The sequence below is a fragment of the Zea mays genome, chromosome 10 (assembly GCF_902167145.1).
Source record: "Zea mays cultivar B73 chromosome 10, Zm-B73-REFERENCE-NAM-5.0, whole genome shotgun sequence".
Taxonomy (NCBI): domain Eukaryota; kingdom Viridiplantae; phylum Streptophyta; class Magnoliopsida; order Poales; family Poaceae; genus Zea; species Zea mays.
In genome coordinates, this window is record NC_050105.1 from 123842400 (window position 1) to 123986578 (window position 144179).

Sequence of the window (144179 nt, forward strand, 5' to 3'; positions counted from 1 at the left end):
TTGGCATGCCCGGTAGCTATAACGACATCAATGTTCTTCAGCGCTCAAACCTGTTATTCGCATCTTACCGGTGATAGTCCACCAGTGACTTCCTCTGTCAATGGACACACGTACAACATGGGATATTACCTAGCAGATGGTATTTATCCGGATTGGCCAGCGTTTGTCAAGACAATCCGTCATCCGTATGATGTTAGGACCCAACACTTCGCCACTATTGAAATGAATAGAAACCATGACACATTAAACAGGACAGCCACGACAATTTCACAAGTGCTGAATACTAGAAATATTGGAAAGTTGATAACATTGAACATAGCACATGAACATAAACATGACATCAACGATACCAGGAACTTGTGGCACACATCCTTAGTGTTGTTTTCACATACAAAAGACTTGTACGCCTTACATGATGAGGACATCAAATACAACACCAGTACGACTACACCAACAGCACCTTTTCCAGCACCACCAGATGCACCTTCTCTTCAGGCTCCACCTTCTTCCTCGTCTGGGCCAATCACCCGGGCCCATGCAAGAGATCTAAACTTCGTCATGCCACTGAAGAACGAAGGCCCAGAAGAATAGACGCTGGCCCAACTGAGGCCCTTGTGTGGGCACCTAGGGCTGGCCACCACTAGGGGTTGCGCCCCCTCCTTGGCCGCCCTTCCCTAGGGGCTACACCCCCCTCTCTCCCTCTATTTAGATGGAGGCTTCTTTTCTTTTCAGACTCGAGTTTTGTTTTACAATTAGCTTTAGCTACTATTGAACATGCGCAAATCTGCGTTGTCCTCGTGTATTTCAGAACTCCACCTTCGAATGATAATTAGATTGCTCGCATCTCTTTCTTGTTCGTTCTTCGATTGCGGACAGGAAATGATCTTCATGATCAGGCTGACCTTGCATCAACAAGGTTGGTAACCACAGGGAGTTGGTTAAGCTATTGCATTGGCGCTTCGAGCTCGCTCGTCGTAGTCGGATCGTGAGGGTCATCTTCCACCAAGTCGATTTTTTCCCCACTCACCGAAAGATCGGGCACTCCGGCTCTATCATTACATAAACCTAAAACATAAATAGACTACTTCCTTAGGTGCATGGTAATCTAGTAGGGATAGGTGTCGTCGGTGGAGTAGTCGTGTCCGTCGTCGTAGCCGACGATATCATCAGTGTTCAACTCTAAATCATAGTCAATCAGAAGCTCATCCTCTGTTTCTGATGATTCAGCAATTTGTGAAGGGGCCATGTGCTCCATCTCCCAGTCTTTTTCCAGTGCAAGGTGATCAAGGTCCTTCGCGAGGTCCACGATCTGAACTAAAGCACGATTCATTTCATTGTGGACTGGTGTGCTAACTTGTTGGAAGGCACCGTGGACGACATCGACGATGTCGGCACAACGTTGCTCCACTACTCTGATTAAATGAGCGAGTGCTCTTCGGAGCTTTGCGTTCTCCGAATCCATGGTCTACAAAAAACATATGGTTTTGTTAATAAAAGTACCTGAAAATTTGATGTATACCATCGGCTAGTTGCTAAATTGATGGTAAATAGGCTCGGAACCAGCTAGTATTGGCAATAGGCAGTTCAAATATTGATTAACATTACTCAACATAATAATAATGTTCTGCCAAACAATGGGTGTTACTTGTTGCCTGACAGTGGGAAATAGTATGAATCAGTGTCTCAAACACCACTGCCCATGTATTTTACAGTTGTGTTTTGCTATTAATAACATATTTTCAAAACATTCAGTGTCTCAAACACTAGTGGTCATGATTCAGTGTGTCAAAAACCACTAGCCATGTATTTTTCAATACACATCGATTCCTAGAACAGATAAACTTTTAGCAGAATGCAATGTTCTTAATTTTAACATCATTTATCAACAGAAAACCCAGGGGTCAAGGAATCCTAGAACCATCGATTCAATGTTGCCTTAACCCTAAACCCGGGATCTGGACGATTCGCAGCATATGAAGTACGAGAACCATAAAACGAAAATGGATCTGCAATGACAACCAAAGCTTTGTACCTTGTTCTCTTTGGATCTGGAGCAACCGAGCGAATGGAAGACGATGACGATGGCGGCGAGGAGTTGCGCCTGCGTTTCTCGGCACCTACCTTCGTCGGCACCGTGGATCTTCTCAGCCTCTTCGCGATGGCGGTTCAACGTCGACGAACACCGACGGTTGCACCCGAGTCTTGGATCTTTCTCTCGTCGCCGACCACCTCCTTGCTTCCAGACACCGAGAGCGGTCCGTCGTCGGACCCGCTCGTGCACGACCTCTTGGAGCCCAGCTTGGCTGGCTCCGCCGACGAGCCGCACCGCGAGGCCCCCTCGCCGAGATGGATCGAAGTTGCCAGCGACGGGAGAACAAACTATCCGGATTTTTCACCACTGCGGGAGCCCGAACCCTCGCCCAGATAGCGGATGATTGGAAGTCTCCACATCTAGAGTGCGTGCAGCGTCCTCTAAAATTTAGAGTGTCATTTAGAGTGTTTTGCTGGGCGCCTAGAGTACCATTCTGAACCCTAAATTTAGAGTACAGAACGTTTTACAGTGCCTTGTTGGAGGCAGCCTTAGTGCGTGGGGCCTGAACGCAGCGCGAATAAAGTCTAGGTCGCGCGTCCAAGTCGTGTCGTGTGGCGGTTCTCACCATGCTCTGTATGTTGGCACATCAAATGGTCATCGTCATGCAGTTGTAGGGGTGAGTGCCGCGCGCGTACTCTCCCAAGAATTGAACGCGTCGGTCGATCTCCCCTCTCGACTCTCGACTTTGGCAATTGGCATCAGTGAACAGTGATCGTACTGTCGTGCGTGTCGACGTCCAGTACATGTCGAAAACGGGTCGTGCCCGTGTTGAACGGGAATGACAGGACCAACCAAACATACCGTCTGGATTGGACAAGAGGAAGATGTCCCTTTTCTCCATCTCCGCGCTGCACACCAACACAACATATTAGACCAACTCCAGCAAATACACACTCAGCATCTGTATTTTAGGTAGGCTTGATCACAGATGAGTGGTTCTTTTGCACGGTGCGTTCCAACAGACTCCGTATTTACACTCCCTATTCGCATGCATGCAGACTGTGATAGCTGGGTCCCGCGAGCACAAGCTTTTAATTGCACCATTTCTCAGACTTGTGCGGAGAGGAGAGAGAAGACGTGGGGAAGTGGAGTGTAAATACACGGCGTGCTTTTTAGGGAGAGGGATACGGAGTCCGCTGGACTGATGAATAGTGTATTGCACAGTGCAAAAAGGAGATACGGAGCCGCATACAGAGGCTGATGGAGTTGGTCTTATAAATATAGCTACCTGACCACGCGAGCCGCCGCCACCACCACCAGACCGCCAGCCTCTCGACCTCCGCTCCACGCGCCATGGCGCCTGGCCACGGCGAGGGCGCCGCCGTGTGCTGCATGTGCGGCGACCGCGGCCTAGCGGACGAGCTGTTCCGGTGCAGGTGCTGCCGCGCCCGCCTACAGCACAGGTACTGCAGCCACCTGTACCCGCGACCGGCCGCGTACAGGCAGCAGCTGTGCAGCTGGTGCCTGCGGGCGGCTCCAGCTGCCAACAAGCTCGAGGAGAAGCGGGAGACGCCCGCGTCGGACGAGAAGGCGTGCTCCACGAGGAGGCGCCGCCGCCGCCCGTGGAGCTCGGCCACTCGGTGAAGAAGAAGAGGCACCAGGCCGAGGAGAGGACGCCCGGGGAGGCGGTGGCCGGGTAGAGGAAGGAGGTGGTTGGTAGCTCAACTGGTGCGGCCAGTGGCGGCGGCAAGGGCGAGGAGGTGGTGCAGGCGGGGAAGACTCGCGTGCACAGGGCCAGGGTGCCACGGTACAAGTACAAGCTCCTCACTGACGTCATCATCAGCTGCTAAAATAAGCTGCTGCTACTACTACTACAGAGGCTACAACATCGAGAATCATGCATATACAGGAAGAAGGTGAACGAATTGGTCGGTCGATATCTAATACTTACTCTGTTACGGCGTCGATGTGTACATACACACCAACGAGTTTGTAATACTCCCTCCATGCCTTTTCTGCTTCCGTCCCACCGGAGGAACATAAACTTAGGTGTTGTTTGATTGTCTTAATGGAATCGGTTTCGGTGGGATTGGTTGCATGCATCTTAGATACTGTTTGGTTAGACATTTTAGCTTGAGGTTTGGTTGAGTTCGTTCAAAGATCGATAGCGGAGGGATCGGATATATGGCTCCATAGAACATCGATCCCGCTTCTCTCCCACCGATATTCGGTTCCGCCGCGTCCACTCAATCTTCTCCCCTCCGCTCCACTCCAGGTAACCAAACAAAATGAGACAACGATTACAATGTATCTATCAAATTGCGGTGGTAGCCCACTCCATTCCCGTTACCACTCTAGGTAGTGAACCAAACAACACCTTAATCCAAATCAACAACTTGTTTGGTTCGCTTTTTAATTCTCAGAATTGGCAGTGTGATCAATTAGCGTTTGGAGTTGGAGTGATATCAGCTTTGTATAACTGTATCCGTTCCCCTACGCAACCGGTACCGTTACTGGCTCAACCAAACAGGAAGTGACGCAATCTATTAGCACAGTGAATCAATAACTGCAAAAAACGAAACGAACATCACCTTAGTTATTCAAATAAACATTGTACTTCTATGTTGTGTTACCTCTATGTATACACTTATTTTTGGTGTCATCATCGTTCAATTAGTTTAGACCTTTAATGACAGAAAAACAAGTCTAAAGACACAGATGACACAACCACACAAATATAATGATCGAAATGTGCACGTTAAAAGTTTAAATATTAGGATGATACAATTTACAAGTTTAAGAACTAATATGGTACAACGTTATAAGTTTAGTGACTGAAAATGTATTTTAGTGTACTATATATATACTAGTAATTGAAGCGCGCTCCGCACGCATATGAAAAAAATCATAATGTAAGTGATAATGATATTATATCATTTGCAGTATGTATTTGTACATTTCATAGTATAAGTGATAATTCAACAAGCTGATCATATATACTACAAAAGCTAGAACAACATCTAGGTATCACAACATGAATATTAATGTTGCTATATACAAACAGATGATGGCATGTTTGTTCCGGTAATTAGGATGAGTTGTGTTGCTATTACCAAATCCAGTCATCATTGATCATCCTATGTCCTTGCTATTATGTGACTTGTATTTGTTTTACAGGATGTAGTTAAGAAGGGCCTAGCCACTATTGCTGATGAGGTGAACCAGTTGGCTCAAAGAGCAAAGGATAACAACCTAAACCAAGAAGATTGAGGCATTGACTGGAATCTATGTGGGGATGTTTTGCCTAGTATTTTTTCTCGAACAATTGATCCTATGCTTTGCAGGGTGGCACTTTCATTGTGTCAAATTTGGGAGATCCTTTTGGAATCAAACAATTCTGTGGCATTGTGAATCCTCTGCATTCAGACATTTTGGCTATTGGCTGAGATAACATGTTTCCTGAATTTTTGTACTGGTCCTACCCCATTCCTCTAGTTTACTGTCTTGTAGTTGTGTTAAAGAAAATGTTTGACAAGCATTATAGGTGTATATAAGTATGACGGTTTGTGCCTTATGGTAATTTATGCTAGTTGCGAAACAACATGTTGCTCTGTGTTGCTTGTGTCAGATTTTCCTACTGCTGCAAAACACACAAAAAACCCTTTGGTTTGTTTCTATTTAAGATCTTTATGAGTTGATACTTTAGTACCTAAAAAATCTGCTGAACTTTGTTTTTATATCACATTGCAAGAAGATCCAATATCAATAAATTTGGTGGGGATCCCCTACCCCGATAACACACGCACACATGACACATAGACTCAAAGAAATACTCTAACACATACATAGAAAGGATGCCCGAGCTTAAGAAATCAAGCATCTAAGCTTACCTTGCAGTGGACATTCTTGTCTCTGAAAAAGGGGCCATAAGCATAACGTCTGTTTTAGAAATGTCAAATCAGAGCAGCAGCAGCAAGGAATTGTGCACCGCCGAGAGGCGCAACCGCGTGCACCTCATCACTGGCATCGGTGAGCATCACCTCAACCCGGACCTCCTCGCTGTGTTGTGGTCGCCTTCGCAGACGTTGGCATGCTGGCGCTGGCCATGGAAGGGAAGTTCTTCTCCAACGGGGTTCGATGTGACGTGAGCGCGTGTGGTGCTGCCCCACCTCCATGGCAACATGGATGGCAGGGTTCCGCACGCTGGTGGCCAACCTCCTGGCGCTGCGCATGCCCACAGTGGCGGTGGGAGAGGCCACACGACGGTGGCTGGTGGCGTGTTGGCGCTCACGCACGATGCGGTGCCCATACGCGCCTCCCGCGAGTTCATGTACATGAGCGGGCTCGACGTTGGCATCAAATTCATCGACTTCGTAGCCGCATGCTTCGAGACAAGGTCCTAGACGCCGCTGCTAGTCGCGACCTCGTACTGCAAGGGGACAAGGTGGCCGCGATCGAGACCTCATGGACGGCGACCCCGAGGACACATTGGCCATCGCCGACGCCGAGGCTCGAAGCTGAGGTTGAGCACAAGGAGAAGGGGCTGGGACAGGGAGGTCATCGCAGATATCAGGAATGGTGTCTTGTGTCTAGGTCAAGGAACATGGCGCCGAGTCGGCATCAGCGCCGCCGTTGGTCGTCAGGAGCTGGGGTAGCGAAGTTTCGAGCACGTGACGTGCCAGCTCCTGGCTTCACGGATAAGTAGACACGAAGCACTTTTAGCCGTCGTAATGCGATCGAACGACTGGAGAAAAGAAGACGACGTGGACGATTGAGGTGCGAGCTTTCCTCCCTCTTTAATATATAGAAATATATGCTTAGATTTTATTTATGATATTATTGGAATTTAGCGGGCGCCTTGGCCTTGATGTCCGCAATCCGCTACCTCGACATCCGTCCGGTAGACCGGTACCTTGCTCGTGAGCGACCAACAGAGCTGTATGCCCTCCGCTCCGCGTGAACGCCAAACCGACCCCCTCTTCTCTCTTCGTGAAAACTCTTTTCCAGATCAGAAGCTCCGACCGGCGGCGGCAGGTGACGCGGATGGACGACGGCGTCGGCGACCTGCGGAGCGCCATCAAGAAGTGGAACGTCATCTACCCTGTTTACCTCAACTCTAAGAAGACGGTCGCCGAGGGCCGCCGCATCGCCGCTGCCAAGGCCTGTCCGGACCCCACCTGCGTTGAGATCGCTGACTGCTGTTCGCACCTAAAAATTCCCCACGCCATTGAGGTACGCGCCCCTTATCCCTCCTCCGATTGTTTCCTTTTTTTCTAGTTCAGGACTCGTTTGTTTGCACATCTAATGGGCCAATTGTTGCTACGCCTTCTTCGGTTAATGCCATCATCCATTAACAGTAGAGTTAGCCAAAGCCTAGCACACCTACGCGCTGACCTGCTCCCATTCCCCTTCCCCCTCGTATCGCGGTGCCCTCGCCGCCGCCACGCGCCCGCAACTGCCTCAACTCGATCCACTCGCCCCCCGTACCCGACGCACACCATTCTCCACCTGCTGCATCTTCCCTATCGTCTCGTGGCACCCACGTCGCTGCCCCCAACTCTATCCGACATCGCTTGCCGCCGACACGACAGTCATCGATCTCACGGGCGCAGGGCAGTGGCATCACGACTTGATGGGAGACAATAGCAAATTCAGTTGTGCGAGGACGATGACACCAACAACATCCCTGATTCATCTAGATCTCTCAAAAAAATGATTGGCTTCCTATATTTGATCTGATTGTGAGTTACCAGATGGTTGGTGCAGGCAAGAGAGGTAGATTCGATGGACCTAGATTCGATGTGTAGAGAGCGACTTGGAGGTGTCTAACATCTTCAAGCACTGCAACATGCTATGATGCGCGGACACTTCTCAAAATTCACGTACCGGTGTCGGATACCGTATCAGATACGGACACACCGCGGATACTTCTGGATACGTATCACAGACATATCGGAAATTTCTGTGAATTTAAATAAATAAAAAAGACGGATAGTTCTAGGACACCTCTTGAACATATGTGGGATACCTTATATCCCTAATTTCCCTGCGCACCGCTTCTCCCCACGGCGCACACGCGCAACTTCTCTGCGCGCCGCCAGCCCCACTTCTCCCCACGGCGCGCCGCCATCCCCGCGCACCTTCCTGCGCGCCGCCAGCCCCGCGCTTCCCTGCGCGCCGCCAGCCCCGCTTCTCCCCACGGCGCGCCGCCATCCCCGCGCACCTTCCTGCGCGCCGCTAGCCCCGCGCTTCCCTGCGCGCCGCCAGCCGTCAGCCCGCACCTGCGCGCCGCCAGCCGTCAGCCCGCACCTGCGCGCCGCCAGCCCGTCACCGCTTGGAGACCCGCGCAGCCGCGCTTCCTTGCGCACCGCCACTCCAGCCGACAGCCGCGCTTCCGTGGCCGCGTCCACCGCCGCCAGCTCTGTGGTCGCGCCGTCAGCCAACCCATCTGCCGTCGTGAGGTACTGAGGTACGTGATCTGCTATTCTGCTAGTGTTGTTGATGATCCTTGGCTCTAGTGGTCGAGCCTATTCGTGAGGTACCAAGGTCCACACCTCCACGGTGAGTGTGTTTCAGTTTGGTTACGATTTGGGGACTTTTTTTGTTCTCTAGTGTTGTTGATGATCCTTGGCTCCTTTCCAGCCTTCATAACACTGTCACTAGCTTTGTAATCAAGGAGGAATGGAGGATCATCAGGTAAGGTGATTATTTATAGCTAGTAATTGGAGTTGGCGACTTTTAGCAGTGGCACCAAGTGGGAAAACTTTAGATTTTTATTTTAAAGGATGGGATAAAGCTAAAGATGTGAAACATACTCAGTTCTAATGTCAACTTCTTTACTTTTGATCCATGGATAAACGATGTTAGGAACCAAATCAGGCTTATTACTTAACAACTCTTCATGCTTGTATATTTGTTCCTCCATATTTTTTTCTTTATTTGATGAAGTTTCTCATATACTATGAATATTAGATATAATTAGTTTGTTTCGTGGGAAACATGGAGCACAATAATTTTCAGCAACAGTAGTGTAATTATCACTAGTGATGTCTCTTGGTTCAGCCTGGCTTGATATTTCAGTGTAAGAGGGACAATGCAATTCAGTGCAAGAGAGATGCCAAAAAGAAGTAATTTTGATTAATTATCGATACTATGCACAAACTTATAATACTTGATATTCTAGGCTACGTAATACGATTTAATGGTCTGGCTCTATCTTGCAACGCGATTCGCTTGTTTGCAGTAATACGTTTCTTTTGATTCCATGGATTTGATGGGATTGCAAAAAAATTAAGAAGTTTGACTTGTTTGGGATTTAAACCCACCCAATCCCACTCAATCCACATGGATTGAGAGCTAACCGAACAAGCCCTAAGGCTTTGTTCGGTTAATCCCGTTACCCATGAATTGGATGAGATTGGAAAAAATTAAGAAGTTTGACTTGCTTAGGATTTAAACACACTCAATCCCACTCAATCCACATGGATTGAGAGCTAACCGAACAAGCCCTAAGGCTTTGTTCGGTTAATCCCGTTACCCATGAATTGGATGAGATTGGAAAAAATTAAGAAGTTTGACTTGCTTAGGATTTAAACACACTCAATCCCACTCAATCCACATGGATTGAGAGCTAACCGAACAAGCCCTAAGTTGGATAAGGCGTACCCTCGGATTTCTTCCAGGTGGGGAGGGTCAGGGTGTAGCTCAAGAAAGATGACGGCTCCCCGGTCAATCCTTCTATTAAAACAAGTAAGTGACCGAACTGGAACTGCACACTTGCTTTCACCTAAGCTGAATTTAGAATGGGACTGCATACATATTATACTCTGTTCTGAAGCATGTGTTCAAGATACCATCATGAGTTGCTACTGATTCAGCTGGGAGAACAAGTACGCAGTATTCAAGCGCTTCCTTTATGTAAATATCAATTAGTTTTTGCTTATTGATGATTGCATCTAGGAAAGAAGATGGCGAACTGGTAGTGGGTTACAGTTCATATTTTTACTCCACTTATTAGTTAGGGAACTTACCATTTGATGTCCAAACTCATGAAATGCGTATCTCTGTTTCAGACTTGCAGAGTTTTAAATTGCGAGCTAAAGCATTTAGCGGCACCTTCAGAGAAAACACTAAACACACCGTAGCGGCCGCTTTAGAAGTGCTAAGGCATATAACATTTTCACACACACAATAGCATGCAAATTATTGCCAAAATAAGTAAGAGATTTTCAGCAGGAAGCAATAAGTAGTCACATAGTAGATAATAGTGACAATACAAATACACATAACACATAGGTGAGTAGCCAGAGTAGGTGACACCTGGCCGCGCACATAGTCATACAGTACATAAGAATTTATCAAGCTAAAGTTTAAACAATTAGTAGTTTAAGACTTGTCCAACTATCTAGTGCTGAAGTGATGAGTAGATTGCCTATCTTCTCCCAATTAGTAGTTTAAGACTTGTCCAACTATCTAGTATGTACAGTTGGTAGGGTAGTGGCGATTGTGACTCGACCGTCCCTATCGATTGAGGTGGTGGTCCATTTTATAGCCCATGCAAACAGCCGGACGATGCTGCATCTGCGTGGGCCATCCCTCTCTCGTTTGATCGGGAACGCAGAGCAGAGCAACACAGAGCAGCTAGCTAGCGTTACTCTCATCACTAGTAGTACTATCGTGCAACCAACCCAGCAGCAGCAGACTCTCATCATTATCGTACCACTACCAGCCCAGCAGCAGCATTGCCTGCCGGCTACGCTGTTGCTGCATTCCCGCATTCTTGAGCAAGCTGTAGCTGTAGGGAGGCGGAATCACATCACATGAGAGTTAAGGTGGAGCGCCGAGATGAGAGGATATGCGACATCTCCATTTCACCTGTGCTGATTTAATTAGTATGTGCGCGGTTGTAATAATAATTAATTAATTCAGAAATTAAGGGGTGAACCTGCTGAATGCTACCTCGCGCTTTGGCGGCTGGACTGCAAAACTAGGAGTAGTATACACACCATCCGAGGAAGCCTGCAATGGCCACACATGCTACGACTGCGATGGCGGCTATGACACCTGATCCGAGCCCGCCGGGAGCTGGCGGTGGCGGTGGGGACACACCCTTCTTCTCCAGCTGTCGTAGGCATGGATCTGTAGGAGTATGCATGTATTATAATAATAATAATAATAATAATAATAATAATAATAATAATAATAATAATAATAATACGATGGAATGGACTACATAGTGATTAATTAAGGAATGTTCAAGACTTACCATTGCAGTCTGTAGGGCGAGGGATGATGGCATTCCACCGCAGCACATTACTTGAGTCTTTACCCCCGCATGAGACGTAAGACGTAGGCAGGTCAAAGGTAGTGTTCCTTGAAACCATGTACACACATAGGCAGCAAAGACCTTTTTCCAGTTCATGAATTGGCCAGATGTCGATGGAATAGAGGAGGGCATCACAACATGAGGCAGTAGGGTTTTGTGGTGCCGTCTCCTGGTAGGATAGCAGCGCCACGCTGGTGAAGTCAAGCCTGCAACTCTGCGAGGAGCAAGCAGGTGACGACGACAGCGGTAGCAGCAACATGATGGTGACGAGCAGCGAAACGGAGGCCTACAATGATTTCTATAGAACACTGAAAATTTTATACTACCATTCGAGTCTATAGAAAATAAATCTCACATCAAGATTGAACTACTTTCACGAACTTTCGCGGAGAAGACGACCCTCTGTGCCATCGAGGACCGTCCGCCCAACACGCAGGGAAGATTCGCTCCCGCAGGAATAACCGCTTGGCAGCCCGTTGACCTATCACAGATCGCCATTCACCTCGTAGAGTCAAACCCAAGGTATTGCTGATCACAAGAAGGCCCTAAGCTTCGTTGCTATTTGGCCCAAATAGGTGGTGGCCGTCATAAATGTGGTGTCCTGTAAAGCAGGGATAGAGGTAGAGTTGAAGACCGGATTCGAGATAATGTTATTTATCTTACATCTTATCTATTATCTCCCTCTCCAAGGTCTCGACCCTCGTGGGCGGGACCTAGGGATCATCCCAAAGTTCGGAGGAGATTCTAGGGATCATTAGGGCATGCACAGTGGTGATTAATGTAGAGGCTCTTGAGGTGTTTAAATGGGTTATTTGCAAAAAAAAGGAGCTGTTTCTCCGTGAAGAGACGCCTCTGTCTTGTAACCCAAGTAGCAACAGAAGCCACACCTCCCACTGTACGAATTCGTCGTTTGTTCTATGGATACGATGTTGTAAAAACACATTTACTTCTCTATTTATTAATAGACTACATTTATAGACACTATTATATAATAGAGTCTTTTGGTTGTCTCTTGTGCTTGGAAAACTATTTTGGTGTCTCCCCACTATACATGCCTTTAGTGACCGACGCCAACATTTTGGTTTGTAAATGGATGATAAGATTTGGTTTAGAGTTTTTGCCCCCGGAACAGAACTAATAGTATCGTTTGTTTTTTGGATAGCTGGATGGGCTGGACCACATCGCAGTAGATGGGCCAAGCTACATAATAGGACGATTGCTAGATGGGCCAGTCCACATCGCGGTGTCTGTCTTGTCTTGGAGTGGAAAGAAGAGCATCCGACGGACATTGACATGCGTTGATGAGATCTGACGGACACGTGTTGGCCGGTGACATGTTCTAGCCCCCGGATCTCCTGACTGGTGTCCACGTCACCCTGCCTGACCTCCCCATCCAATCGTTCGTCGTTCTTCCGTATAAAAGGAGTTCAACATTCCACTCCATGACAACAACGACGACGTTTGCGGTCCCTGGTCGAGCGCCTCCCTCCCCGTTCGTCTCGCTCCTTCGCAGAGGTACTAGCTATCATCATCTTCTACCTGGTTTTTGTCGGCTACGGTTTTGGAAAGAAATGTTGCGCGTCGTCATCCACGGTGGAGCAAGTCAGGTGCTGAATGGCGGCGTCGAAGCCCCCATCCGGATCGCAAGTCAGGTGCTGAATGGCGGCGTCGAAGCCCCCATCCGGATCGCTGACTGAGAAGCGGACGAAGTGCAGTCGCGAGAAGTGCTGATCTGTCTCAAACATTTGAGACTGTGATTTTCTTTTGTTTTCTACCACAACAATATCATTTTTCTCTGTTTGTAGACACGTACGGGGTTAATAAACTAAAACATTTGTATTACTAGAATAATTCAGTAACAAATCAAGATCTTGTATCGTTCGGTAGAAAGCATTAATTGTGGCTGTAATCCAATACGGTTTTTAGCCACACTTTTGACTGGAAACACATTAATAGTTAGTTGGGTTACGATCCTGATTAATTTGCCTTTTGCCATCCTAAGCATCTTTTCTCCGTCAGTATATATGGACACCATGATGGGGCGTCGTCTTCTCGTGAGCCTTCTACCACTACTCATGGTGGTCATGCGTATGTATGTAATTCTTCTTCTTATTAGTTTTTTTGACTATGATTGATTGAGTTCCATTCGACGAATCGATCTTGCATTGCAGTGGCGGCGGCGGCGTTCGACATCTCAAGAGCCCCACCGGCGTTCGGGGTCCGAAGAGGGGCTCCGAAGGAGTACTGCGAGTGGCGCGGACCTTGGGGCCGGCGCCCTTCCTGCTGGGGTCAGCTGCGGCCATCCACCTCGGCAACACCACCTCGTGCATCGCCGCCTACGACTTTCGCCTCGGGAGCCCCGAGTACTACCAGCTCTGCATGCCCTCCTGGGTGGCCATCACGGACAACGACACGGTCCTCTCCGTCGAGGCTGCTATGAACCACGCCACCGTCAGCCCCGGGACGACCATCTCGGGCTTCACGTGCCTCCTCAACCAAAAGCTCAAGGACGATGTGGTGAAGAGCGAGATGAAGCTTTCGTCGCCGTACAAGTTCTCCAAGAAGGCGGGACGGGTCGCCATCCAATTTAATCATCCAAGCTGGCGCGGCCAGGTCATAGAGTTCTCCCACGTGGATCTCGCCGTCGTCCTCGTCTCCGAACTGAAGCACAGGGCGGAGGCTCACCTAGGTCGTGAGCTCTCGGCTGCTGTCATCGTCGTGCCGCGTCACCTCAACTACAACGGAAGACAGGACATCGTCAATGCGGGACGGTACGACGCTGGCTTCCATCGGGCCGCCAAGGCCATCGATCGGCAGATCGCGGCGGCCGCTGCGTATCACCACCACACGGAGCAGGGTGACAGAAAGGCTATCCTTGTCTTGCGTGTTGGCGGCCGCACGTCCGACACCACCATCTTTGAAAGTCGCCTAGAGGGGGGGGTGGATAGGCGAATCCTGAAATTTATAAACTTAATCACACACTACAAGCGGGGGTTAGCGTTAGAATTAAAGTCAAGTCCGAGAGAGAGAGAGGGGGAAAACAAATCAAATGGAAATCAAACGAATGAACACGGTGATTTGTTTTACCGAGGTTCGGTTCTAAAGAACCTTGTCCCCGTTGAGGTGGTCACAACCCATTCCCTCTCTCAAACGGTCACTTAGACCGAGTGAGCCTTCTTACTTAATCTCACGGGTCACTTAGACCCCGCAAGGACCACCACACAATTGGTGTCTCTTGCCTTGCTTACAAAACACTTGAGAGTAAGAATTGAAAAGAAAATGAAGGCCAAGCCAAGCAAACAAGAGCAACAAAGGAACACAAGAGATCCTCTCACAAGTCCTAATGCACTAGAGTTGATTTGGGGACTTTGAGTGGATCGATCGCTTTGATTATGTCTTAGAGTGGAGTCTATTGCTCTTGTATTGAATGCAATGTTCAGAATGCATGCCAGCATACTTGACCTCCCATCGGCAGTCTTCGTCGTACTAGCTCACTCACTATCTGAGATAATATAGCAGCCTTCGTCAACTAAGCATGCATGCTAGCATACTTGACCTCCCATCGGCAGGCAGCCTACTCCTACAACCACCACAAAAAGAAATGGTCAACATGTGATCTATAAAACTAGCGCATCGAGTAAGTCTGTTCACCTGTGGGTGATAAAACAAACCAAGACTAGTGATATTCTCTGTTACCAGGAAGAGGAACTAGAAGAACCATTCAAACAAAATAGATGAGAGTTGAGTACTCACGTGAAAGCGCATGTAATCAGCATGCTGAATATCGAAAGTCAAATATCATGCCTTGAATGTCGAAGCTAGTTCCGAAAGACCTAGTCGTTCGATTCCCCAATATTTGGACTCCCACATCAGTCGTCTTTATGACGATCATGCACAACCCGTAGGTTGAGTCAGCATAGAACATATTCTAGGGTGGAAAAATCATCCTCACCGCAGCACCGGTGAAGACCATCTCCACTAGAGGCAAACTGGACCAGCTGCTAAAAAACCGAAGGCTTGCCTTTCTAGCTCATATGGTCGGCATCTGATTCGAAGCAAATGGTGCCTCCACTACTTGCTCGCCGATAGTTCAATGATTTCATTGACTCTGTGATCACGTTATCGAGACGATCGAATGTGTCGCTCAATAGGATAGTCCACAATGACCCAGAGTCCACGACTATCTGTGAAGGTGCCAACCCTAGGTTCTGGCCGTTGGCCACGATCCCTTCTACCGTCAGTGAATAGGTCGGTTTAGAGGTGGTCTGGAACAGCGGGGTGTAAAGAACATCTGCGCCCTGGCCACGGTAGTCACCAAGATTCATGTATCTTATGACCATCTCATTGCTGGGCAGACAGTAGCTGAAAGCTTTATAGTTGATCTGACTTGAAACTTGCTTGAAGAATGAGATGCCTGAGGAGCCAAAACCAACAATCCTCGCTTCTTCGTAGTTCTTGTACTCCACGTCCAGGCTGGAGCCGAACATGAAGCTGAACCTGGTGTTTGTCCCAATGGTAAATTTGTCCTAAACCACTTTGCCAACCGTGTACGCCCACCTGCCCCCGTAGGTAACTGAGTACAGACAAGTATTCTCCTTCTCCATGCAGTTAGCAAACTCGAGACCAAGGGAATCCTTGACTACAAGACATTCTCTTGTTTTGCAGCCCGCACGGTGAAATGTTGTTGATCTACTAGGGTCAAAGATCTGACCCGCCTTGGTAGCTTGTTCATGGCAATGTGGCTGGCATGACTGGCACTGTACCCAAGAAAGTGTCGATCCTGTGTCGATCCCGACAAGGTTCATACCAAGTGGCGTGCCGATGTTGATGGACATCAAAAATAGAAAACTGTTAATGCTTCTATCCTCTGTCACATTGATAGATATGCCTGCTTTCATCTCGTCATTAGAAGTGCCCTTAGAACCAACACATGGATGATTCCTATAGAACACCAGAAACTTTATACTACCATCCCAGCCCAGCAGCAGCAGACAGCCAGGTGCTGCTGCTGCGTCTGCGTGGGCCATCCCTCTCTCGTTTGATCGGGGACGCAGAGCAGAGCAACCTAGCCCAGCAGCAGCAAACTCATCATTATCCTACCACTACCAGCCCAGTTGTGCACTGCCTGCAACATCGCATGTGTTGGTCAGAAGAAGCAGGCTGCTTCGTGCTATTAAAACCCGACTAGCCGGGCATCATGTCTGCCGGCTTCTTCTCCACTCCACTCCACATTGTCGCCGGGCGCGGGACGCGGCAAGAAAGATTCTCCTCGTCTGTCGCGCCACGCTAGCTCATCAGGAATGGAAATCTTCTGCCTCTTGCTTGCCGCGACGGGCTTCACCGGCTGCTCCAGCGCCGGCGTCAACTACGGTACGCACGTCCTACTACTTCACTGTAGGCCTGCCGAGCCAAAAAAAGTCGTTTAATTAGGACATGATAACACATACCAATGAGCGATTAATTAGATGTGCATTTTCCTACTTTGCCCATATTAAATAGCATTTTTTCTCAGCCCATGCAACAAGTCTTCTGTACGTGTGCCTTCTGGTTTGCTACATGAGTTGGCAATGTCTAGCACCTACTGTAGTATAGGTAGGTTTGATTCCTGCATTTAGGAAGGTTTTGTTTTGTTTTTGTTGGAACGGTAGGAGATGAAACGTTGCATGCGTGGCTAGCTACTTCACGTGGAGAGGAAACGCTCAGTGATAGTAGTAATTACACCTACATAGTAATAACTACTCTCCGTACTGTATACATGCAAGGGTAATTTTGACCAAAACAACTGCTAACGTATTGAACGTCATGTTTTAGAGTGCTTTGATTTTACTGCTAAAATGACTTATATATATATATATTCTTTTATTACTTCACCTGACCATCACTAGCTACCCACCTAGCCAGTCAATCCAATTTTGCATTGTAAAAGCATAGCGGTCTGCTTGCTATCATAACCATGGTCACATCAACCTCCCAGTCCTGTGCAAACAATTTTGCAAGTCATCCCATTACAAGACCAATCTTTATGATTTGGTTTGGTTAACCTGCATGCAATGCAAGACGACCAAGCTACACGTACAGATCACATCACAGTACATATAGCAAGAAAGAAAGATAGCACTCTAATTAACAGTGTGAAGGAAATCCTTCCATATACATGCATACAGCTTTATTGCAACACTACTGTTGCCTGTCGGTGCTCTTGTTGACCTTCATCACTCTAATTAATAGTGATGAAGGTACCATCACCAACAACTGTGTCTGTGTGGAGCAGAACTGCGGGAGGCTACCGCGGGCTGCTGCTGCTGCTAGCTCCACCGCCCACTCCAGCTGCCACACCTCCGTCTATGGTAATTCGACTGAGCGCACTCCTTTTTAATCTATTCTATCTATGTATTATATAGCTATTCGAATGTAAAAAGAAAAGCCATCATATTCACCATAATAATCGGGAAAAAATGTTCGGTCAAAGCATTTTTATTTTGGGCTAACTACCCACTGCATTCACCCCTATTGGCAAATACTATCTGATGTTTTTTTTCTTTTGCATAGACTCGGATGGTAGTATAAAGTTTCCGGTGTTCTATAGGAATCATCCATGTGTTGGTTCCAAGGACACTTCTAATGACGAGATGAAAGCAGACATATCCATCAATGCGACAGAGGATAGAAGCATTAACAGTTTTCTATTTCTGATGCCCATCAACATCGGCACACCACCTGTTATGAACCTTGTCGGGATCGACACAGGATCGACACTTTCTTGGGTATAGTGCCAGCCATGCCAGCCACATTGCCATAAACAAGCCGCCAAGGCGGGTCAGATCTTTGACCCTAGTAGATCAACCACATTTCATCGTGCGGGCTGGATATCAAGAGAATGCCTTGTAGTCAAGGATTCCCTTGGTCTCGAGTTTGCTAACTGCATGGAGAAGGAGAATACTTGTTTGTACTCAGTTACCTACGGGGGCAGGTGGTCGTACACGGCTGGCAAAGTGGTTTGTGACAAACTTACCATTGGGACAAACACCAGGTTCAGCTTCATGTTCGGCTGTAGCCTGGACGTGGAGTACAAGAACTACGAAGAAGCGGGGATTGTTGGTTTTGGCTACTCAGGCATCTCATTCTTCGAGCAAGTTTCAAGTCAGATCAACTATAAAGATTTCAGCTACTGTCTGCCCATCAATGAGACAGCCATAGGATACATGAATCTTAGTGACTACCGTGGCCAGGGCGCAGATGTTCTTTACACTCCGCTATTCCGGACCACCTCTAAACCGACCTATTCACTGACGGTAGAAGAGATCGTGGCCAACGGCCAAAACCTAGGGTTGGCACCTTCACAGATAGTCGTGGACTCTGGGTCATTGTGGACTATCCTATCGAGCGACACATTCGATTGTCTCGATAACGTGATCACATAGTCAATGAAATCACTGAACTATCGGTGAGCAAGTAGTGGAGGCACCATTTGCTTCGAATCAGATGCCGACCATATGAGCTGGAAAGGCAAGCCTTCGATTTTTAGCAGCTGGTCCAGTTTGCCTCTAGTGGAGATGGTCTTCACCGGTGCTACGGTGACGATGATTTTTCCACCCTAGAATATGTTCTACGCTGACTCAACCTACGGGCTGTGCATGACCGTCATGAAGACGACTGATGTGGGAGTCCAAATATTGGGGAATCGGGCGACTAGGTCCTTCGGAACTACCTTCAACATTCAAGGCATGATATTTGGCTTTTGATATTCAACATGTTGATTACGTGCGCTTTTACGTGAGTATTCAACTCTCATCTATTTTGTTTGAATGATTTTTCTAGTTCATTTTCCTGGTAACAGAGAATATCATTAGTCTTGGTTTGTTTTATCACTCGCAGGTGAACAGACTTGACTCGATGCGCTAGTTTTATAGATCATATGTTGACCATTTCTTTTTGTGGTGGTTGTAGGAGGAGGAGGCTGCTTGCCGATGGAGTTCAAGTATGCTGACATGTATGCTTAGTTGACGAAGACCGCTATATTATTTCAGATAGTGAGTTAGCTAGTAGGACCAGACTGGTGCTTGTTATTGTGTTGGTGTGTTTAACTTGTCCGCTTTAATTTATTTTCAGATCATCAATAGGCTTTGGTAGTTTGTTGGGGGGTCTATCTATCAGTAGGACCTTGGTGTTGTACATTTAGCACTATTATATTTCTTTGCCGGGAGAGGCTGCCTGATTGTTGTGAGCTTAAACACTACTTTGTGCGTATGTGTCATTCAGTGGCTAACATACATGCAGGCGAGAGCTCTAGCTATTGCAGTCATCGATGTCAAATGAATGTGTGTGAGAGCAGTGCTATGATCACGAACGAAGCACACATTTTTATAGTCAACATTAAGGGGAACTTGATTATATTTGTTATTCCAATCAACAATCTATCCTAGCGGCCAGCCACAAGCGTATCAGTTAGCAATGTCAGTGTATGATCGAGAACAGAGTTAAAAGCTCAGACCTGCGTTGATCGATTTCGTTCATCGCACTCACATAATTGTTTCATAACAAAATAAATCTAAATCATTATCTACCACTGACAATCAGATTTCTAATAGACAATAGTTTACCCATCATTACCAATATATTACTAACTCCTCCTTAGGAATAAAGTAAAAATGAAGGAATTTTGAGGGATTACAATCCTATAGAAAATTTTATTTTTCCTATGTTGTTTGAAACAAAACAAAGGATTGAGTTCCTATAGAATTGCAAGTGTCTTGAACCTCTAATACTATATTTTTCCTATCCTTATGTTTTTACCGATCCTGCCATCTAAAGAATCCCTAACAGAACAGTTAAAACAAACAATATGACTCCTTGGCCAGGGGTCGATCACAGAGAAGGAATGAGACTGCAAGATTACGACCTGGTTATTTTTGGGACTAATTCGACGTTCTGAATACAAAACTTGGAAGACCCCTACCATCCTTGCCGTAAAGATAGTCAAAGCACTCCTCTAAGTAGCGCGCCGCCTTAGGACGGGAAAGAATGGCGGTGCCCTGGACGATGGCGTCCTCTGGTTCCACTCCCTTGCGGCTGTTTGGCCGCCTGCCACGAAAGTAGTCCTCGATGAGCTGACGGAGCTTGGGCATCCTCGCGCTGCCGCCGACGAGGACGATCTCGTCGACCATGTCCGTGCGGCTCTCGTCGCGGGGCCGGGGCAACCACCCACTCCCTGTCCCCATCACCGCCCCGTCCACAAGTCCCATGACCCTGTCCAACAGGTCCTGGTTGAGCTCCTCCAGCTTGGCCCGCGTGAGGGGCGCCGACGACTCAATGTCGGCGACATGTATCTGCACCATCGTCTCTTCCTGGTCGCTCAATGCCTTCTTGGCGTGCTCGCATGCCACCCTTAGCCTGCGCAACGCCTCCGCGTCCTGCCTGATGTCCCACTGGTTCTTCTCCTTGATGAGCTCTGCCATGTAGTCGACGATCCGCGTCGTGAAGTCGTCACCTGCGATGGCATGCCAGCAAGCAAGTACTATAGTAGTAGTACACTACAAGGTATTGATCCGTCATCGAGCTTGACTACTTGCCTCCCAAGTAGATATCATCCTGCGCCGTGACGTAGCGAGCCTCGCCATCGATGAACTTGAAGATGGTGGCGTCGGACGTGCGGCCGCCAACACGCAAGACAAGGATAGCCTTGCCGTCACCCTGCTCCGTGTGGTGGTGATACAGCGTGATCTGCCGGTCGATGGCCTTGGCGGCCCGGCGGAAGCCAGCGTCATACCGTCCCACATTGACGACGTCCTGCCTTCCATTGTAGTTGAGGTGACGCGGCACGGCGATGACAGCAGCCGAGAGCTCACGGCCCAGGTGAGCCTCCGCCATGTGCTTCAGCTCGGAGACGAGGACGACGGTGAGATCTAGGGGCGAGAACTCTATGACCTGGCCACGCCGGCTTGGATGATTAAATTGGATGGCGACCCGTCCCTCCCTCTCGGAGAACTTGTACAACGGCGAAAGCTTCATCTCGCTCTTCACCACATCGTCCTTGAGCCTTTGGTCGAGGAGGCGCGTGAAGCCCGAGATGGCCGTCCCGGGGCTGACGGTGGCGTGGTTCATAGCAGCCTCGCCGGAGAGGACCATGTCGTTGTCCGTGACGGCCACCCAAGAGGGCATGCAGAGTTGGTAGTACTCGTGGCTCCCGGGGCCAAAGTCGTAGGCGGCGATGCACGAGCTGGTGTTGCCGAGGTGGATGGCCGCAGCTGACCCCAGCAGGAAGGGCGCCGTGCCCCAAGGTCTGCGCCACTCGAAGTACTCCTTCGGAGCCCCTCTTCGGACCCCGAACGCCGGCGGGGCTCTTGAGATGTCGAACGCCGCCGCCGTCACTGCAATGCAAGATCGATTCGTCGAATGGAACTCGATCAATCATAGTCAAAAAAGCTAATAAGAAAAAGAATTACATACATACATACATACATACATACCCATGACCACCATGAGTAGTGGTAGAAGGCTCACGAGAAGACGACGCCCCATCATGGTGTCTATATATACTGACGGAGAAAAGATGCTTAGCGATGACAAAAGGCAAATTAATCAGGATAGTAACCCAACTAACTATTTATGTGTTTCCAGTCAAAAGTGTGGTAAAAACCGTATTGGGTTACAACCACAATTTATGCTTTCTACCGAACGATACAAGATCTTGATTTGTTATTGAATTATTCTAGTAATAGAGTAACCATTTACTATTAGAACATTCCTCTCAATTGTCAGGAACAAAATAAAGAATTACGTTATTATATTGACCTTGTCCTCACCACTGAATTATTCTAGTAATACAAATGTTTTAGTTTATTAACTCCGTACGTGTCTACAAACAGAGAAAAATGGTATTGCTGCGGTAGAAAACAAAAGAAAATCACAGTCCCAAATGTTTGAGACGAATCAACACTTCTCGCGACTTCACTTCGTCCGTTTCTCAGACAGCGATCTGGATGGGGGCTTCGACGCCGCCATTCAGCAGTTGACTTGCTCCGCCATGGATGACGACGCGCAACATTTCTTTCCAAAACCGTAGTCGACAAAAACCAGGTAGAAGATGATGACAAGACAGACACTTCTTTCCAATGTCCGTCGGATGCTCTTCTTTCCACTTGAAGACAAGACAGACACCGCGATGTGGACTGGCCCATCTATCAATCGTCCTACCATGTAGCCTGGTCCATCTACTTCGATGTGGTCCAGCCCATCCAGCTATCCAAAAAACAAACGATACTATTAGGATGTGTTTGGTTACAGTGACAGGACGGGACAGGATGAGACGATCCCTCAAATAAGGTTGTTTGGTTCAGTGTCAAGGGTTGGGACAGGACTATCCCAGTGTTATCTCAGTTATCCCTCAAAATTGGAGGGACGAGAGAGGACACCTGGGGACGTTCCTGTCCTTGCTGTCCCGCAACCAAACGCACCCTTATTTCTGTTCAAGGGGCAAAAACTCTAAACCAAATCTTATCATCCATTTACAAACCAAACTGTTGACGCCGATCACTAAAGGCATGTATAGTGGACAAACACCAAAATAGTTCTTAAAGCACAAGAGACAACCAAGAGACTATTATATAATAGAGTGTCTATAAATATAGTCTATTAATAAATACAGAAGTAAATGCGCTTTTACAACATTGTATCGATAGAACAAACGACGAATTCGTACAGTGGGAGGTGTGGCATCTATTGCTACTTGGGTTACGAGAAAGAGGCGTCTCTTCACAGAAAGACGGCTCCACGTTTTTTTTTGCAAATAGCCCCTTTAAACACCTCTGGAGCCTCTAGATTAATCACCACTGTAGATGCCCTAATGATCCCTAGAATCTCCTCCGGACTTTGGGATGATCCCTAGGTCCCGCCCACGAGGGTCGAGATCTTGGAGGGAGATAATAGATAAGATGTAAGATAAATAACATTATCTCGAATCCGGTCTTCAACTCTACCTCTATCCCTGCTTTACAGGACACCACATTTATGATGGCCACCACCTATTTGGGCCAAATAGCAACGAAGCTTAGGGCCTTCTTGTGATGAGCAATACCTTGGGTTTGGCTCTACGAAGTGAATGACGATGGCGATCTGTGATAGGTCATCGGGCCGCCAAGCGATTCTTCCTGCGGGAGCGGATCTTCCCTGTTCGTTGAGCGGACGATCTTCGATGGCGCAGAGGGTCATCTTCTCCGCGAAAGTTCGTGAAAGTAGTTCAATCTTGATGTGAGATTTATTTTATAGAGATAAAAGTACGAGAGTCTCCGGAAGCGGGTCTAGGAAGAACAAAGCTCAGGGATCAGCAAGACTAGTGCTGGGAATTGGGCCGGGTCGGGCCGGCCCGGCCCAAGCCCATCATACTTCGTGCCGAATGGGTTCGGGCCAGAAAAGCCAAAAAAACTTTTGGGCCATGCCGTGCCAGCCTGAAGTGTAAAAACAGTGGCCTAGCCCGGCCCTAAACCACGCCGTGCCTTTGTTGGGCCGTGCCGGCCCAAGCCCGACCCATATATTTGACCACATAAAATCAAAATATTACAACCACATATAGTCCATAATTTACTAAATTAAAGATATTAAACAATCCTAACATCATTTGACCACATAAACTCCAAATATCACAATAATATAAAGTTGATAACTTACTAAATTAAAGAAACTAAACAACTTGGGCTTCATGGGGCCGTGCCGGCCCAAGCCCGGCCCATCGGTGCGGGCTGTGTCGGGGGTCGACGAGCCAGAATTTGAGGCCCGACCTAGGCCCGCCTACGGACCGTGCTAGCCCGACCTGTATTATTTCGTGCCCGGATCGTGCTTTGGGCTCCTGTTTTCGGGCCGTGCTCGTGCTGACCCAAAAAACTCTGCCCATATTCTTAGCACTAGGCAAGACTCAAGAGAGGGGCAACTGGGCAGGCAATTCGCCCATCTGACGTGGGATGTAGGCATCCGCGTTCCGCATCACCATAGGTCCATAACGTCTAGCTACACCAATCGGTTTCACCGTTTCACTTTCTCGTGCCGTCAGAGTAGATCGCCCCGCAAACATACAATGCTCTTAAAGAGCATGTGTGGATACTCACAAACATACAATTCGTATAGGACTAAAATATAACGCTCACAAGTACCCTGGCAAAATGCTCGTACATTGCTACTGTTTCCATTTATGCTTGAACTAGTGTGGTTAATTTGTGGGAACTAAAGGGTCCATCTGGAAAGTAACGGCCTGGTTGTTAGGTGAGACGTGTGGAGAAAAACAAATGTACTCTATGTGCTTCGCTTCGCGTGTGATGCGCGACACACAAAACTCATGTTTTAAAGGAGTAGAGATAGAGATATTCCTCAACCCGTTTTTTGACCCCCTTGGCCCCATGATCTAGGAACTTTGTGATTGTTGTCTTGTTTCTAAGGTGTCCTTTAGTTTTTGCTAAAGTATGTAATATTAAGGGTTACTTGGATACCGAGGCGTGGTTAATTTGTGGGAACGAAACCGAACATGCGGTTGCATGGCAATTGAGATGGAGTTGTGATTAAATGATTGTTTACTTGGTGATTACTGTGGAGTTGCTATTAAAAGCAAACTAAAGCATTTAGCCTGCATGTATCCATGAGAAATTGCTGGATGCTAACCGCTGTGGATCGCAATGTGGCACCTGAACGCGGCACCCGTCAGGGAGTTACTCATATCCACAAGTGCAAAGATTGATGGCCCCATCTTGGTATTTGTTTTTTATCCGTCGCACTCGCACCATAGAAGCTGGACCTGCAGGAGTATTACTCAATATGACTTTATTTTATGGAATGCAACGATTCAGATTTTCATGGTCACCAATTCAGTCAAGTTCTCGTGTCATCTTTTAAACAGTATTTTATAGAAAACCATTTGAATAATTCTATTTATATTGCATACCAACCTTTTCTGATTAGTAGGTTCTAACCATTATTAAGTGTTTCTTTTTTAAGTATAGACACCTCTTTACCCTCATCCATCCAGCTGGCTAGAATGCTCGGTCCCTTTATGCAAGGCTGCATAGGCAAGCTGAACGCTAGCAGTCATGTATTTTTTTGTTAATTAATGTCTGCAAGCGTCTGGGCCAAACAGATTGCCCAAGCGACTCAACAGCATGTACCTGACCAGAGGAGGTGTCTATCCATCTTAAATTCTGGGTAGGCTGATGGTCTGGTTTTTATTTTATTGATGACTGAATTCATGACTGCATTTTGGCAAAAACCACTGATGTCACATTCGAAATTCACTTTGTTTTTTTTTCTTTTCACTTCCTAGGGGGACTAAGTTGCCAAATCATCTGTTTCATCCTCCTGGGTCCTAACTAGTTTTTTTTAGTACTTCTCAAGTTCTGATGATATTTAAAACTGAATTACTGAAACACATGTTTTATGGTTGTAACTATAAAACACTTCTTGTAATTGACTAGTGGAATGTAAGCCTGATTTATATGGCTACAGTATTCTGGGAAAAAAATCTGATTCTCAACAGTCAACTCTAGCACCAGTCTACTAAGGACTCATTCCCTTGACCTGCTGATACGGTTGCTACTTGTCTGATCCTCTTTTTAGCTCAGGGATTTCATGTAGTTGATGCATCTAGATACATTTGGACCATGAATCTTGTGGTTGTGTCACAAGCCCGCAAGGCTAGATATCCTGGATTCTATTCACCTCTAACCACAGAGCCATGTTTTCCTCCGATTTACCGCTCTGCGATCTATCTATGTGTACTCTGTTTTTCAGGACCAAATATGTGTAGCCTGTTGAAATTCCTGAATAGTATCAGGAAAACGACCTAGTGCTTGAAAAAAAATCAGTGTATAGCTAGCACTGCATGTACTGAACTGGCATAAACCTCTCTACATTTACTCCTTGAGTAACTTTTTAGCTAGGTTCCTTGATTCAAACTTGCTATATGTTATTCCACGGATAGTCAATCTAAACCAATTTAATGTTTCCAGAGCATGTTATGTGTTATGTACCATGATGTTGCTCATGTTTTGTGTAACCTCTCTAGTTTCTATGATCTGTTCACTGAACTTGATGACTACTGTACTCAGGTTATTCTGGCTCCTCGACTCCTGGTCATTCAGATGGTGATTCTTCTAACAGAACGGTTTGTGGTACTCTTTACCTGTCCTGTTTGTGACCTTTAAGTTGATAGTTTTTAATATGTAGTTGTCACCCTTCTTAGGTATATGTTGGTGGGCTTGACCCCAATGTCAGTGAAGATGAACTGAGAAAAGCCTTTGCCAAATATGATCTTGCCTCTGTGAAAATTCCTCTAGGAAAGCAATTGCTTTGTTCAATTTGTTAGCAGGTATGTACCTGAAGCATTTACATGATTTCCTATTTATTTTTGTCCATAACTTTGCTGAAGTATGTTTAAGTCGTGCGACTGTTCTTGTAGAACTGATGCTGAAGAAGCACTACAAGGATTAAATGGATCACTCATTGGAAAGCAGGCAGTTCGCCTTTCATGGGTCCGCAGCCCATCGCATAAGCAGGTTTGTCGTGTTTGACAATTGACATCACCTTCCTCTGTTTTAATATGTTACATTTGGTGAGCGTTATTTTTTCTTCAATAATCATTTGTTATAGGGGCTATAAGCTAGATTACCCCCACTCCCACCCCTATCGTGAAATATGGGAACCAAGGTCTGAACTCCACATCTGTCCTGCCCACAACTCTAACGAGTTCGTGGCCAACGAGATCAGACTGACTGCAGCGCTCCCCCCTTCCCCTCCCCTCCCCTATGACTGTACACGGAATAGGGGATACTGTTCACCCCTTGAAGCCGCAGCGCTCGCCGCTACGCGCCCCCCTCCGCCGCGACCCTCTTCTCTCTCACGCCAGATGCAGGGCGTCACTGTGCACTCCCCCTCCACTGCTTCACGCGGAAGACTCCGCCCGCGCCACCGACCGGAACCTTCGCGGTCGTCTTCTCTCCCGTTGGAGGCGTCTGCGATTCGGCGATTTCCGACGAGGCGGCGGCGATTCGTGCGCGGAAAGGTTGCGACCGCGCCGGTCCCCGTCGGGGCTGTGGAAGACGAAGTGGAGTTGGTGACCAACCACCTCCGGTCGCGACCGAAGACGAAGCGGCCGCAAATCCGGCTCCGTCGAGGTTCCTCGCGAGCGCTTGCTTCGTTTGCCGCTCCGAGCATCGACGCCTTCATCGGATCCGGAAACCAACGCTTCGATTCCTCTTCTCTCCGCCCAAATCTTCGGATCTTCAGGTACGCCCTTCGACTCCTATTGTTTATGTTCTTCTTGCGCACATATTTGAAGAACTAATTTCTACACCAATCCACTAATCCTTTGAACCGTAAGTGATTTCATCCGAGAAGACCCGATTAATCCCCAGTTCAAAGAACTCCACGGATCTGGTGTGCCTTTTAGGGTTACACATTTCTATGGTACTCACCCGCTTAATATCCTCCATATTTACTGCAAGTAATGGTAGTTCTTAGTATTACGGCCAGAACGTCTGCAGATTCCATTAATTTGTAATCTCTACACTACGGACTCACTTGGATAGTGCCTTAAAGTGTCAAGTCTTCTGCGAATTAATTTTGGATCCCCACTGTCCAGAACAACAACTCATTTTACTAAAGTACCAGACAGATTCATCGTAGGGTCAGGCAAAATGTGTTACCTTAGCCAACGAAGGGTAATGTTCATTGTTTATTAAACTTCTTAAAACTGTCATCAACATATCAGAGGGTCCATTACTTCGTTAGTTACTATGAATGATGTTCATTCATATTGTTAGGTGTATGTCATCCCAAATTTTTTGTCACCCTTGTATACGACTGGAGGATACAAAAATATTGTGGACCTTGATATAGTAGGTTTGTATATTCTTACAACAACTAATTTATGTTTTCTTGTAGTAATGTGTACAACCCTCACGTATTTCACAATATCTGACCATGAACATTTTGTTTTCTTCAGCAACTTATGGTATGAGCACACAGTTCTTTATTATGTACATTATGTTTGTGCTTCCATGGAGTACATAGCTTGTTTTTTGTATCCTTCAATGTTTTCTACAACCCTCACATTAAAGTAATGTTTGTGCTTACATGGAGTGCATTGCTTGTTTTTTTGTATCCTTCAATGTTTTGTACAACCCTGACATGAAAGTTTTGTTTCTGGTTTACATTGAGTGCATTGCTTGCATATTCAGTCCATGAACAAATGATACAACAACAATATTTATAAGTCAATAGGCAGCTATGACAAACATCTGTATACCCTACTACTCCATTTTATTTAATTCTCATTGTCACACGTTTCCCTTAGCAGTCATACTTGTGTAAATATGTTATGTTCCATGCTGCTATATGAATGCTACATTTCAAATCATTACATGTCGTAGGCATCATAGTTGTTAAAGCTTTTGGGATGTATTAAATTCGTATAGCCTTTATGGTACATAAGGAAATGCACGTGTTTGTTCATATATTATTCTTTGCAGCACAGTTCCGAATGGCATCCTCGAAAGAAGATACCATGAAGTCTTTGGTTAAAGTACTTGTCGACTGTGCCGAGGATGCCACAAAATCCCTTCGTGGATTAGTAGATCATGCATTAGACCACATGCATGACGAAGAGATATTAGCTAGAACCCTCTTTGCCATGAAAGAAAAACTTGATTTGCTTCACCAAGATGCCTTAGAGGCTAAAGTCCAAGCTTTTCCTGAAATTGCTAAGTACGAGGGGGATGACATAAGTGTTGAACCGACATCTCCTTCGACCCCTCCAACAGTTACTGAACCATCTGTCGACGAAGAGGAGTTCTACTGCCCGGATGTGAGTGACGAGTGGTACTTCAGCGACTCAGATAGGTCAACTCGTAATAGCTATTGGAATATTTATTAGTTCCATGTATTCCACCAGTAGAAGCAGGATAGGCTTTTGAACATCCAAGTACTCGGGTTCTCCTACTTGTCATGTTGTTGAACTAGTCGTGTGATGTATGTCTAAGTCTCAATGCTACCTCGTCACCTTAAGTTATTATGATGTTAAGATCGTTGTAGTATGTGAACTATGTTGACTCTTAAATGTTCTGCTGGTCCTCCTGAATAAGTTCATTACATGATGGTATTATTATTACCGTTGTTCATATGCTTTGTCTGATGTTTATGTACCTCGTTTTGTCGATTGGCTTCACTTTATAACATATGACTAAATGTGTGCCATCTCCACATATCCTAGCATGGACCCTGCCAACAATGCGACATCGTCGCAGGCGATGTCAAATCCCTCAAATGCCCAACAATTTCCACCACCACCCCCTTTATGGCCAACGGGCTACATGCACCAGAATCCTGTCGATTGCAACATCATGGGAAACATTAATTTTCCTAGTCCTGGTCAAGGTCCAACTACAATGTGGGCTCCAATTCAGCCAGGGAATACTAGTTCCCAATCTACCATGATCCCTGCTTCGCAATCTGCACTCTATTGGAATCACTACATGAATTTTGTGAGGAACCCTCTAGGTTCAGTTGGAGTGAGTCCATACACAGATTCTTATCCAGCATCACATACAAGTACACCGTTGCAGGGTTCGAACACTATACCTCAAATGCCTGTACACTTGGAGTCAGATGCTGAACACAGTGTTCAGGACATCAATAGTCCTGGGAAAAATGCACCTCCAGTTCAAAAACAAAAGAAATCCAAGGAACAAAACTTTACAGCACCAGAAGACATACTCCTTTGTACTACATGGTTGCAAATAAGTAGTGACCCTATTGTCCATACTGGACAAAGGAGGGAGGGTCTCTGGGCCAGAATTGAAAAAAGGTACAATGAACAAAGGGGGGAATTTCCTTGTAGACTTAACAGAGCACTTAGCAGCAGATGGGACAAGATCAGGGCTGATGTCAGTAAATTCTCTGGATACTACGCTAGAGTCCTAAGAGAGAAACAAAGTGGTCTAAGTGACGAGGATAAGGTACGACTATTCAAACGATGATTTTATGTACTACATGTGTCTGTCCTCCGAGTAATTATATATGAAATTCCAATTTTGCAGACATCGAAGGCAGCTACTTTGTTCGCTCATGAGGAGAACAAACCATTCCATTATATGCACTGCTGGCATCAATTGAAGGGGGAACCGAAATGGGAGAGCATATGTCAAGGACACTCGTTTAGAGGATTACATGCAAGATCAATACCATCTTCGGGGTGTCCATCAGTGGAAGCACCTGAGACTGACAGTGGATCCGCTGGGTTGACAGGAAAAAGGCCCCGTGGCCGTGATTATAGTAAAGCTGAGAGAAAGAAAGGTGCATCTTCTTCGTCTCCTGAATACTTAAGCCGATTACAAGAAATTACTGAGAAACAAATACAGAGGTCCATAGAAAAGGGGGAAAAAAAGAAAAGAGCACTGAAGAAGACAGGGAGATACAGAAGAAGAGATTGGAATTGGAAGCCCAAAAGTTAAGCATTCGACAAAGGGAACTCAAACTTGAAGAACTCGAATCGGCAAACAAACGTTTGCAGATGCTTCTGTCGACAAACGAAGAAGATGTAGATCCTGAAGTTTGGATTGTCATGAAGGAACAGAAAAAATTGCAGCAGTTTATATTTACTTTTGAGACATCCTGAACGATTCTGGTACATGTGCGCGAGAGTGCTGTTGAGACTTGTTGAGACAATTTATCTTAGTACGTTTAAGAAACTGTTTTTCCGAGAACACTATTTGTTTGGTCGAACCAGTGTATGTTAAGTTGTTTGCTGTTGTATTAGACAATAATGAACTCGGATGTGATAAATGTTTGAACATTATTTGTGCCTATTGAATGGTATGTTATATATTGTACAAGAAAACATGAATTCTGATGTTCAGTTGTAGTTGCAACACAAAATCGAAGTATTTGAACACATATGTAGCCGGCTATCTGGACAATTAAGGAAACTTAGCTAATTTATTGGAATACTTAGTAAGAGGAAATGACATTACAAGTAGTGAATATAAGTGCGAACTAAGCAGCTACGACACATAATTATTACATACTTCCACGGCGAGCCCATAAATGCTCGACAAGATCATTTTGAAGTGAGCACGATCTTTCTTGGCGACGTAGATCAAAGTGGTTAATAACCCGTTCGGCCCGGCCTTCCGCTATAATTTGAGATGCATCAATCCTTGAAGAGTTGTCTCCGAAATCAATGTTTGCAGCAAAAGGCCCTTCGTCTTCGACGATCATGTTGTGCATGATGATGCAAGCCGTCATTATCTCTGTCAAACGATTACGATCCCAACCATAAGCTGGTCCACGGAGCACCGCCCACCGCGCTTGAAGAACTCCAAATGCACGCTCAATATCCTTTCGGCAACTTTCCTGCATCTGAGTGAAATAGACTTTCTTTTCCTCGTATGGGTGTCGGATTGCTTTGACAAAAGTAGGCCAGTTGGGGTAAATACCATCAGCTAGGTAATAACCGAAGTTGTACGCATGACCATTAACTGTGTAATTGACAGGTGGCATTCGACCAGAAGTCATTGGGTCAAATACGGGGGATCGGTGGAGCACGTTAACGTCATTGTTTGTCCCAGGCATGCCAAATCCATAGATGATACGATGCAACTGCTTCAAGTATCATCGATGCCCTACCATTTCGCCCACAAAATTGACCTCGCCAAGCCGTTGGACAGTTCCTCCACTCCCAGTGCATGCAATCTATGGAACCCAACATGCCAGGAAAACCCCGAGACTCACTATTATGCATGATGCGAGTAATGTCATCTTGAGTTGGAGTGCGTAAATACCAGACACTAAAACATGCAATGATTGCGCGACAAAAATGATGAAGGCATTCCCTAGCCGTTGATTCCCCAATTTGAATATACTCGTCTACCGCATCAGAAGGTAACCCATAAGCAAGTATCCGCATCGCCGCACAAACTTTTTGTAATGGTCCTAGTCCGGGCATACCAGTTGCGTCAACTCTTTGTGTAAAGTAAATATCGTGTTGTTGAAGACCATGCAGAATGCGGAGAAACAAAGGCCTACTCATGCGGAACCTAAAAAAATGGTATTGCATAATTGTCAAAAGTTGAACAAATCATAACCTATGACAAATTTATGAAGTGCGTACCTTCTACGAAACACATGGGGTGGATACACTGGGTTAGCGCCGAAGTAGTGATGTTGGATGAGGTTTTCTCCCGCGAAATGATCTCTGTGAATGACACGGTGGGGTAAACCCGACCGTAGGCGGTGATGGCGTTGAGCCGCAATGTTGAGGGTTAGTAGGTTGACAAGCAAAAGAGTTTCGTCCTCACTATCACTCGAATCACTCGAACCAAACTCATCTTCCGTATGACTCGGAGACATACCGAACTATGGATAACTTGATTCACTCAGAAGAATGGGCGAACAATATGGAAGAGGTTGATTGAATATATATAGGGGAGAGCAAAGGGCGGGGGAAGATGAGGGCTTGCATTGAAAGCCAATCGTGGCTTCCTATGAAAGCCAACGGTGTCTTGCATTGTAAGACAGTCGTGGCTTCGACCGTACGACTGGACGGTTTGTCTTCCAACGTAAGTCTGCTTGAGAATAATTCGTGCCAATATTAATGAAAAATTTCCGCATACCGCAAATGTTAATTAATGTTAGCATGGTACCAATGAAATGTTAAATGTAATGATGTAAGAAGTATTACAATTAAATAATTTAATATTTGATTTTGGACATAGTATATCTAAATTAAGAGGAATAATAAAAAATAATTTTTTTTCAACAAGTATGATCTGGTAATCAATACGTGTTCAAAGAAAACAATAAAAATAAAACAATAAGTTGGTTATGTTAGTTATAGGGAAATGTATATTTAATGAGTAGAGTGATATGTAGGGTAAAATTTAGGGGGAACGGTTGCGGGACGAGTAAATATAGGGGAGGGAATCTTGCTGACGTGGCTGCATAGTAACATTTAGGGAGAAAAATTTAGGGGGAACGGCTGCGGACAGCCTCAGAACCCAAGGCGCTAGCTCCAACTCTATCGTTGCTACCAACCCGGGTTATCCACCCGTCCTCTAGTTGCTTGTTATAGCATCAGTTTCCACTGATCCAAGCAGATTTTGTTAAATTGTAGCGTTGCAATAGCTCGGATTGCTAACTTAACAGCAATTCAGTAAATTATTGAGCACCCTAACTTTGGATGTGCGTCAAAACTAACCTTTTCACATATAAGATTGTGTTCGTTAGCCTTGCTACTGCACTCACCATCGTCAGTTTCATTCATTGGGTTGGTGGAGGAATAAGCTAACGCTCAGGCTGATTTGGTGACTAGGGAAATGGAGGGGATCCATAGGGGAGGAATCCCCAAACCGAGTTTGTTGGTTGTTGTTCAACTCTCCACTTATTATCTTCCCGAATACACTAACTTGATCAATCTGCTGCATAATTCTCTTTTTACCTTTAGACTAAAAACCAGTTACCTGAAAATTGTAACCTTGATTGCAACTAGCTTACCGCAGTTGTAAGGAACTACCGAGTACTGACAATTTGTTCCTACAATCCTAATGGAAAGAAAAGGTAAAATATGGCTGCATCTTGCAGTGCATTTTAGTGCATTTTAAGCAACAGGTGTATTTATATTTAATACCATCCATCATATATCTACCAAAGCATGAGTTGGTGTTTTTTTTTCTGTTTAGCATTGCATATTTTTGGCACATTTATAATTCCTCAACGGTGAAAGGTAGTATATGTTTTTGTGAAATCATTTGCTTCCTTCCTCCCCTTACACCAATTTCCTTTTCTGTTTCCAGTCTAGGGGTGACTCCGTCAACAGGAGGAACAACATGTACTATGGCACACCATTCTACGGCGGATATGGCTATGCCTCCCCGGTGCCACACCCAAACATGTACGCTGCAGCGTATGGCACGTACCCGCTATATGGCAACCAGCAGCTAGTGAGCTAGAGAGCTCCCCTCCGACGTGTCCCCTCTGACGGGAAACAAAGGTTTTGGTCCGGTGAGCATAGTAGCGTCAGGTGAGAAGGTGCCTTTATAAGGCTGTCCTAAGAAGTGGGCGAGATATGTTGTTGCATCGTTATCGTTATGGTGCCTGTAACTGTTGTGTGTGCCGTGTGCGTCCGGAAGAATTGGATGGAATGGAACTCGTGGCTTGTTGTAGTACATCAGAGAGTCATGTTATTCTTTCAAGAAATTTTGACTTGGTAATAAATTAAACTATTGTTTGTGCGTCCATTTTCCCCTTTTGATTGTGGTTGCCAATCATTTTCATGCTATCGGTTACATGTAATTTGTATTTTTGTAATACATATATCTTAATGCATGATAGAAGACCTTGGGTACAAATTATATTACCATATAAACTAAACTATCGGTAACGATGTAGAATGAAGGCAGTATATTTTTCAAGGCTCGAGGGACCGTGACGTCTATAGGTGTGAATTAGGTAACTGTAAAAAATGCTTTCCTTTATTTTTTGTCTAGTCAAAATCTATGCAATAAATAATCAATTTAGAAGGTGTTTGAATGCATTAGAGATAATAGTTAGCTGCTAAAATTAGCTGATGACATTTAAAAAGTCTAGTTAATAGCTAAACTATTAAATAGTTTTAGCAAATTAGCTAATAGTTAGCTAGCTAATTTCACTAGCAATTTTTAGCCAACTAACTATAAATAACTATTATATCTAGTGTATTCAAATATCCCTTAGATGCTGTCAGTACATTAAAACAGGGGTATCCCTTACTACCGTATGAAGACGCAGTACCCACACAACTATCTTTAATCGCGTGGTAAAGGAGCTGTACGTGGGACCAGACCATGGCTCGCCCCAGCCTCGGGCGACTACTCTGGGCCAGCGACAGCGTTCGACCCCACCACGTGGACGGATTCTGGGGCCGCCACGTGGCCAGAGAAGATGATATACTCCAAGGTATCAACAGTGAGTCTGGATCCCTATGGGAAAGTGTCGGACCCCTGTATATACAGACCGGGCCTTCGGGTAAGATCCAGGACCTTCACGGGCACAAACCAGACCCCTAGGATGGGTTCCGGACCCCTCTGTGTGGGATCCGGGCCACTCACAGCAGGGTCCCGAGGTTCTGGGACAGAGAATACTCAGGCCTTAATCAAAGGCCAGGCGGGGGTCCAGAGCCGATACGTGTCCGGACCTTATCGGATACGCTTCTGCTCCCCGCACAGGCGGAGACCCGATGCTGCCGCGTGGCCTACTACACGTGACGTAAGCCAACGGACGGAGCCTGACATAAGGCCTCGGGACTGCGCGGCCTCTGTATTTATTGGTAACGATTTAAAATGAAGGTAGTATATTTTTCAAGGCTGGAGGGACCGTGACGTCTATAGGTGTGAATTAGGTAACTATAAAAAATGCTTTCCTCTAATTCTTGTCTAGTCAAAACCTATACCATAAATAATCAATTTAGAGGGTGTTTGAATGCAATAGAGATAATAGTTAGCTGCTAAAATTAGCTGATGACATCCAAAAAGTCTAGCTAATAGCTAAACTATTAAATATTTTTAGCAAATTAGCTAATAGTAGCTAGCTAATTTCACTAGCAATTTTTAGCCAACTAACTATAACTAACTATCATATCTAGTGCATTCAAATATCCCTTAGATGCCAACTAAGATTTTGCTATGTGTGTTGTTATTTATACTGTAAAAAGGTTATAAGCTATGCAACTTAGACTATCTCCAATAGAGTGTGGAAAATAGGCGATACGGAACTGTAGATGACACTGTGATGATATTGTTTAACAATGTTTGTAGAGAGAAGTTTGAAATATGGAATGTGATAGGGAACGAGATAGGGGATCTGTTGGAGATAGGCTTAGGTTCTAATCCTATAACTACCATATCAAACTAAGCTAGGAAAATAAGTACACAACCAAGGTATATAAAACAAGTGTGGACACTAAAGAGAGATTGCAAACTCTCATCGATAATTCCGATAATCTTATCAAGATATCGAAAATCTCACTTTTTTCTAGCTCTTGTTGAAGCCCCTTGCAAAGATGCCCTTAGGAGGACTAAGCTTTCGGTAACTCCGTGAATATCTTCCGAATCACACAAGTGGGTCTCCGAGATAGCCTCTATCGAACCGCTCCTTGTTGTTTTCACTACTGATTTTTCGACCAAACCGTCGAAGGTCTCATTCTCTTTGGTACACGGCGATGGCCACACCACACACATATGGTCTCACAAAACTACAAGATCCTCAGAGTATAACAACAATGCAAGCAAGCACCTAATAGCAAGAAGTATGGAAACATCACTAACGCTAGGTCTAAACATAAAGTAAACATATTTACCAATTGTCTAACTAACATAAGCACTTTGTAAAGCACCTACTTTATTTAGCAAGTGTTCACTAAAGCACCATGCATGTGGAGAGCTCTAAAATGTTGTAGCAGTACCCTACAAAAACTTCCCAAGTCCTTCCACATTAAATGAGCCAATTTTGGGAGGGGGATATATATATATAGCCCCACCCAGTCAATATAGTTGTTGGGCCTTTATTGACCTTCGACTCATCCTGATAGTCCAATCGCCAGCACCATCAATGGTCGACTGCAAGCAACAATCATCAGCTTTGTCTAGTCCCATATGTCAATCGCATGGACCTAGCGGTCTGGCAATGACCCGCTCTATTGACCCCTCTGCGCCACCAACGATTGCACATAGTAGGGATTCCACCTGTTTGGCCTTAACCTGGCAGTTCAACCGATGGATGTCACAATCCCATTACAAGCATCGTGAATAGTCCAAGCGCTTCATCTGACAGCCTCCACACCATCAACCATTAGACCAAATGGGCTACCTTGCGGTCCCACTTCCACTAGGGGCGGTTCGATTGTGAGGTAGGTCAAAGGCTGCCCTAGCTCCTTTACACCATCTTTGTTGATTGCTTCGAACATTTGAATTTTTGTGTATTGGACTCTTAGCTTGTCTTCTAGGTCTTAAACAAGTTTTCTAAGGTTTTGCTTGAGGTGTTGATCATCTGATTTATTGGTCCACCTTAGTCCAAGTCTACTTTGCATCCTGTTGAACTATAACAAATATACTAGTGAACAACATTAGTCTAAATGGTCTTGTTAATAATCAAACACAAAAAACCAAACTAAATGGCACATGGGGTTCATTTCCTTATAATATGCCTCTTTTTGATGTTTTATGGCAGAATGGTCAAAACAAGCGAAAAATAGACACAAACAAAAAATGGATACTATTTACTTGCTAGCATGTAATGTAACATCAAGATCATATGATACTAAAAGATGTTATTTGAAGCAAAACAAAACTTATCTTGTGCTTGCCATTGTATACATGTCCCCTTATTATGGTATTACGTACTTAAGGCCCCTAACTTCATAATCCACTTCGTCCCCATTAGACGAGGATAGGCCCAAATGCTTGGTCTGAGCCATAACTGACTTTGAGCTATACTAACAATACATGCCATGAACATTGCCCCGACTGAGTATGTAAGAATCATAGATAGCTCTGCCGACTGACTCCCCCTGACTCGGTGCATATTGTCAACTAAATCTTTCAAGGCTACTCGCGGACTTTGCCCAACTTTAGTTGCCACTGAGACATTGCATGATAGAATAGCGAGAGTATATAAGCAGCATATCACTAGAGATAAGTATATCCTAAGAGCTAGTTTGGAAACTTAAACCCCCTTCGGAATTAAAGGGGATTGGTGAGAAAATTAGTTCATTTCCACCTCAATCTTCTCCAATCCCGAATGAGATTTGAGGTTTCCAAAGTAGCCCTAATAGAATCAAAGCAATGGGAAGCTACGAGTTGGCTTTGCTACCTATCAACGACTGATGAACCAACGCACAGGAAGAAAAGGAGAGATAGACATGTGGGTTGAGACATCAACTATGTGAGATCTTTTACTTCTATAAAACACCAGTTTTCCTTGTTTCCACCATCATTCTTTCAAAAAAAAGTCCTTATACTTCTTTCTAAAATAACCCATAGTCCAAACATGTGCGTCTAATGTGTTCCTCCTCCTGCTTGACGATGATCGACTGAAGCATGCATGTCTAGGCACAAGGAGAAGGAGAAAGGGGAGGTATATACTTGGTTGATCGTGTGTTATTTTGTTTTCGTTGTAACGTACGAATGTATTTACGTAGTAGACTAGCAGAGTAATATACGTGGGCGTGTACGTATACTGTCCGGCTTCAGTACAGCTTCTCCGATCCGCTGCCGCAGGAGCGCAGCTCGTCCATCATCATCATCGTAGCATCATGCTAGAAAGCCTGCTTTGTGTGTATCCCAACAATAATCCGGCGGGTTCCTGGTTTGAGCGGAGAAGAAGAAACTGCGGGGGACGTACCTCGGGTGTGTGTGTGGATTGATTGTTTACCGAATGCCGTCTATCTCAACCGCCGAAAACAGACAAGAAAGAGGCAAATGGCACGCAGCTTCGTCGCCGCCGCTGAACGCGCCGCGCTCGTTCGCGGCACCGCAGCCGCGCTGAACTTGACGAAACACCCAACCCATCTAGGCATCTACACCTTCTAAAAAGAAAAAAGAAAAAAAAGAAACCCGCACGCATGACGCACCTTTGCTACCGGGTCCATAGACTTTCGGAGTCTCGACACGCGGTGCCATGCATGACATCATGCATTGCACGGTCTTGCGCTAGCACTAGCAGCCTATACTCCTACGTACGGGATCGGTTCTAATTAAGCAACCCAACCGTTCGTCCGGTTCACACCGCTTCACGTACGTCACGCTCGCTCCTACTGCTCCGAGTTTTAAACCTGGTAGCAGAAGGCGTACGTACGTCGCACAGGAGGTTGATAGCCTATAGTAGGAAAGTTATGAGGTGTTTGGTTTGATGAATCAATCTATCCAAAATGAAGTGGTGTATCATGGGTCTATTCCTCAAATTTGGTGGGATGACTCCATTCCACATATTAGTACTAAACAACTAACTATGAGGAATGAGGTGGTGATGGATTAACTCACTCCATTCCACAAACCAAACACAAAAGTGAGGAGTGAGAAGATGATGGACTATATCATTTCTCAAACCAAACACTATTAGTGCGCAAGGAAGACCGCGGGCCTGAACGCAGCGCGAATAAAGTCCAGGTCGCGCGTCCAAGTCGTGCCGTGTGGCGGCTCTCGCCACGCCCTGTACGTTAGCAGATCAAATGGTCATCGTCATGCAGTTGCAGGGGGGTCAGGTGCCTGCGTGCGTGCGTCTCCGCGCGTACTCTCGCAAGAACGCGTCGGTCGATCTCCCCTCTCGACTCTCGTGTGACAGAAGAGAAACAACAGTCTTCACCGTCAATCGGGCGTGCCCCATGGAAAGATTCCACCGTACCAGTACGCACGCACCTGAGATTTTCGTCCGGCGACGCACGGTTCATGCTGAAAAACGGTCTCATCTTGATGCGTCGTGCATCATGCATGCATGAGAGGGAGAAAAATGAACCTCCGCCGACGCCGCGGATGGTCGAGTATAGATGTCCATCCGGGCAACCCGGCACGGACCCGGCCCGAGCCCCGCCCCGCACGGACCCGGCCCGAGCCCGGTTAGGCACGGCACAAACAGGGTCGTGCCTGGCCCGACACGCTGTTGACTCGGGTCGTGCCGGTTCGGGTCACGTGCTAGGACACGTGTCCAAGCACGGCCAGAGAGGCCCAAAACGTGCCGGGCTGGCCCGAAAGCCTCTGGGTCATTCCGGGTTGTACCCTCCACTGGCCCGAAAAATCACAGAATTACAAAAAATCTAAAATACTAAAATTCTAAAATCAGGCATCAGGCAAACAACTAATATGAAAACACAAGCACACATATAATATGAAAACAGATAATTATGGAGCTGTGTGCAATGACTGCCTCATTAAAAACCTTCTTAGGCAAAAACTCACATCTCGTGAGAAAAAAAGCCTAAGAAGGAAAAAAGAGTACAACCACAGCTCCTAAGCCCGAAGGCATAAGTTCATACAGTACATTCCATAAGTTCATACAGTCCATGAGTTCATTACAAGAATAAGCTATCAGGCATCAGGCGAACAACTAAGCTAGCAGGTGAGCATCAGCAAGCAACCACCACTCCACCAGTCCACCACCAAGGCACCAACTACTGTTTGTGTTTTTCTGGATCATCAAGGTACAAGTTCTCATGTTCAGCTTTAAGTTCCCGTGTCTCTTCCTCCACAGTATGCTGCAGGTGAGCATCAACAAGCTCCCAGTCTTTTATGCAAGACAAAACCTCCACCATATCTGGAGCCAGGCGACGTCGACGCTCTTCAATCACCCTGCCAGCAAGACTAAAGGTTGACTCTAAAGATATAGTAGAAGCTGGGACTGTCAATACATCTTTAGCAAGTAGAGCAAGAATAGGATAAGTGAGCTTATGCTGATGCCACCAAGATAGGACATTGAAGTCCTCATCAAACTCAGTTATAGTATCACTATCTAAGTAAGATGCCAGCTCAGAAGTGGATGCAGCAGTAGAGATAGAACTAGAACCTGGTCTCCTTCCCACAGAAAACTCACCATCATAGTCATCATCACCATAGATGTCATCTCATGCCATTTTTTTCTTACCAGAACCAAGAGATGTTGGGTGTTGATTAGCACGCAGGCGTGTGTCACCAAATTTAGCTTCATACAACTGAAATATCTTAGATAGTTTAGATCTAACTTCAATTGGAACATTAGAATAATTTGTACCAGTTAAGCTAGCTAACCTGACAAGGAGTTTGTTAAAACCCCTCATCTTAGCCCTTGGGTCTAAAATAAATGCAACAACATATAGAATAGGAATATCCCTCCAATATTTCAAAAATTTATCTTTCATAGGAACAACAACAACCCTAAGAAGTCTATCATTTTCAAATGAATTTAGATGTCTGGCTATCCTCAGAATATGGTGTAGCATCAAAGTAGCAGTAGGGTAGTACACACCAGACAATGCAACAATGGATTCATAAAATAATTCTAGGAAAGAAAGAACTTTTTCAGCAATTGTCCAATGATCATCAGTGAGTAAAGGAGTACCATCAGAATGCAAAGGATACTGAGTTTTGATAAAAACAGAAAAGCTGGACTTGTATGGTACTAGGTGTTTAAGCATTAAGTATGTAGAATTCCATCTAACATCCATGTCAACACCAAACTTACGAGGACGAATAGCCATACTCATACAATAGCTTTTATATGCAGCTATTCGTTGATTTGAAGCATTTAAGAAGGTTATAGCAGTTCTAAAGTCATCAATATAAGCTTTCAAATGTTGAAGACCAGCTTTAACAATTAAATTAATAACATGACATGAACATCTTTGATGCAAGAACATAGTGCACAAGTCATCATCAGTAGGTGTAAAAGAATCATCATCATCATCAGTCACAACAGGAGCAGGCACACCAAGGTAACCAGACAAGAAAGGTCTCAGATATTTCATGGCAGTATTGTTTGATGAAGCATTATCTAAGGTGATTGCAAATACTTTATCAGTTAAAGCATAATCATCTATCACAGTAGCAACCAGATTAGCAATACTAACACCACTATGTTTACCATCAATTAACCTTAGACCAAGCAACCTTTTTTCTATTTCCCAGTGAGAATTCACAAAATGAGCAACTACACTTAAATAGTCTTCCTTAGCCTTGCCAGCCCAAATATCAGAGGTTAGACAAACAGATGTAACATCAGTTTTCAAAGTACCAATTAAGTTTACCTTACGCTCATTATATAACTTAATCATGTCCCTAGCAGTGGTTTGCCTAGAAACATGCACAAATCTAGGGTTATGTGCACGAGTGATGTATTCTTGAAATGCATCAGTGGAGCCATGACATAGAGGTAGATCATCTCTAGCTATCAAACGACAAAGTTCATTCCTTGCAACAGAAGGACAGTACTCCCAACGCTGCAAAGAACCATCGGGGTTGTACTTAAGCACAGTTTGGGTTTGGCCAGAGCGATCATGTGCCTTCTTAGCACTACAATTGTGTCTAAGCAAGTGACCAGTACTAGAAGAGGATCTAGCACTTAATGTCTCATGACAGAACTTGCATTGAGCAGCATACCTTACACGCTTATGAAAGTGCATTCATCCCTTTTATGAGTTTTGGTGATTTGGATAACAACACATTTAAAGGTCTAACAAGTTTGCTAAGTGTTGAACAGGAAATTCAGTATGATGAACATACTTGAATAGTGTATAATGATCAGTGAACAAGGTTCAACACAAGGTCAAATAACCAATGAGACAATGCAAATGGATATAATATGGTCTCTATATTGGTTTGAATATATGGACAAGTCCTGAGAAATCACTATGCATAAATATGATCATAATAGAGGTTGAAGTGATTAAGAGGATTGGTCAAGCCAGAGTGAATGAGATATGAGGAATCATGAATTGGCTTGACCATATTACTATCAGTCCATATATGCTTCTATGAGAATCAAACTAGAGCTTGATTAATCTTAACGGTTATATCTAGATGACATTCAAGCAAGATTCACAATATTGAAGAAATGATTCTCTCAATGGATGCTCAATATGATGTGACTCAAGAATGGCTTGATATGGTGAAGATAGCAAGGAAAGGGCTTCGAGGAACTAAGCGAAGGTGAAGGCCAAGCGACGACTTGTGGACCGAGGTACCATGGCTAAGGTGAAGAAGAGAGTACTTGCACTAAGTCGATGAACTAATCAACTATGAAGAGTTATAATATGTTGATGCATCAGTAAAGTGACTTGAAGCCATGATTTGAACTCATATATGGTGAAATGGTACAAGTCACAGGGTTTGCTTTGTGTTTGCTTCAAAAGGTGAGACAAGGATGTTTGTGATCCTTATGAAGCAACACCATGGAGAAATCACACATGAGACACCAATTACTCAAGGAGTTTACTTAATTATATTTTATTTAACTTGAGTATAGGAATCGTCGTACTATCAAAGGGGATCCAAAAAGAAGGTTGGTGTTGGTACTAAAGCTCAAAATCCTTGATCTAAAACTTTCATTTTACCCTGGTTTCACTTCGGTTTTCTCAAAATCTGTGCAACAGTTCAAAAACCGGTTCAACCGGACCTAAAACCGGTTCAACCGGTTTCTGCACTGTTCCCCTCTGTCACTGCCAGTCTGCCAGTCAGTCCTGTCAGAAAAAGTCGTGTGCTGATTTTTGGAAAACCAGTTAAACCGAATTTTGAATCCGGTTCAACCGAATTTGAAACCGGTTCAACCGAATTTTGGTCCGGTCCAGTCTCCGACTGAGTCCGCCAGTGAACTGAAAACCCCCTGGTGGAATCCGGTTAAACCGAATTTGAAACCGGTTCAACCGAATTTCAGTCAGATTTCCCTAACGGCCACCAGCTTTTGGGGCACCTTTATATACACCTCCCACACTCTTCCCCACATAAGAGCACGACCTAAACTCCATTTCTAACCTGAGAAACACCTCCCACTCTCTCTCACACACCTCTTGCCTCTCCCATTTCAAATCTTTGGAGAGAAATCTTTGAGTGAGTTTGAGAGCTACGGTTTTTGTGCTTCATCTCCAAATCTCTCTTGCTCTTCTTGATTCGAGCTTTGGTACTACATCGAGTTCTTTGTGGATTCATTACTCTTGGAGCTTCTAGCTCCTAGACGACTAGGTGTCTCTTGTGAGTCTCCAAATCTTGTGGAAGACCACAAGAAAGTTTGTATTACCCGCTTGTTTGAGCAAAGATTATTGTGTGGGCTTGACCTTTGTGGTCGGCAAAGGGAGGATTAGGGTTGAAAGAGACCCGGCTCTTTGTGGGCGCCTCAACGAGGAAGTAGGGCACCTTGGTGGTGTGACCGAACCTCGGGATAAATCTTGTGTCTCTTGTGTTCTTGCTCATTGTGCTTGTTGGTGTTCGTCGTTCTCTCACCATTCCGTGAAAGATTTGTTTATATCTTTTTGGTGTGTGGATCTTGAGAAGTGCCCTTCTCAGATCTACTACTTTGAACCCTGTGGATCATTTAGAACATCTCATTTCCAAAGTTAACTGGGTGAATTTCGAGATCAATTCAGTTTTACCCAGTTTGCTTCTAGTTTTTGTTGAAAAAGTTTTAACTTGCTTATTCACCCCCCTCTAGGCAACTTTCAATTGGTATCAGAACCTAATCCTCGTTCTAACGCTTAACCGCGTGAGGAAAGATCATGTCGGGGGGACTAAGAAACGAAAGTGCTTCTAAGCTTGAAAAAGTTGAGATTGTCTCGACTTCATCTTTTGGTGTAGATGTTGATCCTAGGGCAATGGATCTTGCCATGAGAATCGCCGAAAGGATGTTCCTCAAAATGAAGGAAGATGAGGCGAAGAACAAAATTGTAGAAGAAAATGATCGATGGAGACCAAATGACGAATCCACCTCTTCACAAGGTTCGTATTTCAAATCCACTTCTCATATGTGCTTTATTGCTAATGGGAGTGACAGTGAAAGCGAAAGTGAGGATGAGGAGGAGCAAGAAAGTGATAGTGAAGATGAGGATGATCTTCAACAATTCTTCGCTCAGCTAAGCAAGAAACATCGGATGAGCTTGCTCAAACTCATGAAAAGAGCGGAAGAACAAAAAGAAATGCTTCATAAGCAAGAAGACTTCCTCATCAGAAAAATCAAAGACTTAGAGAAGTTGACCAAAAAGCATGAGAAGCTAAAGTTCTCTCATGATGATTTGGTCCAAAGGTATGAAGACATTTCAATTGAGCAAATTAAAGTTGTTAATCATTCATCATATATTGCTCAATTAGAAAATAAAAATGCTATGTTCAAGAACACGATAGAAAGGCTAAATATTGAAAATCTAGCTTTGCAAGAAAAACATGATATGCTTGTGTGCTCTCATAATAAATTTATGGATTCACATATCATGTTAGAAATGGCTCATGAGGTTGTGTTAACTAATTTGAAATCATACCGACCTCACATATGCACATGTACTCAAATAGAAACTATATTATCATGTGCTAATAAATGTTGCTCTCAAGAAAGCCAATCTTCCATTGAGCTAGAATTTTCAAGAACAAGTAATGTTTCCTATGCAAAAGAAAACAATGAGCTGAAGGAAGAAAATGAGAGGCTAAAAAGGAGCTTGATTCAATTGAAGGGAAAGTGTCATGCTCAACCTTCTCAAGATAACCGTGATAATATGGTGAAAAAGCTTGAGAAGGGGACAATATTAGCATGCACAAAACCCCTTCAAAAGAATATCAAGCTTTCCAAGAAGGACATGAGCAAACATCAAGAGAAGAAAGCCAAAGCTCATGACAAGTGCCTCAACCACGCCTCCACATGCTCCACACAAGGTAACAAACAAGTCACTCTTCCAAATAAGAGAAGATGCGCTAGAAAGTGTTATCAATGTCATGAGAAGGGACATGAGATTAAGTCATGTCCCTACACAAAGGATAGTGGCTTAACTTTAGAAAGAAAGAGGCTCACTAACCATGTAGCAAACAAGAAGCAAGGCAAAAAAGGAGTCTTGCAAAATTAAAATTCAGATTTGCTACACTTGCCGAAGAAAGGGACACCTATGCAAGGATTGTCCCATGAGTGAGTATCCTAAGCCTACCATGTCAATTCATTCATATTCACTTAGGAGACCCAAAAATGACACTTGTGCTAGAAAGGTAATTAGTTCACCTAAAACTAGCACAAAGGCCATTTGGGTGCCTAAGTATTTATTAGCTAACCTTGGTGGACCCATCCAAAAATGGGTACCAAAATGTACTTAATAAGTTTTGCAGGTACCCAGAGATGATATGAAGCTTTGGGGGTGCTTGAGCGGTTTAACTCAATTTTTATCTCAAGCTATCAATCTTACATTGTCTATCCTTTAAGATTGACCCAAAGATGAATTGAGTTGTTATATCACTAACTTCATATTCATCTCTAGCAAGAACTTGTGTTGTAGGGAATAAGGATTAACCTTTGTGGGAATCAAGCAAAAGGCCTACAACCAAGTGATATCCAAAGGATGGTAACAATTAATTCTTAAGTGCACATTGCTTTTAATTGGTATATTCCTTTGTGTTTTTTGTAGCCACATAGGAAAAATGAAGCACTTGAGAATGAACTTAAAAGATTTTACCTTGCTTTGGAAAGGTTCTAATTATATGGTAGATTGCAAGTTCATATTTTTATATTGTGACAATCTACATGCTTTAAATTGATTGTATGTATCTTGTGGCACATTTCAAGTTAATCATCATATTATTGCCATGACCTAGACATAAAGAGTATTATCTCATGTTCTTAAATGAATAGAGTGCTAAGTAAGAAATTCAAATTCTTAAAACACTTACCAAAAGGGAATTCTCTATATGACTAGAGTTGTGAGACTAATGTTTCTATCTAAGTGTTTATGTAATTTCACAACATGAGAATGTGTTTCCCAAATGGAGTGTGTCATTAAACATTCCAAGAAGATCGAACCAATACTATGTGATGTATTCATTCTTGTTTAAATTGGTTTTGAGTCTTCTACATTAATCACTCACCATGCTATGAATTAAACTTGCCATGTAAACTTAATTAAATAATCATGCTACTTTTATCTTTTTTTACAATTGATGTTATGCATGATGCTTGTAAGGGTAATTTAGTTCATATCATGAGGTTTTCTTGTTTTAGTAACCTTCTTGTCATTCATATACTAGAGGTTGCTAAATAGGAAACTATTGCTTGTGTTACTAATACAATCTCTTTTAAGATATTTCATGGAAATTCATAAGTAGAGATTGTGCTCTTTCAATTGGTAAAATCACAAGCTTTAAAGGTTAATCTTCACCTAAAAGAAATATTAGGAATGCTCAAGGCAAAGGTATGGAACAAATTGCTTCAATTGGTAGTTGATCAATAGTAGTTCCTTCCAAGTGGAATTCTTTCAATTGGTAATAATATGTTCTATGGAAAGGAATGTCAATATGAAGGTTAAATTCCTTTTGGCTTAAATTTGTAAATTAGTGCATATTGTGAATTCACTGCTCCATGTGCATTAACTTAAAAGGAATTTAATTTATGCCTTTACGCCTCATAAATGATGATTTGTTTGGCATTCATATATATATATATATCATTCATTAAACACTTCCTTGTACTACTAATACCTCTTTTCAAAGTGTTTTATCGACTAGTTTTAAAAGGAAAAGAGATAACAAAGAAGGATGTCTCCACAAATGATGAAAAGAAGAATACTAAGGTGACACCACCACAAATAGTAAGATCTGTCAAATTGGTATAACAAAAGGTACATTCTATATGGTGGTAAGTATTCTTAGGCATAAGTTAATTCATTGCAAATTTGTCATGCCTTGACCATGATATGTAATATACTCCTCATGAGACTCTTAACTGAATTGAAAGTGCATGTGGCAAGTCATTCAAATACTTGATGCACATATCTAGTAGGAGAACATTATATATCTTGTGTCATAAAGAATAAGTTTCCCTTGAGCAAGCTATACTAAGAAAATCCATAATGGTAAATGTGTATCTCATTCATATGGATTGTAATCTTCATTTTCCAAATAGCTACTCTTGATGCAATTTAAAATTCCCTTATCATTAAATCTAAAAGTGCATAAGAATCCTTTTTGTTGATATTCATCACATACATATGCACCAACATGGATATGATTTTTAAACTGTAAAAGGTACAATTAGTGATCCATACTCTCTAAATTTTGGAAACCCATATTTTGATATCTTAGAAATCTACTTCAGTCGGTATCCATATGCTTCACATTGAATTGGATCACTAAGTTGTAAATTACATGCATAACTTGTATTTATGATATGAATGCTTGTGCGACTAACCTTGATAAGCTAGGTGCACCCAAGGCCAAGCTAAGTTCATCATCAAGAAGACAACACAATGATGTATCAAGAAAAGGAGAAAAGGCTCCTATTCTTAACTCTAGTTTTTATCTGTGTGATTAAATATTGACTTGAAACCATGTAAGATAGTTGTCAAGTATATGTGGGTGCCTACACAAAGAGAAAGGCCACGACAAGGATTGTGATCACTCCTTCATTGGATCAAGTTGGGTGCTCGATAATGAATGTATAAATCATATTTGGAGATAGTAGCAAGGGTGGTAACAACTGAATCTCAAGTGCATATTATTTTCAAATCTTATATCTTTTGTGACTTGTGTAGCCACTAAGGGAAAAGCAGCACTTGAGGATATACATCAGTTGTTGATTATGAAATAAAGGTCAAATTGGAAGATGAATGAATATTATCATATGGTCAACAATCCAAAATTATGTGATGTATTCTCTATCTAGTTAATTTGGATTTGATTCTTCTTTATTGGACACTTACCATAATATGGATTAAGCCATCCCTTTAGACTTCATTGAATAACCATGCATATTATCAATGTCATTCAAAATATATTGTGCATGAGGGTTCAAGGAAATTTAGTCCATATTATGAGGTTTCTCTATTTTAGCAACTCATTTGTCTTCTACATATAAAGGGTTGCTAAATAAGAAACTAGTGCTTGTGCTACTAATGACATCTCTTGTGTTGAGCTTATCCATAGAAAATCTATGTTAAAGAGATTGTGCTTAAATTGGATAAATCACAAGCTTAAAGGATACTATTCAACTAAAGTAAGATGAAGTTGATAAGAGGCGAAGGTATGAAAACTTACTATCATTCAGTTGTTTTAGTATTCTATCCTTAGTGGAATGTACCATAGTATAGGTTAATTTCCTTGCAATATAAAATGTTAAATAGTGCATATAACTTTGACATCAAGTATATGTGTGCACTAATTTAAAGGAATTTAGTCTATCCTTTTGGGTTTCAATAATGATGATTCATTTGCCATCCACATATAAGGATCATTATTTGTGAAACCCGCTCTTGTGTTTCTAATGCTCTCTTTTCTAAGTGTTTCAACAAGGTTCTCCCAAGTTCTTTGAAGATGAATTCAAAATCTACAAATATAAGAGTCTTGGTTCTTTCAATCATTGAGTTTCAATGGGTCTCATATCAAGTATGATCGAACCAAGCAAAGATGAATAAAGTTCATGATCACTTCGGTTTTCTCAAAAAGAAGGTTGGTGTTGGTACTAAAGCTCAAAATCCTTGATCTAAAACTTTCATTTTACCCTGGTTTCACTTCGGTTTTCTCAAAATCTGTGCAACATTTCAAAAACCGGTTCAACCGGACCTAAAACCGGTTCAACCGGTTTCTGCACTGTTCCCCTCTGTCACTGCCAGTCTGCCAGTCAGTCCTGTCAGAAAAAGTCGTGTGCAGTTTTTTGGAAAACCGGTTAAACCGAATTTTGAATCCGGTTCAACCGAATTTGAAACCGGTTCAATCGAATTTTGGTCCGGTCCAGTCTCCGACTGAGTCCGCCAGTGAACCGAAAACCCCCTGGTGGAATCCGGTTCAACCGAATTTGAAACCGGTTCAACCGAATTTCAGTCAGATTTCCCTAACGGCCACCAGCTTTTGGGGCACCTTTATATACACCTCCCACACTCTTCCCCACATAAGAGCACGACCTAAACTCCATTTCTAACCTGAGAAACACCTCCCACTCTCTCTCACACACCTCTTGCCTCTCCCATTTCAAATCTTTGGAGAGAAATCTTTGAGTGAGTTTGAGAGCTATGGTTTTTGTGCTTCATCTCCAAATCTCTCTTGCTCTTCTTGATTCGAGCTTTGGTACTACATCGAGTTCTTTGTGGATTCATTACTCTTGGAGCTTCTAGCTCCTAGACGACTAGGTGTCTCTTGTGAGTCTCCAAATCTTGTGGAAGACCACAAGAAAGTTTGTATTACCCGCTTGTTTGAGCAAAGATTATCGTGTGGGCTTGACCTTTGTGGTCGGCAAAGGGAGGATTAGGGTTGAAAGAGACCCGGCTCTTTGTGGGCGCCTCAACGAGGAAGTAGGGCACCTTGGTGGTATGACCGAACCTCGGGATAAATCTTGTGTCTCTTGTGTTCTTGCTCATTGTGCTTGTTGGTGTTCGTCGTTCTCTCACCATTCCGTGAAAGATTTGTTTATATCTTTTTGGTGTGTGGATCTTGAGAAGTGCCCTTCTCAGATCTACTACTTTGAACCCTATGGATCATTTAGAACATCTCATTTCCAAAGTTAACTAGGTGAATTTCGAGATCAATTCAGTTTTACCCAGTTTGCTTCTAGTTTTTGTTGAAAAAGTTTTAACTTGCCTATTCACCCCCCCTCTAGGCAACTTTCAGCTTACCATTTACCAGATTGGTTAACTCGTCGAAATTGTTCCAAACTTTGGATCTCTTCCTTGAGCCGCCACCTGAAGAGGCAGTGGTAGATGCTGGTGGGCTCGTGGAGTCCGTAGCAGTGCCTGTTCTAGAGGCGACGAAATCCTCGAGGTCGACCGGATCTAAATGAGTGACACCAACACCCAATAAGGCTTGTCTAGCATCCATCGCCTCATTGTGGTCCTCAAGTTGTCGCTCCGCCTCCTCATCCTCTGCAGCCGGGTCAAGATCCATAGTATTGAGACCTTGACCTCGACAACGAGGACGAGGAACACACCGGTCTCCGACTCTCGGCTCTCGGCTCTCGGCTCTCGGCACCCGTCTCCGACTCCTCAACGACTGCACGGCACCCGATTTAACCGATACCTACGTTGAGGAACACACCGAAAGAATTAGGGTTAGGAGAAGGGCCCGAAGAACACACTGATAGAATCATAGAATAGGGAAAGGAGTAGGGGTCGAGGGACTCACCTTGTGCAGTCGGAGCACCGGAGACGACGGACGATGGCCGAGATCCGTGGAGCGAGGAGATTAGGGTTAGGGAGAGGACCGGGAGAGGAAGGTAAGGACAGAGAGGAAGTATAGATGTCCAAGCACGGCGCGGGCGACCGACGTGCAACTGATTCAAAGCACAGGAGACACCGGCGGACGGCGGCGAACCGCAGATCCGAGAGGGGAGAGGAGATTAGGGTTTGGGTGGAGCCGCGGAGTTGTAGAGAGCAAGCGAGCGAGGCGAGGGCGAGAGCGTAAATGCGACTGGCGAGGTGAGGGCGAGTCGGCGAGAGCTGTGTCCGTAAATGAGGCGAGGGCGAGAGCTGGGCCGCTGGGGCGCGTCGCGTGCAGCCGGTTAACCTAACCGGGCCGCCGCGTGCCTCACCCTCAGACGGGCCGGGTCGGGCCATACCCGACGGGCCGAATTCTGTGGCCCAGCCCGACACGGCGAACGGGCCGGGCTAGGCCCAGGCACGATTGAAGCCGGGCCGTGCCGGTGCTGGACCGGGCCATTTTCGTGCCGTGTCGCGGGCCACCCGGTGGGCCCGGCCCAGATGGACATCTATACGGTCGAGTACTTCCCGCCTGATGGAATTGACGTGGGGGCAGACGCAAATGAGCGTTACTTTGGCAACTAGTGTATTGTGCGCGCCATGCGTGCTTGTTGATCCGTATATTAGAATGTGTGTGAGTATATTTAAGTGGATAGAAATTGTAGCGTGGATGTATGTAAGGGCCTTCTAGGTCGAATATAGATTAGTTCCCTACACATAAGTATTGTAGGTTAGACAAATGGGAGTCTAAATCGTATAGATAACATAGGATAGTCTTGCACACAGAAACATTGTTAATTAGAGGACTAGGAAATTTCATATATATTTACTTTGATTAGTTATGCAGGAACCCCGTTAGTCACATGTACGAGAAAATTGTAATCACTATTACATCACGTAGTGGGCCAATGAAGGACCAACTAAATTAAGTGCCAATTACCTCCTTTGAGAAATCTATAAGGATTAGTAGTAATTTCCAAACTTCGTTAAACCGGGCTTCAAACCGAAAGATCCTGTCACAAAATATTATAAACATAGATCCAACTCTTTAATGCAACACGTAAACTCAATGCACAAAACAAAATTGTAATCACTATACATCATGTAGTGAGCCAATGAATAACCAACTAAATTAATTGCTAATTACTTCCTTTGCCAAATCTGTAAGAATCAGAAGTATTTTCCAACTTCGCTGCACTGGACTTCAAACCGAAAGATCCTATCACAAAGCATTTTAAACATAGATTCAACCCTCTTACACACCATTGCTGATACAATAAAAGCTGGAAAAGCATGCTTTAATTTGTGGTGGCTGTAGGAAAAAAGGAGAGAAGAATAGAGAATTAAAACTAAGTTAGATAAGTTCCAAGGGAAAATCTGAAACAAAATTTTCCAAACAATGTGAACTAAAAAACAAGAAGGCGGGTGGATACCCAGATTTGTAGGTGGGGATGAAGAAACGAAAGAAACCGAATAGATCGAAAACCCACCAAATCGGTTTCGACCTGAAGAAAAAACGAGGAGGGGAGATCCGAAACAAATTTTCCAAACAAACAAAAAAAGACAGGGAGTTAGCAGGATTTGTAGGAGGGGATTTAAAAAATTAAAAAATGCAAAGAGCCAAATAGATCAGAAACCCAGCAAATCGGATTTCCACAGGGGAAAAGGATAAGTATAGTAATAGATGCACCAAAGTGTATACGTTTCGAGGAAAGAATATTTACTTCACCTTAATCACTTCCAGAAATGGAAACGCGACGAAAACAAACCTGATTTTTTAGCAAGCCCTCCACGATCTCTCGCTGGCAAACAAAGCAATTTACTAGAACTGACGACAGAAGCAGCACAAGAAATAGGAACGATGCGGGTTCACCGGAGCGGACGACGGAGACAACAGAAGACAGAAGAACCAGGCGTGAAGAACCAAGACAGAGGGGAGGAGGGAAAGAGGAACGGAACCAGAAGAACGAGGATGAAGAGTGTCGGCTGCAAACCCGTAGAGGCGAGAGTCGTCCCACGAAGGCAAACATCAGCTAGAATAATCTAGAGATGGAAGGCCGTGGAGCAATGTAAGACGTCGATGAATGATCGTACGTGCGTTAATAATTTAGCAGACGTGGATAGCTTCTTAGGCGGCGTATCTGTTCCGCTTTAATAATATAGAAATTGGCATCAGTGAACAGTGATCGTGCGTGTCGACGTCCAGTCCATGTCTAAAACGGGAACGGGAACGACGGGACCAAACGTACCGTCTGGATCGGACAAGAGGAAGATGCATGCATGGGTCCCTCCCTCCTGCTGGGTGCTGGCGGATGCATGCTGCTACAAGGAAGAAAATAAATTATACTCCCCCCGTCCCCCGTCCACGACAGCTGCGTTCACATCACATAATACTGTACGAAACTCTGTCCCTTTTCTCCATCTCCGCGCTGCACACCAACACAGCGTATTATAAATATAGCTACCGGACCGCGCGAGCCACCACCACCACCAGACCGCCAGCCTCTCGACCTCCGCTCCGCGCGCCATGGCGGCTGGGCATGGCGAGGGCGCCGCCGTGTGCTGCATGTGCGGCGACCGCGGCCTGGCGGACGAGCTGTTCCGGTGCAGGTGCTGCCGCGCCCGCCTGCAGCACAGGTACTGCAGCCACCTGTACCCGCGGCCGGCCGCGTACAGGCAGCAGCTGTGCAGCTGGTGCCTGCGGGCGGCTGCGGCTGCCAACAAGCCCGAGGAGAAGCGGGAGACGCCCGCGTCGGACGAGAAGGCGTGCTCGCCGCCGCCCGCGGAGCTCGGCCACCCGGTGAAGAAGAAGAGGCACCGGGCCGAGGAGAGTACGCCCGGGGAGGCGGTGGCCGGGCGGAGGAAGGCGGTGGTTGGTAGCTCAGCTGGTGCGGCCAGCGGCGGCGGCAAGGGCGAGGAGGTGGTGCGGGCGGGGAAGACGCGCGTGCACAGGGCCAGGGTGCCGCGGTACAAGTACAAGCTCCTCACTGACGTCATCATCGGCTGCTAAAACTACTACAGAGGCTACAGCATCGAGAATCATGCATATACAAGAAGAAGGTGAACGAATCAGTCGGTCGATATCTAATACTCCCTCTGTGCCTTTTCTGCTTCCGTCCCACGCCGGATGAACATAAACTTAGGTGTTGTTTGATTGTCTTAAGGCCTGTTCGCTTCTCTCGGAACGACGGGCCGGAATAATTCCATGTCAAAACTATTCACTAATTTATATAGTTTTTATAAGCCGGAACATTTTCAAGTGCATTCCAAACTAACCGAACGAACCCTTAATGGAATCGGTTTCGATGGGATTAGTTGCATCTTAGATACTGTTTGGTTCAAACACTACCGGAATCCGAGGCTTTGCCGAGTGTTGTATTCTTTGCCGAGTGCCTTTTGTCGGGCACTCGGCAAAGAAGACTTTGCCGAGTGCCGCACTCGGTAAAGTTAGGCTCTCGGCAACGAGCCCCTTTACCGAGTGCTGAACACTCGGCACAGGTAGGCACTCGGCAAAGACAACTTTGCCGAGTGTCACACACTCGGCAAACGGGGCTCTCGGCAAATGGCCATCAGCGGCCGTCCCAAAGCTGACGGCCGTCAGTCTTTGCCGAGAGCCAACGGCTGGCACTCGGCAAAGAGGCTTCTTTGCCGAGTGCCACACATCTAGCACTCGGCAAAGCTCTCTTTGCCGAGTGTCATCTCCAGACACTCGGCAAAGTGTATTTTCATTTTTTTTATTTTGTCTCCCAAACTTTTTGTGGTATGTTCCTACACTATGTAGACCTACATGTATCATTTGTGGACAATTATAACATAGTTTCCATAGTTAGTAGATTTAGTTCGTTTATTTGAATTTCTTCGGAAAATTCAAATTTGAACTGCAGGTCACTCAAAACTTGGAAAACCGTGCATGAAAAAATGATATTCATGTTACTTAGCATAAGTTACGACCGATTGCAGAAGCGTACCGGAAACTTCGAGCAACATGCTCACTAAACATGGCCGTGAACTTGGCATCCACATGTTTAAAAATTGTATAAAACACAAACAAAGTCAGAAAATCATGAAACTTGTCCACGTGTCATGATATCATATGTACAGGCTGTGATAAAAATTTTAGAATGTTTGGAGAAAGTTGTGAGACACTATGTGTAGAAACCTAAGAGATTCACATGAAATCTAAGTTGTGAAACACTATGTGTAGAAAACGACGACGACCAGCAGCAGGACGACGACGACCAGCAGCAGGACGCCTCAGGTTCAGGCGGCTCTAGTTCGAGGAGCATCTACCTGCGAGGCCCCGCGAGTCTCCCGCCGCGTCCCATACTTCGGGACAGACGGCCGTTGATTCGGCCGGAAGGGGAGAGGTATGTAACTTTATGTTCTTCATTCTTGTTCATATTATGTGTTCAAAATCATAATATAAACTAATACTTTTTATTTATCACTTGGACAGGTCTTGGACGATTTTGGATTATGCTGGGGGTCATCGTCGCCCCCCCAACAACATCCTCGGCCTGCTGTGCAGGGAACACTTCCCTGGACTTGTGGAGTACGCCGGAGTGACGGGCCCAGCCTTCACCTTCGACCACTACGCCGTCGCCCCCGATGCAGTAGACCGGGACGACAGGGAATTCAATAACAAGGCGGAGCGGGTGAAGCAAGAGCTGTGGGTAAGTCTTAGTATAATATAAAATATGTCGCATTCGTTGCAAATTCTTGAAATAATATATGGATACATCGTTTTTGTATGCAGGATTTCTTCAGATGCGATGCTGGATACGAGGCTAGGGCGGATGTGGTGGCCACCACGTGCTGTAAGAAGCTCGTCGTGGACATGTACTATGTGGCCCGCATCCAGGCCATCATCACCTACCACGGCTCCGTCCTTGGGGAGAAGGTGACCAAACCTCAAGCCCGAACCATGTCGTTGACCAGGGAGCAGTACCTGCAGGTAAAGTCATGCATGTTTGGTACCAGTACTCCATGCATGAATTTTATTTTATCTTCTGATATGCACTTTATGTGTTTACTTTGCAGGTGATTCCACATTGGTGCGCCGTACATCCTCTGTGCTGGGAGCAGATGGTGGATAGGTGGTGTTCGGCTGAGTGGGACGAGGCGCACACAGCTAGCCGGGAACGGCGTTTGCAGATGCAAGGCCCCTCGCACCACCAAGGCAGCCGGAGCCTGGGCCAATATGCCGAAGCATGGGTACACCACCTTTTTTATTTAGATATATAGCACTAAGTTAGATATTATTTCTAACTATCTCGTTGGTTTTCGTTGCAGTCGGCGTCACATGGTGGCAGGCCTTGTTCCACCTTCTCGGCCTATGCTATGGCCCATAAGGGTAAGGCGACGTCCGACGTCACCTACAACCCGGATGACGGGCCCGAGGCCTACACCAACCCCGCCGTCTACAGCCGCCTCCATGACTACACCGCCATGGCGCAGGAGGTCCATGGCCCAGACTATGATCCGAGCACCGAGCCTATCGACCCCGATGTGCTCATGAGGGTCGGAGGAGGCAAGAGACATGGGCGGTACTGGATTGCCGACGGGGCAATCGACTCGTCCTCCACTCCCACTCTGTCTCAGGTGAGAGCAAGGAGCACGGGCTCGAGCCCAGCCATTCGACCTCGGCACGACAGCTCACAGCATCGCATACAGCAACTCGAGGTTAGTGCTTCTGTAACTCGTCCTTCCTTTAGTTATATACCTAGTCTTTGAGTTACTATAACGTTGGCTTGTAATATTACAGACCCAACTAGAAGAGATGGAGGCGAGGATAATGGCGGAGCGGGCGGCGGCTGATCAGAGGATGGCGGAGATGTTCCAGTACATGCAGAGCCTTGGCGCCGCACAGGGCATCGCTCCGCCACCTCCATTGTTCCCCCCAGTTGACCCTACTCTCTTCCACACTCCTGTGAGTATCAAAATTGTAGTTAGATGTTTGTAATGCATCTGGTATAACACATGCTATCTCTTCTCTGTGCAGGGCCAATCTGGGGCGGCATCCAACAACCCTCCGGAAGGGTTCAGCCCAACGCAACCCCGGCCAAACCGCCCACCTCCATGAGTCATTGTTTTAGACTTCAGAACTTATGTATAATACTTATGTTTCTGTTTGATACTTATGTGAGAGCTTGCGACGTTTGAGACTTATGTTTGTGTTTAATACTTGTGTTGAACACTTATGTTTGTGATGGATATTTATGTTTGTGGTCACGGTTTTATGTTTGTGTTGGCTATTTATGTCTGTGATGATATCTGTGATGTATATATGTGATATATATGTGATATCTTCTGTTTGTGTGGATGGAAAACAAAAAACAAATAAAAAAGGTACATACTGGTCACTTTGCCGAGTGTAACACTCGGCAAAGAGGCTCTTTGCCGAGTGTCTGGGTCATAACACTCGGCAAAGAGCACAGACCTGGGCACCGGCTTAGGTTCTTTGCCGAGTGGTATGTCGTTGGCACTCGGCAAAGAGGTCGGCTTTGCCAAGTGCCAATTGGGACACTCGGCAAAGAGCCTGACATGGGGACCCTCCCTGGCGGGCTCTTTGCCGAGTGTCCCAACTGGCACTCGGCAAAGAAGGCGGCTTTGCCGAGTGCTGCCAGGAGGACACTCGGCAAAGATATCTTCGTTGCCGAGTGTCACCGTTGACACTCGGCAAAGCCGCCGTCTCCGTCAACCGGCGCCGTGACGGTCGCTTTTCTTTGCCGAGTGCTCCCTGACACTCGGCAAAGATATTTGCCGAGTGCCCGAGAAAAAGTACTCGGCAAAGAAGTCTTTGCCGATGCACTGTTTGCCGAGCCTTCTTTGCCGAGTGTTACACTCGGCAAAGCCTTTGCCGAGTGTTTTTAAGGCTTCGCCGAGTGCTTCCGGCACTCGGCGAAGCTATTGATTCCGGTAGTGAAACGTTTCAGCTCCGGTAATAGCGCTATCAGATCCCGTAACTTGACATTTGGTTGAGTTCGTTCAAGATCGATAGCGGAGGGATCGGATATATGGCTCCATAGAACTTCGATCCCGCTTCTCTCCCACCGTTATCCGGTTTCGCCGCGGCCACTCAATCTTCTCCCTCCGCTCCGCTCCACTCCAGGTAACCAAACAAAATGAGACAACGATTACAATGTATCAGATTGCGGTGGTAGCCCACTCCATTCCCGTTACCACTCTAGGCAGTGAACCAAACAACACCTTAGTCCAAAACAACAACTTATTTGGTTCGCTTTTTAATTCACTAAAACAAAATGAGACAACGATTACAATACACATATTGCGGTCGGAGTTGGAGTGGTATCAGCTTTGTATAGCTCTTATCCGTTCCCTCCGCAACCGGTACCGTTACTGCCTCAATCAAACAAGAAGTGACACAATCTATTAGCATAGTGAATCAATAACAGAGCAGAAACGCTGAAACGAACACCACCTTAGTTTTAGTGTTCAAATAAACATTGTACTTCTACGTTGTATTACATGAGTGTATACACTTATTTTTGGTGTCATCATCCGTTCAAATAGTTTAGACCTTTAATGACACGAAAAACAAGTCTACATACCAAGATGACACAACCATACGAATATAATGATCGAAATGTACATGTTGAAAAATTTAAATTTAAATGTATTTTAATGTACTACATATGCTTAGATTTTATTTATGATATTATTGGAATTTAGCGGGCGCCTTGGCCTTGCTGTCCACAATCCGCTACCTCGACATCCGTTCGGTACCTTGCTCATGAGCGACCAACAGAGCTGTATGCCCTCCGCTCCGCGTGGGCGTGAACGCCAAACCGACCCCCCCTCTTCTCTCTTGGTGAAAACACTTTTCCAGATCAGAAGCTCCGACCGGCGGCGGCAGGTGACGCGGATGGACGGCGGCGTCGGCGACCTGCGGAGCGCCATCAATAAGTGGAACGTCATCTACCCTGTCTACCTCAACTCCAAGAAGACGGTCGCCGAGGTCCGCCGCATCGTCGCTGCCAAGGCCTGTCCGGACCCCACCTGCGTCGAGATCGCTGACTTTCGCACCTCAAAATTCCCCTTCCCCCTCAAAATTCCTCAAAATGCCGTTATCCATTAACAGTAGAGTTAGCCAAAGCCTAGCACACCTACGCGCAGACCTGCTCCCATTCCCCTTCCCCCTCGTATCGCGGTGCCCTCGCCACCGCCGCGCGCCCGCAACTGCCTCAACTCGATCCACTCGCCCCCCCGTACCCGACGCACACCATTCTCCACCTGCTGCATCTTCCCTATCGTCTCGTGGCACCCACGTCGCTGCCCACAACTCTATCCGACATTGCGTGCCACCGGCACGACAGTCATCGATCTCACGGGCACAGGGCAGTGGCAACACGACTTGATGGGAGACAATAGCAAATCCAGCTGTGCGAGGACGATGGCACCAACAACATCCCTGGTTCATCTAGATCTCTCGAAAAAATAATGATTGCCTTCCTATATTTGATCTTATTGTGAGTTACCAGATGGTTGGTGCAGGCAAGAGAGGTAGATTCAATGTGTAGAGAGCGACTTGGAGGTGCCTAACATCTTCAAGCACTGCAACATGCGCCCCAAGGTCCACACCTCCACGGTGAGTGTGTTTTAGTTTGGTTACGATTTGGGGATTTTTTTTGTTCTCTACTGTTGTTGACGATCCTTGGCTCCTGAAGGAAACGGGTGACGCCTAAGAGGGGGGGGGGTGAATTAGGACTTCTAAAACTTTTACTAAACTTGGCCACAATTAAATCCCTAGAGCAAAACCTATGCAAGAATCAAAACTAGAATGTGCAAACTAGGTTTTGTCTAAGTGTTGCTATCTCTACCGCAAAGGCTAAGTTTCAATCTACACTAAATAAGTATGACAACAAGATTGAAACTTAAATGCTTAATATAAATGCGGAATGTAAAGAGCTAAGTAGAGAAGCAAACTCTCGTGGATGACGCCGGTATTTTTACCGAGGTATCCGGAACCGCGCAAGGTCCCGACTAATCCTCGTTGGTGCCCCTACGCAAAGGGAAGCCCACGCGAGGGCCAAGCACCTCGGTCGAGTAACTCCGTAGAGAGCCGCGGGCCTTCTCCACGCGCAAGTGGTGCTCCGCTTCCGGCTCCTCTCGGACGCTCCCCGCCGTCTCCACTATCGAGCTTCCGGCCGAAACGCCGCGGGCCTCGTTCCCTCCGGTACACGGTGGCGGCCGTGACACAAACACGGTTGTCACGGTCTCGCAAGACTCTCGCCCCACTCGGTACAATTACAACGGCTCGCGCAAGAGCCGAGGGGTTGTGAGGTTTATCTAAACTCACTCAACTAATTAGGATTCACCTAGAGCAAGCGCTAAAGCGGTCTAACTAACCTAAGCACTTCGCAAAGCACCTACGCTAATCACCGAGTGATTCTATTAAGCACTTGGGTGTTTGAGCACTTGGAAATATGCACTATGTGTATTGGAATGTTGCTTGGGCTCTCACACTTGAGAATGGCCGGTTGGGGTGTTATTTATAGCCTCCACACCCTCAACTAGCCGTTGGACAGAAAGCAGCAGCTTTCTGTCGTCGGGTGCACCGGACAGTCCGGTGCACCACCGGACACTGAACAGTAGATGTCCGGTGCGCCTATGTCAGCCGACCGTTGGCGTCTGTAGCAGTCGACCGTTGGATCCGACCGTTGGATTCGACCGTTGCCGTCTGCCCGTTGGCACACCGGACAGTCCGGTGCACACCGGACAGTCCGGTGCTACAGCCCGAGAGCGTCTGCCTGCGGCCTCTCTGCGCAGACCGTCTGGTTGTCCCACCGGACAGTCCGGTGCACACCGGACAGGTACTGTGCACTGTCCGGTGCGCCACCAGGCGCTGGCTGACAGCCCTCTTCTCAGGTTTCTTTGCTGATTTCTATGGGCTTCTTTTGTTCTTGAGTCTTGGACTTCTATGCATCTTTTTATGTCTTCATTTGAGGTGTTGCATCCTCATTGCCTTGGTCCAATCCTCTTCGCATCCTGTGAACTACAAACACAAACACTAGAAACCTTATTAGTTCACGGATTGTGTTGTTCATCAAACACCAAAACTCAATTAGCCAAAAGGCCCGGGGTCCATTTTCCTTACAATCTCCCCCTTTTTGGTGATTGATGACAACACAACCAAGGCAAGCAAATAATACAAGTATTTGAATTAAAAAGTGCAATCTACTTGCTAGGATGCATGATTGTCCCCACAATGTGACATTATGGACTTAAGCCTCCCCCTAACTCCATAATTCACTTACTTCCTATTTTTGGACCAAATAACCAAAACCACTTGAAAAGTCATTTGTAGATATAAAATTTTAAATTGGTGGTGTTTGGTGTTTGATATAGTTTTCATTGCTTTGGCCCCTAAACTTCTCCCCCTTTGGCATCAACCACCGAAAAGGAAGACATTAAAAGCATGTAGGAAGTAAATAAAAGCTTGCCCTCAACAAATGATATCACTAGAAGTATATTAAATTAAGCCATGAAGGATACCACTTGTAGATCATGAAAGATACCATGAGTAGGAGTTCCTCAAAAGATTATTTCTCCTAAATGAGTATTCTCCTTTGGAAAGAGTTTTTCTCCCCCTTTAGAGATGAAGAAATACTCCCCCTGACAGAGATCCTCTACTTAGGAAAAAGCATGTGAAAATTAGAGGTGCAAGACATGATTTGAAAAGACTGACTTCCCTTATGCATAGGTAACAGAATATGAGTTAACTACTTATGCATTTTTAGCAACATGGAAGCATATGATATGAAATATAGTCTAATCAAATATTGGAGAAGACATGTAAATGATACTGAAAGTAGTCTCAAAAGATACCAATTGAAGATCAATGGCGAGCTTGAGAGACATGAGAGTTCTTGGAGATTTTGCAGTGGAAGATTGTTGTCTTTCTCAGGGGACTTCATTTTCCTTACAATGAGACTATCACATGAAATAGACTTGAAAAGGTGTTAGTCTCAAAGTGTTAGATTATAGAGTAACCTCCCCCTAAAGGTGTGCATACAAGTTTTGAATACTTGTAGGAGACATGCACTCTGATTTGATATCAAGAGGGGCAAATTATCCATAATCCTAACTTTGGCACATATAAGTTAAATGATACACTTGTAGAAATCAAAATTTTCAATTGATGCATCATTTACTATGGAGTGATATAAAAGCTATGTGCCGTGCTTAAATAAACATTTTAAGCCATGTGGGTTTGCTTAAGTATATGAATTAAAAGCAAGCAATCCTACCATATGATTTACCTAGTATGCATGATTTTGAACAAAAGTACATAACAAATGTAATACTAGGCAAGAAAGGTAAACTAGATAAAATAGATATCAATTGTAAAAACAAAGAATACAATAAAACTAGTTACCTTAGTCATGGGTGGGAAATTTGGGTCCAAAATTTTCACTAACCCACTTGGCAATAAACTTGATCCAATATGATGTATCCCATGATATACATCCCAATTTAGCCAAGTCTCCAAATTTCCCGAGGACCTTTGGTTCACTCACTTCCCTTTCGGGATCCAAACCTTCTTGGTGCTTTTCATGGTTGAAATTATCTCTTTTGGCACCCAGATGCGTTTGGCCCCCTTTCCTTCGTTGGCTTGCTTGTTGGCCTTGATTGCTATCACCTTTCCATTCTTTTTCTTCTTGATCAAATATGGTGTAGCGTCCTTTTTGTTCACCTTTTTGATGTAGGTGCTGGAGATTTTGCTTGATGGCTTTTGCTTGAGCTTTTGCCTTTGTTTATCCCCGGTCATCGCCTTGCATTGGAAAGACTTGTGGCCTTCCTTGTGGCATAGCCTACAAATCACAGTTTCTCCCTCCATAGGCTTGTTCACTCCCGCAGTGGTGTTATCCTGTGGAGGTTGGATTTGTTTGGTTTTGTCTTTCTTGTCATACAAAGCCTTGCCAAGGCGAGCCACTTCTTGCTTTAATTGTTCATTTTCCTTTGCAACCTCATCCGTACATGTCTCTATAACAATATTCTCAACAGCGACTTGGTTGCAGGTGTTAGAATCATCAATTAAATCAAAGCAGGAAGTAGAAGCATCTTTCTTAATTATTTCAGATATTTCAACTAAAGATGCTGCTGGGGTGCTACCAATGCTTTCTAGCTTAGTAGTTAGCTCATTATTGTGTATGCTAAGAATTTCCATTTTCTCTAGCAAATTTTCAATAGCTTCTTGGGAGCTAGCTAACTTAGCCTTAAGTTTTTCATTCTTTTTAATAAGGCTATCATCGGTAGCAGTGGATGGAGCACTAGATTCTAACAGCTCAATTTTAGTTGATAGCTCACTATTTAAGTTTGCAAAAGTTTCAAATTTTTCTAGCAAACCTTTGTAATCATTTTGAGAGCTAACCAACTTATTTTTCAAATTTTTAAGTTGAGCTTTTTGCTTAGTGCAAACATCCTGAAAAAATTCTACGGCTTCTGCAAGCTCATCTAGAGAGGCCTTTCCCTCACCTTCATCATCACTACTACTTTCATCACTAGAGGATGGAATGCTTTTGTTACCTCTTGCCATAAGGCATTTGTGTGATGTCCGTGATGATCGTGACGAGGACCGGTGGCTGCGCGTCCTTGGAGATTCATCTTCACTTGAAGAGTCATCCCAAGTTCTAACACTTGTGAGCGCCTTGCCTTTGCTCCTCTCCTTTTTGGGTTTGGCCATATTTGGACAGTTGTCCCTGAAGTGGCCCTTTTCCCCACATGCGAAGCATCCTCTCTTCCTTTGCTTTTTCCTGTCAATGTTAAAGAGAAGATCCTCGACCTGCAGGGGCACACCCATTAGATTAATCTTGCGGATCATCCTCATTACCTTTCCGACGTGTCGGATTGTTTCTTCGTCCTCGGAGGATGATGTGCATGGTTGATTATCTTCATCATCATCACTTTCTTCTTCTTCTTCTTCTTCGCTTGAGGAACTTGGAGTGGGAGCCTTCTTTTTGCCCTTCCTTTCATCACATGCAAAAGCATATGGCTTTGAGGAAGTTGGCTCCTCTCCCCGACTCATTTTTCGCGACATCTCAAAGGCCGCGATTTTCCCAATCACAATGGTCGGGGTCATGTTGCTCAAGTCCTCCATGTTGTGAAGGATGGTGATGATGCTCCCATATTTTTGTTGTGGTAGCAGGGAGATAATCTTCCTCACAATGTCCGCATCACCTAGCTTATTAATGCCAATAGAGTTGAGCTCATTGATTATTAGATTCAAACGAGAATACATGTCTCTAACAAGCTCATCATCTTTCATAGCAAAAGAATTATACTCATTTAAGACTAGGCAATGTTTTTGCTCACGGACATTGGATGTGCCGTCATGGAGCTCATGCAATTTTAGCCAAATCTCATTAGCAGTTTTCAGAGTAAATACTTGATTGAAAATATCCATGCTAAGAGATTCATACAAGCAATTTTTGGCTCTAGCATTTAAATGGATTTCTTTTTCCTCACTCGTGGTGGGTTTCTCGGGATTCTTGAGGGGTTTCATCCCGTCACGAGTGACTCTCCAAACACCTAGATCAACGGCCTCTAGGTAGCAAGCCATTCTAGCACTATAATATGGGAAATTAGTGCCGTCGAAGTGTGGTGGCCTATGGGTATCCATCCCTTCCTCTAAAAAGCGTCAGCTCTTTTAGCGGTGAAGCTAAAACGTTTCAAATGAGCCAAACCGGGCTCTGATACCAATTGAAGGAAACGGGTGACGCCTAAGAGGGGGGGGGGGTGAATTAGGACTTCTAAAACTTTTACTAAACTTGGCCACAATTAAATCCCTAGAGCAAAACCTATGCAAGAATCAAAACTAGAATGTGCAAACTAGGTTTTGTCTAAGTGTTGCTATCTCTACCGCAAAGGCTAAGTTTCAATCTACACTAAATAAGTATGACAACAAGATTGAAACTTAAATGCTTAATATAAATGCGGAATGTAAAGAGCTAAGTAGAGAAGCAAACTCTCGTGGATGACGCCGGTATTTTTACCGAGGTATCCGGAACCGCGCAAGGTCCCGACTAATCCTCGTTGGTGCCCCTACGCAAAGGGAAGCCCACGCGAGGGCCAAGCACCTCGGTCGAGTAACTCCGTAGAGAGCCGCGGGCCTTCTCCACGCGCAAGTGGTGCTCCGCTTCCGGCTCCTCTCGGACGCTCCCCGCCATCTCCACTATCGAGCTTCCGGCCGAAACGCCGCGGGCCTCGTTCCCTCCGGTACACGGTGGCGGCCGTGACACAAACACGGTTGTCACGGTCTCGCAAGACTCTCGCCCCACTCGGTACAATTACAACGGCTCGCGCAAGAGCCGAGGGGTTGTGAGGTTTATCTAAACTCACTCAACTAATTAGGATTCACCTAGAGCAAGCGCTAAAGCGGTCTAACTAACCTAAGCACTTCGCAAAGCACCTACGCTAATCACCGAGTGATTCTATTAAGCACTTGGGTGTTTGAGCACTTGGAAATATGCACTATGTGTATTGGAATGTTGCTTGGGCTCTCACACTTGAGAATGGCCGGTTGGGGTGTTATTTATAGCCTCCACACCCTCAACTAGCCGTTGGACAGAAAGCAGCAGCTTTCTGTCGTCGGGTGCACCGGACAGTCCGGTGCACCACCGGACACTGAACAGTAGATGTCCGGTGCGCCTATGTCAGCCGACCGTTGGCGTCTGTAGCAGTCGACCGTTGGATCCGACCGTTGGATTCGACCGTTGCCGTCTGCCCGTTGGCACACCGGACAGTCCGGTGCTACAGCCCGAGAGCGCCTGCCTGCGGCCTCTCTGCGCAGACCGTCCGGTTGTCCCACCGGACAGTCCGGTGCACACCGGACAGGTACTGTGCACTGTCCGGTGCGCCACCAGGCGCTGGCTGACAGCCCTCTTCTCAGGTTTCTTTGCTGATTTCTATGGGCTTCTTTTGTTCTTGAGTCTTGGACTTCTATGCATCTTTTTATGTCTTCATTTGAGGTGTTGCATCCTCATTGCCTTGGTCCAATCCTCTTCGCATCCTGTGAACTACAAACACAAACACTAGAAACCTTATTAGTTCACGGATTGTGTTGTTCATCAAACACCAAAACTCAATTAGCCAAAAGGCCCGGGGTCCATTTTCCTTACAGCTCCTTTCCAGCCTTCATAACACTATCACTAGCTTTGTAATCAAGGAGGAATGGAGGATCATCACGTAAGGTGATGATTATTTATAGCTAGTAATTGGAGTTGGCGACTTTTAACAGTGACATCAAGTGGAAAAACGTTAAATTTTTATATTAAAGGATGGGATAAAGCTAAGGATGTGAAACATACTCAGTTCTAATGTCAACTTCTTTACTTTTGATCCATGGATAAACGATGTTAGGAACCAAATCAGGCTTATTACTTAACAACTCTTCATGCTTGTATATTTGTTCCTCCATATTTTTTTCTTTATTTGATGAAGTTTCTCATATACTATGAATATTAGATATAATTAGTTTGTTTCGTGGGAAACATGGAGCACAATAATTTTCAGCAACAATAGTGTAATTATCACTAGTGATGTCTCTTGGTTTAGCCTGGCTTGATATTTCAGTGTAAGAGGGACAATGCAATTCAGTGCAAGAGAGATGCCAAAGAGAAGTAATTTTGATTAATTATAGATACTATGCACAAACTTATAATACTTGATATTCTAGGCTACGTAATACGATTTAATGGTCTGGCTCTATCTTGCAACACGATTCGCTTGTTTGCAGCAATACACTTCTTTTGATTCCATGGATGGGATGTGATTGGAAAAAATTAAGAAGAAGTTTGACTTGTTTGGGATTTAAACCCACCCAATCCCACTCAATCCACATGGATTGAGAGCTAACCGAACAAGCCCTAAGGCCTTGTTCAGTTAATCCCGTTACTGAAAGGGAAATGTGCCCTTGGGCCATTTCTAAGTATTTTGGTGATTGAGTGCCAACACAAGTGCTTAAATGTGAATTTATGCTCATGGATGGACAAAGTGCAAATCAAGAGTAAAGGTATGTTTCTAAGCCTTAGTACATTGGTTTTGTGTACTAATATACTTGTCTAAGTGTTAGAAACAGAAAGAAGAAGAAAAGAGAAGAGATGGCTGTGTACAGCCAAGAGGCTATTTCGGTCTGGGGCACCGGACTGTCCGGTGGTGCACCGGACAGTGTCCGGTGGTGCACCGGACAGTGTCCGGTGCGCCAGGCTGCCTCGAGCGAAGTGGCCGCTCTTGGGAATTCGCCGACGGCGTATGGCTATAATTCACCGGACTGTCCGGTGTGCACCGGACTGTTCGGTGAGCCAACGGTCGGCCGGGCCAACGGTCGGCCGCGCGATCTGCGCGCGACACGTGGCCGAGCCAACGGTCGGAAGGGGGAACCGGACTGTCCGGTGTGCACCGGACATGTCCGGTGCGCCAACGGCTCCCAGATCTGCAACGGTCGACTGCACTGTTTAAGGAAGGAAATCGGGCACCGGACAGTGTCCGGTGTGCACAGGACTGTCCGGTGCGCCCGACGACAGAAGGCAAGGATGGCCTTCCAGATTTGTTCTCAACGGCTCCTAGATCCCTTGGGGCTATAAAAGGGACCCCTAGGCGCATGGAGGAGAACACCAAGCATTCCTACAACATTCCTAAGCACCAAGACATCGATCTCGCGCATTCGTTTCATTGTGATAGCATATAGAGCTCTTGTGGAGTTGTGAACTCTTTGAGTTGTGTTGCGAGCTCTTGTTGCGACTTGTGTGCGTGTTGTTGCTCTGATCTTTTGAAGTCTTGTGTGCGTTGCTCATTCCCCCTTGCTCTGTGTTTCTCTGTGAACTTCAATTGTAAGGGCGAGAGGCTCCAAGTTGTGGAGATTCCTCGCAAACGGGATTGAGAAAAAGCAAGCAAAACACCGTGGTATTCAAGTGGGTCTTTGGACCGCTTGAGAGGGGTTGATTGCAACCCTCGTCCGTTGGGACGCCACAACGTGGAGTAGGCAAGCGTTGGTCTTGGCCGAACCACGGGATAAACCACTGTGTCATCCCTGTGTTTGATTTCTTGTGGTATTGTGTTTTGTTGAGACTCCTCTCTAGCCACTTGGCGATTATTGTGCTAACACTTAACAAGTTTTTGTGGCGATAAGTTTAAGTTTCACAGGATCACCTATTCACCCCCCCTCTAGGCGCTCTCAATTGGTATCAGAGCCGTTCTCTTCAAGAAGGGACTAATCGCCCGAAGAGATGGATCCTAAGGGGAAGGGAATCGTGATCAACGACAAGGAGAAGGAGTCCTTCGTCAACGAGCCGAAGGATGACAAGCCTACTGACTCGGGCTCGGGCCACAAGCGCAAAGACGGGAAGAATAAGAAGACAAGGCGCATCAAGGAGATCGTCTACTACGACAATAGTGATGAGTCTACCTCTTCCCAAAAGGACGACGACAACGACTACAGGAAGACGGTCAATTCGAACTTTTCATTTGATTATTCTCGTATTCCACATAGTTCGAATTCGCATTTGCTTTCCATTCCTCTTGGCAAACCTCCACACTTCGATGGGGAAGACTACGGATTTTGGAGTCACAAAATGCGTAGTCACTTATTCTCTCTCCATCCAAGCATATGGGAGATTGTAGAGAATGGAATGAAATTTGATAGCTCGGATAGCCCTATGCTTATAAATGAACAAATCCATAGAAATGCACAAGCTACTACTGTTCTATTAGCATCTTTGTGCAGGGAAGAGTACAATAAGGTGAGCGGCTTGGACAACGCCAAGCAGATATGGGACACCCTCAAAATCTCTCACGAGGGGAACGACATCACCATGCTCACTAAAATGGAGTTGGTGGAGGGCGAGCTTGGACGATTCGCAATGATAAGGGGAGAGGAGCCAACCCAAACTTACAACCGGCTCAAGACCCTTATCAACAAAATAAGGAGCTACGGAAGCACGCGATGGACGGACCACGACGTCGTCCGCCTAATGCTAAGGTCCTTTACCGTTCTTGATCCTCATCTCGTAAACAATATTCGTGAGAATCCCAGGTACACGATGATGACGCCCGAGGAGGTACTCGGAAAATTCGTAAGCGGGCGGATGATGATCAAGGAGGCGAGATACGTCGACGACGCTCTAAACGGTCCAATCAATGAGCCTCAACCTCTTGCTCTCAAGGCAACAAGAAGCAAGGAAATGCTACCTAGCAAGGTGGCACAAATTGAGGCGGCCGGACTTAATGATGAAGAGATGGCTCTCATCATCAAGAGATTCAAGACGGCACTAAAAGGCCGCAAGGGGCAACCAAGCAAGACCAAGACAAAGGGGAAGCGCTCATGCTTCAAATGTGGTAAGCTTGGTCATTTTATTGCTAACTGTCCCGACAATGATAGTGATCAGGATCAAGGGAACAAGAGGGAGAAGAAGAAGAACTATAAGAAGGCAAAGGGCGAGGCGCATGTAGGCAAGGAGTGGGACTCGGACTGCTCCTCTTCCGACTCCGACAATGAAGGACTCGCCGCCACCGCCTTCAACAAGTCATCCCTCTTCCCCAACGAGCGTCACACATGCCTTATGGCAAGGGAGAAGAAGGTGAGTACTCGAGACTCCACTTATGCTTCTTCTAGTGATAATGAGTCTAGTGATGATGATGACATAGATTATTCATGCTTGTTCAAGGGCTTAGATAGATCTAAGATAGATAAAATTAATGAATTGATTGATGCCTTGAATGATAAGAATAGGCTTTTAGAAAAGCAAGAGGATTTGTTGTATGAAGAACATGACAAATTTGTAGAAGCACAAAAATCACTTGCATTAGAGATTAAGAGAAATGAAATGCTTTCTTTTGAACTATCTACTTGTCATGAAACCATTTCTACTTTAAAAAGTGTCAACAATGATTTAAATGCTAAATTAGAAGTAGCAAATAAATCTAATTCTTGTGTAGAACATGTTGTAATTTGTACTAGGTGTAAAGATTTTGACATTGATGCTTGCAGTAAACACCTAGTTTCAATTTCCAAGCTTAATGATGAGTTGGCTAGTCTTAATGCTCAACTTAAGACTAGCAAGAATGATTTCGATAAGCTAAAATTTGCAAGGGATGCCTACACGATTGGTAGACACCCCTCAATTAAGGATGGACTTGGCTTCAAGAGGGAAGCCAAGAACTTAACAAGCCATAAGGCTCCTATCTCCACCAAGGAGAAAGGGAAGGCTCCTATGGCTAGTAGTACTAAAAGGAACCATGCTTTTATGTATCATGATAGGAGACAAACTAGAAATGCTTATAGGAATTATAACACTTATGATGATTTTGACTCTCATGCCATGTTTGCGTCTAGTTCTTCTTATGTGCATGATAGAAATGTTGGTAGGAGAAATGTTGTTCATAATATGCCTAGGAAAAATGTTGTTAATGTTCCTAGGAAAGTTAATGAGCCTTCTACAATATATCATGCTTTGAATGCTTCCTTTGCAATTTGTAGAAAGGATAGAAAGGTGATTGCTAGGAAGTTAGGGGCAAAATGCAAGGGTGATAAAACTTGCATTTGGATCCCTAAGGAAATTGTGACTAACCTTGTAGGACCCAACAAGAGTTGGGTACCTAAGTCCCAAGCCTAAATTTGCCTTGCAGGTTTATGCATCCGGGGGTTCAAGCTAGATTATTGATAGCGGATGCACAAACCATATGACGGGGGAGAAGAAGATGTTCACCTCCTACGTCAAGAATAAGGATTCCCATGATTCAATTATATTCGGTGATGGGAATCAAGGCAAGGTAAAAGGGTTAGGTAAAATTGCAATTTCTAATGAGCACTCTATCTCTAATGTGTTTTTAGTAGAGTCTCTTGGATATAATTTGCTATCTGTTAGTCAATTATGCAACATGGGGTATAACTGTCTATTTACAAATGTAGATGTGTCTGTCTTTAGAAGAAGTGATGGTTCACTGGCTTTTAAGGGTGTATTAGACGGCAAACTTTATTTAGTTAATTTTGCAAAAGAAGAGGCCGGTCTAGATGCATGCTTAATAGCTAAGACTAGCATGGGCTGGCTGTGGCATCGCCGCTTAGCACATGTGGGGATGAAGAACCTTCACAAGCTTCTAAAGGGAGAACACGTGATAGGTTTGACTAACGTGCAATTCGAAAAAGATAGACCTTGTGCAGCTTGTCAAGTAGGTAAACAAGTGGGAGGAGCGCATCACAGCAAGAATGTGATGACCACTTCAAGACCCCTGGAGCTGCTGCATATGGACCTCTTCGGACCCATCGCCTATCTGAGCATAGGAGGAAGTAAGTATGGTTTAGTTATTGTTGATGACTTTTCCCGCTTCACTTGGGTGTTCTTTTTGCAGGATAAGTCTGAAACCCAAGGGACCCTCAAGCGCTTCCTAAGGATAGCTCAAAATGAGTTTGAGCTCAAGGTGAAGAAGATAAGAAGCGACAACGGGTCCGAGTTCAAGAACCTTCAAGTGGAGGAGTTCCTTGAGGAGGAAGGGATCAAGCACGAGTTCTCCGCTCCCTACACACCACAGCAAAATGGTGTGGTAGAGAGGAAGAACAGGACGCTAATCGATATGGCGAGGACAATGCTTGGAGAGTTCAAGACCCCCGAGTGCTTTTGGTCGGAAGCCGTGAACACGGCTTGTCACGCCATCAACAGGGTCTACCTTCACCGCCTCCTCAAGAAGACGTCGTATGAGCTTCTAACCGGTAACAAACCCAATGTATCTTACTTTCGTGTATTTGGGAGCAAATGCTACATTCTAGTGAAGAAGGGTAGAAATTCTAAGTTTGCTCCCAAAGCTGTAGAAGGGTTTTTGTTAGGTTACGACTCAAATACAAAGGCGTATAGAGTCTTCAACAAATCATTGGGTTTGGTTGAAGTCTCTAGCGACGTTGTATTTGATGAGACTAATGGCTCTCCAAGAGAGCAAGTTGTTGATTGTGATGATGTAGATGAAGAAGATGTTCCGACGGCAGCTATACGAACCATGGCGATTGGAGAAGTGCGGCCACAGGAACAAGATGGACGAGATCAACCTTCTTCCTCAACAACGGTGCAACCCCCAACTCAAGACGATGAACAGGTTCATCAACAGGAGGTGTGTGATCAAGGGGGAGCACAAGATGATCATGTGATGGAGGAAGAAGCGCAACCGGCACCTCCAACCCAAGTTCGAGCGATGATTCAAAGGGATCATCCCGTCGATCAAATTCTGGGTGATATTAGCAAGGGAGTAACTACTCGATCTCGATTAGTTAATTTTTGTGAGCATTACTCCTTTGTCTCTTCTATTGAGCCTTTCAGGGTAGAAGAGGCCTTGCTAGATCCGGACTGGGTGTTGGCCATGCAGGAGGAACTCAACAACTTCAAGCGCAATGAAGTTTGGACACTGGTGCCTCGTCCCAAGCAAAACGTTGTGGGAACCAAGTGGGTGTTCCGCAACAAACAGGATGAGCACGGAGTGGTGACGAGGAACAAGGCTCGACTTGTGGCAAAAGGTTATGCCCAAGTCGCAGGTTTGGACTTTGAGGAGACGTTTGCTCCTGTGGCTAGGCTAGAATCAATTCGCATCTTGCTAGCATATGCCGCTCACCATTCTTTCAGGTTGTACCAAATGGATGTGAAGAGCGCTTTCCTCAACGGGCCGATCAAGGAGGAGGTGTACGTGGAGCAACCCCCTGGCTTCGAGGATGAACGGTACCCCGACCACGTGTGTAAGCTCTCTAAGGCGCTCTATGGACTTAAGCAAGCCCCAAGAGCATGGTATGAATGCCTTAGAGACTTTTTACTTGCTAATGCTTTCAAGGTTGGGAAAGCCGATCCAACTCTGTTCACTAAGACATGTGATGGTGATTTGTTTGTGTGCCAAATTTATGTCGATGACATAATATTTGGTTCTACTAACCAAAAGTCTTGTGAAGAGTTTAGCAGGGTAATGACGCAGAAATTCGAGATGTCGATGATGGGCGAGTTGAACTACTTCCTTGGGTTCCAAGTGAAGCAACTCAAGGATGGCACCTTCATCTCCCAAACGAAGTACACGCAAGATCTGCTAAAGCGGTTTGGGATGAAGGACGCCAAGCCCGCAAAGACTCCGATGGGGACCGACGGACACACCGACCTCAACAAAGGAGGTAAGTCCGTTGATCAAAAAGCATACCGGTCAATGATAGGTTCTTTGCTTTACTTATGTGCTAGTAGACCGGATATTATGCTTAGCGTATGCATGTGTGCTAGATTTCAATCCGATCCTAAGGAGTGTCACTTAGTAGCGGTGAAGCGAATTCTAAGATATTTGGTTGCTACGCCTTGCTTCGGGCTCTGGTATCCAAAAGGGTCTACCTTTGACTTGGTTGGATACTCAGATTCCGACTATGCTGGATGTAAGGTCGATAGGAAGAGTACATCGGGGACGTGCCAATTCTTAGGAAGGTCCCTGGTGTCGTGGAACTCTAAGAAACAAACTTCCGTTGCCCTATCCACCGCTGAGGCCGAGTATGTTGCCGCAGGACAGTGTTGCGCGCAACTACTTTGGATGAGGCAAACCCTCCGGGACTTTGGCTACAATCTGAGCAAAGTCCCACTCCTATGTGACAATGAGAGTGCTATTCGCATGGCGGAAAATCCTGTTGAGCACAGCCGCACAAAGCACATAGACATCCGGCATCACTTTTTGAGAGATCACCAGCAAAAGGGAGATATCGAAGTGTTTCATGTTAGCACCGAAATCCAGCTAGCCGATATCTTTACCAAGCCTCTAGATGAGAAGACCTTTTGCAGGTTGCGTAGTGAGCTAAATGTCTTAGATTCGCGGAACCTGGATTGATTTATAGCATACATGTGTTTATGCCTTGATCATGTTCCTTTTTGCATTTTGTTGTTTATTGTGGTGCTCAAGTTGTACACACACTCCCTGGACCTCACAAGTCCGTTGCAAAGTGATGCACAGTTTTAGGGGGAGACGTGTTGCAACTTGACCCTTTGAGACTAACCATTTGTTTGAGTTTGATTGTTTTAGTCTCAAAGAAGGTTTGAAAGGGAAAGGTGGACTTGGACCGTGAAAGACTTCCACTGCACTCCGATGAAAAGAGTAATTTCTCCAAGTTCATCTTTTAACTCTTATTGCCTATTTGCTCTTAATTGAAGATTTTGGTGAGGCAATGGGGTTAAAGGGCCAAGATTGATCCCGTTTTGGTGCTTGATGCCAAAGGGGGAGAAAATAAAGGCCAAAGTGATAAATGGATCAGCTACCACTTGAGAGATTTTGAAAACAGTAGAATAGAGCTTTTGGTTTGTCAAATCTCTTTTGTTGTCTCTCTTGTCAAAAGTTGGCTTCTTGTGGGGAGAAGTATTGATTATGGGAAATAGGGGGAGTTTTTGGAATCTTGAATCAATTTTCTTTGGAAAACCTCTCTTTATGTCTCTACAAGTGGATTTGACTTAGAGATAGGATTTTGAGTTTGATTTGCAAAAACAAACCAAGTGGTGGCAAAGGATGATCCATATATGCCAAATTGAATCAAAATGAATTTGAGTTTTTATTTGAAGTGATATTGCACTTGTTCTAGTTGCTTTATGTTGTGTTGGCATAAATCACCAAAAAGGGGGAGATTGAAAGGGAAATGTGCCCTTGGGCCATTTCTAAGTATTTTGGTGATTGAGTGCCATCACAAGTGCTTAAATGTGAATTTATGCTCATGGATGGACAAAGTGCAAATCAAGAGTAAAGGTATGTTTCTAAGCCTTAGTACATTGGTTTTGTGTACTAATATACTTGTCTAAGTGTTAGAAACAGAAAGAAGAAGAAAAGAGAAGAGATGGCTGTGTACAGCCAAGAGGCTGTTTCGGTCTGGTGCACCGGACAGTGTCCGGTGCGCCAGGCTGCCTCGAGCGAAGTGGCCGCTCTCGGGAATTCACCGACGGCGTACGGCTATAATTCACCGGACTGTCCGGTGTGCACCGGACTGTCCGGTGAGCCAACGGTCGGCCGGGCCAACGGTCGGCCGCGCGATCTGCGCGCGACACGTGGCCGAGCCAACGGTCGGAAGGGGGCACCGGACTGTCCGGTGTGCACCAGACATGTCCGGTGCGCCAACGGCTCCCAGATCTACAACGGTCGACTGCACTGTTTAAGGAAGGAAATCGGGCACCGGACAGTGTCCGGTGTGCACCGGACTGTCCGGTGCGCCCGACGACAGAAGGCAAGGATGGCCTTCCAGATTTGTTCTCAACGGCTCCTAGCTCCCTTGGGGCTATAAAAGGGACCCCTAGGCGCATGGAGGAGAACACCAAGCATTCCTACAACATTCCTAAGCACCAAGACATCGATCTCGCGCATTCGTTTCATTGTGATAGCATATAGAGCTCTTGTGGAGTTGTGAACTCTTTGAGTTGTGTTGCGAGCTCTTGTTGCGACTTGTGTGCGTGTTGTTGCTCTGATCTTTTGAAGTCTTGTGTGCGTTGCTCATTCCCCCTTGCTCTGTGTTTCTCTGTGAACTTCAATTGTAAGGGCGAGAGGCTCCAAGTTGTGGAGATTCCTCGCAAACGGGATTGAGAAAAAGCAAGCAAAACACTGTGGTATTCAAGTGGGTCTTTGGACCGCTTGAGAGGGGTTGATTGCAACCCTCGTCCGTTGGGATGCCACAACATGGAGTAGGCAAGCGTTGGTCTTGGCCGAACCACGGGATAAACCACTGTGTCATCCCTGTGTTTGATTTCTTGTGGTATTGTGTTTTGTTGAGACTCCTCTCTAGCCACTTGGCGATTATTGTGCTAACACTTAACAAGTTTTTGTGGCGATAAGTTTAAGTTTCACAGGATCACCTATTCACCCCCCCTCTAGGCACTCTCAGTTACCCATGAATTGGATGAGATTAGAAAAAATTAAGAAGTTTGACTTGCTTGGGATTTAAACCGACGCTGGCTTCCACCGGGCCGCCAAGGCCATCGATCGGCAGATCGCGACGGCCGCGGCGTATCACCACCACACGGAGCAGGGTGACGGAAAGGCTATCCTTGTCTTGCGTGTTGGCGGCCGCACGTCCGACGCCACCATCTTTGAAAGTCGCCTAGAGGGGGGGGGTTGATAGGCGAATCCTGACATTTATAAACTTAAGCACACACTACAAGCGGGGATTAGCGTTAGAATTAAAGTCAAGTCCGAGAGAGGGGGGGAAAACAAATCAAATGGAAATCAAACGAATGAACACAGTGATTTGTTTTACCGAGGTTCGGTTCTAAAGAACCTAGTCCCCGTTGAGGTGGTCACAAAGACCGGGTCTCTTTCAACCTTTTCCCTCTCTCAAACGGTCACTTAGACCGAGTGAGCCTTCTTCCTTAATCTCATGGGTCACTTAGACCCCGCAAGGACCACCACACAATTGGTGTCTTTTGCCTTGCTTACAAAGCACTTGAGAGTAAGAATTGAAAAGAAAAAGAAGGCCAAGCCAAGCAAACAAGAGCAACAAAGGAACACAAGAGATCCTCTCACAAGTCCTAATGCACTATAGTTGATTTGGGGACTTTGAGTGGATCGATCGCTTTGATTGTGTCTTTGAGTGGAGTCTATTGCTCTTGTATTGAATGCAATGTTCAGAATGCTTGGGTGCTTGGTGTTGTGGTGGCTGGGGGGTATTTATAGCCCTCAACCACCAAAAGGCCGTTGGGGAAGGCTGCTGTCGATGGGCGCACCGGACAGTCCGGTGCGCCACCGGACAGGCACTGTAGGCTGTCCGGTGCGCCGCCACGTCACCCAACCGTTAGGGTTCAGAGCGAAGTCGACCGTTGGAGCTTTGTCTCCTTGCGGCACCAGACAGTCCGGTGTCACACCGGACAGTCCGATGCCCCTCTGACTTCCTGCTCTGACTTCTGCGTTGCACTGTAGCTGCACTGTTCACCTTTGTAGAGTCGACCGTTGCGCGAGTTAGCCATTGCCCGCTGGCACACCGGACAGTCCGGTGAATTTTAGCGGAACGCGCCTGCGAAAACCCGAGAGCGGCTGTTTGGACTCTATACAGTCCTGGTGCACTGGACACTGCCCGGTGGCGCACCGAACAGTCCAGTGCGCCAGACCACAGCACACTTGGTTTCTTTTGCTCCTTTGAATTTGATCCCTAACTTGAATATTTTTTGGTTTGTGTTGAACCTTTATGCACCTGTAGAACGTGTATTCTAGAGCAGACTAGTTAGTCCATATATTTGTGTTGGGCATTCAACCACCAAAATTAATTGTGGGAAAAGATTAACCCTATTTCCCTTTCAATCTTCAAGTTCATCGATGGCGAGGCTCGCTACGTCGCGGCGCATGATGATATCTACTTGGGAGGCAAGTAGTTAAGCTCGATGACGGATCAATACCTTGTAGTGTACTACTACTATAGTACTTGCTTGCTGGCATGCCATCGCAGGTGACGACTTCACGACGCGGATCGTCGACTACATGGCAGAGCTCATCAAGGAGCAACACCAGTGGGACATCAGGCAGGACGCGGAGGCGCTGTGCAGGCTAAGGGTGGCTGCGAGCACGCTAAGAAGGCATTGAGCGACCAGGAAGAGGCGATGGTGCAGATACATGTCGCCGGCATCGAGTCGTCGGTGCCCCTCACATGGGCCAAGCTGGAGGAGCTCAACCAGGACCTGTTGGGCACGGTCATGGGACTTGTGGACGGGGCAGTGATGGGGAAAGGGAGTGGGTGGCTGCCCCGGCCCCGCGACGAGAGCCGCAAGGACATGGTCGACGAGATCGTCCTCGTCGGCGGCGGCGCGAGGATGCCCAAGCTCAGTCAACTCGTCGAGGACTACTTTCATGGCAGGCGGCCAAACAGTCGCAAGGGAGTGGAACTAGAGGACGCCATCGTCCGGAGCACTACCATTCTTTCCCGTCATAAGGCGGCACACTACCTAGAGGAGTGCTTTGACTATCTTTACGACAAGGATGGTAGGGGTCTTCCAAGTTTTGTATTCAGAACGTCCGATTAATCCCCAAAATAACCAAGTCATAATCTTGTATTCTCATTCCTTCTCTGTGATCGACCCCTGGCCAAGGAGTCATATTGTTTGTTTTAACTGTTCTGTTAGGGCTTCTTTAGATCGCAGGATCGGTAAAAACATAAGGATAGGAAAAATGTAGTATTAAAGGTTCAAGACACTTGCAATTCTATAGGAAAATTTTCAAGAGATTGAAATCCTCTAAAATCTCACTGCAATGGTCTATTCCATAGGAATTCTAGGAACTCAATCCTTTGTTTTGTTTCAAACGACAACATAGGAAAAATAAAATTATTACAATCAAAATTCCTTCATTTTAACTTTATTCCAAAGGAGGAGTTAGTAATATTTTGGTAATGATGGATAAATAGCCTATTAGAAATCTGATTGTCAGTGCTAGATAATGGTTTAGATTTATTTTGTTATGAAACAATTATGTGAGTGCGATGAACGAGATCGATCAATGCAGGTCTGAGCTTTTAACTCTGTTCTTGATCATACACTGGCATTGCTAGCTGATACGCTTGTGGCTGGCTGCTAGGATAGATTGTTGATTGGAATAACAAATATAATCAAGTTCCCCTTAATGCTGACTATAAAAATGCGTGCTTCGTTCGTGATCATAGCACTGCTCACACACACATTCATTTGACATCGATGACTGCAATAGCTAGAGCTCTCGCCTGCATGTATGTTAGCCACTGAATGACACACACGCACAAAGCAGTATTGAAGCTCACAACAATCAGGCAGCCTCTCCCGACAAAGAGAAATATAATAGTTCTAAACGTACAACACTAAGGTCCTACTAATAGATAGACCCCCCAACAAACTACCAAAGCCTACTGATGATCTGAAAATAAATTAAAGCGGACAAGTTAAACACACCAACACAATAACAAGCACCAGTCTGGTCCTACTAGCTAACTCACTATCTGAGATAATATAGCGGTCTTCGTCAACTAAGCATGCATGCCAGCATACTTGAACTCCATCGGCAAGCAGCCTCCTCCTCCTACAACCACCACAAAAAGAAATGGTCAACATGTGATCTATAAAACTAGCGCATCGAGTCAAGCCTGTTCACCTGCGGGTGATAAAACAAACCAAGACTAGTGATATTCTCTGTTACCAGGAAAAGGAACTAGAAGAACCATTCAAACAAAATAGATTTGAGTTGAGTACTCACGTGAAAGCGCACGTGATCAGCATGCTGAATATCGAAAGCCAAATATCATGCCTTGAATGTCGAAGGTAGTTCCGAAGGACCTAGTCGCCCGATTCCCCAATATTTGGACTCCCACATCAGTCGTCTTCATGACGGTCATGCACAGCCCGTAGGTTGAGTCAGCATAGAACATATTCTGGGGTGGAAAAATCATCGTCACCGCAACACCTGTGAAGACCATCTCCACTAGAGGCAAACTGGACCAGCTGCTAAAAACCAAAGGCTTGCCTTTCCAGCTCATATGGTCGACATCTGATTCGAAGCAAATGGTGCCTCCACTACTTGCTCGCCGATAGTTCAGTGATTTCATTGACTCTATGATCACGTTATCGAGACGATCGAATGTGTCACTCGATAGGATAGTCCACAATGACCAGAGTCAACGACTATCTGTGAAGGTGCAAACCCTAGGTTTGGCCGTTGGCCACGATCCCTTCTACCGTCAGTGAATATGTCGGTTTAGAGGTGGTCCGGGACAACGGGGTGTAAAGAACATCTGCGCCTTGGCCACGGTAGTCACCAAGATTCATGTATCCTATGGCCATTTTATTGCTGGGCAGACAGTAGCTGAAAGATTTATAGTTGATCTGACTTGAAACTTGCTCGAAGAATGAGATGTCTGAGGAGCCAAAACCAACAATCCCCGCTTCTTCGTAGTTCTTGTACTCCATGTTCAGGCTGCAGCAGAACATGAAGCTGAACCTGGTGTTTGTCCCAATGGTAAGTTTGTCCCAAACCACTTTGCCAGCCGTGTACGTCCACCTGCCCCCATAGGTAACTGAGTACAGACAAGTATTCTCATTCTCCATGCAGTTAGCAAACTCGAGACTAAGGGAATCCTTGACTACAAGGCATTTTCTTGATTTGCAGCCCGCATGATGAAATGTGGTTGATCTACTAGGGTCAAAGATCTGACCCGCCTTGGCAGCTTGTTGATGGCAATGTGGCTGGCGTGGCTGGCATGGCTGGCACTGTACACAAGAAAGTGTCGATCCTGTGTCGATCCCGACAAGGTTCATAATAGGTGGCGTGCCGATGTTGATGTGCATCAGAAATAGAAAACTGTTAATGCTTCTGTCCTCTGTCACATTGATAGATATGTCTGCTTTCATCTCGTTAGAAGTGCCCTTGGAACCAACACATGGATGATTCCTATAGAACACTTCTAATGTTTTGGGACAAACTTACTATTGGGACAAACACCAGGTCCAGCTTCATGTTCGGCTGCAGCCTGGACGTGGAGTACAAGAACTACAAAGAAGTGGGGATTGTTGGTTTTGGCTCCTCAGGCATCTCATTCTTCGAGCAAGTTTCAAGTCAGATCAACTATAAAGCTTTCAGCTACTGTCTGCCCAGCAATGAGATGGCCATAGGATACATGAATCTTGGTGACTACCGTGGCCAGGGCGCAGATGTTCTTTACACCCCACTGTTCCGGACCACCTCTAAACTGACCTATTCACTGACGGTAGAAGGGATCGTGGCCAACGGCCAGAACCTAAGGTTGGCACCTTCACAGATAGTCGTGGACTATCCTATCGAGCGACACATTCGATCGTCTCGATAACGTGATCATAGAGTCAATGAAATCACTAAACTATCGGCGAATAAGTAGTGGAGGCACCATTTGCTTCGAATCAGATGCCGACCATATGAGCTGGAAAGGCAAGCCTTCGGTTTTTAGCAGCTGATCCAGTTTGCCTCTAGTGGAGATGGTCTTCACCGGTGCTGCGGTGACGATGATTTTCCACCCCAGAATATGTTCTACGCTGACTCAACCTACGGGCTGTGCATGACCGTCATGAAGACGACTGATGTGGGAGTCCAAATATTGGAGAATCGGGCGACTAGGTCCTTCGGAACTACCTTCGACATTCAAGACATGATATTTGGCTTTCGATATTCACCATGCTGATCACGTGCGCTTTCACGTGGGTACTCAACTCTCATCTATTTTGTTTGAATGGTTCTTCTAGTTCCTTTTCTTGGTAACAGAGAATATCACTAGTCTTAGTTTGTTTTATCACCCGCAGGTGAACAGACTTGACTCGATGCGCTAGTTTTATAGATCACATGTTGACCATTTCTTTTTGTGGTGGTTGTAGGAGGAGGAGGATGCCTGCCGATGGGAGGTCAAGTATGCTGGCATGCATGCTTAGTTGACGAAGACTGCTATATTATCTCAGATAGTGAGTGAGCTAGTACGACGAGACTGGTGCTTGTTATTGTTGGTGTGTTTAACTTGTCCGCTTTAATTTATTTTCAGATCATCAGTAGGCTTTGGTAGTTTGTTGGGGGGTCTATCTATCAGTAGGACCTTGGTGTTGTACGTTTAGCACTATTATATTTCTCTTTGATGGGAGAGGCTGCCTGATTGTTGTGAGCTTAAACACTGCTTTGTGTGTGTTTGTCATTCAGTGGCTAACATACATGCAGGCGAGAGCTCTAGCTATTGCAGTCATCGATGTCAAATGAATGTGTGTGAGCAGTGCTATGATCACGAACGAAGCACGCATTTTTATAGTCAGCATTAAGGGGAACTTGATTATATTTGTTATTCCAATCAACAATCTATCCTAGCAGCCAGCCACAAGCGTATCAGCTAGCAATGCCAGTGTATGATCGAGAAAAGAGTTAAAAGCTCAGACTTGCGTTGATCGATCTCGTTCATCGCACTCACATAATTGTTTCATAACAAAATAAATCTAAACCATTATCTAGCACTGACAATCAGATTTCTAATAGGCAATAGTTTATCCATCATTACCAATATATTACTAACTCCTTTGGAATAAAGTAAAAATGAAGGAATTTTGAGGGATTACAATCCTATAGAAAATTTTATTTTTCCTATGTTGTCGTTTGAAGCAAAACAAAGGATTGAGTTCCTATAGAATTGCAAGTGTCTTGAACCTCTAAGACTATATTTTTCCTATCCTTATGTTTTTACCGATCCTGCCATCTAAAGAAGCCCTAACAGAACAATTAAACAAACAATATGACTCCTTGGCCAGGGGTCGATCACAGAGAAGGAATGAGAATGCAAGATTACGACTTGGTTATTTTTGGGATTAATCCAACGTTCTAAATACAAAACTTGGCTGACCCCTATCGTCCTTGCCGTAAAGATAGTCAAAGCACTCCTCTAGGTAGCGCGCCGCCTTAGGACGGGAAAGGATGACGGTGCCCTGGACGATGGCGTCCTCTGGTTCCACTCCCTTGCGGCTGTTTGGCCACTTGCCATGAAAGTAGTCCTCGACGAGCTGACGGAGCTTGGGCATCCTCGCGTCGCCGCCGATGAGGACAATCTCGTCGACCATGTCCTTGCGGCTCTCGTCGCGGGGCCGGGTCAACCACCCACTCCTTGTCCCCATCAACGCTCCGTCCACAAGTCCCATGACCCTGTCCAACATGTCCTGGTTGAGCTCCTCCAGCTTGGCCCGCGTGAGGAGCGCTGACGACTCGATGCCGGCGACATGTATCTGCACCATCGTCTCTTCCTGGTCGCTCAATGCCTTCTTGGCGTGCTCGCAGGCCACCCTTAGCCTGCGCAGCGCCTCCGCGTCCTGCCTGATGTCCCACTGGTTCTTCTCCTTGATGAGCTCTGCCATGTAGTCGACGATCCGCGCCGTGAAGTCGTCACCTACGATGGCATGCCAACAAGCAAGTACTATAGTAGTAGTACACTACAAGGTATTGACCCGTCATCGAGCTTGACTACTTGCCTCCCAAGTAGATATCATCCTGCGCAGCGACGTAGCGAGCCTCGCCATCAATGAACTTGAAGATGGTGGCGTCGGACGTGCGGCCACCAACACGCAAGACAAGGATAGCCTTGCCATCACCCTGCTCCGTGTGGTGGTGATACGCCACAGCCGCCGTGATCTGCCGGTCGATGGCCTTGGCGGCCCGGCGGAAGCCAGCGTCGTACCGTCCCACATTGACGATGTCCTGCCTTCCGTTGTAGTTGAGGTGACGCGACACAGCGATGACAGCAGCCGAGAGCTCACGGCCCAGGTGAGCCTCCACCCTGTGCTTTAGCTCGGAGATGAGGACGACAGTGAGATCTAGGGGGGAGAACTCTATGACCTGGCCACGCCGGCTTGGATGATTAAATTGGATGGCGACCCGTCCCTCTCGGAGAGCTTGTACGGCGGCGAAAGCTTCATCTCGCTCTTCACCACTTCATCCTTGAGCTTTTGGTCGAGGATGTGCGTGAAGCCCGAGATGGCCGTCCCGGGGCTGACGGTGGCGTGGTTCATAGCAGCTTCGTCGGAGAGGACCGTGCCATTGTCCGTGACGGCCACCCAAGAGGGCATGTAGAGCTGGTAGTACTCGTGGCTCCCAGGGCGAAAGTCGTAGGCGGCGATGCACGAGTTGGTGTTGCCGAGGTGGATGGCCGCAGCTGACCCCAGCAGGAAGGGCGCCGTGCCCCAAGGTCCGCGCCACTCGCAGTACTCCTTCGGAGCCCCTCTTCGGACCCCGAACGCCGGCGGGGCTCTTGAGATGTTGAACGCCGCCGCCGCCGAGGCTCTTGAGATGTCGAACGCCGCCGCCGCCACTGCAATGCAAGATCGATTCGTCGAATGGAACTCGATCAATCATAATAAAAAAAGCTAATAAGAAGAAGAATTACATACATACATACATACCCATGACCACCATGAGTAGTGGTACAAGGCTCACGGGAAGACGACGCCCCATCATGGTGTCCATATATTTTGACGGAGAAAAGATGCTTAGCGATGGCAAAAGACAAATTAATCAGGATCGTAACCCAACTAACTATTTATGTGTTTCCAGTCAAAAGTGTGGTAAAACTGTATTGGATTACAACCACAATTAATGCTTTCTACCGAACGATACAAGATCTTGATTTGTTACTGAATTATTCTAGTAATAGAGTAACCATTTACTATCAGAACATTCCTCTCAATTGTCAGGAATAAAACAAAGGATTACGTTATTATATTGACCTTGTCCTCACCACTGAATCATTCTAGTAATACAAATGTTTTAGTTTATTAACTCCGTATGTGTCTACAAACAGAGAAAAATGGTATTGCTGCGGTAGAAAACAAAAGAAAATCACAGTCCCAAATGTTTGAGACGGATCAACACTTCTCGCGACTGCACTTCGTCCGTTTCTCAGACAGCGATCTGGATGGGGGCTTCGACGCCGCCATTCAGCAGCTGGCTTGCTCCGCCATGGATGACGACGCGCAACATTTCTTTCCAAAACCGTAGCTGACAAAAACCAGGTAGAAGATGATGATAGCTAGTACCTCTGCGAAGGAGCGAGACGAACAGGGAGGGAGGCGCTCGGGCTCGACCAGGGACCGCAAACACCGTCGCTGCTGTCATGGAGTGGAATGCTGAACAGACATCCTTTTATACGGAAGAACGAACGATTGGATGGGGAGGTCAGGCAGGGTGACATGGACGCCCGTCAGGAGATGCGGGGGCCATAACATGTCACCGGCCAACGCGTGTCCGTCGGATCTCATCAACGCATGTCAATGTCCGTCGGATGCTCTTCTTTCCACTCGAAGACAAGACAGACACCGCGATGTGGACTGGCCCATCTAGTAATCGTCCTACCATGTAGCCTGGCCCATCTACTTCGATGTGGTCCAGCCCATCCAGCTATCCAAAAAACAAACAATACTATTAGGATGTGTTTGGTTGCAGTGACAGGACGGGACAGGATGAGATGATCCCTCAAATAAGGTTGTTTGGTTCAGTGTCAAGGGTTGGGACAGGACTATCCCAGTGTTGTCTCAGTTATCCCTCAAAATTGGAGGGACGAGAGAGGACGCCAGGGGACGCTCCTGTCCTGACTGTTCCACAACCAAACGCACCCTTATTTCTGTTCAAGGGGAAAAACTCTAAACCATGTCTTATCATCCATTTACAAACCAAACTTATGGCGCCGATCACTAAAGGCATGTATAGTGGACAGACACCAAAATAGTTCTTCAAGCACAAGAGACAACCAAGAGACTATTATATAATAGAGTGTCTATAAATGTAGTCTATTAATAAATATAGAAGTAAATGCGCTTTTACAACATCGTATCGATAGAACAAACGAAAAATTCGTACGGTGGGAGGTGTGGCATCTGTTGCTACTTGGGTTACGAGAAAGAGGCGTCTCTTCACAGAGAGACGACTCCATGTTTTTTTGCAAATAGCCCCTTTAAACACCTCTAGAGCCTCTAGATTAATCACCACTGTACATGCCCTAATGATCCCTAGAATCTCCTCCGGACTTTGGGATGATCCCTAGGTCCCGCCCACGAGGGTCGAGATCTTGGAGAGGGAGATAATAGATAAGATGTAAGATAAATAACATTATCTCGAATCCGGTCTTCAACTCTACCTCTATCCCTGCTTTACAGGACACCACATTTATGATGGCCACTGAAAGCATCTAGGCCCCTGGTTGGTTTTAGTGATTAATGACAACGTAATATTATATGTGACTAACGTGTGTTTTGTAGAGACAAATGGTAAGTTAGGTCGCATGACAGGTAGAAGTACTACAACGGTGAAAACAATCCCGGAGATAAGAACTCGAAGCGACGGCTAAAACGACGAAACAAAAGGTGAAGGTCTACGGAGTCCGAGTGTCAAGGAGATGTGGACACTCGCATTTTAGTTAGGTCTTTTATTCTCTTTTAGCCGTACTATAAAGAGGGGTTGTCGATGAGTAGTTTGACCAAGAGAGTTCTAGTGTAGTGTTGGTGCACAATCACACTCATATACAGTGCTAGGTGTCACTCTAGAACTCACACACAAGTTAGAGCGAAAACCGATTTGAAAATCAGCTGAAAAACAAGAGTTAGTGTTTCTGGCTTTGGGGCACCGGACTGTCCGGTGTGCACCGGACTGTCCGGTGCACCCTTTGCCAGGTGGGGCCAGGCTGGTCCACGGCAGAGGCTTCCCCTTCGCAGAAACCCGAGAGCGCAGCTTTCAGAGTTGAATTTTAGTGGCACACCGGACACCGCACCGGACTATCCGGTGTGCACCGGACAGTGGACTGTTCACTATCCGGTGCGCCATGAGTCCAACGGCTCCCTGTCAGAACTAGCCGTTGGAAACGACCGTTGGCGCACCGTTGGCGCACCGGTGGCGCACCGGACTGTCCGGTGCGCCATCGCGCAGTGAAATGCCTGTAACGGCTAGTTGGTGGGTGAGGGCTATTTATACCCCCTCCACCCACCATATTCAATGTCTTGCACTTCACATTTATTCCAGCACATTGCTAGAGCATTGCAAGCACCAAAAGCCTAGTGAGGAGATTAGAGAATCATAATCCGCGTTTGTTCCTCATTAGCGCTATTGAGAGCCACCTAGAGCACACACCACTTGCATTAGGCTTCTCTTGGTCAAGCGAAAGTCTACGGCTTGTTACTCTTGGTGATCGGCATCACCTAGACGGCTTGGTGGCGTTGGGAGCTTGGTGATCACCGTGAAGATCTTGTTGGTGACCCGACTCAAGTTTGTAAGCGGTCTCGAGGGATCCACCGCGCCGGAGTGGCAAAGGATCATCTCGTAGTGAGCACTTGGTTCTTGCGAGGACCAAGGGGGAGCGATACCCTTGCGCGGGTGCTCCAACGAGGACTAGTGGAGAGTGCCGACTCTTCGATACCTCGGGAAAAATTGGAGGAGTCTTCTAAACTTTGCTTTACATTCCGCACTTAATTCAAGCACTTTACATTGTGTATTTGTTTAGCAAGTATTTGAAATATTGTCTTAGCTTTGTTGCATTTCTAGTATTATATTCTTAGTGCTAGTTGTTGGGGTGAAGTTGGGCTCTTGCTTAGCTCTTGCTTAGGTTTTAATTAGTGTTGATTTTTAGAAAAGCCCAATTCACCCCCCCTCTTGGGCATCGTGATCCTTTCAATTGGTATCAAAGCCTTGTTGCTCATAGATTAGCTTAATCGCTAGAGTTACGATGTCCGGTGGGGATGGACCTCCTCCCGTTTTTGATGGTGACGATTTTCCTTATTGGAAAATTCGTATGGAAGCATACTTAGAGGCTATAGACATTGGTGTCTATAAAGCCGCCACACAAGGGTTCCCCGAACCTAGAGATCCCACAAATCTTGTAGGAGATGAGTTCAATTATGAGAAATGGAATGCTAAGGCCAAAAACACCCTTTTTAGAGGCCTTTGCAAAGATGTGTTCAATAGAGTAAGAAATCATAAAAATGCTCATGATTTGTGGATGGACATTTGTGCTCTACACGAAGGAACTAGAAGTGAACGTGAGGAAAGATATCACATAGCCATGCAAAAGTTAAATTCTTTTGAAATGCTTATTAATGAAAATGCAAATGCTATGTACTCATGACTCAATATTCTTGTAGAGGAAGTTAATGGTTTGGGGCTTACTCAAATCTCACAACCGGATGTTGTGAGGAAGATTCTCAGTGTCCTCCCAATAGACAAATATGGACACATTGTCACTGTGCTACATCAAATGGATCTTTCAGTTACCACACCTACACAAATTTTGGGAAAGATCAATGCCCATGAAATGTACATGCACATCAACGACAAAGAAGAATCATCTTCCAAATGAAAGGATTTGGCTCTCAAAGCAAATCAGGAAAGAAAAGGAAAAGCAAAAATACAAGTTGAGGAAGAATCCTCAAGTGATGATGACCTTGATGCAAACATTGCCTTGATGGTAAGGAAGACCACCAAGATGTTGAAGAAGCTAAATAGAGAAGGCATCAAATTTGATTCAAGGAAGAAGAAGTTCTTTTCCAACAAAAGAAAGCCCATTTCTGAGATGGACTGCTACAACTGTGGTGAGCTTGGTCATCTTGCTCATCAATGCAACAAGCCCAAGAAGAACAAGTTCAAGGGCAAGAAAGAAGATGACAGCGATGATGAAAAGAAGGAAAAGAAATTCTTCAAGAGAAAGGACGGGAAGCAAAAAAGGTTCCACAAAAAGAAGAATGGAAAGGCATATATTGTTGGCGACTGGCTCACCGACATCGAATCATCAAGTGGGTCTTCTTCAAGTGAAGAAGAGAATGATGAAAAAGTTGCCGCCATCGCCGGGGACTTCTCTTCACCACCACCATCGCCATCATCCACTTCTCACCTATGCCTCATGGCTAGGGGTGAACGGAAGGTACAAAATGATATTAATATTGCTGATGATAGTGATAGTGATAGTGATGAGGAATTTGCTTCACCTTCATATGATGAGTTAGCTGACTTGCTTAAAGAATATACTCAAATCATTAGAAAGTCAAAAGCTAAATGTGATAGGTTGAAAAATGAAAATGAATCTTTAAATGCCAAATATGACATAGTTATAAAGGCCAGTGATGAAATAAAAGAAGAGAATAAAACTATGTCATCAACTATAAATGAGCTCACAAACTCCCTAAAAGATGCTAAGGAAAAATATGACAAATTAAATGAAGCTAATAGGGAGTTGCAAAATAGACTAGTAAAGATCAAGGAAGACTATACTCAAATTAAATTTGATCATGACAATCTTCTTGTTGAAAATGAACTTTTATCTTGCAAAACACATGAGGCTATTAACCCTGTTGTTAAGTTTGATGTAGCAACCTCATGTGATGATTTGATTCAAGAAGAGCAAACTAGTCTACATGCTGAATTGACTGAAAAAGTTGAAGTCCTGACTTTAGACAACCAAAAATTGAAGAATTACTTGACTGATGCAACTACTAGAGGAAATGTTGCTATTGAGAACAATGATTTCAACAATGAGTTGGCAGTGGATAATCAAAGGCTTAAGAATGAGGTCAAGAAACTAAAAAGTGAAAATGAACATCTTGCAACAAGTGTGCAAAAGTTCAACAAGGGTCAATACCTCCAAAATTAGCTGCTTATGAACACTGTTATGAAAAATAACAAGAGTGGTATTGGATACAATGCTTTTGTGCAAAAGAAAGCTACCACTCAATACAAGCCAAAGCAGACTCACAAGCCTATCAAGTGCTTTGAGTGTGGAAATGAAGGTCATTTTGCCCACAACTGCAAAGCTAAACCACCAACTCCCTTGCCTAAGCACTCAAGACCATTTGCTTTCAATGCTCACTATGTTCTAAGAAAGGTTGCAAATGGAAAGGTTAAGGTTACATTCCTAGGTCCACCAAACAAGAGTAGACCTAGACAAATCTGGGTGGCAAAGTCCTTAATTGAGAGAGTCACTGGTCCTATGCAATATAGGGCCCTCAAAACTCAAGCTTGAATTGTCTGTGAATGTAGGTGAACTACAAGACCGGTGGGAGTCATTGGGTTATTGACAGTGGATGCACACAACATATGACAGGCAACCCACGGATGTTCACCTCACTAGATGAGAATGTTGATGGTCAAGATAAAATCACATTTGGAGACAATTCAAAAGGAAAAGTACAAGGACTTGGCAAGGTGGCAATCTCAAATGATTTATCAATATCAAATGTTCTCTTAGTTGCACCTTTGAGCTTCAATTTATTATCAGTGGGTCAACTCTGTGATCTTGGACTTCAATGCTTATTCACTCAAACAGAGGTTATTGTAACAAAGATGGATGATGAATCAATGGTATTCAAGGGATTTAGATACAACAACCTCTACTTAGTGGATTTCACTTCAGAAGATGCAGACTTAAGAACTTGCCTCTTCACCAAAGCTTCTCTTGGATGGCTTTGGCATAGGAGGCTTGCACATGTTGGGATGAGCACACTCAAGAAGGTATTAAAGAAAGATATGGTTAGAGGATTAAAGGATGTGGTGTTTGAAAAAGACAAGCCATGCAGTGCATGTCAAGCTGGAAAGCAAGTTGCTAATACACATCCCACTAAAGCTTTCATGTCAACATCAAGGCCACTAGAACTACTTCATATGGATTTATTTGGACCTACAAATTATGTCAGTGCCGGTGGCAACCTCTACTGTCTAGTGATTGTTGATGACTTCTCAAGATACACTTGGGTGTTCTTTCTCCATGACAAATCTGAAGTTGCATCTATATTCAAGAAGTTTGCCAAGAAAGCACAAAATGAATTTGATTGCAAGATTAAGAAGATTAGAAGCGACAATGGCAAAGAATTTGACAACACCAACATTCATGAGTACTGTGATGAAATTGGGATCAAGCATGAAGTATCTGCCACATACACACCTCAACAAAATGGAGTTGTTGAAAGGAAAAATAGGACCTTGATCACTCTTGCAAGAACAATGATTGATGAGTATAACACACCGGAGAGGTTTTGGGCTGAAGCTGTCAGCACTGCTTGTTATGCATCAAACAGGCTATTTCCTCACCGGCTACTTGCGAAGACTCCTTATGAACTGCTAAATGGAAAAAAGCCAGATGTCTCTTTCTTCCGGGTGTTTGGGTGCAAATGCTACATCTACAAGAAACACCATCACCTAGGGAAGTTTCAAAGACGTTGTGATATTGGTTTTCTTTTGGGTTATTCATTAAAGTCCAAAGCATATCGAGTATTCAACCATGCCACTGGCGTGGTAGAAGAAACATATGATGTGGAATTTGATGAGACTAATGGCTCCCAAGGAGCACTTGAAAATCTTGATGATGTAGGTGATGAGCCACTTAGGGAAGCAATGAAGAACATGCCTATTGGAGCTATCAAACCAAAAGAAGATGAAGAAGAGGTGCAAATCATTGACAGACCTTCTTCATCAAATGTACCACAAGATGATGAAAAAGATGAGAGGCATGCAAATGAAGATACATTTGTCTCTCATGAACAAGCAAGGGTACAAGCCGAAGATGTTGATGCTCCTGGATCCTCTTCCCAAGTAGTTGACAGGAGAAACTCATCACTACTTCAAGCTCATCCTCAAAACCAAATCATCGGGAGTCCTTCACAAGGGGTTATTACTCGATCACATAGACATGCTTCTTTTATTGAACATCACTCTTTTGTTTCTTGTGTTGAGCCTACTTGTATAGATGAGGCGCTACAGGATCCGGACTGGGTGAATGCCATGCATGAAGAACTTAACAACTTCACCCGTAACGAAGTTTGGACCCTGGAGAAGCCCCCACAAGATGCAAGAATCATTGGAACAAAGTGGGTGTTCAGAAACAAACAAGATGATCAAGGTGTAATTGTAAGAAACAAGGCAAGACTTGTCGCAAAGGGATTCTCTCAAGTTGAAGGCTTAGATTTTGGAGAGACCTTTGCACCGGTTGCTCGACTGGAAGCCATCCGTATCCTACTTGCATATGCATCATTATGATATAAAACTTTATCAAATGGATGTAAAAAGTGGATTTTTAAATGGCTTCATAAATGAACTTGTATATGTTGAGCAACCGCCTGGATTTGAAGACCCTAGATATCCTAACCATGCTTACAGGTTGTCCAAGGCGCTTTATGGGCTAAAGCAAGCTCCAAGGGCTTGGTATGAGCGTCTTCGCGACTTCCTCATCGAAAAGGGCTTCAAGATCGGGACCGTCGACACAACTCTCTTCACAAAGAAACATAACGGTGATATTTTCATTTGTCAAGTATATGTTGATGATATAATCTTTGGCTCGACAAATGACTATCATTGCAAGGAATTTGGTGAGTTGATGTCGAAGGAGTTCGAGATGTCAATGATTGGTGAGCTAACATACTTCCTCGGCTTTCAAGTCAAGCAAATGAAAGATGGTAACTTTCTCTCACAAGAGAAGTATACCAAAGACTTGTTGAAAAGGTTCAACATGGAGAAGTGCAAACCAATCAAGACCCCCATGCCTACAAATGGACATCTCGACTTAGATGAGGGAGGTAACCCGGTTAATCAAACTCTCTACTGTTCTATGATTGGTAGTTTATTATACCTTACCGCATCTAGGCCTGGTATTATGTTTAGTGTCTGCATGTGTGCTAGATTTCAATCTAATCCTAAGAAAGCTCATCTTCGCGCTGTTAAGAGAATTCTTAGGTATCTCAGGCATACCACAAGCATTGGTTTGTGGTATCCCAAAGGAGCTACTTTTGATTTAATTGGCTATTCCGATTCGGATTATGCCGGTTGCAAAATTCATAGGAAAAGTACTTCTGGGGGATGCCATCTGCTTGGTAGATCACTAGTTTCATGGACATCCAAAAAGCAAAATAGTGTTGCCTTGTCAACTGTCGAAGCGGAATACATTGCCGCAGGTGCTTGTTGCACACAAATTTTATATATGAAACAAACTCTTCTAGACTATGGCGTAGTTCTAGAAAAGGTACCTTTGTTGTGTGATAATGAGAGTGCTGTTAAAATTGCTAATAATCCTGTACAACACTCTCGCACCAAGCACATTGATATCCGTCATCACTTCCTTAGAGATCATGTTGCTAAAGGAGATATCATTTTAGAAGGAGTGAGGTCGGAAGATCAATTAGCGGATATTTTCACTAAGCCACTTGATAAGACCCGCTTTTGCTTGTTGAGGAATGAACTAAATATTCTTGATCTCAGAAATTTTATGTAAAATGTCAAATGGTGTTGTCAAGCTTGCATTGCATATTTAAATTCCTTGTATTGCATCTAGGACTTGTCTAACCTAGTTGAGATAACCGCCAACAAAGCGAGTGAAAAAGCTTAACTCGGGTCAAACTTGACAAGTCTTAGTTTTAAGCTTTTAGCACTTAAATTCTTACTTTTTATGCAATTATTGGTTCTTGAAATATGCATGAGGTACTGCACTTAGGGGGAGTATTCAAAACTCAAATCACTCATGAAAACCCCTAGTGCAAGCCAAAATGCAAATTTCACCATTTGCCTATTTTCTCTAAAAATTATCTAGCCTATGGCAAAATATTTTGAAAAGTATATGAGGGTGCCAATACCTGTCCCAACAAGTGTTATTTTGTGTGATTATAAGTTGGGATTTGGTTTGGTTGGGAGTTAGATAGAAAAATTCAAATTTTTCCAAACTCTTCTCTGTTTGGGCTCACCGGACAGTCCGGTGTGCACCGGACACTGCACTGTGCAATGTCCGGTGCACCGGCAGCCGCGCGCTATAAATCCATTTTTCCTGTGCGCTGTCCGGTGGTTCACCGGACATCTACTGTGCGCTATCCGGTGTGCACCGGACAGGCACTGTAGACTGTCCGGTGCGCCCATATCGCGTTTTAAAAAAAGGCCTCCAGCCCGCAGCCGAGCCAGAGGCTCAACTTCTCACTGCCAGCACCCGTTGCTCTCTGTCCCACGGCGATTCCCTCTCTCCCACCGGCGTTCTCCGACCACCGGCGGCCACCATCTCCGACGGTGCTCCGGCTACCTCGGGCCCCTCTCCTTCCCTCCTCGGTGAGCTGCCCTGTTCTCCTCCCTCTCGGTTCTGTGAGCAGAGGCTTTCCTATCCTCCCCGTTTGCACCAATTCCAAATTCTTCAAATTCTTGTCAAATCCAATGAATCCAGTTGGTGGAATGTGTTCAATTGTCCCTATTATGTATCCCTGCGGGTTCTTGGCTCCTTCGGGAGGGTTTTCACTCCTCATATGGCCATTTCTCTAAAACCCTAATATCTCGCCCACCACGTGTTCGGTAAAATGCCCAAACCAGCCAAAAATGCTCCAATTGAACCCAAATTTTTCAGGCACCTTCACAACACTTCCAATAACCTACTTGCCAAATTTCACGCCAATCCGAGATTCTAGGCTTAAATTTCACCAAATTTCCCGTTTTGAGCGATCGTTTCCGAGCCGAGTGCCCAAATTCCTTTTTCTTCGCCTAAATTCAAACCAAGCACACACTTCACTCATATTCACCTATATAAACCTATTCATAAAGTTTCGGCTCAATTCCATGTCGTTTTGTGCCTCAATTCGAATTCCAAACCTCCTATGACACTATTTATCGTTTGACCTCTCGATTGTCTCATCTTGTGTCTCCTGTGCCATATTTCTCTTGTGTATGTATCTATTCACATTTCATATACTTATGACTATGTGACTAATACGTGCTCACCTCTTCTGTCATTTCAGTGACCTTGATTGCCCGTGTGCCGTCTCCCGTCCTGCCTGGATCGTCACCTCTCGTGTGAGCTTTCCAGGTAGTCATCTCATCCTTTGCTAAAATCTCTCGGTCATTTTTACTCTGTGCTTAGTCACTCTCTCTCATTTGCAGACATCAGTTCAGGATGCCGCGCACGAAGAATGTGTCGGCGCCAGGGGGAGGCGATGATGAGGATCCTCGTCGTCCCTTCAGGCAGGTCAAGGGCAAGACTGTTTACTTGGAGTAGCAGGAAGGCCGCAAGAAGCGGCGTACGGACAGAGAAGCCCGTGCAGCGGCAGCAGCTGCAGCAGCCGCTGCGCAGGCCGCGCTTGGAGATCAACCGCAGCTCCATCCGATCAGATTGCATTCCGTGTTCGTCGTCTCACCTCCCGGCCTCGCTCCTCCTCTCACACCTCCGCTTCCACTCCGCCTCCCACTCCGCCTCCCACCGTCACTCCCATTGCCCCATCCTCCTCCACAGCCATACCCACTACCTCCACTACGCCAGCTTCCACTGCTTCCCCTGCTCCCGCTCCCGCTTCAGCTCCTCCTGTCCCTCCACCTCGATTCCGGGAGCGTGATGAGACTGAGGTTCGTCCTCTGGTTTCGGATCCTCGTCTGTTTGACCTTCAGCGTGCTACAGCGGCACGGGTACGTAGGTTCAGATACGTACCCGTGGAGTCTTGGCTACCAGCTCAGAGAGACCCTGCAGCAGGAGATCTTTTTAGCACACGTATTCAGGAGTCGTTTTTCAGAGCTCAGATGTCTGCTCAGATAGCTCTGCGAGTGCACCGGCTTTTGGATATTCCAGCCTTTCTGCTTGCAGCCGGTGCTGACTCTGAGGCGCATCTCACCTATCTGCCTGGCCTTCAGACCCTTCTGACTATCAGCGGCAGGTATGTTGAGGAGTGGGTCCGAGTCTTCTACGCCTCTGTTTGGATTGACCCGGATCATCACTGGATGAGGTTCCGCTTTGAGCGAGAGGATGTCACAATTACTGCCAGTCAGATCCGCCAGCTCTTTGGATTCCCCGAGTCGACGACTCGCCTTCACAACCTTTGCTACGACACTTCTGACCCTCCTCGTCGCCCTCACGGCGGTGTGGCTCCGGGTACAGCTCACGTCGCGGCTCTGTTCCGCCCGCCTTTCACAGATGGGTCGCGACGTTCACCGGCAGATTTTACTACAGCAGCAAAGTACTTATATGAGCTCATCAGACGGACTCTTCTGCCGAGGATGGGATACAGGGAGGCTACCACTCATATTCAGCTTTGGCTCCTTGGTGCCCTAGTCTCCCACTCTGAGTTTGACGTTGTGGACTTCCTGATTTGTGAGATCGAGGACACCGTTCTGGATGGGATTCGTGCTCGTCGACAGTTGCCTTATGCTCACTACTTGTGCCACATCTTTGCGCAGCTGATTCAGCCCCCTCGATTTCAGAGCACTCTTGAGGCCTCACGCCTTGTTTTTGGATCCTACCGTCCTGCGCCTGAGATTCCTGTGCCAGCTTCTGCTTCTGTGTTTGACTCTCAGGCTGAGGATGCAGCTCTTCGACAGTTTGACACTCAGGGTACAGCAGCTGATGATGATGATGATGATGATGATGATGATGATGATTTTGGGGTTCCTCCTCCGCCTCCGCCTCCTATGCCTCCACGCTCACATGATCATGAGGCTGGGAGTTCTAGTGCTGCCCCTACTCCTCCTCAGGCTATGGACCCTGCTCTTGCTTCGATTCTGGCCAACCTGGCGACCGAGCAGGCCCGGTTATCCGAGTGGATGCTCTCGATGTTTCAGAACATACAGGACAGGCAGGATGCCCTTCAGCAGCAGCTACTTCAGGATCGGGCTGAGACTAGGGCATTCATGGCACTTATGCTTCAGCATTCTGGTATCTCAGTACCTCCGGTTCAGTCTGCTCCACCTCCTCCGCTTCACGCTCCAGTGGTGCCATCGATTTTGTCAGGACCCCCTGTTGGTACCTCTCCGCTCCGGCCGGTCACTTTGGCGTTCACCTCTCCGGTTCTCAGCTCTGTCTGCCCGCAGCCGCCAGTGCCACCAGCATCTGCTGTTACCACTACCGCTGTGGCAGTATCTGTGACCGCTTCTGTTCCGGTAGCTCCTGCAGCGCGGCCTCAGTCCGAGTCAGTACCAGCTCCAGCTTCTACCGTAGATCCTGGATCCGAGACTGACTCTGACCCTCCGCCGGCGTTCGCTCTGCTGCCTCGACCTTGACCGGATGCGCCCCCGTCGCCTCCTCCTGCTTCAGGTGTTTAGGTTCAGGTCCCTTTTGGTGTTTGACGCCAAAGGGGGAGAGATATGAGTTGTGAGAGCTAGGGGGAGTTAGAGAGTTAGTAGAGAGTCATTTTGATGTAATATATGTGCTTGCTACTCTCTGTTCTAGCTTGATGTTTTTGGCTCACAAACTCGACATATACTCTCGTTGCTTATGATTGACTGTGTGTATTATGTTTTCACCTTATATTTTATCACCAGTCTTCTAGCTCTTGTTTCATTAATTCAACTTCACTTTTATATGAACAAGAATCTTATGATGTGTATGCGCTCACTCTTATTATTATGGTACATGTTCTTTCTGTCAAAAATTACTGAGTATAACTAACCATTCTTTCTATTGACAGAAACTTCAAAACAAACTACTCTCACAAAACTTGTAGGGTTGTCATCAATCACCAAAAAGGGGGAGATTGAAATCATCTAGGCCCCTGGTTGGTTTTAGTGATTAATGACAACGTAATATTATATGTGACTAATGTGTGTTTTGCAGAGACAAATGGTAAGTTAGGTCGCATGACAGGTAGAAGTACAACAACGGTGAAAATAATCCCGGAGATAAGAACTCGAAGCGACGGCTAAAACGACGAAACAAAAGGTGAAGGTCTACGGAGTCCGAGTGTCAAGGAGATGTGGACACTCGCATTTTAGTTAGGTCTTTTATTCTCTTTTAGCCGTACTATAAAGAGGGGTTGTCGATGAGTAGTTTGACCAAGAGAGTTCTAGTGTAGTGTTGGTGCACAATCACACTCATATACAGTGCTAGGTGTCACTCTAGAACTCACACACAAGTTAGAGCGAAAACCGATTTGAAAATCAGCTGAAAAACAAGAGTTAGTGTTTCTGGCTTTGGGGCACCGGACTGTCCGGTGTGCACCGGACTGTCCGGTGCACCCTCTGCCAGGTGGGGCCAGGCTGGTCCACGGCAAAGGCTTCCCCTTCGCAGAAACCCGAGAGCGCAGCTTTCAGAGTTGAATTTTAGTGGCACACCGGACACCGCACCGGACTGTCCGGTGTGCACCGGACAGTGGACTGTTCACTGTCCGGTGCGCCATGAGTCCAACGGCTCCCTGTCAGAACTAGCCGTTGGAAACGACCGTTGGCGCACCGGTGGCGCACCGTTGGCGCACCGGTGGCGCACCGGACTGTCCGGTGCGCCATCGCGCAGTGAAATGCCTGTAACGGCTAGTTGGTGGGTGAGGGCTATTTATACCCCCTCCACCCACCATATTCAATGTCTTGCACTCCACATTTATTCCAGCACATTGCTAGAGCATTGCAAGCACCAAAAGCCTAGTGAGGAGATTAGAGAATCATAATCCGCGTTTGTTCCTCATTAGCGCTAGTGAGAGCCACCTAGAGCACACACCACTTGCATTAGGCTTCTCTTGGTCAAGCGAAAGTCTACGGCTTGTTACTCTTGGTGATCGGCATCACCTAGACGGCTTGGTGGCGTTGGGAGCTCGGTGATCACCGTGAAGATCTTGTTGGTGACCCGACTCAAGTTTGTAAGCGGTCTCGAGGGATCCACCGCGCCGGAGTGGCAAAGGATCATCTCGTAGTGAGCACTTGGTTCTTGCGAGGACCAAGGGGGAGCGATACCCTTGCGCGGGTGCTCCAACAAGGACTAGTGGAGAGTGCCGACTCTTCGATACCTCGGGAAAAATTGGAGGAGTCTTCTAAACTTTGCTTTACATTCCGCACTTAATTCAAGCACTTTACATTGTGTATTTGTTTAGCAAGTATTTGAAATATTGTCTTAGCTTTGTTGCATTTCTAGTATTATATTCTTAGTGCTAGTTGTTGGGGTGAAGTTGGGCTCTTGCTTAGCTCTTGCTTAGGTTTTAATTAGTGTTGATTTTTAGAAAAGCCCAATTCACCCCCCCTCTTGGGCATCGTGATCCTTTCAGCCACCACCTATTTGGGCCAAATAGCAACGAAGCTTAGGGCCTTCTTGTGATGAGCAATACCTTATGTTTGGCTCTACGAAGTGAATGGCGATGGCGATCTGTGATAGGTCATCGGGCCGCCAAGCAATTCTTCCTGCGGGAGCAGATCTTCCCTGTGCGTTGAGCGGACGGTCTTCGATGGCGCAGAGGGTCGTCTTCTCCGCGAAAGTTCGTGAAAGTAGTTCAATCTTGATGTGAGATTTATTTTATAGAGATAAAAGTACGAGAGTCTCCGGAAGTGGGTCTAGGAAGAACAAAGCTTAGGGATCGACAAGACTAGTGCTGGGAATTGGGCCGGGTCGGGCCGGCCCGGCCCAAGCCCATCATACTTCGTGTCGAATGGGTTCGGGCCAGAAAAGCCAAAAAAAAACTTTTGGACCATCCCGTGCTAGCCTGAAGTGTAAAAATAGTGGCCTAGCCCGGCCCTAAACCACGCCGTGCCTTTGTTGGGCCGTGCCGGCCCAAGCCCGACCCATATATTTGACCACATAAAATCAAAATATTACAACCACATATAGTCCATAATTTACTAAATTAAAGATATTAGACAATCCTAACATCATTTGACCACATAAACTCCAAATATCACAATAATATAAAGTCGATAACTTACTAAATTAAAGAAATTAAACAACTTGGGCTTCATGGGGTCGTGCCGGCCCAAGCCCAACCCATCGGTGCGGGCTGTGTCGAGGGCTGACGGGCCGGAATTTGAGGCCCGGCCTAGGCCCGCCTACGGACCGTGCTAGCCCGGCCTGTATTATTTCGTGCCCGGATCGTGCTTTGGGCTCCTGTTTTTGGGCCGTGCTCGTGCTGACCCAAAAAGCTCTGCCCATATTCTTAGCACTAGGCAAGACTCAAGAGAGGGGCAACCGGGCAGGCAATTCGCCCATCTGACGTGGGATGAAGGCATCCGCGTTCCGCAGCACCATAGGTCCATAGCGTCTAGCTACACCAATCGGTTTCACCGTTTCACTTTCTCGTGCCGTCAGAGTAGATCACCCTGCAGCAGAGCGACAACAGTAGTGGTGCCCTTTTTCCAATTTTGCCCATCTGACGTGCGTGCTTCACGAGGAGCGATGGGCACGCCGCACACGGGAGCTGCTCCTCGTGCTTTGCCTCCTCGACACCGGCATGGCTGCCGTCGACGCGCAACCTTCGTTCTCATCGTCGCCGCCGCCGGTGGCTGTGCCTCAGCAGACGCCTTCTGCACCGCCACATCAAATGTCGTTCGGGCGCACCATGTCGACCTTCATCACGGTGGCCATCAGCATGTTCTTCTTCTTGCTCTTCATCTGCGCGTACATCAACTAGTGCCGCCTCGCCGACCCTGGGGCGGCGGCGGCAGCCGGGGCAGGGGGTGGGGGCACGTCGAGAAGGGGGAAGTGTGGGTTGGACCCCGCGGTTGTCGCCATGTTCCCGATCGTGTCGTGGGGAGGCCATGGAGAACAAGGTCGGCAAGGGAGTACTGGAGTGCGTGGTGTGCCTCACGGCGTTCGAGGACGACGACGACCTCCGCCTGCTGCCGCACTGCTCCCACGCTTTCCACCTAGAGTGCATCGACCCCTGGCTGCAGTCGAGGCCATGTGCCCGCTCTGCCGCGCCAACCTTGAGAAGCCGGTTCCGGTACCGGTGCTGGTGCCGCCGGTGGCGCTAGCGGCGTGCTAGCCTTTGCGGCCACCGGAGGCCATGGCAGTACCGGTGTTGGATGACGAGTCGGAGGAGGACAGTGACGAGGAGGACGACAGGAAGGAGGAGGCCGCCAGGATGCCGCGGTCGCACTCGACGGGGTACTCGCTCTTCGCGGCGGTGGCCGCCAGCAACGCGAAGGAGGAGGACATCACACTTTTTTTGATATTTTGCTGGCGCGCGGGGAACACTGTCGACGCTCGCTACGCACGTGGGGAAGGGGACAACGCATGGCGAAACTCATGCTTTATATTAGTAAGGATAATGATTTATGGATGTATAGCTGTATACATTCTGTTATTAGTTTGATTTGGTTTATGCCAAACTCGTGTGAATGTTATCAGAAAGTTGCTGCTTTGTCTTGATGTCTCAAGCCCTCAACTTTTATGTATATTGACTAGGTATGTGCCCGTGCGTTGCTACGAGAGTTAAAAATTAGTATAAAACATAGATACTGAACAACAAACATCAATATGATGCAAAATTCTATTTGAGTCGGTGTATACCCGATACACAATTACATAAGAAATCGACCATTATGGAATCATGCTTGCAAGTGTTACAGTGCAAGAGCACTGGAACACCTTGATGAACAAAAATATGAGCAAATATATGGTGCCCTGCATTTGCATTTGATTCCTGGTTAGGGATGAGAGGACTCACCAGTGCTGATGCGCGACTCGAGCTCCCTGCGGAGCATGGGCACGTCGGTGCGGAGGTCGATGATGCGGGAGGTGACAACGTGGTGGCCACGAGAGGCACCAGTGTGGCGGAGGAAGATAGGCTGAGGATGGGGGGAGGGGGAACGACCTCGCCCCCGTGGACGCCTCCCTTATCCTCTTAATAGTATCAGGGATTAGATAGATCTATTACACCCGGTGTTCCAATATCATTGTGAATGTTTTTTTGGGACCATTCTAGCGTGGATTGTGGTGGGATGCTAAATTTTTTGTCAAAATATTTTTTTCAGTTCTCACCGAAAGAAAGAAAATTTTGGAAGTTTCGAGCCAATATTCTATATATTAAACCCATATATTAAACATGGGAGCAAGTCTGGCCGTTGAAGCTATCTATGTCGTCGTTTTTCCCCTCATCCATCTGATCTTATCTTAGCGACAATAACCGGTCTTCACGTCCATGCACGACACCTTCTGTAAACTGTCGTATTATCCTTGCTGATCTCAAACATGTGGAGGTTGGTCTTGCATAGTGAAGTCAGAGTTTCTTTATCAAGGGATGCAGCTAGACAACGGTAACATGGGGCATGCTTTTGGTCGTGGACAAGTTGAGGTTGTTTCGCGCGTCTGAGGTCTAGTGGCTGATGGGAGCGACACGTTGGTTCTAGATAGCAGCCTTATACTTCTGTCGCGTCTACCTGGCTTTGTTAGGGTGAGTCATTCATGGTCTATCATGAAAAGTCAAAACCATTGTCTACTCTATAACTATGCTTGATAATGTTTTGTTGCATCATGTGAGTGGGTCACCCATTCGGATGTCTTAGTTTTGTTATTCATTCATACACATAAAACTTTATTTCTTAATTGAAATACGAAACTCCTAACAATGTTTAAAAATATAAAAAAATACAAGAAACCTTATATTGCAATTGACTTACTAAAAACAACACTTTATTTTTACCGATTAAAAAAAATCAAAAGCTAAAAGCGTGTCCAAAGTGCTTGTATTAGCAAAAATAATAGCTCCTAAAAACATATTTTCTTTCTACCCCTCTTGTTGATTTTTGGATTTTTCAAAGCAAAAGCAGCAGCCAAAAACTCCAACCAAACGCACACAGTCTGACCCAAAGGATTTCCATGAAGAGATGACTGGTTTGGATACCTAGGCTCACTCACAAGTGCATTTATAGCTCAATCGGACTATGCTTTTACAAACCAATCAAGTCTAGCTTTATATATCATATATAGACTATAATTAACAATTCCATAGCGTGATAGTACCAATGCCCTCACCTATATGGGCCATATCAATCCTTTGTTTTCTCACTATAGATTAGCCTGCAGGACGCCATCTCTTATCTACGCCAAGACATCCTTGACAGCTCCAAGACCATGGGGGATGAAAATATGACTTGGAGGAGGCCCCAATCTCATGGTGCCAAAGTACTGGGTGACCAGGATCATGTCCATGATGCCCTTGGCGTGGTGCCTGGAACATTCTCTGATAAGGCGAGCACAGTGTCCCTCAGCCCATCCACAATTGCCTGGCACTGCCTTGCAATACCGACGCCAGTCAGGTACTTGGATTCTTCCTCTCCTTCGGCTCTCTTGATCTGGTGTATCTTCTCAGCCTTAGCTTTCTCACTGGCTGCCACTCTCATCCTAGCAATTGTGCCATACAACCAAAAGGGTATCATGTAAAGATTAGTCAATGTAATTAGAAGATGCTTGTGGCTTAGCAAATGACCAAATGTTGTATTGCTAATTTAATCTGATGCGATGCTTATATATGATGAAAAGTAAAGTGATGCTTGCATTGATCTCGTTCATTCAATCGAACAAATTGTGTACGTCCCTCAACAGGTGGCTTGTTCCTTGCAGCAAAACCTGTTTACCGAAACTAATGTCCACAGTCCACTGATTTTTTACACTCTTCATGAACACTTTTGGTAATGGGTTGACAAAGTATGGAAAACAGAAAGGTATGTCAACAGAGAAACACCCACTGTCATATAGTAAGTTATGAGACCATCAAAATGTAGCACAGATATCTGCTTCTCCCTGAATCTTGACAAATGAGACCAGCAACAAATTAGCAAAGCATATGTGGCTTTAGGAGGCCACCACTCCCATTTTTGCATGATTCTCCAAAGTTTCTACTTCGATTACTTGGGTATTATATGATCTTTCGATAGTAACCATCGCCTATAATTGAACCCTATTAACCAAACCGTCCTTAGGTTGAGGCAAATCCAAATGGAAACATATGTTTCTAAACAACATATGTAAGAAAGACTAACACTTGGTTTATTTTATAGTTATGTCTCTCAATAATGGATAGAATCAATGCATATAAACAAACGATGAAACAGAGAAATTCTGATAAATAATCTGTTATTCTCACCTCTTCTCTATTTATGACCCTTGTCTTCCCCACCTCCAACATGGACCTTCGGATGACCTCTCTCGGCTCCGGCATCGTCCACATCCTCCACCAGGCACCAATTGTTGAGCAAGCTCGGTGAGAGTGAAAAAGCACAGGGCACAATGCACTGCCGTTGTGGCTGTGTTGTCAGCAGCGTCAGCGGGAGGCGGGCCACCCACTCCGCAAACGCACGGGATAAATGATCTTTGGCTAGCAAATAAAGGCGCATCACGACAAATTGGTGTTAGTGGATTTGTGACCATGGGTTATGAGATTGTTGCAAGAATGAACTGCGAAGATGGGTTGAAAACACCAAATCAAGAGCCATGGGAAGGGGAGGATGAGAAATTCAAGCAGGGTAAATCCATACTTCTGCACACTGCACGTTTGCAATAAATCCACCTTTGACTAAATCCAACCAATTCGCTTCATACCGTTTTGGTCCAATTAGAAAATTCAGATCAGTCTATCACAAGGGTAGATATCATAATATTAACATAGTTAATTTATAATACACCAAGGCAAATAGTGAAATCATGCAGGATTATATGATGGGAACATACCAGTAAGACCAAGCTTGAAGTGAGATTTAGTAATGCTGATGACTTTTCTGAACATATGTGCAGGGACAACATGAACATGAAAACACATATACACAAGAAAATGAGACAAAAAGTGAGTGCGGCACTTTATTAAGACATGGAACCATAAACACCTCAATAATCATATAATAGATTAATCCACCTCATCCATTAGAAGCACCAGTTTCAACAGTTAGTCGTTCATGCAAGCGAAGAGAAAGTTAAATAGATGGTGCTGTAAGAAGGTGATGGTGAAGCAAGAAAACTTGTAGTGTGAAGAGGTCGTCGTCGATCTGAACTTGTTGCATGTATTCCGTCAATCCCAAAATAATTCAATTTCTAGAATCATCCTAAGTCAAACTATCTCATCTTCGTCAATCTAGGTTAGCTTGCTCGTGGTACTAACATTCTATTAGAGCGATAGTAGAGAGAACATGTGAATGACAAGTGGACAAATCTCACATCTCTTGACGAAGAGGTTCTTCTTGGCCATATCAGTTTGCAGCGCCACCTTAGTCTCAGCATCGAACACTGTATCCTGCAGATGACGAGTGCCAGTTGGGGTCACATCTCGTCCCCGCAACAAGAATTGAAACAAACCTGGAACATAGCCTTTGCAGTGATGGCCTGGTGCACAGTGGAGAAGAGCGCAAAGCCCATGGGCTGGTTGCCCTTGAAGTTCATCTCAGACGTCTCGAATCCCAAGAGCCAGCACAATAGGTTGTGTAGCTCCCTTTCCTTGACATCTGCAGGCAGGTCCATGAAGATGGTGCAGACCTCGTCGGCGGCAACAATGTCGGACGCGCCGGGAACGGGGGAGGCGGTGGGTTGGTGACCGAGGTCGTGGACCCGAGCGGGGGTAGCGCAGCCGCCGTGGATGGCCACTGTTGGAACGGGGGGCGCTGCCAAGGGTTGGGGTCGCCTCCTGCGCGATCGACATCAACGACGAGCCACCAAAGAACTGCATAGGCCACCGTTTGCCCAGATCTAGAACCTGCGCGGCCCCGCAACCTGACGATGGTGGACTTTTGGTGGTTCCTACGTGATGCGAGAGGGGATGGGTGGCGGCTATTGTGCGTGTGCGGTTGCGGACGTCGGGCGAGGAGGGGATGGACGACGGCTATTGCGCGCGGGTGTTGCGGCGGCCTTCGCGGACACGGGACGAGGTATAGACGACGGTTGTTGCGCGCAGGGGAGGGGGCGAGCGGGGGCATGGAATCGCCAAGCGCCCACTTTGCTTTCTTAATAGTAGTAGGGACTATCAACACAAGCTTTATAATTGCCAAGAATTGCTTCATTATTTCTGCATGATTTTTTCTTTTCGAGACCAAATTTATTGATGCACTTTGTTTTGTTTTTCATTACTCAGGTTTGAATCACTTTACAAATCAGGAAAACCTATGTGTCTGCTTCTCCCTGACGTTTGAGTGTTCATTATCTTTCTATTGACCTCAAAACTGGCTTAGCTGCATTGAACATTTGAGGTTTCATCACAGAGCTTCGTCTGCATTTGAATGATTGTTAACAATATGGGCCTATTTCTTTTTCAAAGCATTTGAGGTTTTGCATGTGCAGCATCCCCTCAATTAGTAGCCTCTTGTTTGAACGTTGAATCAATACTAAATGATTTCCGAACTGTATGCTTGATTACTTGGTGAGTAGTACATCTATGTTCAAGTCTTTTAGAATTACGTCCAGCTGACTATTGAGCTACTCTTTTTTTCAGATTTTCTTCTATCCACTAAACTCCAGGTTTCTATAATGGAATTATTTTAATTGTTATTTACTAGGGCTAAAAATAATAATTTCAGAGAAGGGCAATTATCTCATCACTTTCCACCTTGTCCGGTGAACTCCCTGTCTGGGTCCTTGAATACTTCAACTGTCAGCCTCCCTTTAGTTGGGTAGACTCCAATTGCTACAATATTCATGTCTTTCTAGGGTTCTTGTGTTTATTTATATTAAGTAATTCAGGGTCTCCATGCCTTTGACACTGGAGTTTACTAAATCTTATTTCTCTGCGACCTGCATATGTTTTTTTTTCTTTTTGCATACGTAAGCGAAATATATTTACATTCAACTATACTTCTGATATTCTAGAATCATTGTTAGTGGATACCCAATGAAATTTAGGGCATTTCTGTCGTGTTAGACAGCCTTCGGTTCAATCCACAGCTATACCATTTAGGATGTATCATGCTATAATGTTGCCAAGAGCAGTGTGCCTTGATGACATCACTGAGTAACTATGATGGATTACTTCTTTGGAACTACGCTATATAAAAGATCTTTTTTTTCTAGCTTTACTTTTTTCTTTGGTTGAGGCATGAGCATGGGGGACTGAGCATGTAACACTCTTCAAAATTCTGCTTCAGTTCTCATATAATCATTGTCCCACTCTCCTCCTCGTGGTGGTCTGCCATGATCTGGAATCATCTCTGAACTCTTCTTGAATGTTGAATGTTCTGATACTGATCTTGATATGAATTTGTGATATTGCTGTACTTCTGTGCAAACAATCTGTAGACCACATCCTTTATTAGGTACAGCTGTGTGAATGAGTGGTAGAATGTTTTTTCAGAACCTGCGTTTATGGCGACTCTACATCTATCTCCTACCACCTAGAGGGGGTTTATGCTGAGCTGGATAGAGGTGTTTAAGGACTACAAGTAAGACTTGAAGGGCGTGCACTGATATTATGCTTCATTCCAATTGCATACCTTGAAATTCGATGCCATATTTTTTTGCTTAAGCCTTTTTTTGCCCATTTTTGTAAAAAAATGAAGTATGAGGCTCTGCGGCTTCCAGTTGTAGATGTGGGAGTCCACCAGTTGTATCTTACTGACATGCCTTCACATGTTACAGAGAAGCTGCTGATGATGCAAATAGCAGAGCTAGTTCCCAAACATCACGGAAGGACAAATAAGCAGGAGGCAGCGTCCAATCCGTTACCCGGTGGGAGGTCAAAGAACACGAAAGGCGGGAAAAAGAAAAAGTGATGGTAGTGCCATTTTGTGTGTTCTTTTTTTTTTCTTTCTATTCTTTTCGCCCTCGTGCTAAGCTTCTGTGGAAGTTGTCTTTCTGAGGCCTGAAAATCATTGCGACTTTTGGCGAGATTCTGGTTCATTTGAAAATTTATGTACCCATCTTTCCTGTTGTCTTAAAATTCGGAAGGATGCAGCTGCTTAGGTACATCATTTGACCAATATAATAGAGCTGGTTTTGTATCTTCGTGGTGGTTGGATTAAATCTGGTACTTGATCTGTTTTTGTTTACTCGTATGCAATGATGATTCACTGTATCTTAATTACCTTGCACAACAACTTTTAAAATTCCCTTGGTCCCCGTCCAATATTATGGGGTGTTTGGTTTGAGTAATGAGTTAGTCCATCATCTTCTCACTCCTGACTTTTTTGTTTGGTTTGTGGAATAGAATGAGTCGATACATCACCACCCCATTTCTCATAGTTAGTTAATTAGTACTAATATGTGGAATGAAGTCATCCCACCAAATTTGAGGAATGAACCCATTGTTGTAATATTATAGAAATAAGTGACATGCTTCCAATATATTTAAATAAATTAAATATTCTAATTCCGAATAAAACAAGCATATAACTCAGACAAATGCCATATGTAATTATTGCAGCAATGAACAGTAGCAATTCTAGAACATGTAAACATGTAAAATAGCTACTCAGATCCATTTTATAATTAAAGATGGCTTGCAGATGAAGAAGGCAGATTAAACTAATAAACATGATTGTTTATCTTAAAATGTTGCTCTCAAAATAGCGGGTTGCTGTAATAAACAGCCCTCCAACGCTAATAGGTGATCAAAGATACTTGACTAACGTGACAGTCCAATCTTACCAAATCAGGGTTTTAGATTAAATATTATGAGCCTAGAAATCAAGCATGAATATCAAGATCAAAACAGTGTGCGCAGAATTAAGGAACAATAATGAACTTGAATAATCAGTTTGCACAATTGTGAAAGAAATTACTAGGCATAAATAATATTACTGCTGAAAATAACAATACACTAAAACCGAGACTGTCACGTCGTCTCACTACACCGCTATCATCATCGAGCAATCAAATCCGCCCCCAGATTGCGCAATCACACCCAAGTAAATAATACTAGCAGATTGCACAAAAATTAAACAGTAAATAAAGTGAGGCAACGGATAACTCACTGCACGTAGATTGTCTACGTGGGAAGATCAGCTCAGCGAACACAAGGTTCTGTCCCAGAAAACCAATTCCACCGCCCACGTCCGGGCCTGCACGGCGGGAGGTTGACGGAGATACTAGAGCCGCTGCCGGAGCCGAGGGAGACGTCCACGGCACCAGCCCGAGAAGATGAACACCGCGCAGCAGGAAGCCCAAGCACCAGGCCACGATGGACAGAGACCAGCCAGAGTGCACGGCACCACACAGGTACCCAAGCACAGTAACAGAGAGGAATACAGTACGCAACCGAGCAGCACCGTGCAATACAGTACGCAACCTAGCAGCACCGTGCCACCTCTAAATCCAACAGAGAGGAATACAATCCTCCACAAGTGCGGCAGCCACAGCAAGCAATGGCGGCAGCAGTTGTATCAACGGGCAGGAAGAGAAAAGGTGGAGCAGCGAGTCTCACAGTGCGATACCGGGAGGGAGAAAGTGCCCATTCTTTAAGGAGCCGAACTCCAGGAAGTTACGCAGGGGGTGGCGTGGATTTCGGCGGGAGCCGAACAGATCGGCCGGTGAGCGCCGCCGCCAGCCTCCCGCTTCCTTTCTCCCTCTGTCCGCTCGCTTGCTTCCTTCTGCGGTCTCTCTCTCTTGCCCTAGGAACATGCGTCCTCTCTACCAGCTAGCTGGGTGGGCTGCTCGGCCTTAGGCCTTGTAGCGGCCCAGCCTGGCTGGCCCTTTGTTTTTTTTAATAAGGTGAAAACATATAATCGGACAGCAATCCCCACCATTTTCACTCTTATTTTCTGATCATTGTCATTGAGCTCCCGTACTGTTTATATACTACTTTTCAGCAGAGGTACTTGTTAGGTTTGAACCAAAGCCTATCCCAGTGTACTCCAACCCTGCACGAGTAAGCGGAGGACTACGCCTTGATCCACAAACCCTAGTGTGAGAATCTTCGCACAAAAGGCACATAGTACTAGGCAGATTATCTGCTTCTCTTACGGGGCAGGGCATTACGGTCATGCCCTTTAATATCTATTCATGAGCTCACTAGAGAGAAAACCCCATTCTCTCCTGGACTGCGACCCCACAGTCAGCTCATATAGGTGAAATCGTTAAGGAAATTCTGTAGGACAATTTCCCTGCTTATAGCATTGACTTCATTAAGAGCATATCGCTCAACCTGCCATACAGTCAGAGCACAGCAGCTCATGAGACTCTTTATCTTTTGTGCTCTTGGTTCCACAGTGCTTCGTTTCCTGGAGCCTGGATCTCGGGATCTCCGGTCACACAGGACAGTTATCCGCAGTTGAAACCGCTAACAGGGTACGAGTCCCATTCCCATGCACGCTGCTTGGATTGGCTTTTGAGCCAGCCCTTTGGTGAAAGGATCAGCAAGGTTCCTTTCGGACTTGATGTAATCTACGGTTATTACACCGGTCTCTCTAGTATGCCGACATGAATCAAGTCGTCTTCTGATATGCCTCGAGGATTTTTGGTTGTCCTTTCTACTGTTCACTTTCAGCAACACAGAAGTGTTGTCACAGTATACTAGGACAGCCGGTATCGGCTTTGCTAGCATTGGAAGGTCTGACAATAGGTCTCTCAACCATTCAGCCTCCAATGCTGCTGAATCAAGTGCAACTAATTCAGCCTCCTTGGTGGAACGTGTCGACACTGATTGTTTAGACGATCTCCATGACACGGCCCCACCAGCTAAAGTGAACACATAGCCACTTGTAGACTTCATTTGATCCGAGTCAGAGATCCAGTTTGCATCACTGAATCCTTCAAGTACTGACGGAAATCTGGTATATTTAATACCAAGATTCATCGCTCCCTTCAAATACCGAAGCACTCTGTACAAGGCTACCCAGTGTCTATCTCCTGGACTGGCTGAATAACGAGCCAGTATGCATACTGCATATGAGATATCTGGTCTAGTTGCACTGCTCAGGTACATGAGAGATCCGATGATCTGCGAATATAGTAGCTGGTTCACAGGCTCGCCTTCATATTTACTGAGCGTGTAGGATGGATCATAGGGCGTGGTGACTGGTTTACAGTCCATATGTCCAAAGCGAGTCAGGACCTTTTCCACATAATGAGATTGTGACAAAGTAATCCCATCCTCACCCTTTATCAGCTTGATGTTCAGTATAACATCAGCTTCACCCAAGTCCTTCATATCAAAGTTCTTGGAGAGGAATAATTTTGTCTCCATGATAGCCTCCAAATCGGTCCCAAATATCAATATGTCATCAACGTATAAACACATGATGACACCTTTGCCCCCAGAGAAGCGATAATACACACACTTGTCGGCTTCGTTTACACAAAACCCGGCAGTGGTCAGAGTATTATTAAACTTCTCATGCCATTGTCTGGGAGCTTGCTTCAGACCGTATAAGGATTTAATCAAGCGACACACTTTGCTTTCTTGTCCTTTAACCACAAATCCTTCTGGTTGCTGCATATAAATTTCCTCTTCTAGCTCTCCATTTAGGAATGTTGTCTTTACGTCCATTTGATGAACAAGAAGTTTATAAGCAGCTGCCAGCGCTAAAAGCACACGGATTGTGGGCAATCGAGCCACCGGAGAGTATCAAAATAATCCTCCTCTTTCTTTTGAGTAAAACCCTTAGCCACAAGACGGGCCTTATACTTTTCAATAGTACCATCGGGTCTCCTCTTCCTCCTAAAGATCCATTTGCAGCCCACAGGCTTGCAACCAGCAGGGAGATTAGTTATCTCCCAAGATCCGTTCGAAATGATTGAATCCATCTCGCTACGGACAGCCTCCCTCCAGTACTCTGCATCCGGAGATGTATATGCCTCTGTGAGGGAGCGTGGTTCTTCATCCACTAGATAAATAATATAATCATCACCCAGAGACTTTTCAGTCCTTTGTCTCTTACTCCTCCTTAACTCCAAATCTGGAGTCTGGTCATGGACACTCGAGGGCAGAGAATATGTCCGAGATGGACCATCTGGGGCTACTACTTCCTTATCCCGCATAGGGAAGATGCTCTCAAAGAATGTCACATCCCGAGACTCCATTATTACATTTATAGCAACTTCGCTTGTCTCGGAATGGACCACTAGAAATCTATAAGCTGCACTGTTATGTGCATAACCCAGGAAGACACAGTCTACGGTCTTAGGGCCTAACTTTCTCTTCTTCAACAACGGGACATTCACCTTTGCAAGGTAACCCCAAGTCCGAAGATGCGAAAGATCTGGCTTCCTTCCTTTAAATCCTTCATAGGGTGTGGCCTCACGGTTGCGAGGCGGCACCCTGTTCAGAACATAGCACACTGTGAGTACTGCCTCGCCCCACCAGATGTCAGGCATCCCCGAACTTTGCAACAAAGCATTAGCTAGGTCACACATCGTTCGGTTCTTCCTTTCAGCTACCCCATTTGGCTGAGGTGAATATGGAGCGGTGGTTTCATGAATGATTCCACACTCTTTGCAGTACTCATCAAAAAGGTTGGAAAGGTATTCACCTCCTCTATCAGACCGTAGCCTTTTAATTTTCTTGTCTAACTGGTTTTCAACTTCAGTCTTATAGATCTTAAAGTGTTCTAGTGCCTCATCTTTAGTTCTGAGTAAGTAAATATAACAGAACCTGGTAGCATCATCTATCAAGGTAAGAAAGTATCTTTTACCGCCTTTTGTGATTATACCATTCATCTCACAGATATCTGAGTGAATTAGTTCTAAAGGAGTGGTACTTCTGCCTTCAACCGTATGAAACGGTTTTCTAGGCTGCTTAGCTTGCACACAAATACCACATTTTACACCTTTAACATGTTTATATTCAGGAATTAAAGACATGTCACTTAATCTTTTAATGGCCTCAAAATTCACATGACACAAACGGGAATGCCATATATTATTAATGGAGTCGTTATTACAGACCACATTAACATGGTAAGAAGAATGATTGTTCAAAACAGAAAGACGGAACAAACCGCCTGACTCATATGACTTTCCAACAAAAGTACCAAACTTAGACAGGACCACTTTATTAGACTCAAACACTAATTTGAGACCCTGTCGACATAGCAGCGACACTGAAATGAGGTTCCGGCTCATCGAGGGCACATAGAGTACGTCCTTCAGCACGAGCGTCTTTCCTGAAGTTAACTTCAGGTAGACCTGTCTAGTACCTCGAACTGCTGCCGGAACACCATTTCCCATCAAGACTGGTGCGCTGCTGTATCCCTGGAATGAAGAGAACATGGATCGATCAACACAAATATGAACAGTAGCACCGGAATCCATCCACCAGTCATCTGATGGACTTGCCATAAAGGCATGAAGTGCATACCCTGGGGTGGAGTTAACCACCACGTTCCCTTCTTTGCGCTGAGGTGGAGGACCTTTTCCCTTCCTAAGTTTGCACCTCCGAGCTGTATGCCCGGAGACACCACAAACGTAGCAGATAAAGTCCTCCTTTTTCTTCTTCATCTTTTTGGACTTAGGTTGGTTCAGATTCTTCTGTGGAGAGTTCTTCTTCTTCTTCTGGAATTTTCTGTCTCCACCCTTCTCAACAACGTGAGCCTGGAGTTGCTGGGATGGCTTGTTACTGGACCTTGCACGCTCTTCTACATTTATCGCAGCTGACAACTCAGTGAGAGTCATTTGCTTCTTCATGTGACGGCGTGAAGTCACAAAGTCTCGCCAAGAAGGCGGAAGCTTTGCCAGTATTGCATTCACCTGAAAACTGTCTGGTAGGACGCAGCCATATTGGACCAAGTCCCTAACAAGGAGTTGAATCTCCTGTAGCTGCTCCATAACAGACCTTCCCTCAACCATTTTATAGTTGAGGTAGTTTTCCGTTGTGAATGACTCATTGCCATTGTCAACTTCAGAGAACTCGTTCTCAAGTTCAGTCCATAGACCCTTGGCGGAGGTAAAACCAGAGTACACGTCAAATAAGCGGTTCGACAAGACGTTCAGCAGACGAGACAAGCATGCCTCATTGGCTTCGTCCCACTTGGCCTTCTCCGCTAGTGCGGCGGCCTTCACTGCATCATCAGAATCATCTGATGCAGCCTGTGGAACAGCCGACGTCACTACCCAAAATAATTTTAGGTCAGTGAGCCACATGCGAGTCTTAATCTGCCAGCGCTTAAAGCTTGCGCCGTCGAACGCTTCAGGCTTAATGACATCAGAACTGGAGGCCATTATACAAATTGGTTTTCTGGATTGTTGTAATATTATAGAAATAAGTGACATGCTTCCAATATATTTAAATAAATTAAATATTCTAATTCCGAATAAAACAAGCATATAACTCAGACAAATGCCATATGTAATTATTGCAGCAATGAATAGTAGCAATTCTAGAACATGTAAACATGTAAAATAGCTACTCAGATCCATTTTATAATTAAAGATGGCTTGCAGATGAAGAAGGCAGATTAAACTAATAAACATGATTGTTTATCGTAAAATGTTGCTCTCAAAATAGCGGGTTGCTGTAATAAACAGCCCTCCAACGCTAATAGGTGATCAAAGATACTTGACTAACGTGACAGTCCAATCTTACCAAATCAGGGTTTTAGATTAAATATTATGAGCCTAGAAATCAAGCATGAATATCAAGATCAAAACAGTGTGCGCAGAATTAAGGAACAATAATGAACTTGAATAATCAGTTTGCACAATTGTGAAAGAAATTACTAGGCATAAATAATATTACTGCTGAAAATAACAATACACTAAAACCCAGACTGTCACGTCGTCTCACTACACCGCTATCATCATCGAGCAATCAAATCCGCCCCCAGATTGCGCAATCACACCCAAGTAAATAATACTAGCAGATTGCACAAAAATTAAACAGTAAATAAAGTGAGGCAACGGATAACTCACTGCACGTAGATTGTCTACGTGGGAAGATCAGCTCAGCGAACACAAGGTTCTGTCCCAGAAAACCAATTCCACCGCCCACGTCCGGGCCTGCACGGCGGGAGGTTGACGGAGATACTAGAGCCGCTGCCGGAGCCGAGGGAGACGTCCACGGCACCAGCCCGAGAAGATGAACACCGCGCAGCAGGAAGCCCAAGCACCAGGCCACGATGGACAGAGACCAGCCAGAGTGCACGGCACCACACAGGTACCCAAGCACAGTAACAGAGAGGAATACAGTACGCAACCGAGCAGCACCGTGCAATACAGTACGCAACCTAGCAGCACCGTGCCACCTCTAAATCCAACAGAGAGGAATACAATCCTCCACAAGTGCGGCAGCCACAGCAAGCAATGGCGGCGGCAGTTGTATCAACGGGCAGGAAGAGAAAAGGTGGAGCAGCGAGTCTCACAGTGCGATACCGGGAGGGAGAAAGTGCCCATTCTTTAAGGAGCCGAACTCCAGGAAGTTACGCAGGGGGTGGCGTGGATTTCGGCGGGAGCCGAACAGATCGGCCGGTGAGCGCCGCCGCCAGCCTCCCGCTTCCTTTCTCCCTCTGTCCGCTCGCTTGCTTCCTTCTGCGGTCTCTCTCTCTTGCCCTAGGAACATGCGTCCTCTCTACCAGCTAGCTGGGTGGGCTGCTCGGCCTTAGGCCTTGTAGCGGCCCAGCCTGGCTGACCCTTTGTTTTTTTTAATAAGGTGAAAACATATAATCGGTCATCGGACAGCACCCATGACACATCACTTCATTTTGGTTGGAGTGATTCATCAAACCAAACACCCATTAATCTCCCAAAATTTAGGTGTTGCATATAGATAGTACTCAGCAGTGCACACACCACATTGTTACTTTACACATCGAATCATGATGGTGTGTTTTATTCATATATATATAACAATCAGGGAGTCGATACAAGCCAGTCGAACTGACAATCAGGCAGTCGATAGGTAGATGTATGTAGCCCGCGGCAGCAGGCGTGCCGGCGGCGGCCGCGATCGGTCAGGACTCAGGCGGCGGTGACGGCGATCTTCATGCCGGACTGGCAGTGGCCGGGGATGCTGCAGATGAAGTAGTTGGTGCCGCGGGCCAGCGTGACGCGGTCGTTGCCGGACGTGTACACCTTGGCGCCCCGCGGCGCCGAGCAGCCTTTGTAGCCGGCCGCGTTCACCACCACCACGTTGTGCGCCGTCGAGTCGTACTTGAACACTGCACCGCGGCCGGCGGCGCCGACCACCACCACCACCAAAAGTTCAGATAATTCGATCTAAAATCTCAACCCATGCAGCTGTAGTCTATGTAGTATACAGAGCTACGAATCTATATAGTTAATCGTACGCCTTAACACGCCTGCTTATGTTTATGAGCATTTAAAAGGCCACTACTGGTACGTGTCGTGTGTTCAATTCGATCGGTCGGCCAAGATTCTCTGCTGCATAAGCATAAGACATATCGCCCTGCCTTGGATATATATCGATCGATGCGACAGGAAGGAAGGTCACTGGTACAGTACCTAGGACGTCCCCAGCTTTGAAGCGCTTGCCGTTAGTCCAGGTACCGGTGCTGAAGCTCCAGCCGCCACGGTCGCCGACGGTGAACACGGCCGACTCCGCGACGTGGGCATGAAGGAGCACGCAGAGGAGCACCGCCGCCGCCGCCGCAAGGGCCACAGCACCACTGCCTCTTCCCTGCCGCTGCGCCATTACTGTCTTGCTGTGCTGATTGTATTATTGTACGTTCACCACTAGCTAGCTAGCTACCTACCTCTCTGGTATGTATAGAGCGAGCAAAACAAGAGAAGAGATGGCGATGATGAGTGGACTGGTGGTTGGCAATGGCCGCCGGGGGTGCTCCCGTTTTATAGGCTCCATCCATTGAAGTGGAGTGGAGGCGTGAAGGCAAGTAGGCCCCGTCGAGATGCAAAAGGCGGGTGGAAATGGAGCGAGGAGGGTTCGGCCAACGACCCACAACGGAGGCGCCCCATTACTTTTTATTTGGACCGAGGACGTACGCCGGCGATGGACGCCTCTGGACGGAGAAGATGATAGCTGGGATGGGTGACGACGAGCTGATCGACAAGATGGATGTTTTGGAGGCCTCTCCCAAGGCGTCGTCAAGCAAGTGCAAGTGTAGAAAAACGTAAAGCTAGCAGCACCACGCAGCTAGATAATATATATAGATGTTACGTGCACCAATGTATACACGCGCGTGCATTCCTTTTTACACCTACTTATTAAGTGTGTTTAGGTGTGTGTGGGGGAGAAGCTACGTACAAAAGCTAGCTTCTTGGTTACAGTACTGTTCCTAGTAGCTTGATTGCTATTGTACACTATCGTTCGATTACGAAAGACCATGAAAAGCTCACACATACGCTGACGTTGCTATGTTCACATCGACCTACAAGCAGTGTATATATACCCGTACGTCGCCTTGACGTCAAAGCTAGCAAGCTGAGCGGTTGGGAGTGCATGTGGTCCACGACCGAAGACGATCGATATCGAGAAAACATTCAATTGTCATGTCGATGTCGACTGGAACACTCATGACTGGAACGGCATTTCCGCACATCATATCGTATGCGTGCTCCTTTATACAGCGACTTTTGTTGCTGCTAGGTCGCTGCTTCCCAACAACAAGAGTCAGCACTCGCCAACCATTACCAACACAACCGAAGAGTAATCTTTACTGAGTGTCACGCTGGTGAAATCAAGCCTACAACTAAACGAGGAGCAAGTAGGTGACGGCGGCAACATGATGTGGTGACGAGCAGCGAAACGGAGGAGGAGGCCATCGGCTGCTATAGTATGTACGTATAGTGGGTAGGTTAGTGGCGATTGTGACCCGGCCGTCCCTCTCGATTGAGGTGTTGGTCCATTTTATAGCACATGCAAACAGCCGGGCGCTGCTGCGTCTGCATGGGCCATCCCTCTCTCGTTTGATCGGGGACACATAGCAGAGCAACGCAGAGCAGAGCAGCTAGCTAGCGTCACTCTCATCACTAATAGTATTATCGTACAACCAGCCCAGCAGCAGCAGTCTCTCATCATTATCGTACCACTACCAGCCCAACAGCAGCATTGCTTGCCGGCTACGCTGCTGCTGCATTCCCGCATGCTTGAGTCTTTACCCCCACATGATTAATTAAGGAAAGTCCGTGACTTACCGTTGCAGTCTATAGGGCGAGGGATGATGGCATTCCACTGCAGCACATTACTTGAGTCTTTACCCCCGCATGAGACGTAGGCAGGTCAAAGGTAGTGTTCCTTGAAACCATGTACACACATAGGCAGCAAAGACCTTTTTCTAGTTCATGAATTGGCCAGATGTCGATGGAGTAGAGGAGGGCGTCGCATCATGTGGCAGTAGGGTTTTGTGGTGCCGTCTCCTGGCAGGAGTGCAGCGCCACACTGGTGAAGTCAAGCCTGCAACTCAACGAGGAGCAAGCAGGTGACGACGGCAGCAGCAGCAACAACATGATGGTGACGAGCAGTGAAATGGAGGAGGCCATCGACTGCTCTAGTGTGTACTAGGAGGACTATCGATTGAGGTGGCGGTCCATTTTATAGCCCATGCAAACAGTCGGGCGCTGCCGCGTCTGCATGGCCATCCCTCTCGTTTGATCGAGGACACAACGCAGAGCAGAGCAGCTAGCTAGCGTCCCTCTCATCACTAGTAGTACTATCGTACAACCAGCCTAGCAGCAACAGACTCTCATCATTATCATACCACTACCAGCCCAGCATCATGCCGGCTACGCTGCTGCTGCATTCCCACATGCTTGAGCAAGTTGTAGTTGTAGGGAGGGGGAATCACATCAAAAGAGAGCTGAGGTGGAGTGCCGAGACGAGAGGATACGCGACATTTCCATTTCACCTGTTCTGATTTAATTAGTATGCGCGCGGTTGTAATAATAATTAATTAATTCAGAAATTGAGGGGTGGACGAACTGGATGCTACCTCACGCTTTGGCCGCTGGACTGCAAAACCAGGAGTAGTAGACACACCATCCGAGGAAGCCTGCAATGGCCACACATGCTACGACTGCGATGACAGCTATGGCACCTGATCCGAGCCCCCCGGGAGCTAGCAGTGGCGGTGGCGGTGGGGACACACCCTTCTTCTCGAGCTCTCGGGAGCATGGATCTCTAGAAGTATGCACGTAGTATAATAATAATAATAATAATAATAATAATAATAATAATAATACGATGGAATGGAGTATGTAGTGATTAATTAAGGAATGTCTGTGACTTACCATTGCAGTCTATAGGGCGAGGGATGATGACATTCCACTGCAGCACATTAATTGAGTCTTTACCCCCGCATGAGACGTAAGGCGTATGCAGGTCAAAGGTAATGTTCCTTTAAACCATGTAACAACATAGGCAGCAAAAACCTTTTTCCCTTTTCATGAATTGACCATATGTCGATGGAATAGAGGAGGGCATCGCAACATGAGGCAGTAGGGTTTTTGTGGTGCCATCTCCTCGCAGGAGAGCAGCGCCACGCTGGTGAAGTCAAGCCTGCAACTCAGCGAGGAGCAAGCAAGTGACGTCGGCAGAAGCAGCAACAACATGATGGTGACGAGCAGCGAAACGGAGGAGGAGGCCATCAGCTGCTCTAGTATGTACTAGTGGGTAGAGTAGTGGCGATTGTGACCCGGTCGTCCATATCGATTGAGGTGGTGGTCCATTTTATAGCCCATGCAAACAGTAGGACGCAACTGCGTCTGCGTGGGCCATCCCTCTCTCGTTTGATCGGGGACACAGAACAGAGAAGAGCAACGCAGAGCAGAGCAGAGCAGCTAGCTAGCGTCCCTCTCATCACTAGCAACCAGCCCAGCAGCAGCAGACTCTCATCATTATCGTACCACTACCAGCCCAGCAGCAGCATTCCCTGCCGGCTACGCTGCTGCTGCATTCCCGCATGCTTGAGTCTTTACCCCCACATGATTAATTAAGGAATGTCCATGACTTACCATTGCAGTCTATACGGCGAGAGATGATGGCATTCCACTGCAGCACATTACTTTAGTCTTTACCTCCAGCATGAGACGTAAGACGTAGGCAGATCAAAAGTAGTGTTCCTTGAAACCATGTATACACATAGGCAGCAAAGACCTTTTTCTAGTTCATGAATTGGCCCGATGTCGATGGAGTAGAGGAGGGCGTCGCAGCATGTGGAAGTAGGGTTTTGTGGTGTCGTCTCCTGGCAGGAGTGCAGCGCCACACTGGTGAAGTCAAGCCTGCAACTCAGCGAGGAGCAAGCAGGTGAAGACGGCAGCAGCAACAACAACATGATGGTGACGAGGAGTGAAACGGAGGAGGAGGCCATCGACTGCTCTAGTCTGTACTAGTGGGTAGAGTAGTGGCGATTGTGACCCGACCGTCCCTATCGATTGAGATGGTGGTGCATTTTATAGCCCATGCAAACAGCCGGGCGCTGCAGCGTAGGCATGGGTCAACCCTCTCTCGTTTGATCGGGGACACAGAGCAGAGTAGAGCAACACAGAGCAGAGCAGAGCAGCTAGCTAGCGTCCCTCTCATCACTAGTAGTACTATCGTACAACCAGCCTAGCAGTAGCAGACTCTCATCATTATAATACCACTACCAGCCCAGCAGCAACACTGCCTGCCGGCTACGCCGCTGCTGCATTCCCACATGCTTGAGCAATTTGTAGATGTAGGGAGGGGGAATCGCATCAAAAGAGAGCTGAGGTGGAGCGCCGAGACGAGAGGATACACGACATGTCCATCTCACCTGTTCTAATTTAATTAGTATGCGCGCGGTTGTAATAATAATTAATTAATTCAGAAATTGAGGGGTGGACGAACTGGATGCTACCTCACGCTTTGGCCGCTGGACTGCAAAACCAGGAGTAGTAGACACACCATCCGAGGAAGCCTGCAATGGCCACACATGCTACGACTGCGATGGCAGCTATGGCACCTGATTCGAGCCCCCTGGGAGCTGGCGGTGGCGGTGGGGACGCACCCTTCTTCTCGAGCTGTCCGGAGCATGGATCTCTAGAAGCATGCACATATAATAATAATAATAATAATAATAACAATAATAATACGATGGAATGGAGTACGTAGTGATTAATTAAGGAATATTCGTGACTTAACATTGCAGTCTGTAGGGCGAGGGATGATGGCATTCCACTGCAGCACATTAATAGAGTCTTTAATTACCCCCACATATAGGTGTACATTTGGGTCGGGTCTGATGGGCCAGCCCGAAGCACGAAAAAAAGCACGGCCCAGGCACGTCACGACACGACCCAAAATATTTTAGTACCGGGCCGGCACGGCCCGATATATCGGGCCGGGTTTGGGCCGAGGTCACGGCCCATGGGCGGTCACGAGCACGGCCCATTTAAGGCAGACACGAAATAGCTCATATAGAGACACGAAAAGGCCCATATATTTATTAAAATCACACTTCATTCCACACTTTCATGTACTTGATAAAGAACACAAAGCTAGAGATAATGTTAGTTAGATGTTTTTTGTAGCTTTGAATTAGAGTATGTGATGTAATTTTATTTTTGCTATGAACATTAGATAATGAACTGAACTTACGAACTTTATATAGAGCTGATTATAGTCCTTTTCTTTCTAACAAAATGATTTGTAAAGAATGAGGTAGTCATTGCATAGCTCTAGTAATTTAATACAAATATTAAGTTTGCTTTTGGTCAAATTTATTTATCTTATCTTTTATTTGTTTTATTAAATTTGTTTTGAATTTCAGGCCATGATGTGAATTTCGGGCCAAAAATTGAATTTCGGGCCCTAATGTGAATTTCGGGCTTTTATACTTTCGGGCCGCCCGAAATGAGCCCGACACGTTTAAGCAATTTTGGGTCGGGCCATGGGCCGAGGGCTAGGCCTGTGGGCTGGTCTGACACGACCCGAAATTCAAACGGGCCGGGCCGGCCCGAAATTCAAACAATACGGGCCTTTTTGGGCTTGGGCTTGGGCCGGGTCGGGTCGAGTGGCCCGAATGTACACCTATACCCCCGCATGAGACGTAAGGCGTAGGCAGGTCAAAGGTAATGTTTAAACCATGTACACACATAGGCAGCAAAGACCTTTTTCCATTTCATGAATTGGCCATATGTCGATGGAATAGAGGAGGGCGTCGCAGCATGAGGCAGTAGGGTTTTGTGGTGCCGTCTCCTCGCAGGAGAGTAGCGCCACGCTGGTGAAGTCAAGCCTGCAACTCAACGAGGAGCAAACAAGTGACGTCGGCAGAAGCAGCAACAACATGATGGTGACGAGCAGCGAAACGGAGGAGGAGGCCATCAGCTGCTCTAGTATGTACTAGCGGGTATGGTAGTGGCGATTGTGACCCGACCGTCCATATCGATTGAGGTGGTGGTCCATTTTATAGCCCATGCAAACAGTAGGACGCAGCTGCGTCTGCGTGGGCCATCCCTCTCTCGTTTGATCGGGGACGTAGAATAGAGAAGACCAGAGCAGAGAAGCTAGCTATCGTCCATCACTAGTAGTACTATCGTACAACCAGCCCAGTAGCAGCAGACTCTCATCATTATCGTACCACTACGAGCCCAGTAGCAGCATTGCGTGCTAGCTACGTTGCTGCTGCATTCCCGCATGCTTGAGAAAGCTGTAGGGAGGCGGAATCACATCACAAGAGAGCTGAGGTGGAGCGCCGAGATGAGAAGATACGCGACATCTCCATTTCACATGTGTTGATTTAATTAGTATGCATACAGTTGTAATAATAATTAATCAATTCAGAAATTGAGGTGTGGACCTGCTGGATGCTAACTTGCACTTTGGCCGCTGGACTGCAAAACCAGGAGTAGTAGTCACACCATCCGAGGAAGCCTACAATGTCCACACATGCTACGACTGCAATGGCTGCTATGGCACCTGATCCGAGCCCGCTGGGAGCTAGCGGTGGCGGTGGGGACACACCGTTCTTCCCCAGCTGCCTGGAGCATGGATCTGTAGGAGTATGCATGTAGTATAATAATAATATGATGGAATGGAGTACATAGTGATTAATTAAGGAATGTTCGAGACTTACCATTGCAGTCTGTAGGGCGAGGGATGATGACATTCCACTGCAGCACATTACTTGAGTCTTTACCACCGCATGAGACGTAAGACGTAGGCAGATCAAAGGTAGTGTTCCTTGAAACCATGTACACATATAGGCATCAAAGACCTTTTTCTAATTCATGAATTGGCCAGATGTCGATGGAATAGAGGAGGGCGTTGCAGCATGAGGCAGTAGCATTTTGTGGTGCCGTCTCCTGGCAGGAGTGCAGCGCCACGCTAGTAAAGTCAAGGCCGCAACTCAGCGAGGAGCAAGCAGGTGATGACGACTGCAGCAGCAGCATGATGGTGACGAGCAGTGAAACGGAGGAGGAGGCCATCGGCTGCTCTAGTATGTACTAGTGGGTAGGATAGTGGCGATTGTGACCCGGCCGTCCCTATCGATTGAGGTGCTAGTCCATTTTATAGCCCATGCAAACAACCGGGCGCTGCTGCATCTGTGTGGGCCATCCCTCTCTCGTTTGATCGGGGACACAAAGCAGAGCAGAGCAACACGGAGCAGAGCAGCTAGCTAGCGTCACTCTCATCACTAGTAGTACTATCCTATAACCAGCCCAGCAGCAGCAGACTCTCATCATTATCATACCACTACCAGCCTAGCAGAAGCACTGCCTGTCGGCTACCCTGCTGCTGCATTCACATATGCTTGAACAAGTTGTAGATGTAGGGAGGGGGAATCACATCACAAGAGAGCTGAGGTGGAGCGCCGAGAGGAGAGGATACGCGACATCTCCATTTCACAAGTTCTGATTCAATCAGTATGCGTGCGTTTGTAATAATAATTAATTAATCCAGAAATTGAGGGGTGGACATACTGGGTGCTACCTCACGCTTTGGCCGCTGGACTGCAAAATCAGCAGTAGTAGACACACCATCCGATTAAGCCTGCAATAGCCACACATGCTACGACTGCGATGGCGGATATGACACCTGAGCCGAGCCCGCAGGGAGCTGGCGATGGCAGTGGGGACGCACCCTTCTTCTCCAGCTGCCGAGAGCATGGATCTGTAGGTGTATGAATGGAGTATAATAATAATAATAATAATAATAATAATAATAATAATAATAATAATAATAATAATAATAATAATAATAATAATAATAATAATATGATGGAATGGAGTACGTAGTGATTAATTAAGGAATGTCCGAGACTTACCATTGCAGTCTGTAGGGCGAGGGATGATGGCATTCCACTGTAGCACATTACTTAAGTCTTTACCCCCGCATGAGACGTAAGAAGTAGGCAGGTCAAAGGTAGTGTTCCTTGAAACCATGTACACACATAGGCAGCAAAGACCGTTTTCCAGTTCATGAATTGGACAGATGTCGATGGAATAGAAAAGGGCGTCGCAGCATGAGGCAGTAGGGTTTTGTGGTGCCGTCTCATGGCAGGAGAGCAGCGCCACGCTGGTGAAGTCAAGCCCGCAACTCAACGAGGAGCAAGCAGGTGACGGAGGCAACAGCAGCAGCAACATGATGGTGACGAGCAGCGAAACGGAGGGTGAGGCCATCGATAACTCTAGTATGTACTAGTGGGTAGGGTAGTGGCGATTGTGACGCGACCGTTCCTATCGATTGAGGTAGTGGTCCATTTTATAGCCCATGCAAATAGTCGGGCGCTGCTACGTCTATGTAGGCCATCCCTCTCTCGTTTGATCGGGGACGCAGAGCAGAGCAGAGCAACGCAGAGTAGCTAGCTAGCGCCACTCTCATCACTAGTAGTACTATCGTACAACCAGCCCAGCAACAGCAGACTCTCATCATTATCGTACCACTACCAGCCTAGCAGCAGCACTGCCCGCCGGCTACGCTACTACTGCATTCCCGCATGCTTGATCAAGTTGTAGCTGTAGGGAGGGGGAATAACATCACAGGAGAGCTGAGGTGGAGCGCCGAGACGAGTGGATACACGTCATCTCCATTTCACCAGTGCTGATTTAATTAGTATCCATGCTGTTGTAATAATAAATAATTAATTCAGAAATTGAGGGGTGGACCTGCAGGATGCTAACTCGTGGTTTGGCCGCTGAACTGCAAAACCAGGAGTAGTAGACACATCATCTGAGGAAGCCTGCAATGGCCACACATACTATGACTGCGATGGCGGCTATGACACCAGATCCGAGCCCGCCGGGAGCTGGCGGTGGCGGTGGGGACGCACCCTTCTTCTCCGGCTGCTGGGAGCATGGATATGTAGGAGTACATACGTAGTATAATAATAATAATAATAATAATAATAATAATAATAATAATAATAATAATAATAATAATAATACGATGGAATGGAGTACGTAGTGATTAATTAAGGAATGTCCGAGACTTACCATTGCAGTCTGTAGTGCGAGGGATGATGGCATTCCACTGCAGCACATTACTTAAGTCTTTACCCCCGCATGAGACGTAAGTCGTAGGCAGACCAAAGGTAGTGTTCCTTCAAACCATGTACACACATAGGCAGCAAAAACCTTTTTCCAGTTCATGAATTGGCCAGATGTCGATGGAACAGAGGAGGGTGTCGCAGCATGAGGTAGTAGGGTTTTGTGGTACCGTCTCCTGGTAGGAGAGCAGCGCCAGACTGGTGAAGTCAAGCCTGCAACTTAGCGAGGAACAAGCAGGTGACGGCGGCAGCAACAGAAGCAGCATGATGGTGACGAGCAGCGAAACGGAGGAGGAGGCCATCGGCTACTCTAGTATATACTAATGGGTAGGGTAGTGGCGATTGTGACCCAGCCGTCCCTATCGATTGAGGTGGTGGTCCATTTTATAGCCCATGCAAACATCCGGGCGTTGTTGCGTCTGCGTGGGCCATCCCTCTCTCGTTTGATCGGGGACACAGAGTAGAGCAGTGCAGAGGAACGCAGAGCAGAGTAGAGCAATGCAGAGGAGAGCAGCTAGCTAGCGTCACTCTCATCACTAGTAGTACTATTGTACAACCAGCCCAGCAGCAGCAGACTCTCATCATTATCGTACCACTACCAGCCCAAGAGCAGCACTGCCTGCTGGCTACGCTGGTGCTGTATTGCCGCATGCTTGAGCAAGTTGTAGCTGTAGGGAGGGGGAATCACATCACAAGAGAGCTGACGTGGAGCGCCGAGACGAGAGGATACGCGACATCTCCATTTCACCTGTGCTGATTTAATTAGTATGCGCGCGGTTGTAATAATGATTAATTAATTCAGAAATTCAGGGGTGGACCTGCTGGACGTACCTCGCGCTTTGGGCGCTGGACTACAAAACCAGGAGTAGTAGACACACCATCCGAGGAAGCCTGCAATGGCCACACATGCTACGACTGCGATGGCTGCTATGACACTAGATCCGAGTCCGTCGAAAGCTGGCAGTGGCGGTGGGGACGCACCCTTCTACTCTAGATACCGAGAGCATGGATTTGTAGGAATATGCACGTATAAATAATAATAATAATAATAATAGTAATATGATTGAATGGAGTACGTAGTGATTAATTAAGGAATGTCCGAGACTTGCCATTGCAGTCTGTAGGGCGAGGGATGATGGATTCCACTGCAGCACATTACTTGAGTCTTTACCCTCGCATGAGACCTAAGACGTAGGCAAGTCAAAGGTAGTGTTCCTTGAAACCATGTACACACATAGGCAGCAAAGACATTTTCTCAGTTCATGAATTGGCCAGATGTCAATGGAATAGAGAAGGGCCTCGCAACATGAGGCAATAGGGTTTTGTGGTGCCATCTCCTGGTAGGAGAGCAGCGCCACGCCGGTGAAGTCAAGCCCGCAACTCAACGAGGAGCAAGCAAGTGACAGCGGCAGCAGCAACAACAACATGATGGTGACGAGCAGCGAAACGGAGGAGTCCATCGGCTGCTCTAGTATGTACTAGTGGGTAGGGTAGTTGTGATTGTGACCCGGTCATCCCTATCGATTGAGGTGGTGGTCCATTTTATAGCCCATGCAAACAGTCGGGCGCTGCTGCGTCTGCGTGGGTCATCCCTCTCTCGTTTGATCGGAGACGCAGAGCAGAGCAGCTAGCTAGCGTCACTCTCATTACTAGTAGTACTATCGTACAACCAGCCCAACAGCAGACTCTCATCATTATCGTACCACTTCCAGCCCAGCAGCAGCACTGCCTGCCAGTTACGCTGCTGCTGCATTCCCGCAGGCTTGAGCAAGTTGTAGCTGTAGGGAGGTGGAATCACATCACATGAGAGCTGAGGTGGAGCGCCGAGAAAAGAGGATACACACCATCTCCATTTCATCTGTTCTGATTTAATTAGTATGCGCGCAGTTGTAATAATAATTAAGTAATTCCGAAATTGAGGGGTGGACCTGTTGGATGCTACCTCGTGCTTTGACCGCTGGACTACAAAACTAGGAGTAGTAGACACACCATCCGAGGAAGCCTGCAATGGCCACAGATGCTATGACTGTGATGGCGGCTATGACACCTGATCCGAGTCCGCCGGGAGATGGCGGTGGCGGTGGGGACGCACCTTTCTTCTCCAGCTGCGGAGAGCATAGATTTGTAGGAATATGCACGTAGTATAATAATAATAATAATAATAATAATAATAATAATAATAATAATAATAATAATAATAATAATAATAATAATACGATGGAATGGACTATGTAGTGATTAGTTAAGGAATGTCCGAGACTTACCATTGCAGTCTGTAGGGTGAGGGATGATGGCATTCTACTGCAGCACATTACTTGAGTCTTTACCCCCGCTTGAGACGTAAGAAGTAGGCAGGTCAAAGGTAGTGTTCCTTGAAACCATGTACACACATAGGCAGCAAATATTGTTTTCCAGTTCATGAATTGGCCAGATGTCGATGGAATAGAAAAGGGCGTCGCAGCATGAGGCAGTAGGGTTTTGTGGTGCCGTCTCCTGGCAGGAGAGCAGCGCCACGCCGGTGAAGTCAAGCCTGCAACTCAGCAAAGAGCAAGCAGGTGACGACGGCAGCAACAACAACATGATGGTGACGAGCAGCGAAACAGAGGAGGAGGCCATCGGCTGCTCTATTATGTACAAGTGGGTAGGGTAATGGCGATTGTGACCCGACCGTCCCTATCGATTGACGTGGAGGTCCATTTTATAGCGCAAGCAAAAGCCGGGCGCTGCTACGTCTGCGTGGACCATCCCTCTCTCGTTTGATCGGGGACGCAGAGCAGAGCAATGCAAAGCAGAGCAGCTAGCCAGCGTCCCTCTCATTAGTAGTAGTACTATCGTACAACCAGACTAGCTGTAGCAGACTCTCATCATTATCGTACCACTACCAGCCCAGCAGCAGCATAGCCTGCTAGCTACGCTGCTGCTGCATTCCCGCATGCTTGAGCAAGTTGTAGGCTTGTAGCTGTAGGGAGGGAGAATCACATCACTGGAGAGCTAAGGTGGGGCGCCGAGACGTGAGGATACGCGACATCTCCATTTCACCCGTGCTGATTTAATATGTGCGCGGTTGTAATAATGATTAATTAATTCAGAAATTTAGGGGTGGACCTGCTGGATGCTACCTCGCGCTTTGGGCACTGGACTGCAAAACCAGGAGTAGTAGACACACCATCAGAGGAAGGCTGCAATGGCCACACATGCTACGACTGTGATGGCGGCTATGGCACTACATCCGAGCCCGCTGGGAGCTGGCGGTGGCGGTGGGGATGCACCCTTCTTCGATGCACCCTTCTTCTCTAGCTACTGGGAGCATGGATTTGTAGGAATATGCACGTATAATAATAATAATAATAATAATAATAATAATAATAATAATAATAATAATAATAATAATAATATGATGGAATGGAGTACGTAGTGATTAATTAAGTAATGTTCGAGACTTACCATTGCAGCCTATAGGGCGAGGGATGATGGCATTCCACTGCAGCACATTACTTGAGTCTTTACCCCCGCATGAGACATAAGAAGTAGGCAGGTCAAAGGTAGTGTTCCTTGAAACCATGTACACATATAGGTAGCAAAGACCATTTTCCAGTTCATGAATTGGCTAGATGTCGATGGAATAGAGAAGGGCGTCGCAGCATGAGGTAGTAGGGTTTTGTGGTGCCGTCTCCTGGCAGGAGAGCAGCGCCATGCTGCTGAAGTCAATCCTGCAACTCAGCAAGGAGCAAGCAGGTGACGACGGCAGCAGTAGCAGCATGATGGTGACGAGCAGCGAAACGCAGGAGGGGTCCATCGGCTGCTCTAGTATGTACTAGTGGGTAGGGTAATGGCGATTGTGACCCAACCGTCCCTATCGATTGAGGTGGAGGTCCATTTTATAGCGCATGCAAAAGCCAGGCGCTGCTGCGTCTACATGGGTCATCCCTCTCTCGTTTGATCGGGGACGTAGAGCATAACAACGCAGAGCAGAGCAGCTAGCCAGCGTCCCTCTCATCACTAGTAGTACTATCGTACAACCAGCCCAGCTGTAGCAGACTCTCATCATTATCGTACCACTACCAGCCCAGCAGCAGCACAGCCTGCCGGCTACGCTGCTGCTGCATTCCCGCATGCTTGAGCAAGCTATAGCTGTAGGGAGGGAGAATCACATCACTGGAGAGCTTAGGTGGGGCGTCGAGACGTGAGGATACGTGACATCTCCATTTCACCCGTGCTGATTTAATTAGTATGTGCGCGATTGTAATATTAATTAATTCAGAAATTGAGGTATGGACATGCTGGATGCTACCTCGCGCTTTGGTCGCTGGAGTGCAAAACCAGGAGTAGTAGACACACCATCTGAGGAAGCCTGCAATGGCCACACATGCTACGAATGTGATGGAGGCTATGGCACCTGATCCAAGCCCGTCGGGAGCTGGCTGTGGCGGTGGCGGTGGCAGTGGGGTCGCACCCTTCTTCTCCACCTGCCGAGAGCATGGATTTGTAGGTGTATGCACATAATATAATAATAATACGATGAAATGTAGTACGCAGTGATTAATTAAGGAATGTCCGAGACTTACCATTGCAGTTTGTAGGGCGAGGGATGATGACATTCCACTGCAGTACATTACTTGAGTCTTTACACCCGCATGAGACATAAGACGTAGGCAGGTCAAAGGTAGTGTTCCTTGAAACCATGTACACACATAGGCAACAAAGACCTTTTTCTAGTTCATGAATTGGCTAGATGTCGAAGGAATAGAGGAGGGCGTCGCAGCATGAGGAAGTAGGGTTTTGTGGTGTCGTCTCCTGGCAGGAGAGTAGCGCCACGCTGATGAAGTCAAGCCTGCAACTCGGCGAGGAGCAAGCAGGTGATGGCTACAGCAGCAGCATCATGATGATGGTGACGAGCAGCGAAACGGAGGAGGAGGCCATCGGTTGCTCTAGTATGTACTAGTGGGTAGGGTAGTGGCGATTGTGACCCGGCCATCCCTATCGATTGAGGTGGTGGTCCATTTTATAGCCCATGCAAACAGTCGGGTGCTGCTACGTCTGCCTGAGCCATCCCTCTCTCGTTTGATCGGGGACGCAGAGCATAGCAGAGCAGCGCAGAGAAGAGCATAGCAGCGCAGCTAGCTAGCGTCACTCTCATCACTAGTAGTACTATCGTACAACCAGCCTAGCAACAGCAAACTCTCATCATTATCGTACCACTACCAGCCCAGCAGTAGCGCTGCCTGCCGCTACGCTGCTGCTGCATTCCTACATGCTTGAGAAAGTTGTAGCTATAGGGAGGGGGAATCACATCACAGGAGAGCTGAGGTGGAGCACCGAGACGTGAGGATACACGACATCTCTATTTCACCTGTGCTGATTTAAATAGTATGCGTGCAGTTGTAATAATAATTAATTGATTCAGAAATTGAGGGGTGGACCTGCTGGATGCTACCTCACGCTTTGGGCGCTGGACTATAAAACCATCCGAGGACGCCTGTAGTGGCCACACATGCTACGACTGCGATGGCGGCTATGGCACCAGATCCGAGCCCGCCGGAAGCTGGCGGTGGCAGTGGGGACGCACCCTTTTTCTCCAGCTGCTAGGAGCATGGATCTATAGGAGTATGCACATAGTATAATAATAATATGATGGAATGAAGTACGTAGTGATTAATTAAGGAATGTCCGAGACTTACCATTGCAGTCTGTAGGGCGAGGGGTGATGGCATTCCACTGCAGCACATTACTTGAGTCTTTACCCTCGCATGTGACGTCAGACGTAGGTAGGTCAAAGGTAGTTTTCCTTGAAACCATGTACACACAAAGGAGCAAAGACCTTTTTCCAGTTCATGAATTGGCCAGATGTCGATGGGATAGAGGAGGGCGTTGCAGCATGAGGCAGTAGGGTTTTGTGGTGCTGTCTCCTGGCAGGAGAGCGTCGCCACGTAGTATAATAATAACAATAACAATAACAATAATAATAATAATATGATGGAATGAAGTACGTAGTGATTAATTAAGGAATGTCTGAGACTTACAATTGCAGTCTGTAGGGCGAGGGATGAGGGCATTTCACTGCAGCACATTACTTGATTCTTTACCCTGCATGAGACGTAAGACGTAGGCAGGTCAAAGTTAGTGTTCCTTGAAACCATGTACAAACATAGGAGCAAAGACCTTTTCCAGTTCATGAATTGGCCAGATGTCGATGGAATAGAGGAGGGCGTCGTTGCATGAGGTAGTAGGGTTTTGTGGTGCCGTCAACTGGCAGGAGAGCAGCGCCACGCTGGTGAAGTCAAGCTCGCAACTCCGCGAGGAGCAAGCAGGTGACAGCGACAGCAGCGGTAGCAACATGATGGTGACGAGCAGTGAAAAAGAGGAGGAGGCCATCGGCTGCTCTAGTATGTACTAGTGGGTAGGGTAGTGACGATTGTGACCCGGCCGTTCCTATCGATTGAGGTGGTGGTCCATTTTATAGCCCATGCAAACAGCCAGGCGCTGCTGCGTCTGCGTGTGCCATCCCTCTCTAGTTTGATTGGGACGCAGAGCAGAGCAGAGCAACACAGAGCAGAGCAGCTAGCTAGCGTCCCTCTCATCACTAGTAGTACTATCGTACAACCAGCCCAGCAGCAGCATACTCTCATCATTATCGTACCACTACCAGCCCAGCAGTAGCACTACTTGCTGGCTACGCTGCTGCTGCATTCCCGCATGCTTGAGCAAGCTGTAGCTGTAGGGAGGGGGAATCGCATCACAGGAGAGCTGAGGTGGAGCGCCGAGACAAGAGGATACACGATATCTCCATTTCACATGTGTTGATTTAATTAATATGTGCGCGGTTGTAATAATAATTAATTAATTCAGAAATTGAGGGGTGGACCTGCTGGATGCTACATGGCGCTTTGGGCGGTGGACTGCAAAAGCAGGAGTAGTAGACACACCATCCGAGGAAGCCTGCAATGGCCACACATGCTACGACTGCGATGGCGGCTATGGCACCAGATCCGAGCCTGTCGGGAGCTGGCGGTGGCGGTGGTGATGCACCCTTCTTCTCCGGCTGCCGGGAGCATTGATCTCTAGGAGTATGAATGTAGTATAATAATAATAATATGATGGAATGGAGTACGTAGTGATTAATTAAGGAATGTCCGAGACTTACCATTGCAGTCTGTAGGGCGAGGGATGATGGCATTCCACTGCAGCACATTACTTGAGTCTTTACCCTCGCATGGGGCGTAAGACGTAGGCAGGTCAAAGGTAGTGTTCCTTGAAACAATGTACACACATAGGAGCAAAGACCTTTTTCCAGTTCATAAATTGGCAAGATGTTGATTGAATAGAGGAGGGCGTCGCTGCATGAGGCAGTAGGGTTTTGTGGTGCCGTCTCCTGGCAGGAGAGCAGCACCACGCTGGTGAAGTCAAGCCCACAACTCAGCGAGGAGCAAGTAGGTGACGACGGCAGGAGCAGCAGCAACATGATGGTGACGAGCAGCGAAACTGAGGGTGAGGCCATCGGCGGCTCTAGTATGTACTAGTGGGTTGGCTAGTGGCGATTGTGATCCGGTTGTTCCTATCGATTGAGGTGGTGGTCCAATTTATAGCCCATGCAAACAGCCGGGCACTGCTGCGTCTGCGTGGGCCATCCCTCTCTCGTTTGATCGGGGACGCAACGCAGGGCAGAGCAGAGCAACGCAAAGCAGAGCTGCTAGCTAGTATCCCTCTCATCACTAGTAGTACTATCGTACAACCAGTCCAGCAGCAGCAGACTCTTATCATTATCGTACCACTACCAGCCCTGCAGCATCACTGCATGCCGGCTACGCTGCTGCTGCATTCCCGCATGCTTGAGCAAGTTGTAGCTGTAGGGAGGGGGAATCGCATCACAGGAGAGCTGAGGTGGAGCGCCTAGACGATAGGATCACGACATATCTATTTTACCTGTGCTGATTTAATTAGTATGCGTGCGGTTGTAATAATTAATAATTAATTCAGAAATTGAGGTGTGGACCTACTGGATGCTACCTCGCGCTTTGGGCGTTGGACTGCAAAACCAGGAGTAGTAGACACACCATCCGAGGAAGCCTGCAATGGCCACACATTCTACGACTGCGATGGCGGCTATGGCACCAGATCCGAGCCGGCGGGAGCTGGCGGTGGTGGTGGCGGTTGGCACGCACCCTTCTTCTCCAGCTGCCAGGAGCATGGATCTGTAGGAGTATGCACGTAGTATAATAATAATACGATGGAATGAAGTACGTAGTGATTAATTAAGGATTGTTCGAGACTTACCATTGCAGTCTGTAGGGCGAGGAATGATGGCATTCCACTGCAACACATTACTTGAGTCTTTACCCCCGCATGAGATGTAACACGTAGGGAGGTCAAAGGTAGTGTTCCTTGAAACCATGTACACACATAGGAGCAACGACCTTTTTCCAGTTCATGAATTGACCAGATGCCGATGGAATAGAGGAGGACATCGCTGCATGAGACAGTAGGGTTTTGTGGTGCTGTCTCCTGGCAGGAGAGCAGCGCCACGCTGGTGAAGTCAAGCCCGCAACTCAGCGAGGAGCAAGTAGGTGACGGCGGCAGCAGTAGCTGCATGATGGTGACAAGTAGAGAAACAGAGGATGAGGCCATCGACTGCTCTAGTATGTACTAGTGGGTAGGGTAGTGGCGATTGTGACCCGGTCGTTCCTATCGATTGAGGTGGTGGTCCATTTTATAGCCCATGCAAACAGCCGGGCGCTGCTGCGTCTGCGTGGGCCATCCCTCTCTCGTTTGATCGGGGACGTAGAGCATAACAACGCAGAGCAGAGCAGCTAGCCAGCGTCCCTCTCATCACTAGTAGTACTATCGTACAACCAGCCCAGCAGCAGTAGACTCTCATCATTATCGTACCTCTACCAGCCCAGCAGCAGCACTGCTTGCCGGCGAGTCTTTACCCCCTCATGAGGCATAAGACATAGGCAGGTCAAAGGTAGTGTTCCTTGAAACAATATACACACATAGGAGCAAAGACCTTTTTCCAGATCATGAATTGGCAAGATGTCGATGGAATAGAGGAGGGCGTCGCTGCTTGAGGCAGTAGGGTTTTGTGGTGCCGTCTCCTGGCAGGAGAGCAGCGCCACGTTGGTGAAGTCAAGCCCACAGCAAGCAGGTGACGGCGGCAACTACAACATCAGCATGATGGTGACGAGCAGTGAAAAGGAGGGTGAGGCCATCGACAGCTCTAGAATGTACTAGTGGGTAGGCTAGTGGCGATTGTGATCCGGTCGTTCCTATCGATTGAGGTGGTGGTTCATTTTATAGCCCATGCAAATAGCCGGGTGCTGCTGCGTCTGCGTGGGCCATCCCTCTCTCGTTTGATAGGGGACGCAGCGCAGGGCAGAGCAGAGCAACACATAGCAGAGCACCTAGCTAGCATCCCTCTCATCACTAGTAGTACTATCGTACAACCAGCCCAGCAGCAGCAGACTCTCATCATTATCGTACCACTACTAGCCCTGCAGCAGCGCTGCCTGCCGGCTACGCTGCTGCTGCATTCCCGCATGCTTGAGCAAGTTGTAGCTGTAGGGAGGGGGAATCGCATCACAGGAGAGCTGAGGTGGAGCGCCGAGACGAGAGGATACACATCATCTCTATTTCACGTGTGCTGATTTAATTAGTATGCGTGCGGTTGTAATAATTATTAATTAATTCAGAAATTGAGGCGTCGACCTACTGGTTTGTACCTCGCGCTTTGGGCGTTGGACTGCAAAACCAGGAGTAGTAGACACAACATCCGAGGAAGCCTGCAATGGCCACACATGCTACGACTGCGATGGCGGCTATGGCACCAGATCTAAGCCCGTCGGGAGCTGGCGGTGGCGGTTGGCACACACCCTTCTTCTCCAGCTGCCAGAAGCATGGATATGTAGGAGTATGCACGTAGTATAATAATAATACGATGGAATGAAGTACGTAGTGATTAATTAACGAATGTCCGAGACTTACCATTGCAGTATGTAGGGCGAGGGATGATGGCATTCCACTGTAGCACATTACTTGAGTCTTTACCCCCGCATGAGACGTAAGACGTATGCAGGTCAAAGGTAGTGTTCCTTGAAACCATGTACACACATAGGAGCAAAGATGTTTTTCCAGTTCATGAATTGACCAGATATCGATGGAATAGAGGAGGACGTCGCTGCATGAGGCAGTAGTGTTTTGTGGTGCCTCCCCTGGCATGAGAGCAGCGCCACGCTGGTGAAGTCAAGCCCGCAACTCAGCAAGGAGCAAGCAGGTGACGGCGGCAACAACAGCAGCAACATGATGGTGACGAGCAGCGAAACAGAGGGTGAGGCCATCAGCAGCTCTAGTATGTACTAGTGGGTAGGGTAGTGGCGATTGTGACGTGGTTGTTCCTATCGATTGAGGTGGTGGTCCATTTTATAGCCCATGCAAACAGTCGGGCGCTGCTGCGTCTGAGTGGGCCATCCCCCTCTCGTTTGATCGGGGACACAGAGTAGAGCAAAGCAACGTAGAGCAGAGCAGCTAGCTAGCGTCTCTCTCATCACTAGTAGTACTATCGTACAACCAGCCCAGCAGCAGCAGACTCTCATCATTATTGTACCACTACCAGCCCAGCAGCAGCACTGCCTACCGGCTACGCTGCTGCTGCATTCCCGCATGCTTGAGCAAGTTGTAGCTGTAGGGAGGGGGAATCACATCACAGGAGAGCTAAGGTGGAGCGCCGAGACGAGAGGATACGCAACATCTCCATTTCATCTGCGCTGATTTAATTAGTATGTGCGCGGTTGTAATAATAATTAATTAATTCAGAAATTGAGGGGTAGACCTGCTGGATGCTACCTCACGCTTTGGGCGCTGGACTACAAAACCAGGAGTAGTAGACACACCATCCGAGGAAGCCTGCAATGGCCACACATGCTACGACTGCGATGGCGGCTATGGCACCAGATCTGAGCCCGCCGGGAGTTGGCGGTGGAGGTTGGGACACACCCTTCTTATCCAGCTATCGGGAGCATGGATCTCTTGGAGTATGCATGTAGTATAATAATAATAATATGATGGAATGGAGTAAGTAGTGATTAATTAAGGAATGTCCGAGACTTACCATTGCAGTCTGTAGGGCGAGGGATGATGGCATTCCACTGCAGCACATTACTTGAGTCTTTACCCCCGCATGAGACGTAAGAAGTAGGCAGGTCAAAGGTAGTGTTCCTTGAAACCATGTACACACATAGGCAGACAAAGATCGTTTTCCAGTTCATGAATTGGACAGATGTCGATGGAATAGAGGAGGGCGTCGTAGCATGAGGCAGTAGGGTTTTGTGGTGCCGTCTCATGGCAGGAGAGCAGCGCCACCCTGGTGAAGTCAAGCTCGCAACTCAGCGAGGAGCAAGCAGGTGATGGCGGCAACAGCAGCAGTAACATGATGGTGACGAGCAGCGAAACAGATGGTGAGGCCATCGGCAGCTCTAGTATGTACTAGTGGGTAGTGTAGTGGCGATTGTGACGCGGCCATTCCTATCAATTGTAATAATAATTAATTAATTCAAAAATTGAGGGGTGGACCTGCTGGATGCTACCTCGCGCTTTGGGCACTGGACTGCAAAACCAGGAGTAGTAGACAAACCATCCGAGGAAGCCTGCAATGGCCACACATGCTACGACTGCGATGGCGACTATGGCACCCGATCCGAGCCCGCTAGGAGCTGGCGTTGGTGGTTGGGACACACCCTTCTTATCCAGCTGTCGGGAGAATGGATCTCTTGGAGTATGCATGTAGTATAATAATAATACGATGGAATGGAGTAAGTAGTGATTAATTAACGAATGTTCGAGACTTACCATTGCAGTCTGTAGGGCGAGGGATGATGGCATTCCACTGCAACACATTACTTGAGTCTTTACCCCCGCATGAGGCGTAAGACATAGGTAGGTCAAAGGTAGTGTTCCTTGAAACCACATACACACATAGGAGTAAAGATCTTTTTCCAGTTCATGAATTGACAAGATGTCGATGGAATAGAGTAGGGCGTCGTAGCATGAGGCAGTATAGTTTTGTGGTGCCGTCTCCTAGCAGGAGAGCAGCGCCACACTGGTGAAGTCAAGCCTACAACTCAGCGAGGAGCAAGCGGGTGAAGGCGGCAACAGCAGCAGCAACATCATGATGGTGACGAGCAGCGAAACGGAGGAGGAGGCCATCGACTGCTCTAGTATGTACTAGTGGGTAGGGTAGTGGCCATTGTGACCCGGCCGTCCCTATCGATTGAGGTGGTGGTCCATTTTATAGTCCATGCAAACAGTCGGGCGCTGGTGCGTCTGCGTGGGCCATCCCTCTCTCGTTTGATTAGGGACGCAGAGCAGAGCAGCGCAGAGCAGCTAGCTAGCGTCACCCTCATCACTAGTAGTACTGTCGTACAACCAGCCGAGCAGGAGGGAACTCTCATCATTATCGTACCACTACCAGCCCAGCAGCAACACTGGCTGCTGGCTACGTTGCTGCTACATTCCTGCATGCTTGAGCAAGCTGTAGTTGTAGGGAGGGGAATCACATCACATGAGAGCTAAGGTGGAGCGCCGAGACGAGAGGATACGCGACATCTCCATTTCACCTGTGCTGATTTAATAAATATGCGCGCGATTGAATAATAATTAATTAATTTAGAAATTGAGGGGTGGACCTGTTGGATGCTACCTCGTGCTTTGGGCGATGGACTGCAAAACCAGGAGTAGTAGACACACCATCTGAGGAAGCCTGCAATGGCCACACATGCTACGACTGCGATGGCGACTATGGCACCAGACCCGAGCCCGCCGGGAGCTGGCGGTGGCGGTTGGGACACACCCTTCTCCTCCAACTCTCAGGAGCATGGATCTGTAGGAGTATGCACGTAGAATAATAATAATAATAATAATACGATGGATTGAAGTACGTAGTGATTAATTAAGGAATGTCCGAGACTTACCATTGCAGTTTGTAGGGCGAGGGATGATGGCATTCCGCTGCAGCACATTACTTGAGTCTTTACCCTCGCATGAGACGTAAGACGTAGGCAGGTCAAAGGTAGTTTTCCTTGAAGCCATGTACACACATAGGCAGCAAAGGCCTTTTTCCAGCTCATGAATTGGCCAGATGTCGATGGGATAGAGGAGGGCATTGCATCATGAGGCAGTAGGGTTTTGTGGTGCCGTCTCCTGGCAGGAGAGCAGCGCCACGCCGGTGAAATCAAGCCCGCAACTCAGCAAGGAGCAAGCAGATGACAGCGGCGGCAGCAGCAGCATCATCATGATGGTGACGAGCAGCAAAACGAAGTAGGAGGCCATCAACTGCTCTTGTATGTACTAGTGGGTAGTGTAGTGGCGATTGTGACCCGGCTGTCCCTATCAACTGAGGTGGTGGTCCATTTTATAGCCCATGCAAATAGTCGGGCGCTGTTGCGTTTGTGTGGGCCACCCCTCTCTCGTTTGATCGGGGACGCAGAGCAGATCAACGTAGAGCAGAGCAGCTAGCGTCACTCTCATCACTAGTAGTACTATCGTACAACTAGCCCAGCAACAACAAACTCTCATCATTATCGTACCACTACTAGCCCAGCAGCAGCACTGCCTGTCGGCTACGCTGCTGCTGCATTCCCACATGCTTGAGCAAGATGTAGCTGTAGGGAGGGGGAATTGCATCACAAGAGAGCTATGGTGGAGCGCCGAGATGAGAGCATACATGTCATCTCCATTTCACTTGTGCTAATTTAATTAGTATGCGCGCGGTTGTAATAATATTTAATTAATTCAGAAGTTGAGGGGTGGACCTGCTAGATGCTACCTCGCGCTTTGGGCGCTGGACTGCAAAACCAGGAGTAGTAGACACACCATCCGAGGAAGCCTGCAATGGCCACACATGCTACGACTGCGATGGCGGCAATGGCACCAGATCCGAGCCCACCGGGAGCTGGCGGTGGCGGTGGCGGTTGGGACACACCCTTCTTCTCTAACTGTCGGGAGCATGGATCTCTAGGAGTATGCACGTAGTATAATAATAATACGATGAAATGGATTAAGTAGTGATTAATTAAGGAATGTCCGTGACTTACCACAACCAGCCCAGCAGCAGCAGACTCTCATCATTATCGTACCACTACCAGCCCAACAGCAGCATTGCCTGCCGGCTACGTCGCTGCTGCATTCCCGCATGCTTGAGTCTTTACCCCCACATTATTAATTAAGGAATGTCCATGACTTACCATTGCAGTATATAGGGCGAGGAATGATGGCATTCCACTGTAGCACATTACTTGAGTCTTTACCCTCGCATGAGAAGTAAGACGTAGGTAGGTCAAAGGTAGTGTTCCTTGAAACCATGTACACACATAGACAACAAAGACCTTTTTCCAGTTCATGAATTGGCTAGATGTCGATGGAATAGAGGAGGGCGTCGCCGCATAAGGCAGTAGGATTTTGTGGTGCCGTCTCCTGGCACGAGAGCAGCACCACGCTGGTGAAGTCAAGCTTGCAACTCAGCAAGGAGCAAGCAAGTGACGGCGGCAGCAGCAACAGAAAGATGGTGATGAACAACGAAACGAAGGAGGAGGCCATCAGCTGTTCTAGTATGTACTAGTGGGTAGGGTAGTGGCGATCGTGACTCAGCCGTCCCTATCGATTGATGTGTGGTTGTTCTAGTATGTACAGTGGGAAGGGTAGTGACGATTGTGATGCAGTCCCTGTCGGTCTATTTTATAGCAGCGCAGAGCAGATCAGTGGAGCGCTAGCCTAGTAGCAGCAGTAGATTCTCATCATGATTCTACAACTACCAGCCCGGCTGTGCACTGCCTGCAGCAGCGCATGTGGCGTTGTTGGTCAGAAGAAGGCTGCTTCGTGCTATTAAAACCCGGCTGGTCGGGCATCATGTCTGTCGGCTTCTTTTCCACTCCACTCCACTCCACTCGCCGGGCGCGGGACACGGCGAGAAAGATTCTCCTCGTCTGTCGCGTCGTGCTAGCTCCTCAGGAATGGAACTCTTCTGCCTCTTGCTTGCCGTGACGGCTTCACCGACTGCTCCACCGCCGGCGTCAACTAGGGTACGCACGTCCTACTACTTCACTGTAGGCCTGCCGAGCAAAAAAGACAAAAAACAAAAAAACAAGTCGTTTAGTTAGGACATGATAACGCATACCAATGAGCGATTAATTAGAGGTGCATTTTCCTGCTTTATTTGGCCATATTAAATAGCATTTTTTTCTGAGCCCATGCAACAAGTCTTCTGTACTTGTGCCTTCTGGTTTGCTACATGACTTGGCAATGTCTAGCACCTACTGTAGTATAGTATAGGTAGGTTCGATTCCTGCATTTAAACATTGCATGCGTGGCTAGCTACTTCACGTGGAGGTCGGAGGAGAGGAACGCTGAGTGATAGTAGTAATTACACATAGTAATAACTACTCTCTGTACTGTATACGTGCAAGGGTAATTTTGACCAAAACAACTGCTAAAGTATTGAACGTCATGTTTTAGAGTGTTTTGATTTTACTGCTAAAATGACTTTTTTATATCTATCTATATATATAGTTTATCTATTAAGAGCCCTAGGCTCTATATAACTGTGTGAGAGCACCTAGAGGGGGGGGTGAATAGGTGATCCTGTGAAACTTAAACTTATAGCCACAAAAACTTGTTAAGTGTTAGCACAATAATCGCCAAGTGGCTAGAGAGGAGTCTCAACAAAACACAATACCACAAGAGATCAAACACAGAGATGACACAGTGGTTTATCCCGTGGTTCGGCCAAGACCAACACTTGCCTACTCCACGTTGTGGCGTCCCAACGGACGAGGGTTGCAATCAACCCCTCTCAAGCGGTCCAAAGACCAACTTGAATACCACGGTGTTTTGCTTTGCCTTTCAATATCCCGTTTGCGAGGAATTTCCGCAACTTGGAGCCTCTCGCCCTTACACTTAAGATTCACAAAGAAATACGGAGTAAGGGAGGGATTAGCAACTCACACACGACACAAAGATCACAGCGAATACGCACACGCAAAACCCAGACTTGAGCTCAAGAGACTAGCACACTAGAACGGAGCTCAAATCACTAGAATGTCGAACAAGTGCGAAAGAATGAAGTGTGAGTGATCAATGATGCTCAAAGGATGCTCGGTGTCCTCCTCCATGCGCCTAGGGGTCCCTTTTATAGCCCTAAGGCAGCTAGGAGCCGTTGAGAACATTCCAGGAAGGCAGTTCTTGCCTTCTGTCGCCTGGCACACCGGACAGTCCGGTGCACACCGGACACTGTCCGGTGCCCGATTTCTTTCCTTAAACGGCGCAGCCGACCGTTGGCAGCCAGAGAGCCGTTGGCGCACCGGACATGTCCGGTGCACACCGGACAGTCCGGTGCCCTCTTCTAGCCGTTGGCTCGGCCACGTGTCCCGCGCAGATCGCGCGGCCGACCGTTGGCCCGACCGACCGTTGGCTCACCGGACAGTCCGGTGCACACCGGACAGTCCGGTGAATTATAGCCGTACGTCGCCGGTGAATTCCCGAGAGCGGCCACTTTGCTCGAACCAGCCAGGCGCACCGGACACTGTCCGGTGCACCACCAGACAGTCCGGTGCTCCCAGACTGAGCAGATTCTTGGCTGCTCGAGCCAAGACATTTTCAATTGGATTTTTCCTGTTTCCAGCACTTAGACACAACACATTAGTCTTTAAAACAATGTATTAAGTCTGAGAAACATACCTTTATCCTTGATTTGTACTTTGTCCACCATTTTACACTTAGGCACTTGTGTTGGACACTAAATCACCAAAATACTTAGAAATGGCCCAAGGGCATATTTCCCTTTCAATCTCCCCCTTTTTGGTGATTTATGCCAACACAATATAAAGCAAGTAGAACAAGTATAAAATCAATTTAACTAAGAACTCAAAGTTGTTTTGAATCAAATTTGACATATATGGATCACTCTATGCCACCACTTGGTTTGTTTTTGCAAATCAAACTCAAATTCCTATCTCTAAGTCAAATCCACATAAAGAGAGGTTTTCCATAAGAAATTTGATCAAGGATTTCAAAAACTCCCCCTTTTTCCCATAATCAACACTTCTCCCCACAAGAGGCCAACTTGTGACATAAGAGACAATAAAAAAGTTAAAAACTCTATTCTACTATTCTCAAGTGGTAGCTGATCCATTTATCGCTTTGGCCTTTATTTTCTCCCCCTTTGGCATCAAACACCAAAACGGGATCAATCTTGGCCCTTTAACCCCATTGCCTCACCAAAATCTTCAAATAAGAACACAAGGGCAATAAGAGTATAAAGATGAACTTGGAAAAGTTACTCTTTTCATCGGAGTGCAGTGGAAGTCTTGCATGGTCCAAGTCCACCTTTTCCCTTTCAATCCTCTTTTGAGACTAAAACAACCAAACTCAAGTACATGATTAGTCTAAAAGGGTCAAGTTGTAGCACAGCTCCCCCTAAATATGTGCATCACTTGCAAAAAGGACTTGTGAGGTCCAGGGAGTGTTTGTACAACTTGAGCACCACAATAAGCAACAAAATGCATAAGGAACATGATCAAGAGCATAACTACATGTATGCTATAAATCAATCCAGGTTCCGCGAATCTAAGACATTTAGCTCACTACGCAACCTGCAAAAGGTCTTCTCATCTAGAGGCTTAGTGAAGATATCGGCTAGCTGGTTCTCGGTGCTAACATGAAATACTTCGATATCTCCCTTTTGCTGGTGGTCTCTCAAAAAGTGATGTCGGATGTCAATGTGCTTTGTGCGGCTGTGTTCAACAGGATTTTCCGCCATGCGGATAGCACTCTCATTGTCACATAGGAGTAGGACTTTGCTCAGATTGTAGCCAAAGTCCCGAAGGGTTTGCCTCATCCAAAGTAGCTGCGCGCAACACTGTCCTGCGGCAACATACTCGGCCTCAGCGGTGGATAGGGCAACGGAGGTTTGTTTCTTAGAGTTCCACGACACCAGGGACCTTCCTAAGAATTGGCACGTCCCTGATGTACTCTTCCTATCGACCTTACATCCAGCATAGTCGGAATCTGAGTATCCAACCAAGTCAAAGGTAGACCCCTTTGGATACCAGAGCCCGAAGCAGGGCGTAGCAACCAAATATCTAAGAATTCGCTTCACCGCCACTAAGTGACACTCCTTAGGATCGGATTGAAATCTAGCACACATGCATACGCTAAGCATAATATCCGGTCTACTAGCACATAAATAAAGTAAAGACCCTATCATTGACCGGTATGCTTTTTGATCAACAGACTTACCTCCTTTGTTGAGGTCGGTGTGTCCGTCGGTCCCCATCGGAGTCTTTGCGGGCTTGGCGTCCTTCATCCCAAACCGCTTTAGCAGATCTTGCGTGTACTTCGTTTGGGAGATGAAGGTGCCGTCTTTGAGTTGCTTCACTTGGAACCCAAGGAAGTAGTTCAACTCGCCCATCATCGACATCTCGAATTTCTGCGTCATCACCCTGCTAAACTCTTCACAAGACTTTTGGTTAGTAGAACCAAATATTATGTCATCGACATAAATTTGGCACACAAACAAATCACCATCACATGTCTTAGTAAAAAGAGTTGGATCGGCTTTCCCAACCTTGAAAGCATTAACAATTAGAAAGTCTCTAAGGCATTCATACCATGCTCTTGGGGCTTGCTTAAGTCCATAGAGCGCCTTAGAGAGCTTACACACATGGTCGGGGTACCGTTCATCCTCGAAGCCAGGGGGTTGCTCCACGTACACCTCCTCCTTGATTGGCCCGTTGAGGAAAGCGCTCTTCACATCCATTTGGAACAACCTGAAAGAATGGTGAGCGGCATATGCTAGCAAGATACGAATTGATTCTAGCCTAGCCACAGGAGCAAACGTCTCCTCAAAGTCCAAACCTGCGACTTGGGCATAACCTTTTGCCACAAGTTGAGCCTTGTTCCTTGTCACCACCCCGTGCTCGTCCTGTTTGTTGCGGAATACCCATTTGGTTCCCACAACGTTTTGCTTGGGACGAGGCACCAGTGTCCAAACTTCATTGCGCTTGAAGTTGTTGAGTTCCTCCTGCATGGCTAACACCCAGTCCGGATCTAGCAAGGCCTCTTCTACCCTGAAAGGCTCAATAGAAGAGACAAAGGAGTAATGCTCACAAAAATTAACTAATCGAGATCGAGTAGTTACTCCCTTGCTAATATCACCCAGAATTTGGTCGACGGGATGATCCCTTTGAATCATCGCTCGAACTTGGGTTGGAGGTGCCAGTTGCGCTTCTTCCTCCATCACATGATCGTCTTGTGCTCCCCCTTGATCACACGCCTCTCGTTGATGAACCTGTTCATCGTCTTGAGTTGGGGAATGCATCAAAGTTGAGGAAGAAGGTTGATCTTGCTCCTTTTGTTCCTGTGGTCGTATATCACCAATCGCCATGGTTCGTATAGCGGCCGTCGGAACATCTTCTTCATCTACATCATCAAGATCAACAGCTTGCTCTCTTGGAGAGCCATTAGTCTCATCAAATACA

At 46.4% G+C, this 144179-nt stretch overlaps 3 protein-coding genes, 1 long non-coding RNA gene and 3 pseudogenes across 4 annotated transcripts; 4 read left to right on the forward strand and 3 right to left on the reverse strand.

Moving 5' to 3' along the window:
* The first annotated feature begins 7075 nt into the window (after positions 1-7075).
* Positions 7076-107079, forward strand: LOC118473589 (signal recognition particle 19 kDa protein-like; annotated as a pseudogene).
* On the forward strand, positions 13030-14847 carry LOC103642781 (luminal-binding protein-like; annotated as a pseudogene).
* LOC103641707 (heat shock 70 kDa protein BIP2) lies at positions 20102-22553 on the reverse strand. The gene is made up of 4 exons (XM_035963592.1): positions 22415-22553; positions 21824-21892; positions 20927-21724; positions 20102-20844 (listed from the first exon to the last, which is right to left on the reverse strand). The coding sequence occupies exons 1-4, from the start codon at positions 22551-22553 to the stop codon at positions 20273-20275; spliced, it is 1578 nt and encodes a 525-aa protein (XP_035819485.1). The 3' UTR covers positions 20102-20272.
* LOC103642784 (uncharacterized) lies at positions 23563-34624 on the forward strand. The gene is made up of 4 exons (XR_002265611.2): positions 23563-26496; positions 26575-26700; positions 26791-26887; positions 34181-34624. It is a non-coding gene; the product is annotated as an uncharacterized lncRNA (long non-coding RNA).
* On the forward strand, positions 53733-55610 carry LOC109942911 (uncharacterized). The gene is made up of 2 exons (XM_020545478.3): positions 53733-54303; positions 55448-55610. The coding sequence occupies exon 1, from the start codon at positions 53771-53773 to the stop codon at positions 54251-54253; it is 483 nt and encodes a 160-aa protein (XP_020401067.1). The 5' UTR covers positions 53733-53770; the 3' UTR covers positions 54254-54303; positions 55448-55610.
* LOC103642785 (heat shock 70 kDa protein BIP2-like) lies at positions 82548-84192 on the reverse strand (annotated as a pseudogene).
* Positions 107080-115034: 7955 nt separating the features above from the next.
* LOC100283222 (chemocyanin) lies at positions 115035-116017 on the reverse strand. The gene is given in 2 exon segments (NM_001156124.1): positions 115035-115395; positions 115700-116017. Coding segments are annotated over 2 exon segments (390 nt in total). The 5' UTR covers positions 115890-116017; the 3' UTR covers positions 115035-115195.
* Between the last annotated feature and the right edge of the window lie 28162 nt (positions 116018-144179).

Excerpts from the sequence above, each read along its gene's own strand:
- LOC103641707 (XM_035963592.1), bottom strand. The coding sequence starts at position 22,553 with ATGGTAGGACGATTGATAGATGGGCCAGTCCACATCGCGGTGTCTGTC. Across the intron at positions 21,893-22,414 it reads CCTGGTTTTTGTCGACTACG|TATATATAGACACCATGATG; the intron begins GTTTTGGAAAGA and ends TTTCTCCGTCAG. Across the intron at positions 21,725-21,823 it reads ACTACTCATGGTGGTCATGG|TGACGGCGGCGGCGTTCGAC; the intron begins GTATGTATGTAT and ends CTTGCATTGCAG.
- LOC109942911 (XM_020545478.3), top strand. The coding sequence starts at position 53,771 with ATGGCGGCTGGGCATGGCGAGGGCGCCGCCGTGTGCTGCATGTGCGGC.